The sequence below is a fragment of the Pan troglodytes genome, chromosome Y (genome assembly GCF_028858775.2).
Source record: "Pan troglodytes isolate AG18354 chromosome Y, NHGRI_mPanTro3-v2.0_pri, whole genome shotgun sequence".
In the NCBI taxonomy this organism is placed as follows: Eukaryota; Metazoa; Chordata; class Mammalia; order Primates; family Hominidae; genus Pan; species Pan troglodytes.
In genome coordinates this window covers 6,736,417-6,875,444 of record NC_072422.2, presented here as the reverse complement: position 1 = coordinate 6,875,444, position 139,028 = coordinate 6,736,417, and the positions used below count along the sequence as shown (strand labels likewise).

The 139,028-nt window shown below is 46.7% G+C and overlaps 12 protein-coding genes and 1 pseudogene across 22 annotated transcripts; all 13 read right to left on the bottom strand.

Moving 5' to 3' along the window:
* Positions 1-7,148: 7,148 nt before the first annotated feature.
* Positions 7,149-9,701, bottom strand: LOC745089 (testis-specific Y-encoded protein 3). Its single transcript, XM_054677314.2, is given in 6 exon segments — positions 7,149-7,171; positions 7,865-7,946; positions 8,053-8,198; positions 8,300-8,411; positions 8,540-8,617; positions 9,225-9,701. Coding segments are annotated over 6 exon segments (918 nt in total).
* Positions 9,702-17,722: 8,021 nt separating this feature from the next.
* LOC745124 (testis-specific Y-encoded protein 3-like) lies at positions 17,723-20,499 on the bottom strand. 2 transcript variants are annotated; one of them, XM_054677316.2, is made up of 6 exons: positions 19,987-20,499; positions 19,302-19,379; positions 19,062-19,173; positions 18,815-18,960; positions 18,627-18,708; positions 17,723-17,933 (listed from the first exon to the last, which is right to left on the bottom strand). In XM_054677316.2, the coding sequence occupies exons 1-6, from the start codon at positions 20,338-20,340 to the stop codon at positions 17,911-17,913; spliced, it is 795 nt and encodes a 264-aa protein (XP_054533291.1). In that variant the 5' UTR covers positions 20,341-20,499; the 3' UTR covers positions 17,723-17,910. The 2 variants fall into 2 exon arrangements, with proteins under 2 accessions (XP_054533291.1, XP_054533290.1); XM_054677315.2 differs by lacking the exon at positions 17,723-17,933 and having other exon boundaries at positions 18,511-18,708; positions 19,987-20,425.
* A 7,985-nt stretch (positions 20,500-28,484) lies between these two features.
* Positions 28,485-31,227, bottom strand: LOC745154 (testis-specific Y-encoded protein 3). 2 transcript variants are annotated; one of them, XM_009444842.5, is made up of 6 exons: positions 30,749-31,227; positions 30,064-30,141; positions 29,824-29,935; positions 29,577-29,722; positions 29,389-29,470; positions 28,485-28,695 (listed from the first exon to the last, which is right to left on the bottom strand). In XM_009444842.5, the coding sequence occupies exons 1-6, from the start codon at positions 31,100-31,102 to the stop codon at positions 28,673-28,675; spliced, it is 795 nt and encodes a 264-aa protein (XP_009443117.4). In that variant the 5' UTR covers positions 31,103-31,227; the 3' UTR covers positions 28,485-28,672. The 2 variants fall into 2 exon arrangements, with proteins under 2 accessions (XP_009443117.4, XP_063661087.1); XM_063805017.1 differs by having other exon boundaries at positions 29,389-29,481; positions 30,749-31,225.
* Positions 31,228-39,246: 8,019 nt separating this feature from the next.
* Positions 39,247-42,023, bottom strand: LOC129138941 (testis-specific Y-encoded protein 3-like). 2 transcript variants are annotated; one of them, XM_054677291.2, is made up of 6 exons: positions 41,511-42,023; positions 40,826-40,903; positions 40,586-40,697; positions 40,339-40,484; positions 40,151-40,232; positions 39,247-39,457 (listed from the first exon to the last, which is right to left on the bottom strand). In XM_054677291.2, the coding sequence occupies exons 1-6, from the start codon at positions 41,862-41,864 to the stop codon at positions 39,435-39,437; spliced, it is 795 nt and encodes a 264-aa protein (XP_054533266.1). In that variant the 5' UTR covers positions 41,865-42,023; the 3' UTR covers positions 39,247-39,434. The 2 variants fall into 2 exon arrangements, with proteins under 2 accessions (XP_054533266.1, XP_054533265.1); XM_054677290.2 differs by lacking the exon at positions 39,247-39,457 and having other exon boundaries at positions 40,035-40,232; positions 41,511-41,949.
* Positions 42,024-50,008: 7,985 nt separating this feature from the next.
* LOC129138942 (testis-specific Y-encoded protein 3) lies at positions 50,009-52,751 on the bottom strand. 2 transcript variants are annotated; one of them, XM_054677292.2, is made up of 6 exons: positions 52,273-52,751; positions 51,588-51,665; positions 51,348-51,459; positions 51,101-51,246; positions 50,913-50,994; positions 50,009-50,219 (listed from the first exon to the last, which is right to left on the bottom strand). In XM_054677292.2, the coding sequence occupies exons 1-6, from the start codon at positions 52,624-52,626 to the stop codon at positions 50,197-50,199; spliced, it is 795 nt and encodes a 264-aa protein (XP_054533267.1). In that variant the 5' UTR covers positions 52,627-52,751; the 3' UTR covers positions 50,009-50,196. The 2 variants fall into 2 exon arrangements, with proteins under 2 accessions (XP_054533267.1, XP_063661096.1); XM_063805026.1 differs by having other exon boundaries at positions 50,913-51,005; positions 52,273-52,749.
* Positions 52,752-60,770: 8,019 nt separating this feature from the next.
* Positions 60,771-63,513, bottom strand: LOC129138959 (testis-specific Y-encoded protein 3). 2 transcript variants are annotated; one of them, XM_054677331.2, is made up of 6 exons: positions 63,035-63,513; positions 62,350-62,427; positions 62,110-62,221; positions 61,863-62,008; positions 61,675-61,756; positions 60,771-60,981 (listed from the first exon to the last, which is right to left on the bottom strand). In XM_054677331.2, exons 1-6 carry the CDS (start codon positions 63,386-63,388, stop codon positions 60,959-60,961), a joined length of 795 nt encoding a protein of 264 aa, XP_054533306.1. In that variant the 5' UTR covers positions 63,389-63,513; the 3' UTR covers positions 60,771-60,958. The 2 variants fall into 2 exon arrangements, with proteins under 2 accessions (XP_054533306.1, XP_063661097.1); XM_063805027.1 differs by having other exon boundaries at positions 61,675-61,767; positions 63,035-63,511.
* An 8,019-nt stretch (positions 63,514-71,532) lies between these two features.
* Positions 71,533-74,309, bottom strand: LOC129138957 (testis-specific Y-encoded protein 3-like). Of its 2 annotated transcripts, XM_054677327.2 has the most exons (6): positions 73,797-74,309; positions 73,112-73,189; positions 72,872-72,983; positions 72,625-72,770; positions 72,437-72,518; positions 71,533-71,743 (listed from the first exon to the last, which is right to left on the bottom strand). In XM_054677327.2, exons 1-6 carry the CDS (start codon positions 74,148-74,150, stop codon positions 71,721-71,723), a joined length of 795 nt encoding a protein of 264 aa, XP_054533302.1. In that variant the 5' UTR covers positions 74,151-74,309; the 3' UTR covers positions 71,533-71,720. The 2 variants fall into 2 exon arrangements, with proteins under 2 accessions (XP_054533302.1, XP_054533301.1); XM_054677326.2 differs by lacking the exon at positions 71,533-71,743 and having other exon boundaries at positions 72,321-72,518; positions 73,797-74,235.
* Positions 74,310-82,295: 7,986 nt separating this feature from the next.
* LOC112207444 (testis-specific Y-encoded protein 3) lies at positions 82,296-85,035 on the bottom strand. The gene is given in 6 exon segments (XM_054677208.2): positions 82,296-82,505; positions 83,199-83,280; positions 83,387-83,532; positions 83,634-83,745; positions 83,874-83,951; positions 84,559-85,035. Coding segments are annotated over 6 exon segments (918 nt in total). The 3' UTR covers positions 82,296-82,482.
* Positions 85,036-93,056: 8,021 nt separating this feature from the next.
* On the bottom strand, positions 93,057-95,799 carry LOC129135429 (testis-specific Y-encoded protein 3). 2 transcript variants are annotated; one of them, XM_054677328.2, is made up of 6 exons: positions 95,321-95,799; positions 94,636-94,713; positions 94,396-94,507; positions 94,149-94,294; positions 93,961-94,042; positions 93,057-93,267 (listed from the first exon to the last, which is right to left on the bottom strand). In XM_054677328.2, the coding sequence occupies exons 1-6, from the start codon at positions 95,672-95,674 to the stop codon at positions 93,245-93,247; spliced, it is 795 nt and encodes a 264-aa protein (XP_054533303.1). In that variant the 5' UTR covers positions 95,675-95,799; the 3' UTR covers positions 93,057-93,244. The 2 variants fall into 2 exon arrangements, with proteins under 2 accessions (XP_054533303.1, XP_063661095.1); XM_063805025.1 differs by having other exon boundaries at positions 93,961-94,053; positions 95,321-95,797.
* Positions 95,800-103,819: 8,020 nt separating this feature from the next.
* On the bottom strand, positions 103,820-106,549 carry LOC112207447 (testis-specific Y-encoded protein 3-like; annotated as a pseudogene).
* An 8,021-nt stretch (positions 106,550-114,570) lies between these two features.
* Positions 114,571-117,313, bottom strand: LOC129138960 (testis-specific Y-encoded protein 3). 2 transcript variants are annotated; one of them, XM_054677332.2, is made up of 6 exons: positions 116,835-117,313; positions 116,150-116,227; positions 115,910-116,021; positions 115,663-115,808; positions 115,475-115,556; positions 114,571-114,781 (listed from the first exon to the last, which is right to left on the bottom strand). In XM_054677332.2, exons 1-6 carry the CDS (start codon positions 117,186-117,188, stop codon positions 114,759-114,761), a joined length of 795 nt encoding a protein of 264 aa, XP_054533307.1. In that variant the 5' UTR covers positions 117,189-117,313; the 3' UTR covers positions 114,571-114,758. The 2 variants fall into 2 exon arrangements, with proteins under 2 accessions (XP_054533307.1, XP_063661089.1); XM_063805019.1 differs by having other exon boundaries at positions 115,475-115,567; positions 116,835-117,311.
* Positions 117,314-125,332: 8,019 nt separating this feature from the next.
* On the bottom strand, positions 125,333-128,075 carry LOC129138955 (testis-specific Y-encoded protein 3). 2 transcript variants are annotated; one of them, XM_054677324.2, is made up of 6 exons: positions 127,597-128,075; positions 126,912-126,989; positions 126,672-126,783; positions 126,425-126,570; positions 126,237-126,318; positions 125,333-125,543 (listed from the first exon to the last, which is right to left on the bottom strand). In XM_054677324.2, the coding sequence occupies exons 1-6, from the start codon at positions 127,948-127,950 to the stop codon at positions 125,521-125,523; spliced, it is 795 nt and encodes a 264-aa protein (XP_054533299.1). In that variant the 5' UTR covers positions 127,951-128,075; the 3' UTR covers positions 125,333-125,520. The 2 variants fall into 2 exon arrangements, with proteins under 2 accessions (XP_054533299.1, XP_063661088.1); XM_063805018.1 differs by having other exon boundaries at positions 126,237-126,329; positions 127,597-128,073.
* Positions 128,076-136,094: 8,019 nt separating this feature from the next.
* On the bottom strand, positions 136,095-138,871 carry LOC129138958 (testis-specific Y-encoded protein 3-like). 2 transcript variants are annotated; one of them, XM_054677330.2, is made up of 6 exons: positions 138,359-138,871; positions 137,674-137,751; positions 137,434-137,545; positions 137,187-137,332; positions 136,999-137,080; positions 136,095-136,305 (listed from the first exon to the last, which is right to left on the bottom strand). In XM_054677330.2, the coding sequence occupies exons 1-6, from the start codon at positions 138,710-138,712 to the stop codon at positions 136,283-136,285; spliced, it is 795 nt and encodes a 264-aa protein (XP_054533305.1). In that variant the 5' UTR covers positions 138,713-138,871; the 3' UTR covers positions 136,095-136,282. The 2 variants fall into 2 exon arrangements, with proteins under 2 accessions (XP_054533305.1, XP_054533304.1); XM_054677329.2 differs by lacking the exon at positions 136,095-136,305 and having other exon boundaries at positions 136,883-137,080; positions 138,359-138,797.
* Positions 138,872-139,028: the final 157 nt, after the last annotated feature.

Below are 139,028 nucleotides of genomic sequence, written 5' to 3'. Positions count from 1 at the left end.
AATGTATAGAGTTTCAAGCTTGCTTTCTTCTTCTTCATCTACCTTTGGACCTGTATATGCGATGTCTGCAGTAATGTGCAGTGCTATCTGACATACGGTTGCTGAAAGATACAAGCATATATAGAATTCATTGTTTCAGTGAAGCTTGAGGAACAGACAAGTAACCTGAGAGATAATTATGGTATGAATGTAAGCAAGCAGTTTATCATAGAGGTACCATAAGGGTGAAAATAAATGTAAAAATACATGCCTCATCCAAAACATGAGGTAGTCAAAATGAAAAATTTAAGTTGGCGTAAAGAACACTTTAAAAGTTCTGATTCTTTCTGGTGAGAGCAAGGAGCTCAGAAACCATGAGAAAGTCCTTCAAAGCTGCATGTTGGATTTGCAGGTCAGGATGGAAAGCCTGGGTCTGGGGGAGGGTGCTAAGGTCCTGGTCTGGTTGAAGTCCTTCTGGGGCTCAGGTGTGTCTCAGCGGGAAAGCTGGGAAGGGGAAACGCATGCTTCACCCCGGCTAGAATGCCACCTCAGCCCACCTAGATGAAATTGCCCGTTCACAGCCCTGTTTCTCCTTCTTGGACAGGCAGGTGGAGGAACTCGGCCACCCTGAATACAAGTGGTAGGAAGAAGTTTGCCTTTCATCACAACATTTACTTCGGAAACAAAGTGATGACTAAGGAGTATTGCATTGGCATCCTCCATGAGGAGTAGAGGGGGTAGTACCTCGGAAGCTGGGCCTGGCGTGAGCCTTCCTGACTCGTCTCCCTCCAGGATACAGGGCGACTGGCTCCACTGCAGTCCAGTGGTTCCAGGGTCATGCAAGTGAAAGCCCGAGTTTCCCGCAGGTCACTGCCTGAGCTTCTTCAGCTGGTTGTCTGACTGTGACGGCCAAGGTTACGGCAGGATTGCTGAGGTGGGGCAGCTATGGGGCATCATCGCAAAGGACCTTCTTCAACATTCCTTGGCATCGGAGGAATTGGCTTTGAACCAGAACCTGACCTGTCACGGCCAATTTGCCCAGGCCACCAGATCATCAGCCAGGGCCTGTGGCTCTATATTCTGCAGCACTACCCAGGGAGTTAGGCCCTCAGAGAGGTAACAGAGAAGAGGCTAGGGAAGCAGCCCAGGGCTGGGGGTTGAGAGGCCTGTGGGTCCTGGAGGTAGGACACACAGAGAGAAGCCAAGGCTCAGGGAGGAGACTGCAGTAAGGAAACTCAGGCCATCACGGGCTGGTGGAGAAATGCCCATCAGGGAACTGTGGTACCCACATTTCACGATGGGGGAACCGTAATCTGCTTAATAGGCATAAGTAGCTAAGGTCAATGGGTGGGAAGCCAGGATCAAGGGATAGCTGCCTCATCATCCCTTGCTAGCTACTTCCCTGTCCTGAGGCTTGCTTCTACCTGGGGTTCAGTTTGGGCTCAACCAGGGATCTCTCACCCTCCACACAGATGCCCACCTGAGGCCTGTCTAGGTCTGCGTCCTCCCAGAATGACGCTCCCAGGCCTGCTAAGTACCATCTGGATGACACCACGCTCCACTGACATGCTTGCTTCCCTCCGCCATCCTCATTCACCCACCAACTCCCCACCCCAAAAAAGGCAGGCACAGGGAATCTGGAGGATCACACAGGGCTCACAGGGGAGGAAATGTGAAGAGACGGCAAAACAGAACAGGACATTCTGTGTGTTTCCAGAAGGCAATCTGCCTGGATATTAAGGCCCACCTCAGTATTGGTGAGGATACCCAGTGTCTCTTGGCCCTGAGCATGTGCACACAAACACGCACATTGTCTAAACGGCATTGACATCACTACTACCTGAGTCATCCTCAGATTCTATACAACCCCTGTAAAAATATCAATGACATAATCTTCTTTGAAAAACAATCTAGGAATCCTAAATTTGCTATGAAATGGCAGAAGATCCTGAAAACCCAGAGCAATCCAGTAAAAAGCATAAAGCTGGAGCCACCACACTACCTAACTTCATGATATACTACTACAAAACTTTTTGTACCAAAATACAATAGCACTGGCAGAAAAGCAGAGACTAGAGCTCAGGAAAACAATAGGAGCCCAGAACTAAGTCACTACATTTGCAGCTCACCGCCTTTACCCGAAGAAGCAAGAACACCCAATGCAAAATCAAGTATCTTCTATAAACTAGGTTGGGGAAATCTGAATAGCCACACAAAGGATTTTACAAGTGGATTATTTATCACCAAACTCCAGTGTCAGATCTGAAAGGATAAAAATAGCAGAAGAGATCACAAGGAAGAAGCTCCATGGCGTCCGTGTGTTCAATGATGGTCTCAAAGTGACTGCAAGAACACAGTAAACACCATCAAAAACAGAGATTGGAATCATATCAAACTAAAGTGCTTCACCACACCATAGAAAACTCAACATACAGAAGGGGCATCCTACAGGATGGGAGCAATGATTGGATCACCATACATCTGTTAATGGGTGAATAGTCACAGTACATAAGGAACTCCCAACAACTCAATAGCATGAAAACAAATAGGCGAAGGCTGCGAAGACTCATTTGTGAAACTGAGACATACAGTTGCCCAGAAGACACAGTAAAAGGTCCTCAGTATCCCCAATCCATCACGAAAATGCAAATCAAAAACACAATGAGATTTCTTCTCACTTCAGTCAGAATGCATATTATCCGAAAGACAAACAAAAAAAAAAAAAAAAAAAGAAAGAAAAGAAAACCCTAATCTCTGGTGAGGATGCAGAGAAAACGAATTCCCTGCTCACTTTTCGGGAGAATGTAAATTAGTGCTGTCATTAAAGAAGCTTTATGGCTCTTATTTAAGTATAAACAGTCTTCAGAAATCTACAAGTAGAACCACCCACTATATGATCCAGCAAATCAGAATACCCGGGCACGCCCACTAGTACAGAGATCAGTATGTTGAAGTGGTGCGTGCACCCATGCAATTATTGCTGCACACATTGCGTTTTTGCTGTAGCCAAAATAGGGAAGCAACCTGAGTGTTCCTCCATTGATAAATGGATTAAAAAATGCGGTAAAAACAGGTATGCGCAATGGAAATATGTTGAATATGGGAATCTGCTGAATGTGTGCATGCAATTCTGTTAAGTGACATAAGCCAGGTATCAGAAAGGAAAATAGCACATGATCTCATTCTTATATGAAATCAAAAAAGCGGACTTCACAGAAGTAGTGACTCCAATGACTGCGGTGAAGAGGGTGCACTGACGAGATGCTGGATGAAGAACTCATACTTCTAGTTATGAAGGAGGAATAGGTTAAAAATATTTTCTTCAGCATGCTCACTATAACTAGTGGTAACATATTCTTTCTCTAAAAATACTCGAATACAGTGCATGCCATGTTTTTTCACAACAAAAATGACAACTATATGAGGTCACACATATGTTGATTGGCTGGATGTATCCAATGCAGAATGTATATGACCTGTTGAACATCACGCCTTAAGTGGTAAATATGTATCATTTCATATGACTTTTTTTAATTAAACCTACAGTTTTTAAAATGCCTTAACAAAATAAATGCAAATAAAATATTGTATTATAAAGCAGTGCTTTTCTTTTCTAGCAAAGTCTTTTTCATGACACGGGAAAGAATGCAAGCCTTTTGGTAACTTGAGAAATAAATACATTTGTGTACATGTATATATATAATATATACATGTATATATGTATATAAATGTGCATATATACGTATATACATGTATATACGTATATATGTGTGTATATATGTATTTTTATATATGTGTATATATATATATGAAAATCCCTATGAATGCTGATGACGTGTTGAAAGATAGAAATTCCAGGCACAGAGACTATAGTCCACGAATTGAAACCTTCAGTGCATGTTTCAAAACAAGACGTGAGGAGGAGGAAGAAAAAAGTAAAAAACACAAAGCCACGGCAGGTCCATGGGTTACACCTGTCATCCCAGCACTTTGGTAAGCTGAGGTGGGAGGATTGCCTGCACTCAGGAGTTCCAGATAAGCCTGGGGCAACATGGACCCACATTCAAAAAGTAAGTATTTAGTTAATTGATACATAGCTTGGAGGGGTGGCATGCACCTATACTGCCAGGTGTGTGAGAGTCTGAGTTGAGAGGATCACATGGGTGTGTGGTGCCTGGGCTGCAGTGGGTTCAGATCGTGGGGCTGCTGTCCAACCTAGAAGACAGAGTAAGACCCATTCTCGGAAAACAAACAAAAAACAGTCACATTAGGTAAATTAAAACTATGTAGTGTGAGGAGAATCAAAATAAACGAAACATCATCAGAGCCTATGCGATCTGATGAAGGAAACCAGCTTTCACATAATAACAGCCCCAGCTGGGGAGAACAATGAGAAAGGGCAGAGAGAACACTGTAAATAATAACACGCCAAATTCCCCAAATGAGTTAAAAGACATAAAAGTACAAAGAGTGCTTCTTTTCAATTCAATGCCCTTGAATTCAGAATTAGAAAGTAAACCCAGAGAGAGAATAGAAAGATAGACGATACAGATGGAGAGCGTGTGTTGGGGAAGTAAGGGAAGGATGAAAGGAGGGGTGTAAAGGAAGGAAAGGAAAAAAGGAAGGGAGAGAGACTGATAGATGTTCAAAGACACAGATACAAATTCTACAATGGTTGTAGAGATAGGCATGTGCAAATTGCCGCGGGGAGTGTGGAAAAATATCGGAACCAACGAGACCTAGGTGGAGTCAGAGAAAATATACAAACTCGCACAGAGAAATAAACATACACAACCACAAACACACACGTGGTAGTTTAAACATGAAAAGACACCAAGTCCCTGTCGGTACAAATCACAGATGTGCTTCCGAGTTACTGAGGCACAATGCAAATTTGTCATTGCCCTTAGCATCTGTGGCCCATGTGCACGGATATTCAGTGGAAGAAGTGTTACACAGCCTTTATAATTCAGCACGATCTGTGGTAATACCAGAAGAAGGGATCTCATGTGAAATCACTAGACTGAATTGCACGTAGGATTCAAGGAAGAAGCCCAGTCTGCTGCATTCACTCAGTGGGGTGGCAATATGGCTGAGCCACCAACCCATGGCACGCCCATCCATTGTAGACAGTTCCTGGTTTGCTGCCTGCCTTGGAAAAAGTTCCTCCCCTACCACCACTTTAAAACAGGCTAGCTCCAAAACTAGCCCTGGCATCCATTTACGGTCATTTTCTTATCTATTTACCTCCTAGAAAAATCATTGCAAGACCCTTTCCTCAACATTTTCCTATGCATTAAATTTGGGGAAACGCATTTTAAGACGACCTCGTTATAGGCAAGTCCCCAGACGTTTCCTAATCTGAGTTGCGCAGAGTGCACACACCAATCTGTTGCCCCATTGCCACTATAGGGATACCGTACTGGACCACAGTGTCTTTGACATGCACACAGTAGGATAGAGGGCTGCTTGAGGGGGCCAAACGGTTCCGACTGTTTTCAGAATAATTTGCTTAGAAAACCTGCTTCCCCTGTGTTTGTGGGTCAGGGGGACGGTAGTCAGAGGAGGACAAGGCTCCCGCTCCACAGCTTCAGCTGTCTGCATAGGAGCAGGGTCAAAACCGGACGATAGATTTTAAAAGCTCAACTGCTTTGATACCGAGCAGAAGGGTTAGAATGCATATTCAAGGCACCACAACAGATTCAGGAACTTTGACTGTCAAACCCTCTTCCCTGAAACAACATAGCTCTTCTCACAGAAGCTGTGCTGACCAGAGTCTATACGGGACAGGAATGTTAGCACTCTATTAGCGTGTGGTCAACATGGACGCTCATGTTGCAACTGTTTCATCTGGGAACAGCAAAGAAAGTTCTGCCTCCGACACTGAAATCCTCCTGCCCCATCCTTGACAGAGACAACCCCTTGTCTTGTGCAGACACAGGTGTTCCTGGGAAGCAGCCTCCCACTCGCGAAAGAAAGGTGTATGTTTTGTCCTTCTGTGTGAGGCTTGCAAAACATACTCCGCAACTATATTCACTTTACGTTCTAAACCTTAGGTAAACTATGCTGAAGAGGCCACAGAAAATTAAAGGGCCCTGGTCTCCAGATACAATCTGCAGTGCCAATCACGAGGGAGAATATAGAGCCTCACTAGACTTTGCAAGAGCACAAAATGCACTCGTAGTGTTGTTAGCTACATATGTTATTGGCTCCTTTCCTAACACAGAATCTTGGAGAAAAGCTTAAAACAACTAAAGATGTAAACATCCACAAGAGTGTCCATATCCTGGGTCATTAAGTGTCAAGAGAGTCCATGGATGGATTCTCCAACAGTCTTATATTCCACTAATCCACCCCCTTTCCCCTCACTTCTGTAAGTATGTGTTTTCCCTTAGTCATCTATGCAAAAAGCGTATCCTGAATGCCTTCCCACATGCCTCTGTCACCTTTCCCACAGTCCCTCCATACACCTTACATGCCCATTTCTTCTCACGTTGATGTTTCAGAAGTCCTGAGAGGCTGATTGTCCCAGAAAAGGATTATGTATTCACCTTTAAAAGAACATGTATTTTCAACACGAAAGCGAACTTTAAGATTTCCATCATCCTGTGCTTATCTATTGTGTATGATGATACCCAAAATGAAGGATTTTGGAGGTCCCAGCAAACGGGGCCCTGGAAACCCAGTAACCCCATTCCTTGAACTATCTCTGCTTCCATAGGACCAAGTCAGGCTCCAACTAAGCTGTCTTTTCCTTTTACCTCTCCCACTCTGTCCTGTAGGAAGAATCCCAACACATCCCACACCCATTCACTCTAGAACTATAGAGGCCCAGCTCCAACGCAGACTGGTTATTTCCATGAAGAGAATAAAGCACATGGATTGATCAATTCATTATGACACCCGAATAAAGTGGATAAACATACACACACACACAAACACAAAGACACACTCACACACACACAGACACAGAGTCACACATCCTTGAGAATGTTTATTTTTCATTCCCTACAATCCAAATTTACCCCCTCTTCCTGATTTTTGGTGACTCGATCTCTTTTTCCTTTAGTTCCTGTGCATAAGACCATGCTGAGTACTGCCGTCCTGCATACTGTTGTAACTTTTTAGGAGTTCTGCTGTATTAGGTAAAATCTGATGTTCCATCATATTCAACTCAACAACTGGGAGTCCCCTAGAGAAACACAAACTCATGTTAAAACGCATTTTCTCTGAGCCATACTTTGAAATGTTTCAATTGTGGGGTCCGCTGAGAAAATGATATCCCTTCCCCATTTGTGATCCCTTAAACTTCCTCCTACCACGTGTTACAAACTGTTCTGCACAATCCCTGCCCCATTCCCAGTATTGTCTGTGAGGGGAGTCAGCTAACAAGATGCACTGTACCCTAAAAGCACACAGAAGTCTGATGGGGCAACAACTTAAGGAAATCCATCAATCTAAACAGTCCTTTGTGGTTTGGGGCAAGGATGATCAGGACGCACATTCAGGGATCCCAATCTTATGGGGTTGGTAGGATGACTGCCGGAGGGGTTCACAGCCATGGAATCAAGTGCCACAGACTGAACTGAATGATTTTCAGCTTTACTCCTCATTGATTCTGGAAATGGACGATTCTTCACTGGGCTTAAGACTCCACAGCTATGACCCGCTTTGCGTGCAGTCTCTAATGTGCCTTTTCAGCCCAATGCCATGAACGTCCTGGATTCTGTCACTCTCTGTCTTCCTCTCAAGGAATTTCTATATGTACCAAAGGAGCCTCAATTTCTACATTTCTGAAATGAGCACCCAGGCTCCCTGAATAGGCAGGCGCATCAACCCCCTTATACTAGGCATCAAACAGCTCCAGTCCCAACTAACGGCTCACCTGACGTCTCTGTTCCCTCTTCAGGTGGCTTCATCCTCTTGTAGTATTGCAGGGGATTGCGCCACAGCTCCTTACATAGGATCTGTCAGGGGACTCAATCGGGAAAGGCCTCATCAGGGCTCAGAAAGGTGACCCAAGCAGCTGGGAACACACGGGGTCATTTCTCATGTTTCCCAGTGAGGACTCACCTCAGCAATCTTGTTAGATCCTGCGAAGTTGTGGTCAGAGAACCAGTTGAAGAAGTTAAGGCTGCTGCTGTGGTGTCTGCGGCGATAGGCCTCCACTTCATAATACGGATACCACTCAATTGGAGTGGAATGAGAAGCCCTGTATTCTACAGAGACAGGAGTTTTTGTGGGAAGGGGGCTGGATCACGTCGGCAATGATCCACCCGCCATCTTCCTTCCACTACCCATCCTGGGAGCCACCTGTCACCTGTGATGTTCACCAGATATTCCTTGGTAATCACTTCATTCTGGAAGTAGGGGTTACTCCGAAAGAACAACATGATCTTGCAGAGATGAACAGGATGCTTCTCTTCTTCCACCTGTCAGGACAAGGTGGAGAAAGCTTAAATACGTTTTCGGGTGAGGTGCTCACTCTTGCTTACAGGAATGAATTATTTCCCTTACCCTCCCCCGCTAAACCCTCTAGCCTCAGTCTTCCTGGCCTCACCTCCAGGCTGACCATGTAGCTCAGCATGTCTTCATCTTCGTCAGTGATCAGGGCTGACATCTGGGGGTGGTTTGCAATCTGATTTAGGTCAAAGAGACTTTATACACGATGGAAGGGAAAGCAACGAGCAGCAGGGAAGAAGGCCTAAGCGCACCCAGAGGCTGGGGTAGGGGATTTCTCAGATCTGCTTCCATGTATGATCTCCTTTCACCTCCCCCTCCCCGTAAACTAAGGCCTCCTGTGTTCACAGAGGGTGTATGATTCTGAGGCTGACTGCACTGACATGGGGAGGCGCGATTTGCAGAGACTTGCTGGTGTCTGAGGAGTGGCAGAATCTGCTTAGAGCCGAAGACGCCCAGTCCCAGATCGGACTAGCAAGGGGCAGCAATCACACTCCCTTAAAAATAGCTTGCTTCACCGAAAAACCTCTTCTGGTCTGAACTCGCTTCTGCTCTTCAAAAAGATGCCCCAAACGTCTGCTGCTCGGCATCACCAAGGGTTTCTCTGCCGCTTGCAGGACAATAGTACCCACGCCTGCTGTGGCTTTCCGCAGCCACATTTGTCCGTGGCAACTCCCCTTTGTTCCCCAAAGAGTCACATCGACGCCGAGCTGCCCATCGGTCACTTACACTTCCCCGAGAGCACCTCTCCACTAGAAAGGCCGAAGAAACACTGAGAAGGATACAACATTGGCCCAGAAGCCAGGGACGCTCTGGATGACGGCGCCTCTGCGGTCTAGGTGGGGCTTGCGCCTCCGCTCCATCTTTTCCCGCTGCCGAGAAAAGGCCTTCCTGGCTTGGGCATTAACCGGCTCCAGCTCCACCTGAACGGCCAGCAGCTCCTCCAGTGCAGACTCTGGGGTCATGGGCCCAGGGCCAGGCTGTGCCCGCTGGGCCTCCTCCTGCCGCTCCACGAGGCCCTCCTCCTCCGCCACCACCTCCACCTCCGCCATTATGTCATCCAACAGCAGCACCGCCTCCTCCCCCAAAGCCGCCTGCTCACTCTCCACCCCGGCCGCCCCCTCCTGTACAGCCTCCATCCTGAAGGCGGTGCCCTCCTCGGCACTCGCACGCACCAAGGCCTGTGCTGCCCGACCCACGCCACAGGAACCCTGCCGCAGCCTCTATGGCACCCGGTAGCTCAGCGAGCCCTCAGGGCGCATGCGCCGGGCTTCCAGGCGCCCCCTAAGGGACTGCGCGCGAAGGGCCGAGGGGCCGCACCCAGGCCGACTTCCTCCCGTCGGGGCCAATCAATGGGAGGGCGGTGGGCGTCTCCCTGGGCGGCACAGCCACTGGCGGGCCTGCATCTCCAGCCCCCCACCCCCCGCCTTCCCTGCCCAAGCCTCCTCCGAGAAGCCCTTGGAGCTTGTGCCGGGTAGCTAGGCATCCAGGCACACGCGGGCTGCGTGGCCTTTGGAATTGTGGGCATGGCAGCCCTGTGCCCTGACATCCTCAGTGTGGCAAGCCATGAACATCTCTGTGTGTCACGAACACAGGAAACATCTCTCTTCGTTAGGCAGGCCAGGTAGATGGTACGGAAGTAATACTGCAGATCCAGAGAAAACTCTCTGGTTCCTGGGGCTAGGGCGGCAGGGGTGTCCTGGGGGAAGTGATCGGGGCGGGCACGTGGGAGGAAAGTCGCCTGCCTTATAAAAGATTAATTGTGAGGAGAAAGTTATGCTTCCCATTACTACAAATACACAAGTATGATTTCATCCAAAGCTGAAAGCAGTCAATATAATTTGTTTTTAATGTTTTATTTAAAATCCTTAATTTCAACAGGATTACTCAAGAAAAATAACGTTAATCGTATTAAATAATGTTGATGTATTCCCTTTAATTGTTGATTATTTCAAATGTACGTAAAATAGTAAATGGCACTGTACAATGTAGTTTCATGAAGCATTCTTTATAGTTTTCATAAAATTGACAGTCTCCATGGAATATTTTAAGACTGAGGAAGTTCCATATATCATTTTATTGTACTTCCACTTTATTACTTCTTGCATGTCATAACTGATGGATATAAAACTATGTATATTTACAAACATGAAAAACATGGATTTTTGTTTACGTTTTCTAGTGAGACAAAGTTTCCAATACTTATACCTATTTAGGAAAATTTTTACAAACCCAAAGTTCTAATCTGTCTTTTCTTTGAAGTTTCATATTTCAGTCTAGGTATGTAATGGAATTGGCTGGGATCATTCTTTGATTTCACTGTTATTTGTGAGTTTCTGATATGCTTTTAGGAATGTATAGAGTTTCAAGCTTGCTTTCTTCTTCTTCATCTACCTTTGGACCTGTATATGCGATGTCTGCAGTAATGTGCAGTGCTATCTGACATACGGTTGCTGAAAGATACAAGCATATATGCAATTCTTTGTTTCAGTGAATCTTTAGGAACAGACAAGTAACCTGAGACATAATTATGGTATGAATGTAAGCAAGCAGTTTATCATAGAGGTACAATAAGGGTGAAAATAAATGTAAAAATACATGCCTCATCCAAAACATGAGGTAGTCCAAATGAAAAATTTAAGTTGGCGTAAAGAACACTTTAAAAGTTCTGATTCTTTCTGGTGAGAGCAAGGAGCTCAGAAACCATGAGAAAGTCCTTCAGAGCTGCATGTTGGATTTGCAGGTCAGGATGGAAAGCCTGGGTCTGGGGGAGGGTGCTACGGTCCTGGTCTGGTTGAGGTCCTTCTGGGGCTCAGGTGTGTCTCAGCGGGAAAGCTGGGAAGGGGAAACGCATGCTTCACCCCGGCTAGAATGCCACCTCTGCCCACCTAGATGAAATTGCCCCTTCACAGCCCTGTTTCTCCTTCTTGGACAGGCAGGTGGAGGAACTCGGCCACCCTGAATACAAGTGGTAGGAAGAAGTTTGCCTTTCATCACAACATTTACTTCGGAAACAAAGTGATGACTAAGGAGTATTGCATTGGCATCCTCCATGAGGAGTAGAGGGGGTAGTACCTCGGAAGCTGGGCCTGGCGTGAGCCTTCCTGACTCGTCTCCCTCCAGGATACAGGGAGACTGGCTCCACTGCAGTCCAGTGGTTCCAGGGTCATGCAAGTGAAAGCCCGAGTTTCCCGCAGGTCACTGCCTGAGCTTCTTCAGCTGGTTGTCTGACTGTGACGGCCCAGGTTACGGCACGATTGCTGAGGTGGGGCAGCTATGGGGCATCAACGCAAAGGACCTTCTTCGACATTCCTTGGCATCGGAGGAATTGGCTTTGAACCAGAACCTGACCTGTCACGGCCAATTTGCCCAGTCCACCAGATCATCAGCCAGGGCCTGTGGCTCTATATTCTGCAGCACTACCCAAGGGAGTTAGGCCCTCAGGGAGGGAGCAGAGAAGAGGCTAGGGAAGCAGCCCAGGGCTGGGGGTTGAGAGGCCTGTGGGTCCTGGAGGTAGGACACACATAGAGAAGCCAAGGCTCAGGGAGGAGACTGCAGTAAGGAAACTCAGGCCATCATGGGCTGGTGGAGAAATGCCCATCAGGGAACTGTGGTACCCACATTTCACGATGGGGGAACCGTAATCTGCTTAATAGGCATAAGCAGCTAAGGTCAATGGGTGGGAAGCCAGGATCAAGGGATAGCTGCCTCATCATCCCTTGCTAGCTACTTCCCTGTCCTGAGGCTTGCTTCTACCTGGGGTTCAGTTTGGGCTCAACCAGGGATCTCTCACCCTCCACACAGATGCCCACCTGAGGCCTGTCTAGGTCTGCGTCCTCCCAGAATGACTCTCCCAGGCCTGCTAAGTACCGTTTGGATGACACCACGCTCCACTGACATGCTTGCTTCCCTCCGCCATCCTCATTCACCCACCAACTCCCCACCCCAAAAAAGGCAGGCCACCGCACAGGGAATCTGGAGGACCACACAGGGCTCACAGGGGAGGAAATGTGAAGAGACGGCAAAACAGAACAGGACATTCTGTGTGTTTCCAGAAGGCAATCTGCCTGGATATTAAGGCCCACCTCAGTATTGGTGAGGACACCCAGTGTCTCTTGGCCCTGAGCATGTGCACACAAACACGCACATTGTCTAAACGGCATTGACATCACTACTACCGGAGGCATCCTCAGATGCTATACAACCCCTGTAAAAATATCAATGACACAATCTTCTTAGAAAAACAATCTGGGAATCCCAAATTTGCTATGAAATGGCAGAAGATCCTGAAAACCCAGAGCAATCCAGTAAAAAGCACAAAGCTGGAGCCACCACACTACCTAACTTCATGATATACTACTACAAAACTTTTTGTACCAAAATACAATAGCACTGGCAGAAAAGCAGAGACTAGAGCTCAGGAAAAACAACAGGAGCCCAGAACTCAGTCACTGCATTTGCAGCTCACCGCCTTTACCCAAAGAAGCAAGAACGCCCAATGCAAAATCAAGTATCTTCTATAAACTAGGTTGGGGAAATCTGAATAGCCACACAAAGGATTTTACAAGTGGATTATTTATCACCAAACTCCAGTGTCAGATCTGAAACGATAAAAATAGCAGAAGAGATCACAAGGAAGAAGCTCCATGGCGTCCGTGTGTGCAATGATGGTCTCAAAGTGACTGCAAGAACACAGTAAACGCCATCAAAAACAGAGATTGGAATCATAGCAAACTAAAGTGCTTCACCACACCATAGAAAACTCAACATACAGAAGGGGCATCCTACAGGATGGGAGCAATGATTGAATAGTCACAGTACAGAAGGAACTCCCAACAACTCAATAGCATGAAAACAAATGGGCGAAGGCTGCGAAGACTCATTTGTGAAACTGAGACATACAGTTGCCCAGAAGACACACTAAAAGGTCCTCAGTATCCCCAATCCATCACGAAAATGCAAATCAAAAACACAATGAGATTTCTTCTCACTTCAGTCAGAATGCATATTATCCGAAAGTCAAACAAAAAAGAAAGAAAAGAAAACCCTAATCTCTGGTGAGGATGCAGAGAAAACGAATTCCCTGCTCACTTTTGGGGAGAATGTAAATTAGTGCTGGCATTAAAGAAGCTTTATGGCTCTTATTTAAGTATAAACAGTCTTCAGAAATCTACAAGTAGAACCACCCACTATATGATCCAGCAAATCAGAATACCCGGGCACGCCCACTAGTACACAGATCAGTATGTTGAAGTGGTGCGTGCACCCATGCAATTATTGCTGCACTCATTACGTTTTTGCTGTAGCCAAAATACGGAAGCAACCTGAGTGTCCCTCCATTGATAAATGGATTTAAAAATGCAGCAAAAACACGTATGCGCAATGGAAATATGTTGACTATGGGAATCTGCTGAATGTGTGCATGCCATTCTGTTAAGTGACATAAGCCAGGTATCAGAAAGGAAAATAGCACATGATCTCATTCTTATATGAAATCAAAAAAGCGGACTTCAGAGAAGTAAGACTCCAAAGACTGCGGTGAAGAGGGTGCACTGACGAGATGCTGGATGAAGAACTCATACTTCTAGTTATAAAGGAGGAGTAGGTTAAAAATATTTTCTTCAGCATGCTCACTATAACTAGTGGTAACATATTCTTTCTCTAAAAATATTTGAATACAGTGCATGCCATGTTTTTTCACAACAAAAATGACAACTATGTGAGGTCACACATATGTTGATTGGCTGGATGTATCCAATGCAGAATGTATATGACCTGTTGAACATCACGCCTTAAGTGGTAAATATGTATCATTTCATATGACATTTTTAAATTAAACCTACAATTTTTAAAATGCCTTAACAAAATAAATGCAAATAAAATATTGTATTATAAAGCAGTGCTTTTCTTTTCTAGCAAAGTCTTTTTCATGGCACAGGAAAGAATGCAAGCCTTTTGGTAACTTGAGAAATAAATACATTTGTGTACATGTATATATATAATATATACATGTATATACGTATATAAATGTGCATATATACGTATATACATGCATATACGTATATATGTGTGTATATATGTATTTTTATATATGTGTGTATATATATGAAAATCCCTATGAATGCTGATGATGAGTTGAAAGATAGAAATTCCAGGCACAGAGACTATAGTCCATGAATTGAAACCTTCAGTGCATGTTTCAAAACAAGACGTGAGGAGGAGGAAGAAAAAAGTAAAAAACACAAAGCCATGGCAGGTCCATGGGTTACACCTGTCATCCCAGCACTTTGGTAAGCTGAGGTGGGAGGATTGCCTGCACTCAGGAGTTCCAGATGAGCCTGGGGCAACATGGACCCACATTCAAAAAGTAAGTATTTAGTTAATTGGTACATAGCTTGGAGGGGTGGCATGCATCTGTACTGCCAGGTGTGTGAGAGTCTGAGTTGAGAGGATCACATGGGTGTGTGGTGCCTGGGCTGCAGTGGGCTGAGATCGTGGGGCTGCTGTCCAACCTAGAAGACAGAGTAAGACCCATTCTCGGAAAACAAACAAAAAACAGTCACATTAGGTAAATTAAAACTATGTAGTGTGAGGAGAATCAAAATAAACGAAACATCATCAGAGCCTATGCGATCTGATGAAGGAAACCAGCTTTCACATAATAACAGCCCCAGCTGGGGAGAACAATGAGAAAGGGCAGAGAGAACACTGTAAATAATAACACGCCAAATTCCCCAAATGAGTTAAAAGACATAAAAGTACAAAGAGTGCTTCTTTTCAATTCAATGCCCTTGAATTCAGAATTAGAAAGTAAACCCAGAGAGAGAATAGAAAGATAGACGATACAGATGGAGAGCGTGTGTTGGGGAAGTAAGGGAAGGATGAAAGGAGGGGTGTAAAGGAAGGAAAGGAAAAAAGGAAGGGAGAGAGACTGATAGATGTTCAAAGACACAGATACAAAGTCTACAATGGTTGTAGAGATAGGCACGTGCAAATTGCCGCAGGGAGTGTGGAAAAATATCGGAACCACGGAGACCTAGGTGGAGTCAGAGAAAATATACAAACTCGCACAGAGAAATAAACATACACAACCAGAAACACACACGTGGTAGTTTAAACATGAAAAGACACCAAGTCCCTGTCGGTACAAATCACAGATGTGCTTCCGAGTTACTGAGGCACAATGCAAATTTGTCAGTGCCCTTAGCATCTGTGGCCCACGTGCACGGATATTCAGTGGAAGAAGTGTTACACAGCCTTTATAATTCAGCACGATCTGTGATAATACCAGAAGAAGGGATCTCATGTGAAATCACTAGACTGAATTGCACGTAGGACTCAAGGAAGAAGCCCAGTCTGCTGCATTCACTCGGTGGGGTGGCAATATGGCTGAGCCACCAACCCATGGCACGCCCATCCATTGTAGACAGTTCCTGGTTTGCTGCCTGCCTTGGAAAAAGCTCCTCCCCTACCACCACTTTAAAACAGGCTAGCTCCAAAACCAGTCCTGGCATCCATTTACGGTCATTTTCTTATCTATTTACCTCCTAGAAAAATCATTGCAAGACCCTTTCCTCAACATTTTCCTATGCATTAAATTTGGGGAAACGCATTTTAAGACGACCTCGTTATAGGCAAGTCCCCAGACGTTTCCTAATCTGAGTTGCGCAGAGTGCACACACCAATCTGTTGCCCCATTGCCACTATACGGATACCGTACTGGACCACAGTGTCTTTGACATGCACACAGTAGGATAGAGGGCAGCTTGAGGGGGCCAAAGAGTTCCGACTGTTTTCAGAATAATTTGCTTAGAAAACGTGTTTCTCCTGTGTTTGTGGGTCAGGGGGACGGTAGTCAGGGAGGACAAGACTCCCGCTCCACAGCTTCAGCTGTCTGCATAGGAGCAGGGACAAAACCGGGCGATAGATTTTCAAAGCTCAACTGCTTTGATACCGAGCAGAAGGGGTAGAATGCATACTGAAGGCACCACAACAGATTCAGGAACTTTGACTGTCAAACCCTCTTCCCTGAAACAACATAGCTCTTCTCACAGAAGCTGTGCTGACAAGAGTCTATACGGGACAGGAATGTTAGCACTCTATTAGCGTGTGGTCAACATGGATGCTCATGTTGGAACTCTTTCATCTGGGAACAGGAAAGAAAGTTCTGCCTCCGACACTGAAATCCTCCTGCCCCATCCTTGACAGAGGCAACCCCTTGTCTTGTGCATAGACACAGGTGTTCCTGGGAAGCAGCCTCCCACTCGCGAATGAAAGCTGTATGTTTTGTCCTCCTGTGTGAGGCTTGCAACACATACTCTACAACTATATTTGCTTTACATTCTAAACCTTAGGCAAAGTATGCTGAAGAGGCCACAGAAAATTAAAGGGCCCTGGGCTCCAGAAACAATCTGCAGTGCCAATCACGAGGGAGAATATAGAGACTCACTAGACTTTGCAAGAGCACAAAATGCACTCGTAGTGTTGTTAGCTACATACGTTATGGGCTCCTCACCTAACATAGAATCTTGGAGAAAAGCTTAACCCAACTAAAGATGTAAACATCCACAAGAGTGTCCATATCCAGGGTCATCAAGTGACAAGAGAGTCCCTGGATGGATTCTCCAACAATCTTATATTCCACTAATCCACGCCCTTTCCCCTCACTTCTGTAAGTTTGTCTTTTCCCGTAGTCATCTATGCCAAAAGCGTATCCTGAATGCCTTCCCACATGCCTCTGTCACCTTTCCCACAGTCCCTCCATACACCTTACATGCCCATTTCTTCTCACGTTGATGTTTCAGAAGTCCTGAGAGGCTGATTGTCCCAGAAAAGGATTATGCATTCACCTTTGAAAGAACATGTGGATTCAACACGAAAGCGAACTTTAAGATTTCCATCATCCTGTGCTTATCTATTGTGTATGATGATACTCAAAATGAAGGATTTTGGAGGTCCCAGCAAACTGGGACCTGGAAACCCAGTAACCCCATTCCTTGAACTATCTCTGCTTCCACAGGATGAAGTCAGCCTCCAACTAAGCTGTCTTTTGCTTTTACCTCCCCCACTCTGTCCTGTAGGAAGAATCCCAACACATCCCACACCCATTCACTCTACAACTTTAGAGGCCCAGCTCCAACGCAGACTGGTAATTTCCATGAAGAGAATAAAGCACGTGGATGGATCAATTCATTATCACACCCGAATAAAGTGGATAAACATACACACACACACACAAACACAAAGACACACTCACACACACACACAGACACAGAGTCACACATCCTTGAGAATGTTTATTTTTCATTCCATACAATCCAAATTTACCCCCTCTTCCTGATTTCTGGTGACTCGATCTCTTTTTCCTTTAGTTCCTGTGCATAAGACCATGCTGAGTACTGCCGTCCTGCATACTGTTGTAACTTTTTAGGAGTTCTGCTGTATTAGGTAAAATCTGATGCTCCATCATATTCAACTCAACAACTGGGAGTCCCCTAGAGAAACACAAACTCACGTTAAAATGCATTTTCTCTGAGCCATACCTTGAAATGTTTCAATTGTGGGGCCCGCTGAGAAAAGGATATCCCTTCCCCATTTGTGATCCCTTAAACTTCCTCCTACCACGTGTTACAAACTGTTCTGCGCAATCCCTGCCCCATTCCCAGTATTGTCTGTGAGGGGAGTCAGCTAACAAGATGCACTGTACCCTAAAAGCACACAGAAGTCTGATGGGGCAACAGCTTAAGGAAATCCATCAATCTAAACAGTCCTTTGTGGTTTGGGGCAAGGATGATCAGGACGCACATTCAGGGAGCCCAATCTTATGGGGTTGGTAGGATGACTGCCGGAGGGGTTCACAGCCATGGAATCAAGTGCCACAGACTGAACTGAATGATTTTCAGCTTTACTCCTCATTGATTCTGGAAATGGACGATTCTTCACTGGGCTTAAGACTCCACAGCTATCACCTGCTTTGCGTGAAGTCTCTAATGTGCCTTTTCAGCCCAATGCCATGAACGTCCTGGATTCTGTCACTCTCTGTCTTCCTCTCAAGGAATTTCTACATGTACCAAAGGAGCCTCAATTTCTACATTTCTGAAATGAGCACCCAGGCTCCCTGAATAGGCAGGTGCATCAACCCCCTTATACTAGGCATCAAACAGCTCCAGTCCCAACTAACGGCTCACCTGACGTCTCTGTTCCCTCTTCAGGTGGCTTCATCCTCTTGTAGTATTGCAGGGGATTGCGCCACAGCTCCTTACATAGGATCTGTCAGGGGACTCAATCGGGAAAGGCCTCATCAGGGCTCAGAAAGGTGACCCAAGCAGCTGGGAACACACGGGGTCATTTCTCATGTTTCCCAGTGAGGACTCACCTCAGCAATCTTGTTAGATCCTGCGAAGTTGTGGTCAGAGAACCAGTTGAAGAAGTTAAGGCTGCTGCTGTGGTGTCTGCGGCGATAGGCCTCCACTTCATAATACGGATACCACTCAATTGGAGTGGAATGAGAAGCCCTGTATTCTACAGAGACAGGAGTTTTTGTGGGAAGGGGGCTGGATCACGTCGGCAATGATCCACCCGCCATCTTCCTTCCACTACCCATCCTGGGAGCCACCTGTCACCTGTGATGTTCACCAGATATTCCTTGGTAATCACTTCATTCTGGAAGTAGGGGTTACTCCGAAAGAACAACATGATCTTGCAGAGATGAACAGGATGCTTCTCTTCTTCCACCTGTCAGGACAAGGTGGAGAAAGCTTAAATACGTTTTCGGGTGAGGTGCTCACTCTTGCTTACAGGAATGAATTATTTCCCTTACCCTCCCCCGCTAAACCCTCTAGCCTCAGTCTTCCTGGCCTCACCTCCAGGCTGACCATGTAGCTCAGCATGTCTTCATCTTCGTCAGTGATCAGGGCTGACATCTGGGGGTGGTTTGCAATCTGATTTAGGTCAAAGAGACTTTATACACGATGGAAGGGAAAGCGACGAGCAGCAGGGAAGAAGGCCTAAGCGCACCCAGAGGCTGGGGTAGGGGATTTCTCAGATCTGCTTCCATGTATGATCTCCTTTCACCTCCCCCTCCCCGTAAACTAAGGCCTCCTGTGTTCACAGAGGGTGTATGATTCTGAGGCTGACTGCACTGACATGGGGAGGCGCGATTTGCAGAGACTTGCTGGTGTCTGAGGAGTGGCAGAATCTGCTTAGAGCCGAAGACGCCCAGTCCCAGATCGGACTAGCAAGGGGCAGCAATCACACTCCCTTAAAAATAGCTTGCTTCACCGAAAAACCTCTTCTGGTCTGAACTCGCTTCTGCTCTTCAAAAAGATGCCCCAAACGTCTGCTGCTCGGCATCACCAAGGGTTTCTCTGCCGCTTGCAGGACAATAGTACCCACGCCTGCTGTGGCTTTCCGCAGCCACATTTGTCCGTGGCAACTCCCCTTTGTTCCCCAAAGAGTCACATCGACGCCGAGCTGCCCATCGGTCACTTACACTTCCCCGAGAGCACCTCTCCACTAGAAAGGCCGAAGAAACACTGAGAAGGATACAACATTGGCCCAGAAGCCAGGGACGCTCTGGATGACGGCGCCTCTGCGGTCTAGGTGGGGCTTGCGCCTCCGCTCCATCTTTTCCCGCTGCCGAGAAAAGGCCTTCCTGGCTTGGGCATTAACCGGCTCCAGCTCCACCTGAACGGCCAGCAGCTCCTCCAGTGCAGACTCTGGGGTCATGGGCCCAGGGCCAGGCTGTGCCCGCTGGGCCTCCTCCTGCCGCTCCACGAGGCCCTCCTCCTCCGCCACCACCTCCACCTCCGCCATTATGTCATCCAACAGCCGCACCGCCTCCTCCCCCAAAGCCGCCTGCTCACTCTCCACCCCGGCCGCCCCCTCCTGTACAGCCTCCATCCTGAAGGCGGTGCCCTCCTCGGCACTCGCACGCACCAAGGCCTGTGCTGCCCGACCCACGCCACAGGAACCCTGCCGCAGCCTCTATGGCACCCGGTAGCTCAGCGAGCCCTCAGGGCGCATGCGCCGGGCTTCCAGGCGCCCCCTAAGGGACTGCGCGCGAAGGGCCGAGGGGCCGCACCCAGGCCGACTTCCTCCCGTCGGGGCCAATCAATGGGAGGGCGGTGGGCGTCTCCCTGGGCGGCACAGCCACTGGCGGGCCTGCATCTCCAGCCCCCCACCCCCCGCCTTCCCTGCCCAAGCCTCCTCCGAGAAGCCCTTGGAGCTTGTGCCGGGTAGCTAGGCATCCAGGCACACGCGGGCTGCGTGGCCTTTGGAATTGTGGGCATGGCAGCCCTGTGCCCTGACATCCTCAGTGTGGCAAGCCATGAACATCTCTGTGTGTCACGAACACAGGAAACATCTCTCTTCGTTAGGCAGGCCAGGTAGATGGTACGGAAGTAATACTGCAGATCCAGAGAAAACTCTCTGGTTCCTGGGGCTAGGGCGGCAGGGGTGTCCTGGGGGAAGTGATCGGGGCGGGCACGTGGGAGGAAAGTCGCCTGCCTTATAAAAGATTAATTGTGAGGAGAAAGTTATGCTTCCCATTACTACAAATACACAAGTATGATTTCATCCAAAGCTGAAAGCAGTCAATATAATTTGTTTTTAATGTTTTATTTAAAATCCTTAATTTCAACAGGATTACTCAAGAAAAATAACGTTAATCGTATTAAATAATGTTGATGTATTCCCTTTAATTGTTGATTATTTCAAATGTACGTAAAATAGTAAATGGCACTGTACAATGTAGTTTCATGAAGCATTCTTTATAGTTTTCATAAAATTGACAGTCTCCATGGAATATTTTAAGACTGAGGAAGTTCCATATATCATTTTATTGTACTTCCACTTTATTACTTCTTGCATGTCATAACTGATGGATATAAAACTATGTATATTTACAAACATGAAAAACATGGATTTTTGTTTACGTTTTCTAGTGAGACAAAGTTTCCAATACTTATACCTATTTAGGAAAATTTTTACAAACCCAAAGTTCTAATCTGTCTTTTCTTTGAAGTTTCATATTTCAGTCTAGGTATGTAATGGAATTGGCTGGGATCATTCTTTGATTTCACTGTTATTTGTGAGTTTCTGATATGCTTTTAGGAATGTATAGAGTTTCAAGCTTGCTTTCTTCTTCTTCATCTACCTTTGGACCTGTATATGCGATGTCTGCAGTAATGTGCAGTGCTATCTGACATACGGTTGCTGAAAGATACAAGCATATATGCAATTCTTTGTTTCAGTGAATCTTTAGGAACAGACAAGTAACCTGAGACATAATTATGGTATGAATGTAAGCAAGCAGTTTATCATAGAGGTACAATAAGGGTGAAAATAAATGTAAAAATACATGCCTCATCCAAAACATGAGGTAGTCCAAATGAAAAATTTAAGTTGGCGTAAAGAACACTTTAAAAGTTCTGATTCTTTCTGGTGAGAGCAAGGAGCTCAGAAACCATGAGAAAGTCCTTCAGAGCTGCATGTTGGATTTGCAGGTCAGGATGGAAAGCCTGGGTCTGGGGGAGGGTGCTACGGTCCTGGTCTGGTTGAGGTCCTTCTGGGGCTCAGGTGTGTCTCAGCGGGAAAGCTGGGAAGGGGAAACGCATGCTTCACCCCGGCTAGAATGCCACCTCTGCCCACCTAGATGAAATTGCCCCTTCACAGCCCTGTTTCTCCTTCTTGGACAGGCAGGTGGAGGAACTCGGCCACCCTGAATACAAGTGGTAGGAAGAAGTTTGCCTTTCATCACAACATTTACTTCGGAAACAAAGTGATGACTAAGGAGTATTGCATTGGCATCCTCCATGAGGAGTAGAGGGGGTAGTACCTCGGAAGCTGGGCCTGGCGTGAGCCTTCCTGACTCGTCTCCCTCCAGGATACAGGGCGACTGGCTCCACTGCAGTCCAGTGGTTCCAGGGTCATGCAAGTGAAAGCCCGAGTTTCCCGCAGGTCACTGCCTGAGCTTCTTCAGCTGGTTGTCTGACTGTGACGGCCCAGGTTACGGCACGATTGCTGAGGTGGGGCAGCTATGGGGCATCAACGCAAAGGACCTTCTTCGACATTCCTTGGCATCGGAGGAATTGGCTTTGAACCAGAACCTGACCTGTCACGGCCAATTTGCCCAGTCCACCAGATCATCAGCCAGGGCCTGTGGCTCTATATTCTGCAGCACTACCCAAGGGAGTTAGGCCCTCAGGGAGGGAGCAGAGAAGAGGCTAGGGAAGCAGCCCAGGGCTGGGGGTTGAGAGGCCTGTGGGTCCTGGAGGTAGGACACACATAGAGAAGCCAAGGCTCAGGGAGGAGACTGCAGTAAGGAAACTCAGGCCATCATGGGCTGGTGGAGAAATGCCCATCAGGGAACTGTGGTACCCACATTTCACGATGGGGGAACCGTAATCTGCTTAATAGGCATAAGCAGCTAAGGTCAATGGGTGGGAAGCCAGGATCAAGGGATAGCTGCCTCATCATCCCTTGCTAGCTACTTCCCTGTCCTGAGGCTTGCTTCTACCTGGGGTTCAGTTTGGGCTCAACCAGGGATCTCTCACCCTCCACACAGATGCCCACCTGAGGCCTGTCTAGGTCTGCGTCCTCCCAGAATGACTCTCCCAGGCCTGCTAAGTACCGTTTGGATGACACCACGCTCCACTGACATGCTTGCTTCCCTCCGCCATCCTCATTCACCCACCAACTCCCCACCCCAAAAAAGGCAGGCCACCGCACAGGGAATCTGGAGGACCACACAGGGCTCACAGGGGAGGAAATGTGAAGAGACGGCAAAACAGAACAGGACATTCTGTGTGTTTCCAGAAGGCAATCTGCCTGGATATTAAGGCCCACCTCAGTATTGGTGAGGACACCCAGTGTCTCTTGGCCCTGAGCATGTGCACACAAACACGCACATTGTCTAAACGGCATTGACATCACTACTACCGGAGGCATCCTCAGATGCTATACAACCCCTGTAAAAATATCAATGACACAATCTTCTTAGAAAAACAATCTGGGAATCCCAAATTTGCTATGAAATGGCAGAAGATCCTGAAAACCCAGAGCAATCCAGTAAAAAGCACAAAGCTGGAGCCACCACACTACCTAACTTCATGATATACTACTACAAAACTTTTTGTACCAAAATACAATAGCACTGGCAGAAAAGCAGAGACTAGAGCTCAGGAAAAACAACAGGAGCCCAGAACTCAGTCACTGCATTTGCAGCTCACCGCCTTTACCCAAAGAAGCAAGAACGCCCAATGCAAAATCAAGTATCTTCTATAAACTAGGTTGGGGAAATCTGAATAGCCACACAAAGGATTTTACAAGTGGATTATTTATCACCAAACTCCAGTGTCAGATCTGAAACGATAAAAATAGCAGAAGAGATCACAAGGAAGAAGCTCCATGGCGTCCGTGTGTGCAATGATGGTCTCAAAGTGACTGCAAGAACACAGTAAACGCCATCAAAAACAGAGATTGGAATCATAGCAAACTAAAGTGCTTCACCACACCATAGAAAACTCAACATACAGAAGGGGCATCCTACAGGATGGGAGCAATGATTGAATAGTCACAGTACAGAAGGAACTCCCAACAACTCAATAGCATGAAAACAAATGGGCGAAGGCTGCGAAGACTCATTTGTGAAACTGAGACATACAGTTGCCCAGAAGACACACTAAAAGGTCCTCAGTATCCCCAATCCATCACGAAAATGCAAATCAAAAACACAATGAGATTTCTTCTCACTTCAGTCAGAATGCATATTATCCGAAAGTCAAACAAAAAAGAAAGAAAAGAAAACCCTAATCTCTGGTGAGGATGCAGAGAAAACGAATTCCCTGCTCACTTTTGGGGAGAATGTAAATTAGTGCTGGCATTAAAGAAGCTTTATGGCTCTTATTTAAGTATAAACAGTCTTCAGAAATCTACAAGTAGAACCACCCACTATATGATCCAGCAAATCAGAATACCCGGGCACGCCCACTAGTACACAGATCAGTATGTTGAAGTGGTGCGTGCACCCATGCAATTATTGCTGCACTCATTACGTTTTTGCTGTAGCCAAAATACGGAAGCAACCTGAGTGTCCCTCCATTGATAAATGGATTTAAAAATGCAGCAAAAACACGTATGCGCAATGGAAATATGTTGACTATGGGAATCTGCTGAATGTGTGCATGCCATTCTGTTAAGTGACATAAGCCAGGTATCAGAAAGGAAAATAGCACATGATCTCATTCTTATATGAAATCAAAAAAGCGGACTTCAGAGAAGTAAGACTCCAAAGACTGCGGTGAAGAGGGTGCACTGACGAGATGCTGGATGAAGAACTCATACTTCTAGTTATAAAGGAGGAGTAGGTTAAAAATATTTTCTTCAGCATGCTCACTATAACTAGTGGTAACATATTCTTTCTCTAAAAATATTTGAATACAGTGCATGCCATGTTTTTTCACAACAAAAATGACAACTATGTGAGGTCACACATATGTTGATTGGCTGGATGTATCCAATGCAGAATGTATATGACCTGTTGAACATCACGCCTTAAGTGGTAAATATGTATCATTTCATATGACATTTTTAAATTAAACCTACAATTTTTAAAATGCCTTAACAAAATAAATGCAAATAAAATATTGTATTATAAAGCAGTGCTTTTCTTTTCTAGCAAAGTCTTTTTCATGGCACAGGAAAGAATGCAAGCCTTTTGGTAACTTGAGAAATAAATACATTTGTGTACATGTATATATATAATATATACATGTATATACGTATATAAATGTGCATATATACGTATATACATGCATATACGTATATATGTGTGTATATATGTATTTTTATATATGTGTGTATATATATGAAAATCCCTATGAATGCTGATGATGAGTTGAAAGATAGAAATTCCAGGCACAGAGACTATAGTCCATGAATTGAAACCTTCAGTGCATGTTTCAAAACAAGACGTGAGGAGGAGGAAGAAAAAAGTAAAAAACACAAAGCCATGGCAGGTCCATGGGTTACACCTGTCATCCCAGCACTTTGGTAAGCTGAGGTGGGAGGATTGCCTGCACTCAGGAGTTCCAGATGAGCCTGGGGCAACATGGACCCACATTCAAAAAGTAAGTATTTAGTTAATTGGTACATAGCTTGGAGGGGTGGCATGCATCTGTACTGCCAGGTGTGTGAGAGTCTGAGTTGAGAGGATCACATGGGTGTGTGGTGCCTGGGCTGCAGTGGGCTGAGATCGTGGGGCTGCTGTCCAACCTAGAAGACAGAGTAAGACCCATTCTCGGAAAACAAACAAAAAACAGTCACATTAGGTAAATTAAAACTATGTAGTGTGAGGAGAATCAAAATAAACGAAACATCATCAGAGCCTATGCGATCTGATGAAGGAAACCAGCTTTCACATAATAACAGCCCCAGCTGGGGAGAACAATGAGAAAGGGCAGAGAGAACACTGTAAATAATAACACGCCAAATTCCCCAAATGAGTTAAAAGACATAAAAGTACAAAGAGTGCTTCTTTTCAATTCAATGCCCTTGAATTCAGAATTAGAAAGTAAACCCAGAGAGAGAATAGAAAGATAGACGATACAGATGGAGAGCGTGTGTTGGGGAAGTAAGGGAAGGATGAAAGGAGGGGTGTAAAGGAAGGAAAGGAAAAAAGGAAGGGAGAGAGACTGATAGATGTTCAAAGACACAGATACAAAGTCTACAATGGTTGTAGAGATAGGCACGTGCAAATTGCCGCAGGGAGTGTGGAAAAATATCGGAACCACGGAGACCTAGGTGGAGTCAGAGAAAATATACAAACTCGCACAGAGAAATAAACATACACAACCAGAAACACACACGTGGTAGTTTAAACATGAAAAGACACCAAGTCCCTGTCGGTACAAATCACAGATGTGCTTCCGAGTTACTGAGGCACAATGCAAATTTGTCAGTGCCCTTAGCATCTGTGGCCCACGTGCACGGATATTCAGTGGAAGAAGTGTTACACAGCCTTTATAATTCAGCACGATCTGTGATAATACCAGAAGAAGGGATCTCATGTGAAATCACTAGACTGAATTGCACGTAGGACTCAAGGAAGAAGCCCAGTCTGCTGCATTCACTCGGTGGGGTGGCAATATGGCTGAGCCACCAACCCATGGCACGCCCATCCATTGTAGACAGTTCCTGGTTTGCTGCCTGCCTTGGAAAAAGCTCCTCCCCTACCACCACTTTAAAACAGGCTAGCTCCAAAACCAGTCCTGGCATCCATTTACGGTCATTTTCTTATCTATTTACCTCCTAGAAAAATCATTGCAAGACCCTTTCCTCAACATTTTCCTATGCATTAAATTTGGGGAAACGCATTTTAAGACGACCTCGTTATAGGCAAGTCCCCAGACGTTTCCTAATCTGAGTTGCGCAGAGTGCACACACCAATCTGTTGCCCCATTGCCACTATACGGATACCGTACTGGACCACAGTGTCTTTGACATGCACACAGTAGGATAGAGGGCAGCTTGAGGGGGCCAAAGAGTTCCGACTGTTTTCAGAATAATTTGCTTAGAAAACGTGTTTCTCCTGTGTTTGTGGGTCAGGGGGACGGTAGTCAGGGAGGACAAGACTCCCGCTCCACAGCTTCAGCTGTCTGCATAGGAGCAGGGACAAAACCGGGCGATAGATTTTCAAAGCTCAACTGCTTTGATACCGAGCAGAAGGGGTAGAATGCATACTGAAGGCACCACAACAGATTCAGGAACTTTGACTGTCAAACCCTCTTCCCTGAAACAACATAGCTCTTCTCACAGAAGCTGTGCTGACAAGAGTCTATACGGGACAGGAATGTTAGCACTCTATTAGCGTGTGGTCAACATGGATGCTCATGTTGGAACTCTTTCATCTGGGAACAGGAAAGAAAGTTCTGCCTCCGACACTGAAATCCTCCTGCCCCATCCTTGACAGAGGCAACCCCTTGTCTTGTGCATAGACACAGGTGTTCCTGGGAAGCAGCCTCCCACTCGCGAATGAAAGCTGTATGTTTTGTCCTCCTGTGTGAGGCTTGCAACACATACTCTACAACTATATTTGCTTTACATTCTAAACCTTAGGCAAAGTATGCTGAAGAGGCCACAGAAAATTAAAGGGCCCTGGGCTCCAGAAACAATCTGCAGTGCCAATCACGAGGGAGAATATAGAGACTCACTAGACTTTGCAAGAGCACAAAATGCACTCGTAGTGTTGTTAGCTACATACGTTATGGGCTCCTCACCTAACATAGAATCTTGGAGAAAAGCTTAACCCAACTAAAGATGTAAACATCCACAAGAGTGTCCATATCCAGGGTCATCAAGTGACAAGAGAGTCCCTGGATGGATTCTCCAACAATCTTATATTCCACTAATCCACGCCCTTTCCCCTCACTTCTGTAAGTTTGTCTTTTCCCGTAGTCATCTATGCCAAAAGCGTATCCTGAATGCCTTCCCACATGCCTCTGTCACCTTTCCCACAGTCCCTCCATACACCTTACATGCCCATTTCTTCTCACGTTGATGTTTCAGAAGTCCTGAGAGGCTGATTGTCCCAGAAAAGGATTATGCATTCACCTTTGAAAGAACATGTGGATTCAACACGAAAGCGAACTTTAAGATTTCCATCATCCTGTGCTTATCTATTGTGTATGATGATACTCAAAATGAAGGATTTTGGAGGTCCCAGCAAACTGGGACCTGGAAACCCAGTAACCCCATTCCTTGAACTATCTCTGCTTCCACAGGATGAAGTCAGCCTCCAACTAAGCTGTCTTTTGCTTTTACCTCCCCCACTCTGTCCTGTAGGAAGAATCCCAACACATCCCACACCCATTCACTCTACAACTTTAGAGGCCCAGCTCCAACGCAGACTGGTAATTTCCATGAAGAGAATAAAGCACGTGGATGGATCAATTCACTTTCACACCCGAATAAAGTGGATAAACATACACACACACACACAAACACAAAGACACACTCACACACACACACAGACACAGAGTCACACATCCTTGAGAATGTTTATTTTTCATTCCATACAATCCAAATTTACCCCCTCTTCCTGATTTCTGGTGACTCGATCTCTTTTTCCTTTAGTTCCTGTGCATAAGACCATGCTGAGTACTGCCGTCCTGCATACTGTTGTAACTTTTTAGGAGTTCTGCTGTATTAGGTAAAATCTGATGCTCCATCATATTCAACTCAACAACTGGGAGTCCCCTAGAGAAACACAAACTCACGTTAAAACGCATTTTCTCTGAGCCATACCTTGAAATGTTTCAATTGTGGGGCCCGCTGAGAAAAGGATATCCCTTCCCCATTTGTGATCCCTTAAACTTCCTCCTACCACGTGTTACAAACTGTTCTGCGCAATCCCTGCCCCATTCCCAGTATTGTCTGTGAGGGGAGTCAGCTAACAAGATGCACTGTACCCTAAAAGCACACAGAAGTCTGATGGGGCAACAGCTTAAGGAAATCCATCAATCTAAACAGTCCTTTGTGGTTTGGGGCAAGGATGATCAGGACGCACATTCAGGGAGCCCAATCTTATGGGGTTGGTAGGATGACTGCCGGAGGGGTTCACAGCCATGGAATCAAGTGCCACAGACTGAACTGAATGATTTTCAGCTTTACTCCTCATTGATTCTGGAAATGGACGATTCTTCACTGGGCTTAAGACTCCACAGCTATCACCTGCTTTGCGTGAAGTCTCTAATGTGCCTTTTCAGCCCAATGCCATGAACGTCCTGGATTCTGTCACTCTCTGTCTTCCTCTCAAGGAATTTCTACATGTACCAAAGGAGCCTCAATTTCTACATTTCTGAAATGAGCACCCAGGCTCCCTGAATAGGCAGGTGCATCAACCCCCTTATACTAGGCATCAAACAGCTCCAGTCCCAACTAACGGCTCACCTGACGTCTCTGTTCCCTCTTCAGGTGGCTTCATCCTCTTGTAGTATTGCAGGGGATTGCGCCACAGCTCCTTACATAGGATCTGTCAGGGGACTCAATCGGGAAAGGCCTCATCAGGGCTCAGAAAGGTGACCCAAGCAGCTGGGAACACACGGGGTCATTTCTCATGTTTCCCAGTGAGGACTCACCTCAGCAATCTTGTTAGATCCTGCGAAGTTGTGGTCAGAGAACCAGTTGAAGAAGTTAAGGCTGCTGCTGTGGTGTCTGCGGCGATAGGCCTCCACTTCATAATACGGATACCACTCAATTGGAGTGGAATGAGAAGCCCTGTATTCTACAGAGACAGGAGTTTTTGTGGGAAGGGGGCTGGATCACGTCGGCAATGATCCACCCGCCATCTTCCTTCCACTACCCATCCTGGGAGCCACCTGTCACCTGTGATGTTCACCAGATATTCCTTGGTAATCACTTCATTCTGGAAGTAGGGGTTACTCCGAAAGAACAACATGATCTTGCAGAGATGAACAGGATGCTTCTCTTCTTCCACCTGTCAGGACAAGGTGGAGAAAGCTTAAATACGTTTTCGGGTGAGGTGCTCACTCTTGCTTACAGGAATGAATTATTTCCCTTACCCTCCCCCGCTAAACCCTCTAGCCTCAGTCTTCCTGGCCTCACCTCCAGGCTGACCATGTAGCTCAGCATGTCTTCATCTTCGTCAGTGATCAGGGCTGACATCTGGGGGTGGTTTGCAATCTGATTTAGGTCAAAGAGACTTTATACACGATGGAAGGGAAAGCGACGAGCAGCAGGGAAGAAGGCCTAAGCGCACCCAGAGGCTGGGGTAGGGGATTTCTCAGATCTGCTTCCATGTATGATCTCCTTTCACCTCCCCCTCCCCGTAAACTAAGGCCTCCTGTGTTCACAGAGGGTGTATGATTCTGAGGCTGACTGCACTGACATGGGGAGGCGCGATTTGCAGAGACTTGCTGGTGTCTGAGGAGTGGCAGAATCTGCTTAGAGCCGAAGACGCCCAGTCCCAGATCGGACTAGCAAGGGGCAGCAATCACACTCCCTTAAAAATAGCTTGCTTCACCGAAAAACCTCTTCTGGTCTGAACTCGCTTCTGCTCTTCAAAAAGATGCCCCAAACGTCTGCTGCTCGGCATCACCAAGGGTTTCTCTGCCGCTTGCAGGACAATAGTACCCACGCCTGCTGTGGCTTTCCGCAGCCACATTTGTCCGTGGCAACTCCCCTTTGTTCCCCAAAGAGTCACATCGACGCCGAGCTGCCCATCGGTCACTTACACTTCCCCGAGAGCACCTCTCCACTAGAAAGGCCGAAGAAACACTGAGAAGGATACAACATTGGCCCAGAAGCCAGGGACGCTCTGGATGACGGCGCCTCTGCGGTCTAGGTGGGGCTTGCGCCTCCGCTCCATCTTTTCCCGCTGCCGAGAAAAGGCCTTCCTGGCTTGGGCATTAACCGGCTCCAGCTCCACCTGAACGGCCAGCAGCTCCTCCAGTGCAGACTCTGGGGTCATGGGCCCAGGGCCAGGCTGTGCCCGCTGGGCCTCCTCCTGCCGCTCCACGAGGCCCTCCTCCTCCGCCACCACCTCCACCTCCGCCATTATGTCATCCAACAGCAGCACCGCCTCCTCCCCCAAAGCCGCCTGCTCACTCTCCACCCCGGCCGCCCCCTCCTGTACAGCCTCCATCCTGAAGGCGGTGCCCTCCTCGGCACTCGCACGCACCAAGGCCTGTGCTGCCCGACCCACGCCACAGGAACCCTGCCGCAGCCTCTATGGCACCCGGTAGCTCAGCGAGCCCTCAGGGCGCATGCGCCGGGCTTCCAGGCGCCCCCTAAGGGACTGCGCGCGAAGGGCCGAGGGGCCGCACCCAGGCCGACTTCCTCCCGTCGGGGCCAATCAATGGGAGGGCGGTGGGCGTCTCCCTGGGCGGCACAGCCACTGGCGGGCCTGCATCTCCAGCCCCCCACCCCCCGCCTTCCCTGCCCAAGCCTCCTCCGAGAAGCCCTTGGAGCTTGTGCCGGGTAGCTAGGCATCCAGGCACACGCGGGCTGCGTGGCCTTTGGAATTGTGGGCATGGCAGCCCTGTGCCCTGACATCCTCAGTGTGGCAAGCCATGAACATCTCTGTGTGTCACGAACACAGGAAACATCTCTCTTCGTTAGGCAGGCCAGGTAGATGGTACGGAAGTAATACTGCAGATCCAGAGAAAACTCTCTGGTTCCTGGGGCTAGGGCGGCAGGGGTGTCCTGGGGGAAGTGATCGGGGCGGGCACGTGGGAGGAAAGTCGCCTGCCTTATAAAAGATTAATTGTGAGGAGAAAGTTATGCTTCCCATTACTACAAATACACAAGTATGATTTCATCCAAAGCTGAAAGCAGTCAATATAATTTGTTTTTAATGTTTTATTTAAAATCCTTAATTTCAACAGGATTACTCAAGAAAAATAACGTTAATCGTATTAAATAATGTTGATGTATTCCCTTTAATTGTTGATTATTTCAAATGTACGTAAAATAGTAAATGGCACTGTACAATGTAGTTTCATGAAGCATTCTTTATAGTTTTCATAAAATTGACAGTCTCCATGGAATATTTTAAGACTGAGGAAGTTCCATATATCATTTTATTGTACTTCCACTTTATTACTTCTTGCATGTCATAACTGATGGATATAAAACTATGTATATTTACAAACATGAAAAACATGGATTTTTGTTTACGTTTTCTAGTGAGACAAAGTTTCCAATACTTATACCTATTTAGGAAAATTTTTACAAACCCAAAGTTCTAATCTGTCTTTTCTTTGAAGTTTCATATTTCAGTCTAGGTATGTAATGGAATTGGCTGGGATCATTCTTTGATTTCACTGTTATTTGTGAGTTTCTGATATGCTTTTAGGAATGTATAGAGTTTCAAGCTTGCTTTCTTCTTCTTCATCTACCTTTGGACCTGTATATGCGATGTCTGCAGTAATGTGCAGTGCTATCTGACATACGGTTGCTGAAAGATACAAGCATATATGCAATTCTTTGTTTCAGTGAATCTTTAGGAACAGACAAGTAACCTGAGACATAATTATGGTATGAATGTAAGCAAGCAGTTTATCATAGAGGTACAATAAGGGTGAAAATAAATGTAAAAATACATGCCTCATCCAAAACATGAGGTAGTCCAAATGAAAAATTTAAGTTGGCGTAAAGAACACTTTAAAAGTTCTGATTCTTTCTGGTGAGAGCAAGGAGCTCAGAAACCATGAGAAAGTCCTTCAGAGCTGCATGTTGGATTTGCAGGTCAGGATGGAAAGCCTGGGTCTGGGGGAGGGTGCTACGGTCCTGGTCTGGTTGAGGTCCTTCTGGGGCTCAGGTGTGTCTCAGCGGGAAAGCTGGGAAGGGGAAACGCATGCTTCACCCCGGCTAGAATGCCACCTCTGCCCACCTAGATGAAATTGCCCCTTCACAGCCCTGTTTCTCCTTCTTGGACAGGCAGGTGGAGGAACTCGGCCACCCTGAATACAAGTGGTAGGAAGAAGTTTGCCTTTCATCACAACATTTACTTCGGAAACAAAGTGATGACTAAGGAGTATTGCATTGGCATCCTCCATGAGGAGTAGAGGGGGTAGTACCTCGGAAGCTGGGCCTGGCGTGAGCCTTCCTGACTCGTCTCCCTCCAGGATACAGGGCGACTGGCTCCACTGCAGTCCAGTGGTTCCAGGGTCATGCAAGTGAAAGCCCGAGTTTCCCGCAGGTCACTGCCTGAGCTTCTTCAGCTGGTTGTCTGACTGTGACGGCCCAGGTTACGGCACGATTGCTGAGGTGGGGCAGCTATGGGGCATCAACGCAAAGGACCTTCTTCGACATTCCTTGGCATCGGAGGAATTGGCTTTGAACCAGAACCTGACCTGTCACGGCCAATTTGCCCAGTCCACCAGATCATCAGCCAGGGCCTGTGGCTCTATATTCTGCAGCACTACCCAAGGGAGTTAGGCCCTCAGGGAGGGAGCAGAGAAGAGGCTAGGGAAGCAGCCCAGGGCTGGGGGTTGAGAGGCCTGTGGGTCCTGGAGGTAGGACACACATAGAGAAGCCAAGGCTCAGGGAGGAGACTGCAGTAAGGAAACTCAGGCCATCATGGGCTGGTGGAGAAATGCCCATCAGGGAACTGTGGTACCCACATTTCACGATGGGGGAACCGTAATCTGCTTAATAGGCATAAGCAGCTAAGGTCAATGGGTGGGAAGCCAGGATCAAGGGATAGCTGCCTCATCATCCCTTGCTAGCTACTTCCCTGTCCTGAGGCTTGCTTCTACCTGGGGTTCAGTTTGGGCTCAACCAGGGATCTCTCACCCTCCACACAGATGCCCACCTGAGGCCTGTCTAGGTCTGCGTCCTCCCAGAATGACTCTCCCAGGCCTGCTAAGTACCGTTTGGATGACACCACGCTCCACTGACATGCTTGCTTCCCTCCGCCATCCTCATTCACCCACCAACTCCCCACCCCAAAAAAGGCAGGCCACCGCACAGGGAATCTGGAGGACCACACAGGGCTCACAGGGGAGGAAATGTGAAGAGACGGCAAAACAGAACAGGACATTCTGTGTGTTTCCAGAAGGCAATCTGCCTGGATATTAAGGCCCACCTCAGTATTGGTGAGGACACCCAGTGTCTCTTGGCCCTGAGCATGTGCACACAAACACGCACATTGTCTAAACGGCATTGACATCACTACTACCGGAGGCATCCTCAGATGCTATACAACCCCTGTAAAAATATCAATGACACAATCTTCTTAGAAAAACAATCTGGGAATCCCAAATTTGCTATGAAATGGCAGAAGATCCTGAAAACCCAGAGCAATCCAGTAAAAAGCACAAAGCTGGAGCCACCACACTACCTAACTTCATGATATACTACTACAAAACTTTTTGTACCAAAATACAATAGCACTGGCAGAAAAGCAGAGACTAGAGCTCAGGAAAAACAACAGGAGCCCAGAACTCAGTCACTGCATTTGCAGCTCACCGCCTTTACCCAAAGAAGCAAGAACGCCCAATGCAAAATCAAGTATCTTCTATAAACTAGGTTGGGGAAATCTGAATAGCCACACAAAGGATTTTACAAGTGGATTATTTATCACCAAACTCCAGTGTCAGATCTGAAACGATAAAAATAGCAGAAGAGATCACAAGGAAGAAGCTCCATGGCGTCCGTGTGTGCAATGATGGTCTCAAAGTGACTGCAAGAACACAGTAAACGCCATCAAAAACAGAGATTGGAATCATAGCAAACTAAAGTGCTTCACCACACCATAGAAAACTCAACATACAGAAGGGGCATCCTACAGGATGGGAGCAATGATTGAATAGTCACAGTACAGAAGGAACTCCCAACAACTCAATAGCATGAAAACAAATGGGCGAAGGCTGCGAAGACTCATTTGTGAAACTGAGACATACAGTTGCCCAGAAGACACACTAAAAGGTCCTCAGTATCCCCAATCCATCACGAAAATGCAAATCAAAAACACAATGAGATTTCTTCTCACTTCAGTCAGAATGCATATTATCCGAAAGTCAAACAAAAAAGAAAGAAAAGAAAACCCTAATCTCTGGTGAGGATGCAGAGAAAACGAATTCCCTGCTCACTTTTGGGGAGAATGTAAATTAGTGCTGGCATTAAAGAAGCTTTATGGCTCTTATTTAAGTATAAACAGTCTTCAGAAATCTACAAGTAGAACCACCCACTATATGATCCAGCAAATCAGAATACCCGGGCACGCCCACTAGTACACAGATCAGTATGTTGAAGTGGTGCGTGCACCCATGCAATTATTGCTGCACTCATTACGTTTTTGCTGTAGCCAAAATACGGAAGCAACCTGAGTGTCCCTCCATTGATAAATGGATTTAAAAATGCAGCAAAAACACGTATGCGCAATGGAAATATGTTGACTATGGGAATCTGCTGAATGTGTGCATGCCATTCTGTTAAGTGACATAAGCCAGGTATCAGAAAGGAAAATAGCACATGATCTCATTCTTATATGAAATCAAAAAAGCGGACTTCAGAGAAGTAAGACTCCAAAGACTGCGGTGAAGAGGGTGCACTGACGAGATGCTGGATGAAGAACTCATACTTCTAGTTATAAAGGAGGAGTAGGTTAAAAATATTTTCTTCAGCATGCTCACTATAACTAGTGGTAACATATTCTTTCTCTAAAAATATTTGAATACAGTGCATGCCATGTTTTTTCACAACAAAAATGACAACTATGTGAGGTCACACATATGTTGATTGGCTGGATGTATCCAATGCAGAATGTATATGACCTGTTGAACATCACGCCTTAAGTGGTAAATATGTATCATTTCATATGACATTTTTAAATTAAACCTACAATTTTTAAAATGCCTTAACAAAATAAATGCAAATAAAATATTGTATTATAAAGCAGTGCTTTTCTTTTCTAGCAAAGTCTTTTTCATGGCACAGGAAAGAATGCAAGCCTTTTGGTAACTTGAGAAATAAATACATTTGTGTACATGTATATATATAATATATACATGTATATACGTATATAAATGTGCATATATACGTATATACATGCATATACGTATATATGTGTGTATATATGTATTTTTATATATGTGTGTATATATATGAAAATCCCTATGAATGCTGATGATGAGTTGAAAGATAGAAATTCCAGGCACAGAGACTATAGTCCATGAATTGAAACCTTCAGTGCATGTTTCAAAACAAGACGTGAGGAGGAGGAAGAAAAAAGTAAAAAACACAAAGCCATGGCAGGTCCATGGGTTACACCTGTCATCCCAGCACTTTGGTAAGCTGAGGTGGGAGGATTGCCTGCACTCAGGAGTTCCAGATGAGCCTGGGGCAACATGGACCCACATTCAAAAAGTAAGTATTTAGTTAATTGGTACATAGCTTGGAGGGGTGGCATGCATCTGTACTGCCAGGTGTGTGAGAGTCTGAGTTGAGAGGATCACATGGGTGTGTGGTGCCTGGGCTGCAGTGGGCTGAGATCGTGGGGCTGCTGTCCAACCTAGAAGACAGAGTAAGACCCATTCTCGGAAAACAAACAAAAAACAGTCACATTAGGTAAATTAAAACTATGTAGTGTGAGGAGAATCAAAATAAACGAAACATCATCAGAGCCTATGCGATCTGATGAAGGAAACCAGCTTTCACATAATAACAGCCCCAGCTGGGGAGAACAATGAGAAAGGGCAGAGAGAACACTGTAAATAATAACACGCCAAATTCCCCAAATGAGTTAAAAGACATAAAAGTACAAAGAGTGCTTCTTTTCAATTCAATGCCCTTGAATTCAGAATTAGAAAGTAAACCCAGAGAGAGAATAGAAAGATAGACGATACAGATGGAGAGCGTGTGTTGGGGAAGTAAGGGAAGGATGAAAGGAGGGGTGTAAAGGAAGGAAAGGAAAAAAGGAAGGGAGAGAGACTGATAGATGTTCAAAGACACAGATACAAAGTCTACAATGGTTGTAGAGATAGGCACGTGCAAATTGCCGCAGGGAGTGTGGAAAAATATCGGAACCACGGAGACCTAGGTGGAGTCAGAGAAAATATACAAACTCGCACAGAGAAATAAACATACACAACCAGAAACACACACGTGGTAGTTTAAACATGAAAAGACACCAAGTCCCTGTCGGTACAAATCACAGATGTGCTTCCGAGTTACTGAGGCACAATGCAAATTTGTCAGTGCCCTTAGCATCTGTGGCCCACGTGCACGGATATTCAGTGGAAGAAGTGTTACACAGCCTTTATAATTCAGCACGATCTGTGATAATACCAGAAGAAGGGATCTCATGTGAAATCACTAGACTGAATTGCACGTAGGACTCAAGGAAGAAGCCCAGTCTGCTGCATTCACTCGGTGGGGTGGCAATATGGCTGAGCCACCAACCCATGGCACGCCCATCCATTGTAGACAGTTCCTGGTTTGCTGCCTGCCTTGGAAAAAGCTCCTCCCCTACCACCACTTTAAAACAGGCTAGCTCCAAAACCAGTCCTGGCATCCATTTACGGTCATTTTCTTATCTATTTACCTCCTAGAAAAATCATTGCAAGACCCTTTCCTCAACATTTTCCTATGCATTAAATTTGGGGAAACGCATTTTAAGACGACCTCGTTATAGGCAAGTCCCCAGACGTTTCCTAATCTGAGTTGCGCAGAGTGCACACACCAATCTGTTGCCCCATTGCCACTATACGGATACCGTACTGGACCACAGTGTCTTTGACATGCACACAGTAGGATAGAGGGCAGCTTGAGGGGGCCAAAGAGTTCCGACTGTTTTCAGAATAATTTGCTTAGAAAACGTGTTTCTCCTGTGTTTGTGGGTCAGGGGGACGGTAGTCAGGGAGGACAAGACTCCCGCTCCACAGCTTCAGCTGTCTGCATAGGAGCAGGGACAAAACCGGGCGATAGATTTTCAAAGCTCAACTGCTTTGATACCGAGCAGAAGGGGTAGAATGCATACTGAAGGCACCACAACAGATTCAGGAACTTTGACTGTCAAACCCTCTTCCCTGAAACAACATAGCTCTTCTCACAGAAGCTGTGCTGACAAGAGTCTATACGGGACAGGAATGTTAGCACTCTATTAGCGTGTGGTCAACATGGATGCTCATGTTGGAACTCTTTCATCTGGGAACAGGAAAGAAAGTTCTGCCTCCGACACTGAAATCCTCCTGCCCCATCCTTGACAGAGGCAACCCCTTGTCTTGTGCATAGACACAGGTGTTCCTGGGAAGCAGCCTCCCACTCGCGAATGAAAGCTGTATGTTTTGTCCTCCTGTGTGAGGCTTGCAACACATACTCTACAACTATATTTGCTTTACATTCTAAACCTTAGGCAAAGTATGCTGAAGAGGCCACAGAAAATTAAAGGGCCCTGGGCTCCAGAAACAATCTGCAGTGCCAATCACGAGGGAGAATATAGAGACTCACTAGACTTTGCAAGAGCACAAAATGCACTCGTAGTGTTGTTAGCTACATACGTTATGGGCTCCTCACCTAACATAGAATCTTGGAGAAAAGCTTAACCCAACTAAAGATGTAAACATCCACAAGAGTGTCCATATCCAGGGTCATCAAGTGACAAGAGAGTCCCTGGATGGATTCTCCAACAATCTTATATTCCACTAATCCACGCCCTTTCCCCTCACTTCTGTAAGTTTGTCTTTTCCCGTAGTCATCTATGCCAAAAGCGTATCCTGAATGCCTTCCCACATGCCTCTGTCACCTTTCCCACAGTCCCTCCATACACCTTACATGCCCATTTCTTCTCACGTTGATGTTTCAGAAGTCCTGAGAGGCTGATTGTCCCAGAAAAGGATTATGCATTCACCTTTGAAAGAACATGTGGATTCAACACGAAAGCGAACTTTAAGATTTCCATCATCCTGTGCTTATCTATTGTGTATGATGATACTCAAAATGAAGGATTTTGGAGGTCCCAGCAAACTGGGACCTGGAAACCCAGTAACCCCATTCCTTGAACTATCTCTGCTTCCACAGGATGAAGTCAGCCTCCAACTAAGCTGTCTTTTGCTTTTACCTCCCCCACTCTGTCCTGTAGGAAGAATCCCAACACATCCCACACCCATTCACTCTACAACTTTAGAGGCCCAGCTCCAACGCAGACTGGTAATTTCCATGAAGAGAATAAAGCACGTGGATGGATCAATTCACTTTCACACCCGAATAAAGTGGATAAACATACACACACACACACAAACACAAAGACACACTCACACACACACACAGACACAGAGTCACACATCCTTGAGAATGTTTATTTTTCATTCCATACAATCCAAATTTACCCCCTCTTCCTGATTTCTGGTGACTCGATCTCTTTTTCCTTTAGTTCCTGTGCATAAGACCATGCTGAGTACTGCCGTCCTGCATACTGTTGTAACTTTTTAGGAGTTCTGCTGTATTAGGTAAAATCTGATGCTCCATCATATTCAACTCAACAACTGGGAGTCCCCTAGAGAAACACAAACTCACGTTAAAACGCATTTTCTCTGAGCCATACCTTGAAATGTTTCAATTGTGGGGCCCGCTGAGAAAAGGATATCCCTTCCCCATTTGTGATCCCTTAAACTTCCTCCTACCACGTGTTACAAACTGTTCTGCGCAATCCCTGCCCCATTCCCAGTATTGTCTGTGAGGGGAGTCAGCTAACAAGATGCACTGTACCCTAAAAGCACACAGAAGTCTGATGGGGCAACAGCTTAAGGAAATCCATCAATCTAAACAGTCCTTTGTGGTTTGGGGCAAGGATGATCAGGACGCACATTCAGGGAGCCCAATCTTATGGGGTTGGTAGGATGACTGCCGGAGGGGTTCACAGCCATGGAATCAAGTGCCACAGACTGAACTGAATGATTTTCAGCTTTACTCCTCATTGATTCTGGAAATGGACGATTCTTCACTGGGCTTAAGACTCCACAGCTATCACCTGCTTTGCGTGAAGTCTCTAATGTGCCTTTTCAGCCCAATGCCATGAACGTCCTGGATTCTGTCACTCTCTGTCTTCCTCTCAAGGAATTTCTACATGTACCAAAGGAGCCTCAATTTCTACATTTCTGAAATGAGCACCCAGGCTCCCTGAATAGGCAGGTGCATCAACCCCCTTATACTAGGCATCAAACAGCTCCAGTCCCAACTAACGGCTCACCTGACGTCTCTGTTCCCTCTTCAGGTGGCTTCATCCTCTTGTAGTATTGCAGGGGATTGCGCCACAGCTCCTTACATAGGATCTGTCAGGGGACTCAATCGGGAAAGGCCTCATCAGGGCTCAGAAAGGTGACCCAAGCAGCTGGGAACACACGGGGTCATTTCTCATGTTTCCCAGTGAGGACTCACCTCAGCAATCTTGTTAGATCCTGCGAAGTTGTGGTCAGAGAACCAGTTGAAGAAGTTAAGGCTGCTGCTGTGGTGTCTGCGGCGATAGGCCTCCACTTCATAATACGGATACCACTCAATTGGAGTGGAATGAGAAGCCCTGTATTCTACAGAGACAGGAGTTTTTGTGGGAAGGGGGCTGGATCACGTCGGCAATGATCCACCCGCCATCTTCCTTCCACTACCCATCCTGGGAGCCACCTGTCACCTGTGATGTTCACCAGATATTCCTTGGTAATCACTTCATTCTGGAAGTAGGGGTTACTCCGAAAGAACAACATGATCTTGCAGAGATGAACAGGATGCTTCTCTTCTTCCACCTGTCAGGACAAGGTGGAGAAAGCTTAAATACGTTTTCGGGTGAGGTGCTCACTCTTGCTTACAGGAATGAATTATTTCCCTTACCCTCCCCCGCTAAACCCTCTAGCCTCAGTCTTCCTGGCCTCACCTCCAGGCTGACCATGTAGCTCAGCATGTCTTCATCTTCGTCAGTGATCAGGGCTGACATCTGGGGGTGGTTTGCAATCTGATTTAGGTCAAAGAGACTTTATACACGATGGAAGGGAAAGCGACGAGCAGCAGGGAAGAAGGCCTAAGCGCACCCAGAGGCTGGGGTAGGGGATTTCTCAGATCTGCTTCCATGTATGATCTCCTTTCACCTCCCCCTCCCCGTAAACTAAGGCCTCCTGTGTTCACAGAGGGTGTATGATTCTGAGGCTGACTGCACTGACATGGGGAGGCGCGATTTGCAGAGACTTGCTGGTGTCTGAGGAGTGGCAGAATCTGCTTAGAGCCGAAGACGCCCAGTCCCAGATCGGACTAGCAAGGGGCAGCAATCACACTCCCTTAAAAATAGCTTGCTTCACCGAAAAACCTCTTCTGGTCTGAACTCGCTTCTGCTCTTCAAAAAGATGCCCCAAACGTCTGCTGCTCGGCATCACCAAGGGTTTCTCTGCCGCTTGCAGGACAATAGTACCCACGCCTGCTGTGGCTTTCCGCAGCCACATTTGTCCGTGGCAACTCCCCTTTGTTCCCCAAAGAGTCACATCGACGCCGAGCTGCCCATCGGTCACTTACACTTCCCCGAGAGCACCTCTCCACTAGAAAGGCCGAAGAAACACTGAGAAGGATACAACATTGGCCCAGAAGCCAGGGACGCTCTGGATGACGGCGCCTCTGCGGTCTAGGTGGGGCTTGCGCCTCCGCTCCATCTTTTCCCGCTGCCGAGAAAAGGCCTTCCTGGCTTGGGCATTAACCGGCTCCAGCTCCACCTGAACGGCCAGCAGCTCCTCCAGTGCAGACTCTGGGGTCATGGGCCCAGGGCCAGGCTGTGCCCGCTGGGCCTCCTCCTGCCGCTCCACGAGGCCCTCCTCCTCCGCCACCACCTCCACCTCCGCCATTATGTCATCCAACAGCCGCACCGCCTCCTCCCCCAAAGCCGCCTGCTCACTCTCCACCCCGGCCGCCCCCTCCTGTACAGCCTCCATCCTGAAGGCGGTGCCCTCCTCGGCACTCGCACGCACCAAGGCCTGTGCTGCCCGACCCACGCCACAGGAACCCTGCCGCAGCCTCTATGGCACCCGGTAGCTCAGCGAGCCCTCAGGGCGCATGCGCCGGGCTTCCAGGCGCCCCCTAAGGGACTGCGCGCGAAGGGCCGAGGGGCCGCACCCAGGCCGACTTCCTCCCGTCGGGGCCAATCAATGGGAGGGCGGTGGGCGTCTCCCTGGGCGGCACAGCCACTGGCGGGCCTGCATCTCCAGCCCCCCACCCCCCGCCTTCCCTGCCCAAGCCTCCTCCGAGAAGCCCTTGGAGCTTGTGCCGGGTAGCTAGGCATCCAGGCACACGCGGGCTGCGTGGCCTTTGGAATTGTGGGCATGGCAGCCCTGTGCCCTGACATCCTCAGTGTGGCAAGCCATGAACATCTCTGTGTGTCACGAACACAGGAAACATCTCTCTTCGTTAGGCAGGCCAGGTAGATGGTACGGAAGTAATACTGCAGATCCAGAGAAAACTCTCTGGTTCCTGGGGCTAGGGCGGCAGGGGTGTCCTGGGGGAAGTGATCGGGGCGGGCACGTGGGAGGAAAGTCGCCTGCCTTATAAAAGATTAATTGTGAGGAGAAAGTTATGCTTCCCATTACTACAAATACACAAGTATGATTTCATCCAAAGCTGAAAGCAGTCAATATAATTTGTTTTTAATGTTTTATTTAAAATCCTTAATTTCAACAGGATTACTCAAGAAAAATAACGTTAATCGTATTAAATAATGTTGATGTATTCCCTTTAATTGTTGATTATTTCAAATGTACGTAAAATAGTAAATGGCACTGTACAATGTAGTTTCATGAAGCATTCTTTATAGTTTTCATAAAATTGACAGTCTCCATGGAATATTTTAAGACTGAGGAAGTTCCATATATCATTTTATTGTACTTCCACTTTATTACTTCTTGCATGTCATAACTGATGGATATAAAACTATGTATATTTACAAACATGAAAAACATGGATTTTTGTTTACGTTTTCTAGTGAGACAAAGTTTCCAATACTTATACCTATTTAGGAAAATTTTTACAAACCCAAAGTTCTAATCTGTCTTTTCTTTGAAGTTTCATATTTCAGTCTAGGTATGTAATGGAATTGGCTGGGATCATTCTTTGATTTCACTGTTATTTGTGAGTTTCTGATATGCTTTTAGGAATGTATAGAGTTTCAAGCTTGCTTTCTTCTTCTTCATCTACCTTTGGACCTGTATATGCGATGTCTGCAGTAATGTGCAGTGCTATCTGACATACGGTTGCTGAAAGATACAAGCATATATGCAATTCTTTGTTTCAGTGAATCTTTAGGAACAGACAAGTAACCTGAGACATAATTATGGTATGAATGTAAGCAAGCAGTTTATCATAGAGGTACAATAAGGGTGAAAATAAATGTAAAAATACATGCCTCATCCAAAACATGAGGTAGTCCAAATGAAAAATTTAAGTTGGCGTAAAGAACACTTTAAAAGTTCTGATTCTTTCTGGTGAGAGCAAGGAGCTCAGAAACCATGAGAAAGTCCTTCAGAGCTGCATGTTGGATTTGCAGGTCAGGATGGAAAGCCTGGGTCTGGGGGAGGGTGCTACGGTCCTGGTCTGGTTGAGGTCCTTCTGGGGCTCAGGTGTGTCTCAGCGGGAAAGCTGGGAAGGGGAAACGCATGCTTCACCCCGGCTAGAATGCCACCTCTGCCCACCTAGATGAAATTGCCCCTTCACAGCCCTGTTTCTCCTTCTTGGACAGGCAGGTGGAGGAACTCGGCCACCCTGAATACAAGTGGTAGGAAGAAGTTTGCCTTTCATCACAACATTTACTTCGGAAACAAAGTGATGACTAAGGAGTATTGCATTGGCATCCTCCATGAGGAGTAGAGGGGGTAGTACCTCGGAAGCTGGGCCTGGCGTGAGCCTTCCTGACTCGTCTCCCTCCAGGATACAGGGCGACTGGCTCCACTGCAGTCCAGTGGTTCCAGGGTCATGCAAGTGAAAGCCCGAGTTTCCCGCAGGTCACTGCCTGAGCTTCTTCAGCTGGTTGTCTGACTGTGACGGCCCAGGTTACGGCACGATTGCTGAGGTGGGGCAGCTATGGGGCATCAACGCAAAGGACCTTCTTCGACATTCCTTGGCATCGGAGGAATTGGCTTTGAACCAGAACCTGACCTGTCACGGCCAATTTGCCCAGTCCACCAGATCATCAGCCAGGGCCTGTGGCTCTATATTCTGCAGCACTACCCAAGGGAGTTAGGCCCTCAGGGAGGGAGCAGAGAAGAGGCTAGGGAAGCAGCCCAGGGCTGGGGGTTGAGAGGCCTGTGGGTCCTGGAGGTAGGACACACATAGAGAAGCCAAGGCTCAGGGAGGAGACTGCAGTAAGGAAACTCAGGCCATCATGGGCTGGTGGAGAAATGCCCATCAGGGAACTGTGGTACCCACATTTCACGATGGGGGAACCGTAATCTGCTTAATAGGCATAAGCAGCTAAGGTCAATGGGTGGGAAGCCAGGATCAAGGGATAGCTGCCTCATCATCCCTTGCTAGCTACTTCCCTGTCCTGAGGCTTGCTTCTACCTGGGGTTCAGTTTGGGCTCAACCAGGGATCTCTCACCCTCCACACAGATGCCCACCTGAGGCCTGTCTAGGTCTGCGTCCTCCCAGAATGACTCTCCCAGGCCTGCTAAGTACCGTTTGGATGACACCACGCTCCACTGACATGCTTGCTTCCCTCCGCCATCCTCATTCACCCACCAACTCCCCACCCCAAAAAAGGCAGGCCACCGCACAGGGAATCTGGAGGACCACACAGGGCTCACAGGGGAGGAAATGTGAAGAGACGGCAAAACAGAACAGGACATTCTGTGTGTTTCCAGAAGGCAATCTGCCTGGATATTAAGGCCCACCTCAGTATTGGTGAGGACACCCAGTGTCTCTTGGCCCTGAGCATGTGCACACAAACACGCACATTGTCTAAACGGCATTGACATCACTACTACCGGAGGCATCCTCAGATGCTATACAACCCCTGTAAAAATATCAATGACACAATCTTCTTAGAAAAACAATCTGGGAATCCCAAATTTGCTATGAAATGGCAGAAGATCCTGAAAACCCAGAGCAATCCAGTAAAAAGCACAAAGCTGGAGCCACCACACTACCTAACTTCATGATATACTACTACAAAACTTTTTGTACCAAAATACAATAGCACTGGCAGAAAAGCAGAGACTAGAGCTCAGGAAAAACAACAGGAGCCCAGAACTCAGTCACTGCATTTGCAGCTCACCGCCTTTACCCAAAGAAGCAAGAACGCCCAATGCAAAATCAAGTATCTTCTATAAACTAGGTTGGGGAAATCTGAATAGCCACACAAAGGATTTTACAAGTGGATTATTTATCACCAAACTCCAGTGTCAGATCTGAAACGATAAAAATAGCAGAAGAGATCACAAGGAAGAAGCTCCATGGCGTCCGTGTGTGCAATGATGGTCTCAAAGTGACTGCAAGAACACAGTAAACGCCATCAAAAACAGAGATTGGAATCATAGCAAACTAAAGTGCTTCACCACACCATAGAAAACTCAACATACAGAAGGGGCATCCTACAGGATGGGAGCAATGATTGAATAGTCACAGTACAGAAGGAACTCCCAACAACTCAATAGCATGAAAACAAATGGGCGAAGGCTGCGAAGACTCATTTGTGAAACTGAGACATACAGTTGCCCAGAAGACACACTAAAAGGTCCTCAGTATCCCCAATCCATCACGAAAATGCAAATCAAAAACACAATGAGATTTCTTCTCACTTCAGTCAGAATGCATATTATCCGAAAGTCAAACAAAAAAGAAAGAAAAGAAAACCCTAATCTCTGGTGAGGATGCAGAGAAAACGAATTCCCTGCTCACTTTTGGGGAGAATGTAAATTAGTGCTGGCATTAAAGAAGCTTTATGGCTCTTATTTAAGTATAAACAGTCTTCAGAAATCTACAAGTAGAACCACCCACTATATGATCCAGCAAATCAGAATACCCGGGCACACCCACTAGTACACAGATCAGTATGTTGAAGTGGTGCGTGCACCCATGCAATTATTGCTGCACTCATTACGTTTTTGCTGTAGCCAAAATACGGAAGCAACCTGAGTGTCCCTCCATTGATAAATGGATTTAAAAATGCAGCAAAAACACGTATGCGCAATGGAAATATGTTGACTATGGGAATCTGCTGAATGTGTGCATGCCATTCTGTTAAGTGACATAAGCCAGGTATCAGAAAGGAAAATAGCACATGATCTCATTCTTATATGAAATCAAAAAAGCGGACTTCAGAGAAGTAAGACTCCAAAGACTGCGGTGAAGAGGGTGCACTGACGAGATGCTGGATGAAGAACTCATACTTCTAGTTATAAAGGAGGAGTAGGTTAAAAATATTTTCTTCAGCATGCTCACTATAACTAGTGGTAACATATTCTTTCTCTAAAAATATTTGAATACAGTGCATGCCATGTTTTTTCACAACAAAAATGACAACTATGTGAGGTCACACATATGTTGATTGGCTGGATGTATCCAATGCAGAATGTATATGACCTGTTGAACATCACGCCTTAAGTGGTAAATATGTATCATTTCATATGACATTTTTAAATTAAACCTACAATTTTTAAAATGCCTTAACAAAATAAATGCAAATAAAATATTGTATTATAAAGCAGTGCTTTTCTTTTCTAGCAAAGTCTTTTTCATGGCACAGGAAAGAATGCAAGCCTTTTGGTAACTTGAGAAATAAATACATTTGTGTACATGTATATATATAATATATACATGTATATACGTATATAAATGTGCATATATACGTATATACATGCATATACGTATATATGTGTGTATATATGTATTTTTATATATGTGTGTATATATATGAAAATCCCTATGAATGCTGATGATGAGTTGAAAGATAGAAATTCCAGGCACAGAGACTATAGTCCATGAATTGAAACCTTCAGTGCATGTTTCAAAACAAGACGTGAGGAGGAGGAAGAAAAAAGTAAAAAACACAAAGCCATGGCAGGTCCATGGGTTACACCTGTCATCCCAGCACTTTGGTAAGCTGAGGTGGGAGGATTGCCTGCACTCAGGAGTTCCAGATGAGCCTGGGGCAACATGGACCCACATTCAAAAAGTAAGTATTTAGTTAATTGGTACATAGCTTGGAGGGGTGGCATGCATCTGTACTGCCAGGTGTGTGAGAGTCTGAGTTGAGAGGATCACATGGGTGTGTGGTGCCTGGGCTGCAGTGGGCTGAGATCGTGGGGCTGCTGTCCAACCTAGAAGACAGAGTAAGACCCATTCTCGGAAAACAAACAAAAAACAGTCACATTAGGTAAATTAAAACTATGTAGTGTGAGGAGAATCAAAATAAACGAAACATCATCAGAGCCTATGCGATCTGATGAAGGAAACCAGCTTTCACATAATAACAGCCCCAGCTGGGGAGAACAATGAGAAAGGGCAGAGAGAACACTGTAAATAATAACACGCCAAATTCCCCAAATGAGTTAAAAGACATAAAAGTACAAAGAGTGCTTCTTTTCAATTCAATGCCCTTGAATTCAGAATTAGAAAGTAAACCCAGAGAGAGAATAGAAAGATAGACGATACAGATGGAGAGCGTGTGTTGGGGAAGTAAGGGAAGGATGAAAGGAGGGGTGTAAAGGAAGGAAAGGAAAAAAGGAAGGGAGAGAGACTGATAGATGTTCAAAGACACAGATACAAAGTCTACAATGGTTGTAGAGATAGGCACGTGCAAATTGCCGCAGGGAGTGTGGAAAAATATCGGAACCACGGAGACCTAGGTGGAGTCAGAGAAAATATACAAACTCGCACAGAGAAATAAACATACACAACCAGAAACACACACGTGGTAGTTTAAACATGAAAAGACACCAAGTCCCTGTCGGTACAAATCACAGATGTGCTTCCGAGTTACTGAGGCACAATGCAAATTTGTCAGTGCCCTTAGCATCTGTGGCCCACGTGCACGGATATTCAGTGGAAGAAGTGTTACACAGCCTTTATAATTCAGCACTATCTGTGATAATACCAGAAGAAGGGATCTCATGTGAAATCACTAGACTGAATTGCACGTAGGACTCAAGGAAGAAGCCCAGTCTGCTGCATTCACTCGGTGGGGTGGCAATATGGCTGAGCCACCAACCCATGGCACGCCCATCCATTGTAGACAGTTCCTGGTTTGCTGCCTGCCTTGGAAAAAGCTCCTCCCCTACCACCACTTTAAAACAGGCTAGCTCCAAAACCAGTCCTGGCATCCATTTACGGTCATTTTCTTATCTATTTACCTCCTAGAAAAATCATTGCAAGACCCTTTCCTCAACATTTTCCTATGCATTAAATTTGGGGAAACGCATTTTAAGACGACCTCGTTATAGGCAAGTCCCCAGACGTTTCCTAATCTGAGTTGCGCAGAGTGCACACACCAATCTGTTGCCCCATTGCCACTATACGGATACCGTACTGGACCACAGTGTCTTTGACATGCACACAGTAGGATAGAGGGCAGCTTGAGGGGGCCAAAGAGTTCCGACTGTTTTCAGAATAATTTGCTTAGAAAACGTGTTTCTCCTGTGTTTGTGGGTCAGGGGGACGGTAGTCAGGGAGGACAAGACTCCCGCTCCACAGCTTCAGCTGTCTGCATAGGAGCAGGGACAAAACCGGGCGATAGATTTTCAAAGCTCAACTGCTTTGATACCGAGCAGAAGGGGTAGAATGCATACTGAAGGCACCACAACAGATTCAGGAACTTTGACTGTCAAACCCTCTTCCCTGAAACAACATAGCTCTTCTCACAGAAGCTGTGCTGACAAGAGTCTATACGGGACAGGAATGTTAGCACTCTATTAGCGTGTGGTCAACATGGATGCTCATGTTGGAACTCTTTCATCTGGGAACAGGAAAGAAAGTTCTGCCTCCGACACTGAAATCCTCCTGCCCCATCCTTGACAGAGGCAACCCCTTGTCTTGTGCATAGACACAGGTGTTCCTGGGAAGCAGCCTCCCACTCGCGAATGAAAGCTGTATGTTTTGTCCTCCTGTGTGAGGCTTGCAACACATACTCTACAACTATATTTGCTTTACATTCTAAACCTTAGGCAAAGTATGCTGAAGAGGCCACAGAAAATTAAAGGGCCCTGGGCTCCAGAAACAATCTGCAGTGCCAATCACGAGGGAGAATATAGAGACTCACTAGACTTTGCAAGAGCACAAAATGCACTCGTAGTGTTGTTAGCTACATACGTTATGGGCTCCTCACCTAACATAGAATCTTGGAGAAAAGCTTAACCCAACTAAAGATGTAAACATCCACAAGAGTGTCCATATCCAGGGTCATCAAGTGACAAGAGAGTCCCTGGATGGATTCTCCAACAATCTTATATTCCACTAATCCACGCCCTTTCCCCTCACTTCTGTAAGTTTGTCTTTTCCCGTAGTCATCTATGCCAAAAGTGTATCCTGAATGCCTTCCCACATGCCTCTGTCACCTTTCCCACAGTCCCTCCATACACCTTACATGCCCATTTCTTCTCACGTTGATGTTTCAGAAGTCCTGAGAGGCTGATTGTCCCAGAAAAGGATTATGCATTCACCTTTGAAAGAACATGTGGATTCAACACGAAAGCGAACTTTAAGATTTCCATCATCCTGTGCTTATCTATTGTGTATGATGATACTCAAAATGAAGGATTTTGGAGGTCCCAGCAAACTGGGACCTGGAAACCCAGTAACCCCATTCCTTGAACTATCTCTGCTTCCACAGGATGAAGTCAGCCTCCAACTAAGCTGTCTTTTGCTTTTACCTCCCCCACTCTGTCCTGTAGGAAGAATCCCAACACATCCCACACCCATTCACTCTACAACTTTAGAGGCCCAGCTCCAACGCAGACTGGTAATTTCCATGAAGAGAATAAAGCACGTGGATGGATCAATTCACTTTCACACCCGAATAAAGTGGATAAACATACACACACACACACAAACACAAAGACACACTCACACACACACACAGACACAGAGTCACACATCCTTGAGAATGTTTATTTTTCATTCCATACAATCCAAATTTACCCCCTCTTCCTGATTTCTGGTGACTCGATCTCTTTTTCCTTTAGTTCCTGTGCATAAGACCATGCTGAGTACTGCCGTCCTGCATACTGTTGTAACTTTTTAGGAGTTCTGCTGTATTAGGTAAAATCTGATGCTCCATCATATTCAACTCAACAACTGGGAGTCCCCTAGAGAAACACAAACTCACGTTAAAACGCATTTTCTCTGAGCCATACCTTGAAATGTTTCAATTGTGGGGCCCGCTGAGAAAAGGATATCCCTTCCCCATTTGTGATCCCTTAAACTTCCTCCTACCACGTGTTACAAACTGTTCTGCGCAATCCCTGCCCCATTCCCAGTATTGTCTGTGAGGGGAGTCAGCTAACAAGATGCACTGTACCCTAAAAGCACACAGAAGTCTGATGGGGCAACAGCTTAAGGAAATCCATCAATCTAAACAGTCCTTTGTGGTTTGGGGCAAGGATGATCAGGACGCACATTCAGGGAGCCCAATCTTATGGGGTTGGTAGGATGACTGCCGGAGGGGTTCACAGCCATGGAATCAAGTGCCACAGACTGAACTGAATGATTTTCAGCTTTACTCCTCATTGATTCTGGAAATGGACGATTCTTCACTGGGCTTAAGACTCCACAGCTATCACCTGCTTTGCGTGAAGTCTCTAATGTGCCTTTTCAGCCCAATGCCATGAACGTCCTGGATTCTGTCACTCTCTGTCTTCCTCTCAAGGAATTTCTACATGTACCAAAGGAGCCTCAATTTCTACATTTCTGAAATGAGCACCCAGGCTCCCTGAATAGGCAGGTGCATCAACCCCCTTATACTAGGCATCAAACAGCTCCAGTCCCAACTAACGGCTCACCTGACGTCTCTGTTCCCTCTTCAGGTGGCTTCATCCTCTTGTAGTATTGCAGGGGATTGCGCCACAGCTCCTTACATAGGATCTGTCAGGGGACTCAATCGGGAAAGGCCTCATCAGGGCTCAGAAAGGTGACCCAAGCAGCTGGGAACACATGGGGTCATTTCTCATGTTTCCCAGTGAGGACTCACCTCAGCAATCTTGTTAGATCCTGCGAAGTTGTGGTCAGAGAACCAGTTGAAGAAGTTAAGGCTGCTGCTGTGGTGTCTGCGGCGATAGGCCTCCACTTCATAATACGGATACCACTCAATTGGAGTGGAATGAGAAGCCCTGTATTCTACAGAGACAGGAGTTTTTGTGGGAAGGGGGCTGGATCACGTCGGCAATGATCCACCCGCCATCTTCCTTCCACTACCCATCCTGGGAGCCACCTGTCACCTGTGATGTTCACCAGATATTCCTTGGTAATCACTTCATTCTGGAAGTAGGGGTTACTCCGAAAGAACAACATGATCTTGCAGAGATGAACAGGATGCTTCTCTTCTTCCACCTGTCAGGACAAGGTGGAGAAAGCTTAAATACGTTTTCGGGTGAGGTGCTCACTCTTGCTTACAGGAATGAATTATTTCCCTTACCCTCCCCCGCTAAACCCTCTAGCCTCAGTCTTCCTGGCCTCACCTCCAGGCTGACCATGTAGCTCAGCATGTCTTCATCTTCGTCAGTGATCAGGGCTGACATCTGGGGGTGGTTTGCAATCTGATTTAGGTCAAAGAGACTTTATACACGATGGAAGGGAAAGCGACGAGCAGCAGGGAAGAAGGCCTAAGCGCACCCAGAGGCTGGGGTAGGGGATTTCTCAGATCTGCTTCCATGTATGATCTCCTTTCACCTCCCCCTCCCCGTAAACTAAGGCCTCCTGTGCTCACAGAGGGTGTATGATTCTGAGGCTGACTGCACTGACATGGGGAGGCGCGATTTGCAGAGACTTGCTGGTGTCTGAGGAGTGGCAGAATCTGCTTAGAGCCGAAGACGCCCAGTCCCAGATCGGACTAGCAAGGGGCAGCAATCACACTCCCTTAAAAATAGCTTGCTTCACCGAAAAACCTCTTCTGGTCTGAACTCGCTTCTGCTCTTCAAAAAGATGCCCCAAACGTCTGCTGCTCGGCATCACCAAGGGTTTCTCTGCCGCTTGCAGGACAATAGTACCCACGCCTGCTGTGGCTTTCCGCAGCCACATTTGTCCGTGGCAACTCCCCTTTGTTCCCCAAAGAGTCACATCGACGCCGAGCTGCCCATCGGTCACTTACACTTCCCCGAGAGCACCTCTCCACTAGAAAGGCCGAAGAAACACTGAGAAGGATACAACATTGGCCCAGAAGCCAGGGACGCTCTGGATGACGGCGCCTCTGCGGTCTAGGTGGGGCTTGCGCCTCCGCTCCATCTTTTCCCGCTGCCGAGAAAAGGCCTTCCTGGCTTGGGCATTAACCGGCTCCAGCTCCACCTGAACGGCCAGCAGCTCCTCCAGTGCAGACTCTGGGGTCATGGGCCCAGGGCCAGGCTGTGCCCGCTGGGCCTCCTCCTGCCGCTCCACGAGGCCCTCCTCCTCCGCCACCACCTCCACCTCCGCCATTATGTCATCCAACAGCAGCACCGCCTCCTCCCCCAAAGCCGCCTGCTCACTCTCCACCCCGGCCGCCCCCTCCTGTACAGCCTCCATCCTGAAGGCGGTGCCCTCCTCGGCACTCGCACGCACCAAGGCCTGTGCTGCCCGACCCACGCCACAGGAACCCTGCCGCAGCCTCTATGGCACCCGGTAGCTCAGCGAGCCCTCAGGGCGCATGCGCCGGGCTTCCAGGCGCCCCCTAAGGGACTGCGCGCGAAGGGCCGAGGGGCCGCACCCAGGCCGACTTCCTCCCGTCGGGGCCAATCAATGGGAGGGCGGTGGGCGTCTCCCTGGGCGGCACAGCCACTGGCGGGCCTGCATCTCCAGCCCCCCACCCCCCGCCTTCCCTGCCCAAGCCTCCTCCGAGAAGCCCTTGGAGCTTGTGCCGGGTAGCTAGGCATCCAGGCACACGCGGGCTGCGTGGCCTTTGGAATTGTGGGCATGGCAGCCCTGTGCCCTGACATCCTCAGTGTGGCAAGCCATGAACATCTCTGTGTGTCACGAACACAGGAAACATCTCTCTTCGTTAGGCAGGCCAGGTAGATGGTACGGAAGTAATACTGCAGATCCAGAGAAAACTCTCTGGTTCCTGGGGCTAGGGCGGCAGGGGTGTCCTGGGGGAAGTGATCGGGGCGGGCACGTGGGAGGAAAGTCGCCTGCCTTATAAAAGATTAATTGTGAGGAGAAAGTTATGCTTCCCATTACTACAAATACACAAGTATGATTTCATCCAAAGCTGAAAGCAGTCAATATAATTTGTTTTTAATGTTTTATTTAAAATCCTTAATTTCAACAGGATTACTCAAGAAAAATAACGTTAATCGTATTAAATAATGTTGATGTATTCCCTTTAATTGTTGATTATTTCAAATGTACGTAAAATAGTAAATGGCACTGTACAATGTAGTTTCATGAAGCATTCTTTATAGTTTTCATAAAATTGACAGTCTCCATGGAATATTTTAAGACTGAGGAAGTTCCATATATCATTTTATTGTACTTCCACTTTATTACTTCTTGCATGTCATAACTGATGGATATAAAACTATGTATATTTACAAACATGAAAAACATGGATTTTTGTTTACGTTTTCTAGTGAGACAAAGTTTCCAATACTTATACCTATTTAGGAAAATTTTTACAAACCCAAAGTTCTAATCTGTCTTTTCTTTGAAGTTTCATATTTCAGTCTAGGTATGTAATGGAATTGGCTGGGATCATTCTTTGATTTCACTGTTATTTGTGAGTTTCTGATATGCTTTTAGGAATGTATAGAGTTTCAAGCTTGCTTTCTTCTTCTTCATCTACCTTTGGACCTGTATATGCGATGTCTGCAGTAATGTGCAGTGCTATCTGACATACGGTTGCTGAAAGATACAAGCATATATGCAATTCTTTGTTTCAGTGAATCTTTAGGAACAGACAAGTAACCTGAGACATAATTATGGTATGAATGTAAGCAAGCAGTTTATCATAGAGGTACAATAAGGGTGAAAATAAATGTAAAAATACATGCCTCATCCAAAACATGAGGTAGTCCAAATGAAAAATTTAAGTTGGCGTAAAGAACACTTTAAAAGTTCTGATTCTTTCTGGTGAGAGCAAGGAGCTCAGAAACCATGAGAAAGTCCTTCAGAGCTGCATGTTGGATTTGCAGGTCAGGATGGAAAGCCTGGGTCTGGGGGAGGGTGCTACGGTCCTGGTCTGGTTGAGGTCCTTCTGGGGCTCAGGTGTGTCTCAGCGGGAAAGCTGGGAAGGGGAAACGCATGCTTCACCCCGGCTAGAATGCCACCTCTGCCCACCTAGATGAAATTGCCCCTTCACAGCCCTGTTTCTCCTTCTTGGACAGGCAGGTGGAGGAACTCGGCCACCCTGAATACAAGTGGTAGGAAGAAGTTTGCCTTTCATCACAACATTTACTTCGGAAACAAAGTGATGACTAAGGAGTATTGCATTGGCATCCTCCATGAGGAGTAGAGGGGGTAGTACCTCGGAAGCTGGGCCTGGCGTGAGCCTTCCTGACTCGTCTCCCTCCAGGATACAGGGCGACTGGCTCCACTGCAGTCCAGTGGTTCCAGGGTCATGCAAGTGAAAGCCCGAGTTTCCCGCAGGTCACTGCCTGAGCTTCTTCAGCTGGTTGTCTGACTGTGACGGCCCAGGTTACGGCACGATTGCTGAGGTGGGGCAGCTATGGGGCATCAACGCAAAGGACCTTCTTCGACATTCCTTGGCATCGGAGGAATTGGCTTTGAACCAGAACCTGACCTGTCACGGCCAATTTGCCCAGTCCACCAGATCATCAGCCAGGGCCTGTGGCTCTATATTCTGCAGCACTACCCAAGGGAGTTAGGCCCTCAGGGAGGGAGCAGAGAAGAGGCTAGGGAAGCAGCCCAGGGCTGGGGGTTGAGAGGCCTGTGGGTCCTGGAGGTAGGACACACATAGAGAAGCCAAGGCTCAGGGAGGAGACTGCAGTAAGGAAACTCAGGCCATCATGGGCTGGTGGAGAAATGCCCATCAGGGAACTGTGGTACCCACATTTCACGATGGGGGAACCGTAATCTGCTTAATAGGCATAAGCAGCTAAGGTCAATGGGTGGGAAGCCAGGATCAAGGGATAGCTGCCTCATCATCCCTTGCTAGCTACTTCCCTGTCCTGAGGCTTGCTTCTACCTGGGGTTCAGTTTGGGCTCAACCAGGGATCTCTCACCCTCCACACAGATGCCCACCTGAGGCCTGTCTAGGTCTGCGTCCTCCCAGAATGACTCTCCCAGGCCTGCTAAGTACCGTTTGGATGACACCACGCTCCACTGACATGCTTGCTTCCCTCCGCCATCCTCATTCACCCACCAACTCCCCACCCCAAAAAAGGCAGGCCACCGCACAGGGAATCTGGAGGACCACACAGGGCTCACAGGGGAGGAAATGTGAAGAGACGGCAAAACAGAACAGGACATTCTGTGTGTTTCCAGAAGGCAATCTGCCTGGATATTAAGGCCCACCTCAGTATTGGTGAGGACACCCAGTGTCTCTTGGCCCTGAGCATGTGCACACAAACACGCACATTGTCTAAACGGCATTGACATCACTACTACCGGAGGCATCCTCAGATGCTATACAACCCCTGTAAAAATATCAATGACACAATCTTCTTAGAAAAACAATCTGGGAATCCCAAATTTGCTATGAAATGGCAGAAGATCCTGAAAACCCAGAGCAATCCAGTAAAAAGCACAAAGCTGGAGCCACCACACTACCTAACTTCATGATATACTACTACAAAACTTTTTGTACCAAAATACAATAGCACTGGCAGAAAAGCAGAGACTAGAGCTCAGGAAAAACAACAGGAGCCCAGAACTCAGTCACTGCATTTGCAGCTCACCGCCTTTACCCAAAGAAGCAAGAACGCCCAATGCAAAATCAAGTATCTTCTATAAACTAGGTTGGGGAAATCTGAATAGCCACACAAAGGATTTTACAAGTGGATTATTTATCACCAAACTCCAGTGTCAGATCTGAAACGATAAAAATAGCAGAAGAGATCACAAGGAAGAAGCTCCATGGCGTCCGTGTGTGCAATGATGGTCTCAAAGTGACTGCAAGAACACAGTAAACGCCATCAAAAACAGAGATTGGAATCATAGCAAACTAAAGTGCTTCACCACACCATAGAAAACTCAACATACAGAAGGGGCATCCTACAGGATGGGAGCAATGATTGAATAGTCACAGTACAGAAGGAACTCCCAACAACTCAATAGCATGAAAACAAATGGGCGAAGGCTGCGAAGACTCATTTGTGAAACTGAGACATACAGTTGCCCAGAAGACACACTAAAAGGTCCTCAGTATCCCCAATCCATCACGAAAATGCAAATCAAAAACACAATGAGATTTCTTCTCACTTCAGTCAGAATGCATATTATCCGAAAGTCAAACAAAAAAGAAAGAAAAGAAAACCCTAATCTCTGGTGAGGATGCAGAGAAAACGAATTCCCTGCTCACTTTTGGGGAGAATGTAAATTAGTGCTGGCATTAAAGAAGCTTTATGGCTCTTATTTAAGTATAAACAGTCTTCAGAAATCTACAAGTAGAACCACCCACTATATGATCCAGCAAATCAGAATACCCGGGCACACCCACTAGTACACAGATCAGTATGTTGAAGTGGTGCGTGCACCCATGCAATTATTGCTGCACTCATTACGTTTTTGCTGTAGCCAAAATACGGAAGCAACCTGAGTGTCCCTCCATTGATAAATGGATTTAAAAATGCAGCAAAAACACGTATGCGCAATGGAAATATGTTGACTATGGGAATCTGCTGAATGTGTGCATGCCATTCTGTTAAGTGACATAAGCCAGGTATCAGAAAGGAAAATAGCACATGATCTCATTCTTATATGAAATCAAAAAAGCGGACTTCAGAGAAGTAAGACTCCAAAGACTGCGGTGAAGAGGGTGCACTGACGAGATGCTGGATGAAGAACTCATACTTCTAGTTATAAAGGAGGAGTAGGTTAAAAATATTTTCTTCAGCATGCTCACTATAACTAGTGGTAACATATTCTTTCTCTAAAAATATTTGAATACAGTGCATGCCATGTTTTTTCACAACAAAAATGACAACTATGTGAGGTCACACATATGTTGATTGGCTGGATGTATCCAATGCAGAATGTATATGACCTGTTGAACATCACGCCTTAAGTGGTAAATATGTATCATTTCATATGACATTTTTAAATTAAACCTACAATTTTTAAAATGCCTTAACAAAATAAATGCAAATAAAATATTGTATTATAAAGCAGTGCTTTTCTTTTCTAGCAAAGTCTTTTTCATGGCACAGGAAAGAATGCAAGCCTTTTGGTAACTTGAGAAATAAATACATTTGTGTACATGTATATATATAATATATACATGTATATACGTATATAAATGTGCATATATACGTATATACATGCATATACGTATATATGTGTGTATATATGTATTTTTATATATGTGTGTATATATATGAAAATCCCTATGAATGCTGATGATGAGTTGAAAGATAGAAATTCCAGGCACAGAGACTATAGTCCATGAATTGAAACCTTCAGTGCATGTTTCAAAACAAGACGTGAGGAGGAGGAAGAAAAAAGTAAAAAACACAAAGCCATGGCAGGTCCATGGGTTACACCTGTCATCCCAGCACTTTGGTAAGCTGAGGTGGGAGGATTGCCTGCACTCAGGAGTTCCAGATGAGCCTGGGGCAACATGGACCCACATTCAAAAAGTAAGTATTTAGTTAATTGGTACATAGCTTGGAGGGGTGGCATGCATCTGTACTGCCAGGTGTGTGAGAGTCTGAGTTGAGAGGATCACATGGGTGTGTGGTGCCTGGGCTGCAGTGGGCTGAGATCGTGGGGCTGCTGTCCAACCTAGAAGACAGAGTAAGACCCATTCTCGGAAAACAAACAAAAAACAGTCACATTAGGTAAATTAAAACTATGTAGTGTGAGGAGAATCAAAATAAACGAAACATCATCAGAGCCTATGCGATCTGATGAAGGAAACCAGCTTTCACATAATAACAGCCCCAGCTGGGGAGAACAATGAGAAAGGGCAGAGAGAACACTGTAAATAATAACACGCCAAATTCCCCAAATGAGTTAAAAGACATAAAAGTACAAAGAGTGCTTCTTTTCAATTCAATGCCCTTGAATTCAGAATTAGAAAGTAAACCCAGAGAGAGAATAGAAAGATAGACGATACAGATGGAGAGCGTGTGTTGGGGAAGTAAGGGAAGGATGAAAGGAGGGGTGTAAAGGAAGGAAAGGAAAAAAGGAAGGGAGAGAGACTGATAGATGTTCAAAGACACAGATACAAAGTCTACAATGGTTGTAGAGATAGGCACGTGCAAATTGCCGCAGGGAGTGTGGAAAAATATCGGAACCACGGAGACCTAGGTGGAGTCAGAGAAAATATACAAACTCGCACAGAGAAATAAACATACACAACCAGAAACACACACGTGGTAGTTTAAACATGAAAAGACACCAAGTCCCTGTCGGTACAAATCACAGATGTGCTTCCGAGTTACTGAGGCACAATGCAAATTTGTCAGTGCCCTTAGCATCTGTGGCCCACGTGCACGGATATTCAGTGGAAGAAGTGTTACACAGCCTTTATAATTCAGCACTATCTGTGATAATACCAGAAGAAGGGATCTCATGTGAAATCACTAGACTGAATTGCACGTAGGACTCAAGGAAGAAGCCCAGTCTGCTGCATTCACTCGGTGGGGTGGCAATATGGCTGAGCCACCAACCCATGGCACGCCCATCCATTGTAGACAGTTCCTGGTTTGCTGCCTGCCTTGGAAAAAGCTCCTCCCCTACCACCACTTTAAAACAGGCTAGCTCCAAAACCAGTCCTGGCATCCATTTACGGTCATTTTCTTATCTATTTACCTCCTAGAAAAATCATTGCAAGACCCTTTCCTCAACATTTTCCTATGCATTAAATTTGGGGAAACGCATTTTAAGACGACCTCGTTATAGGCAAGTCCCCAGACGTTTCCTAATCTGAGTTGCGCAGAGTGCACACACCAATCTGTTGCCCCATTGCCACTATACGGATACCGTACTGGACCACAGTGTCTTTGACATGCACACAGTAGGATAGAGGGCAGCTTGAGGGGGCCAAAGAGTTCCGACTGTTTTCAGAATAATTTGCTTAGAAAACGTGTTTCTCCTGTGTTTGTGGGTCAGGGGGACGGTAGTCAGGGAGGACAAGACTCCCGCTCCACAGCTTCAGCTGTCTGCATAGGAGCAGGGACAAAACCGGGCGATAGATTTTCAAAGCTCAACTGCTTTGATACCGAGCAGAAGGGGTAGAATGCATACTGAAGGCACCACAACAGATTCAGGAACTTTGACTGTCAAACCCTCTTCCCTGAAACAACATAGCTCTTCTCACAGAAGCTGTGCTGACAAGAGTCTATACGGGACAGGAATGTTAGCACTCTATTAGCGTGTGGTCAACATGGATGCTCATGTTGGAACTCTTTCATCTGGGAACAGGAAAGAAAGTTCTGCCTCCGACACTGAAATCCTCCTGCCCCATCCTTGACAGAGGCAACCCCTTGTCTTGTGCATAGACACAGGTGTTCCTGGGAAGCAGCCTCCCACTCGCGAATGAAAGCTGTATGTTTTGTCCTCCTGTGTGAGGCTTGCAACACATACTCTACAACTATATTTGCTTTACATTCTAAACCTTAGGCAAAGTATGCTGAAGAGGCCACAGAAAATTAAAGGGCCCTGGGCTCCAGAAACAATCTGCAGTGCCAATCACGAGGGAGAATATAGAGACTCACTAGACTTTGCAAGAGCACAAAATGCACTCGTAGTGTTGTTAGCTACATACGTTATGGGCTCCTCACCTAACATAGAATCTTGGAGAAAAGCTTAACCCAACTAAAGATGTAAACATCCACAAGAGTGTCCATATCCAGGGTCATCAAGTGACAAGAGAGTCCCTGGATGGATTCTCCAACAATCTTATATTCCACTAATCCACGCCCTTTCCCCTCACTTCTGTAAGTTTGTCTTTTCCCGTAGTCATCTATGCCAAAAGTGTATCCTGAATGCCTTCCCACATGCCTCTGTCACCTTTCCCACAGTCCCTCCATACACCTTACATGCCCATTTCTTCTCACGTTGATGTTTCAGAAGTCCTGAGAGGCTGATTGTCCCAGAAAAGGATTATGCATTCACCTTTGAAAGAACATGTGGATTCAACACGAAAGCGAACTTTAAGATTTCCATCATCCTGTGCTTATCTATTGTGTATGATGATACTCAAAATGAAGGATTTTGGAGGTCCCAGCAAACTGGGACCTGGAAACCCAGTAACCCCATTCCTTGAACTATCTCTGCTTCCACAGGATGAAGTCAGCCTCCAACTAAGCTGTCTTTTGCTTTTACCTCCCCCACTCTGTCCTGTAGGAAGAATCCCAACACATCCCACACCCATTCACTCTACAACTTTAGAGGCCCAGCTCCAACGCAGACTGGTAATTTCCATGAAGAGAATAAAGCACGTGGATGGATCAATTCACTTTCACACCCGAATAAAGTGGATAAACATACACACACACACACAAACACAAAGACACACTCACACACACACACAGACACAGAGTCACACATCCTTGAGAATGTTTATTTTTCATTCCATACAATCCAAATTTACCCCCTCTTCCTGATTTCTGGTGACTCGATCTCTTTTTCCTTTAGTTCCTGTGCATAAGACCATGCTGAGTACTGCCGTCCTGCATACTGTTGTAACTTTTTAGGAGTTCTGCTGTATTAGGTAAAATCTGATGCTCCATCATATTCAACTCAACAACTGGGAGTCCCCTAGAGAAACACAAACTCACGTTAAAACGCATTTTCTCTGAGCCATACCTTGAAATGTTTCAATTGTGGGGCCCGCTGAGAAAAGGATATCCCTTCCCCATTTGTGATCCCTTAAACTTCCTCCTACCACGTGTTACAAACTGTTCTGCGCAATCCCTGCCCCATTCCCAGTATTGTCTGTGAGGGGAGTCAGCTAACAAGATGCACTGTACCCTAAAAGCACACAGAAGTCTGATGGGGCAACAGCTTAAGGAAATCCATCAATCTAAACAGTCCTTTGTGGTTTGGGGCAAGGATGATCAGGACGCACATTCAGGGAGCCCAATCTTATGGGGTTGGTAGGATGACTGCCGGAGGGGTTCACAGCCATGGAATCAAGTGCCACAGACTGAACTGAATGATTTTCAGCTTTACTCCTCATTGATTCTGGAAATGGACGATTCTTCACTGGGCTTAAGACTCCACAGCTATCACCTGCTTTGCGTGAAGTCTCTAATGTGCCTTTTCAGCCCAATGCCATGAACGTCCTGGATTCTGTCACTCTCTGTCTTCCTCTCAAGGAATTTCTACATGTACCAAAGGAGCCTCAATTTCTACATTTCTGAAATGAGCACCCAGGCTCCCTGAATAGGCAGGTGCATCAACCCCCTTATACTAGGCATCAAACAGCTCCAGTCCCAACTAACGGCTCACCTGACGTCTCTGTTCCCTCTTCAGGTGGCTTCATCCTCTTGTAGTATTGCAGGGGATTGCGCCACAGCTCCTTACATAGGATCTGTCAGGGGACTCAATCGGGAAAGGCCTCATCAGGGCTCAGAAAGGTGACCCAAGCAGCTGGGAACACATGGGGTCATTTCTCATGTTTCCCAGTGAGGACTCACCTCAGCAATCTTGTTAGATCCTGCGAAGTTGTGGTCAGAGAACCAGTTGAAGAAGTTAAGGCTGCTGCTGTGGTGTCTGCGGCGATAGGCCTCCACTTCATAATACGGATACCACTCAATTGGAGTGGAATGAGAAGCCCTGTATTCTACAGAGACAGGAGTTTTTGTGGGAAGGGGGCTGGATCACGTCGGCAATGATCCACCCGCCATCTTCCTTCCACTACCCATCCTGGGAGCCACCTGTCACCTGTGATGTTCACCAGATATTCCTTGGTAATCACTTCATTCTGGAAGTAGGGGTTACTCCGAAAGAACAACATGATCTTGCAGAGATGAACAGGATGCTTCTCTTCTTCCACCTGTCAGGACAAGGTGGAGAAAGCTTAAATACGTTTTCGGGTGAGGTGCTCACTCTTGCTTACAGGAATGAATTATTTCCCTTACCCTCCCCCGCTAAACCCTCTAGCCTCAGTCTTCCTGGCCTCACCTCCAGGCTGACCATGTAGCTCAGCATGTCTTCATCTTCGTCAGTGATCAGGGCTGACATCTGGGGGTGGTTTGCAATCTGATTTAGGTCAAAGAGACTTTATACACGATGGAAGGGAAAGCGACGAGCAGCAGGGAAGAAGGCCTAAGCGCACCCAGAGGCTGGGGTAGGGGATTTCTCAGATCTGCTTCCATGTATGATCTCCTTTCACCTCCCCCTCCCCGTAAACTAAGGCCTCCTGTGCTCACAGAGGGTGTATGATTCTGAGGCTGACTGCACTGACATGGGGAGGCGCGATTTGCAGAGACTTGCTGGTGTCTGAGGAGTGGCAGAATCTGCTTAGAGCCGAAGACGCCCAGTCCCAGATCGGACTAGCAAGGGGCAGCAATCACACTCCCTTAAAAATAGCTTGCTTCACCGAAAAACCTCTTCTGGTCTGAACTCGCTTCTGCTCTTCAAAAAGATGCCCCAAACGTCTGCTGCTCGGCATCACCAAGGGTTTCTCTGCCGCTTGCAGGACAATAGTACCCACGCCTGCTGTGGCTTTCCGCAGCCACATTTGTCCGTGGCAACTCCCCTTTGTTCCCCAAAGAGTCACATCGACGCCGAGCTGCCCATCGGTCACTTACACTTCCCCGAGAGCACCTCTCCACTAGAAAGGCCGAAGAAACACTGAGAAGGATACAACATTGGCCCAGAAGCCAGGGACGCTCTGGATGACGGCGCCTCTGCGGTCTAGGTGGGGCTTGCGCCTCCGCTCCATCTTTTCCCGCTGCCGAGAAAAGGCCTTCCTGGCTTGGGCATTAACCGGCTCCAGCTCCACCTGAACGGCCAGCAGCTCCTCCAGTGCAGACTCTGGGGTCATGGGCCCAGGGCCAGGCTGTGCCCGCTGGGCCTCCTCCTGCCGCTCCACGAGGCCCTCCTCCTCCGCCACCACCTCCACCTCCGCCATTATGTCATCCAACAGCAGCACCGCCTCCTCCCCCAAAGCCGCCTGCTCACTCTCCACCCCGGCCGCCCCCTCCTGTACAGCCTCCATCCTGAAGGCGGTGCCCTCCTCGGCACTCGCACGCACCAAGGCCTGTGCTGCCCGACCCACGCCACAGGAACCCTGCCGCAGCCTCTATGGCACCCGGTAGCTCAGCGAGCCCTCAGGGCGCATGCGCCGGGCTTCCAGGCGCCCCCTAAGGGACTGCGCGCGAAGGGCCGAGGGGCCGCACCCAGGCCGACTTCCTCCCGTCGGGGCCAATCAATGGGAGGGCGGTGGGCGTCTCCCTGGGCGGCACAGCCACTGGCGGGCCTGCATCTCCAGCCCCCCACCCCCCGCCTTCCCTGCCCAAGCCTCCTCCGAGAAGCCCTTGGAGCTTGTGCCGGGTAGCTAGGCATCCAGGCACACGCGGGCTGCGTGGCCTTTGGAATTGTGGGCATGGCAGCCCTGTGCCCTGACATCCTCAGTGTGGCAAGCCATGAACATCTCTGTGTGTCACGAACACAGGAAACATCTCTCTTCGTTAGGCAGGCCAGGTAGATGGTACGGAAGTAATACTGCAGATCCAGAGAAAACTCTCTGGTTCCTGGGGCTAGGGCGGCAGGGGTGTCCTGGGGGAAGTGATCGGGGCGGGCACGTGGGAGGAAAGTCGCCTGCCTTATAAAAGATTAATTGTGAGGAGAAAGTTATGCTTCCCATTACTACAAATACACAAGTATGATTTCATCCAAAGCTGAAAGCAGTCAATATAATTTGTTTTTAATGTTTTATTTAAAATCCTTAATTTCAACAGGATTACTCAAGAAAAATAACGTTAATCGTATTAAATAATGTTGATGTATTCCCTTTAATTGTTGATTATTTCAAATGTACGTAAAATAGTAAATGGCACTGTACAATGTAGTTTCATGAAGCATTCTTTATAGTTTTCATAAAATTGACAGTCTCCATGGAATATTTTAAGACTGAGGAAGTTCCATATATCATTTTATTGTACTTCCACTTTATTACTTCTTGCATGTCATAACTGATGGATATAAAACTATGTATATTTACAAACATGAAAAACATGGATTTTTGTTTACGTTTTCTAGTGAGACAAAGTTTCCAATACTTATACCTATTTAGGAAAATTTTTACAAACCCAAAGTTCTAATCTGTCTTTTCTTTGAAGTTTCATATTTCAGTCTAGGTATGTAATGGAATTGGCTGGGATCATTCTTTGATTTCACTGTTATTTGTGAGTTTCTGATATGCTTTTAGGAATGTATAGAGTTTCAAGCTTGCTTTCTTCTTCTTCATCTACCTTTGGACCTGTATATGCGATGTCTGCAGTAATGTGCAGTGCTATCTGACATACGGTTGCTGAAAGATACAAGCATATATGCAATTCTTTGTTTCAGTGAATCTTTAGGAACAGACAAGTAACCTGAGACATAATTATGGTATGAATGTAAGCAAGCAGTTTATCATAGAGGTACAATAAGGGTGAAAATAAATGTAAAAATACATGCCTCATCCAAAACATGAGGTAGTCCAAATGAAAAATTTAAGTTGGCGTAAAGAACACTTTAAAAGTTCTGATTCTTTCTGGTGAGAGCAAGGAGCTCAGAAACCATGAGAAAGTCCTTCAGAGCTGCATGTTGGATTTGCAGGTCAGGATGGAAAGCCTGGGTCTGGGGGAGGGTGCTACGGTCCTGGTCTGGTTGAGGTCCTTCTGGGGCTCAGGTGTGTCTCAGCGGGAAAGCTGGGAAGGGGAAACGCATGCTTCACCCCGGCTAGAATGCCACCTCTGCCCACCTAGATGAAATTGCCCCTTCACAGCCCTGTTTCTCCTTCTTGGACAGGCAGGTGGAGGAACTCGGCCACCCTGAATACAAGTGGTAGGAAGAAGTTTGCCTTTCATCACAACATTTACTTCGGAAACAAAGTGATGACTAAGGAGTATTGCATTGGCATCCTCCATGAGGAGTAGAGGGGGTAGTACCTCGGAAGCTGGGCCTGGCGTGAGCCTTCCTGACTCGTCTCCCTCCAGGATACAGGGCGACTGGCTCCACTGCAGTCCAGTGGTTCCAGGGTCATGCAAGTGAAAGCCCGAGTTTCCCGCAGGTCACTGCCTGAGCTTCTTCAGCTGGTTGTCTGACTGTGACGGCCCAGGTTACGGCACGATTGCTGAGGTGGGGCAGCTATGGGGCATCAACGCAAAGGACCTTCTTCGACATTCCTTGGCATCGGAGGAATTGGCTTTGAACCAGAACCTGACCTGTCACGGCCAATTTGCCCAGTCCACCAGATCATCAGCCAGGGCCTGTGGCTCTATATTCTGCAGCACTACCCAAGGGAGTTAGGCCCTCAGGGAGGGAGCAGAGAAGAGGCTAGGGAAGCAGCCCAGGGCTGGGGGTTGAGAGGCCTGTGGGTCCTGGAGGTAGGACACACATAGAGAAGCCAAGGCTCAGGGAGGAGACTGCAGTAAGGAAACTCAGGCCATCATGGGCTGGTGGAGAAATGCCCATCAGGGAACTGTGGTACCCACATTTCACGATGGGGGAACCGTAATCTGCTTAATAGGCATAAGCAGCTAAGGTCAATGGGTGGGAAGCCAGGATCAAGGGATAGCTGCCTCATCATCCCTTGCTAGCTACTTCCCTGTCCTGAGGCTTGCTTCTACCTGGGGTTCAGTTTGGGCTCAACCAGGGATCTCTCACCCTCCACACAGATGCCCACCTGAGGCCTGTCTAGGTCTGCGTCCTCCCAGAATGACTCTCCCAGGCCTGCTAAGTACCGTTTGGATGACACCACGCTCCACTGACATGCTTGCTTCCCTCCGCCATCCTCATTCACCCACCAACTCCCCACCCCAAAAAAGGCAGGCCACCGCACAGGGAATCTGGAGGACCACACAGGGCTCACAGGGGAGGAAATGTGAAGAGACGGCAAAACAGAACAGGACATTCTGTGTGTTTCCAGAAGGCAATCTGCCTGGATATTAAGGCCCACCTCAGTATTGGTGAGGACACCCAGTGTCTCTTGGCCCTGAGCATGTGCACACAAACACGCACATTGTCTAAACGGCATTGACATCACTACTACCGGAGGCATCCTCAGATGCTATACAACCCCTGTAAAAATATCAATGACACAATCTTCTTAGAAAAACAATCTGGGAATCCCAAATTTGCTATGAAATGGCAGAAGATCCTGAAAACCCAGAGCAATCCAGTAAAAAGCACAAAGCTGGAGCCACCACACTACCTAACTTCATGATATACTACTACAAAACTTTTTGTACCAAAATACAATAGCACTGGCAGAAAAGCAGAGACTAGAGCTCAGGAAAAACAACAGGAGCCCAGAACTCAGTCACTGCATTTGCAGCTCACCGCCTTTACCCAAAGAAGCAAGAACGCCCAATGCAAAATCAAGTATCTTCTATAAACTAGGTTGGGGAAATCTGAATAGCCACACAAAGGATTTTACAAGTGGATTATTTATCACCAAACTCCAGTGTCAGATCTGAAACGATAAAAATAGCAGAAGAGATCACAAGGAAGAAGCTCCATGGCGTCCGTGTGTGCAATGATGGTCTCAAAGTGACTGCAAGAACACAGTAAACGCCATCAAAAACAGAGATTGGAATCATAGCAAACTAAAGTGCTTCACCACACCATAGAAAACTCAACATACAGAAGGGGCATCCTACAGGATGGGAGCAATGATTGAATAGTCACAGTACAGAAGGAACTCCCAACAACTCAATAGCATGAAAACAAATGGGCGAAGGCTGCGAAGACTCATTTGTGAAACTGAGACATACAGTTGCCCAGAAGACACACTAAAAGGTCCTCAGTATCCCCAATCCATCACGAAAATGCAAATCAAAAACACAATGAGATTTCTTCTCACTTCAGTCAGAATGCATATTATCCGAAAGTCAAACAAAAAAGAAAGAAAAGAAAATCCTAATCTCTGGTGAGGATGCAGAGAAAACGAATTCCCTGCTCACTTTTGGGGAGAATGTAAATTAGTGCTGGCATTAAAGAAGCTTTATGGCTCTTATTTAAGTATAAACAGTCTTCAGAAATCTACAAGTAGAACCACCCACTATATGATCCAGCAAATCAGAATACCCGGGCACGCCCACTAGTACACAGATCAGTATGTTGAAGTGGTGCGTGCACCCATGCAATTATTGCTGCACTCATTACGTTTTTGCTGTAGCCAAAATACGGAAGCAACCTGAGTGTCCCTCCATTGATAAATGGATTTAAAAATGCAGCAAAAACACGTATGCGCAATGGAAATATGTTGACTATGGGAATCTGCTGAATGTGTGCATGCCATTCTGTTAAGTGACATAAGCCAGGTATCAGAAAGGAAAATAGCACATGATCTCATTCTTATATGAAATCAAAAAAGCGGACTTCAGAGAAGTAAGACTCCAAAGACTGCGGTGAAGAGGGTGCACTGACGAGATGCTGGATGAAGAACTCATACTTCTAGTTATAAAGGAGGAGTAGGTTAAAAATATTTTCTTCAGCATGCTCACTATAACTAGTGGTAACATATTCTTTCTCTAAAAATATTTGAATACAGTGCATGCCATGTTTTTTCACAACAAAAATGACAACTATGTGAGGTCACACATATGTTGATTGGCTGGATGTATCCAATGCAGAATGTATATGACCTGTTGAACATCACGCCTTAAGTGGTAAATATGTATCATTTCATATGACATTTTTAAATTAAACCTACAATTTTTAAAATGCCTTAACAAAATAAATGCAAATAAAATATTGTATTATAAAGCAGTGCTTTTCTTTTCTAGCAAAGTCTTTTTCATGGCACAGGAAAGAATGCAAGCCTTTTGGTAACTTGAGAAATAAATACATTTGTGTACATGTATATATATAATATATACATGTATATACGTATATAAATGTGCATATATACGTATATACATGCATATACGTATATATGTGTGTATATATGTATTTTTATATATGTGTGTATATATATGAAAATCCCTATGAATGCTGATGATGAGTTGAAAGATAGAAATTCCAGGCACAGAGACTATAGTCCATGAATTGAAACCTTCAGTGCATGTTTCAAAACAAGACGTGAGGAGGAGGAAGAAAAAAGTAAAAAACACAAAGCCATGGCAGGTCCATGGGTTACACCTGTCATCCCAGCACTTTGGTAAGCTGAGGTGGGAGGATTGCCTGCACTCAGGAGTTCCAGATGAGCCTGGGGCAACATGGACCCACATTCAAAAAGTAAGTATTTAGTTAATTGGTACATAGCTTGGAGGGGTGGCATGCATCTGTACTGCCAGGTGTGTGAGAGTCTGAGTTGAGAGGATCACATGGGTGTGTGGTGCCTGGGCTGCAGTGGGCTGAGATCGTGGGGCTGCTGTCCAACCTAGAAGACAGAGTAAGACCCATTCTCGGAAAACAAACAAAAAACAGTCACATTAGGTAAATTAAAACTATGTAGTGTGAGGAGAATCAAAATAAACGAAACATCATCAGAGCCTATGCGATCTGATGAAGGAAACCAGCTTTCACATAATAACAGCCCCAGCTGGGGAGAACAATGAGAAAGGGCAGAGAGAACACTGTAAATAATAACACGCCAAATTCCCCAAATGAGTTAAAAGACATAAAAGTACAAAGAGTGCTTCTTTTCAATTCAATGCCCTTGAATTCAGAATTAGAAAGTAAACCCAGAGAGAGAATAGAAAGATAGACGATACAGATGGAGAGCGTGTGTTGGGGAAGTAAGGGAAGGATGAAAGGAGGGGTGTAAAGGAAGGAAAGGAAAAAAGGAAGGGAGAGAGACTGATAGATGTTCAAAGACACAGATACAAAGTCTACAATGGTTGTAGAGATAGGCACGTGCAAATTGCCGCAGGGAGTGTGGAAAAATATCGGAACCACGGAGACCTAGGTGGAGTCAGAGAAAATATACAAACTCGCACAGAGAAATAAACATACACAACCAGAAACACACACGTGGTAGTTTAAACATGAAAAGACACCAAGTCCCTGTCGGTACAAATCACAGATGTGCTTCCGAGTTACTGAGGCACAATGCAAATTTGTCAGTGCCCTTAGCATCTGTGGCCCACGTGCACGGATATTCAGTGGAAGAAGTGTTACACAGCCTTTATAATTCAGCACGATCTGTGATAATACCAGAAGAAGGGATCTCATGTGAAATCACTAGACTGAATTGCACGTAGGACTCAAGGAAGAAGCCCAGTCTGCTGCATTCACTCGGTGGGGTGGCAATATGGCTGAGCCACCAACCCATGGCACGCCCATCCATTGTAGACAGTTCCTGGTTTGCTGCCTGCCTTGGAAAAAGCTCCTCCCCTACCACCACTTTAAAACAGGCTAGCTCCAAAACCAGTCCTGGCATCCATTTACGGTCATTTTCTTATCTATTTACCTCCTAGAAAAATCATTGCAAGACCCTTTCCTCAACATTTTCCTATGCATTAAATTTGGGGAAACGCATTTTAAGACGACCTCGTTATAGGCAAGTCCCCAGACGTTTCCTAATCTGAGTTGCGCAGAGTGCACACACCAATCTGTTGCCCCATTGCCACTATACGGATACCGTACTGGACCACAGTGTCTTTGACATGCACACAGTAGGATAGAGGGCAGCTTGAGGGGGCCAAAGAGTTCCGACTGTTTTCAGAATAATTTGCTTAGAAAACGTGTTTCTCCTGTGTTTGTGGGTCAGGGGGACGGTAGTCAGGGAGGACAAGACTCCCGCTCCACAGCTTCAGCTGTCTGCATAGGAGCAGGGACAAAACCGGGCGATAGATTTTCAAAGCTCAACTGCTTTGATACCGAGCAGAAGGGGTAGAATGCATACTGAAGGCACCACAACAGATTCAGGAACTTTGACTGTCAAACCCTCTTCCCTGAAACAACATAGCTCTTCTCACAGAAGCTGTGCTGACAAGAGTCTATACGGGACAGGAATGTTAGCACTCTATTAGCGTGTGGTCAACATGGATGCTCATGTTGGAACTCTTTCATCTGGGAACAGGAAAGAAAGTTCTGCCTCCGACACTGAAATCCTCCTGCCCCATCCTTGACAGAGGCAACCCCTTGTCTTGTGCATAGACACAGGTGTTCCTGGGAAGCAGCCTCCCACTCGCGAATGAAAGCTGTATGTTTTGTCCTCCTGTGTGAGGCTTGCAACACATACTCTACAACTATATTTGCTTTACATTCTAAACCTTAGGCAAAGTATGCTGAAGAGGCCACAGAAAATTAAAGGGCCCTGGGCTCCAGAAACAATCTGCAGTGCCAATCACGAGGGAGAATATAGAGACTCACTAGACTTTGCAAGAGCACAAAATGCACTCGTAGTGTTGTTAGCTACATACGTTATGGGCTCCTCACCTAACATAGAATCTTGGAGAAAAGCTTAACCCAACTAAAGATGTAAACATCCACAAGAGTGTCCATATCCAGGGTCATCAAGTGACAAGAGAGTCCCTGGATGGATTCTCCAACAATCTTATATTCCACTAATCCACGCCCTTTCCCCTCACTTCTGTAAGTTTGTCTTTTCCCGTAGTCATCTATGCCAAAAGTGTATCCTGAATGCCTTCCCACATGCCTCTGTCACCTTTCCCACAGTCCCTCCATACACCTTACATGCCCATTTCTTCTCACGTTGATGTTTCAGAAGTCCTGAGAGGCTGATTGTCCCAGAAAAGGATTATGCATTCACCTTTGAAAGAACATGTGGATTCAACACGAAAGCGAACTTTAAGATTTCCATCATCCTGTGCTTATCTATTGTGTATGATGATACTCAAAATGAAGGATTTTGGAGGTCCCAGCAAACTGGGACCTGGAAACCCAGTAACCCCATTCCTTGAACTATCTCTGCTTCCACAGGATGAAGTCAGCCTCCAACTAAGCTGTCTTTTGCTTTTACCTCCCCCACTCTGTCCTGTAGGAAGAATCCCAACACATCCCACACCCATTCACTCTACAACTTTAGAGGCCCAGCTCCAACGCAGACTGGTAATTTCCATGAAGAGAATAAAGCACGTGGATGGATCAATTCACTTTCACACCCGAATAAAGTGGATAAACATACACACACACACACAAACACAAAGACACACTCACACACACACACAGACACAGAGTCACACATCCTTGAGAATGTTTATTTTTCATTCCATACAATCCAAATTTACCCCCTCTTCCTGATTTCTGGTGACTCGATCTCTTTTTCCTTTAGTTCCTGTGCATAAGACCATGCTGAGTACTGCCGTCCTGCATACTGTTGTAACTTTTTAGGAGTTCTGCTGTATTAGGTAAAATCTGATGCTCCATCATATTCAACTCAACAACTGGGAGTCCCCTAGAGAAACACAAACTCACGTTAAAACGCATTTTCTCTGAGCCATACCTTGAAATGTTTCAATTGTGGGGCCCGCTGAGAAAAGGATATCCCTTCCCCATTTGTGATCCCTTAAACTTCCTCCTACCACGTGTTACAAACTGTTCTGCGCAATCCCTGCCCCATTCCCAGTATTGTCTGTGAGGGGAGTCAGCTAACAAGATGCACTGTACCCTAAAAGCACACAGAAGTCTGATGGGGCAACAGCTTAAGGAAATCCATCAATCTAAACAGTCCTTTGTGGTTTGGGGCAAGGATGATCAGGACGCACATTCAGGGAGCCCAATCTTATGGGGTTGGTAGGATGACTGCCGGAGGGGTTCACAGCCATGGAATCAAGTGCCACAGACTGAACTGAATGATTTTCAGCTTTACTCCTCATTGATTCTGGAAATGGACGATTCTTCACTGGGCTTAAGACTCCACAGCTATCACCTGCTTTGCGTGAAGTCTCTAATGTGCCTTTTCAGCCCAATGCCATGAACGTCCTGGATTCTGTCACTCTCTGTCTTCCTCTCAAGGAATTTCTACATGTACCAAAGGAGCCTCAATTTCTACATTTCTGAAATGAGCACCCAGGCTCCCTGAATAGGCAGGTGCATCAACCCCCTTATACTAGGCATCAAACAGCTCCAGTCCCAACTAACGGCTCACCTGACGTCTCTGTTCCCTCTTCAGGTGGCTTCATCCTCTTGTAGTATTGCAGGGGATTGCGCCACAGCTCCTTACATAGGATCTGTCAGGGGACTCAATCGGGAAAGGCCTCATCAGGGCTCAGAAAGGTGACCCAAGCAGCTGGGAACACATGGGGTCATTTCTCATGTTTCCCAGTGAGGACTCACCTCAGCAATCTTGTTAGATCCTGCGAAGTTGTGGTCAGAGAACCAGTTGAAGAAGTTAAGGCTGCTGCTGTGGTGTCTGCGGCGATAGGCCTCCACTTCATAATACGGATACCACTCAATTGGAGTGGAATGAGAAGCCCTGTATTCTACAGAGACAGGAGTTTTTGTGGGAAGGGGGCTGGATCACGTCGGCAATGATCCACCCGCCATCTTCCTTCCACTACCCATCCTGGGAGCCACCTGTCACCTGTGATGTTCACCAGATATTCCTTGGTAATCACTTCATTCTGGAAGTAGGGGTTACTCCGAAAGAACAACATGATCTTGCAGAGATGAACAGGATGCTTCTCTTCTTCCACCTGTCAGGACAAGGTGGAGAAAGCTTAAATACGTTTTCGGGTGAGGTGCTCACTCTTGCTTACAGGAATGAATTATTTCCCTTACCCTCCCCCGCTAAACCCTCTAGCCTCAGTCTTCCTGGCCTCACCTCCAGGCTGACCATGTAGCTCAGCATGTCTTCATCTTCGTCAGTGATCAGGGCTGACATCTGGGGGTGGTTTGCAATCTGATTTAGGTCAAAGAGACTTTATACACGATGGAAGGGAAAGCGACGAGCAGCAGGGAAGAAGGCCTAAGCGCACCCAGAGGCTGGGGTAGGGGATTTCTCAGATCTGCTTCCATGTATGATCTCCTTTCACCTCCCCCTCCCCGTAAACTAAGGCCTCCTGTGTTCACAGAGGGTGTATGATTCTGAGGCTGACTGCACTGACATGGGGAGGCGCGATTTGCAGAGACTTGCTGGTGTCTGAGGAGTGGCAGAATCTGCTTAGAGCCGAAGACGCCCAGTCCCAGATCGGACTAGCAAGGGGCAGCAATCACACTCCCTTAAAAATAGCTTGCTTCACCGAAAAACCTCTTCTGGTCTGAACTCGCTTCTGCTCTTCAAAAAGATGCCCCAAACGTCTGCTGCTCGGCATCACCAAGGGTTTCTCTGCCGCTTGCAGGACAATAGTACCCACGCCTGCTGTGGCTTTCCGCAGCCACATTTGTCCGTGGCAACTCCCCTTTGTTCCCCAAAGAGTCACATCGACGCCGAGCTGCCCATCGGTCACTTACACTTCCCCGAGAGCACCTCTCCACTAGAAAGGCCGAAGAAACACTGAGAAGGATACAACATTGGCCCAGAAGCCAGGGACGCTCTGGATGACGGCGCCTCTGCGGTCTAGGTGGGGCTTGCGCCTCCGCTCCATCTTTTCCCGCTGCCGAGAAAAGGCCTTCCTGGCTTGGGCATTAACCGGCTCCAGCTCCACCTGAACGGCCAGCAGCTCCTCCAGTGCAGACTCTGGGGTCATGGGCCCAGGGCCAGGCTGTGCCCGCTGGGCCTCCTCCTGCCGCTCCACGAGGCCCTCCTCCTCCGCCACCACCTCCACCTCCGCCATTATGTCATCCAACAGCCGCACCGCCTCCTCCCCCAAAGCCGCCTGCTCACTCTCCACCCCGGCCGCCCCCTCCTGTACAGCCTCCATCCTGAAGGCGGTGCCCTCCTCGGCACTCGCACGCACCAAGGCCTGTGCTGCCCGACCCACGCCACAGGAACCCTGCCGCAGCCTCTATGGCACCCGGTAGCTCAGCGAGCCCTCAGGGCGCATGCGCCGGGCTTCCAGGCGCCCCCTAAGGGACTGCGCGCGAAGGGCCGAGGGGCCGCACCCAGGCCGACTTCCTCCCGTCGGGGCCAATCAATGGGAGGGCGGTGGGCGTCTCCCTGGGCGGCACAGCCACTGGCGGGCCTGCATCTCCAGCCCCCCACCCCCCGCCTTCCCTGCCCAAGCCTCCTCCGAGAAGCCCTTGGAGCTTGTGCCGGGTAGCTAGGCATCCAGGCACACGCGGGCTGCGTGGCCTTTGGAATTGTGGGCATGGCAGCCCTGTGCCCTGACATCCTCAGTGTGGCAAGCCATGAACATCTCTGTGTGTCACGAACACAGGAAACATCTCTCTTCGTTAGGCAGGCCAGGTAGATGGTACGGAAGTAATACTGCAGATCCAGAGAAAACTCTCTGGTTCCTGGGGCTAGGGCGGCAGGGGTGTCCTGGGGGAAGTGATCGGGGCGGGCACGTGGGAGGAAAGTCGCCTGCCTTATAAAAGATTAATTGTGAGGAGAAAGTTATGCTTCCCATTACTACAAATACACAAGTATGATTTCATCCAAAGCTGAAAGCAGTCAATATAATTTGTTTTTAATGTTTTATTTAAAATCCTTAATTTCAACAGGATTACTCAAGAAAAATAACGTTAATCGTATTAAATAATGTTGATGTATTCCCTTTAATTGTTGATTATTTCAAATGTACGTAAAATAGTAAATGGCACTGTACAATGTAGTTTCATGAAGCATTCTTTATAGTTTTCATAAAATTGACAGTCTCCATGGAATATTTTAAGACTGAGGAAGTTCCATATATCATTTTATTGTACTTCCACTTTATTACTTCTTGCATGTCATAACTGATGGATATAAAACTATGTATATTTACAAACATGAAAAACATGGATTTTTGTTTACGTTTTCTAGTGAGACAAAGTTTCCAATACTTATACCTATTTAGGAAAATTTTTACAAACCCAAAGTTCTAATCTGTCTTTTCTTTGAAGTTTCATATTTCAGTCTAGGTATGTAATGGAATTGGCTGGGATCATTCTTTGATTTCACTGTTATTTGTGAGTTTCTGATATGCTTTTAGGAATGTATAGAGTTTCAAGCTTGCTTTCTTCTTCTTCATCTACCTTTGGACCTGTATATGCGATGTCTGCAGTAATGTGCAGTGCTATCTGACATACGGTTGCTGAAAGATACAAGCATATATGCAATTCTTTGTTTCAGTGAATCTTTAGGAACAGACAAGTAACCTGAGACATAATTATGGTATGAATGTAAGCAAGCAGTTTATCATAGAGGTACAATAAGGGTGAAAATAAATGTAAAAATACATGCCTCATCCAAAACATGAGGTAGTCCAAATGAAAAATTTAAGTTGGCGTAAAGAACACTTTAAAAGTTCTGATTCTTTCTGGTGAGAGCAAGGAGCTCAGAAACCATGAGAAAGTCCTTCAGAGCTGCATGTTGGATTTGCAGGTCAGGATGGAAAGCCTGGGTCTGGGGGAGGGTGCTACGGTCCTGGTCTGGTTGAGGTCCTTCTGGGGCTCAGGTGTGTCTCAGCGGGAAAGCTGGGAAGGGGAAACGCATGCTTCACCCCGGCTAGAATGCCACCTCTGCCCACCTAGATGAAATTGCCCCTTCACAGCCCTGTTTCTCCTTCTTGGACAGGCAGGTGGAGGAACTCGGCCACCCTGAATACAAGTGGTAGGAAGAAGTTTGCCTTTCATCACAACATTTACTTCGGAAACAAAGTGATGACTAAGGAGTATTGCATTGGCATCCTCCATGAGGAGTAGAGGGGGTAGTACCTCGGAAGCTGGGCCTGGCGTGAGCCTTCCTGACTCGTCTCCCTCCAGGATACAGGGCGACTGGCTCCACTGCAGTCCAGTGGTTCCAGGGTCATGCAAGTGAAAGCCCGAGTTTCCCGCAGGTCACTGCCTGAGCTTCTTCAGCTGGTTGTCTGACTGTGACGGCCCAGGTTACGGCACGATTGCTGAGGTGGGGCAGCTATGGGGCATCAACGCAAAGGACCTTCTTCGACATTCCTTGGCATCGGAGGAATTGGCTTTGAACCAGAACCTGACCTGTCACGGCCAATTTGCCCAGTCCACCAGATCATCAGCCAGGGCCTGTGGCTCTATATTCTGCAGCACTACCCAAGGGAGTTAGGCCCTCAGGGAGGGAGCAGAGAAGAGGCTAGGGAAGCAGCCCAGGGCTGGGGGTTGAGAGGCCTGTGGGTCCTGGAGGTAGGACACACATAGAGAAGCCAAGGCTCAGGGAGGAGACTGCAGTAAGGAAACTCAGGCCATCATGGGCTGGTGGAGAAATGCCCATCAGGGAACTGTGGTACCCACATTTCACGATGGGGGAACCGTAATCTGCTTAATAGGCATAAGCAGCTAAGGTCAATGGGTGGGAAGCCAGGATCAAGGGATAGCTGCCTCATCATCCCTTGCTAGCTACTTCCCTGTCCTGAGGCTTGCTTCTACCTGGGGTTCAGTTTGGGCTCAACCAGGGATCTCTCACCCTCCACACAGATGCCCACCTGAGGCCTGTCTAGGTCTGCGTCCTCCCAGAATGACTCTCCCAGGCCTGCTAAGTACCGTTTGGATGACACCACGCTCCACTGACATGCTTGCTTCCCTCCGCCATCCTCATTCACCCACCAACTCCCCACCCCAAAAAAGGCAGGCCACCGCACAGGGAATCTGGAGGACCACACAGGGCTCACAGGGGAGGAAATGTGAAGAGACGGCAAAACAGAACAGGACATTCTGTGTGTTTCCAGAAGGCAATCTGCCTGGATATTAAGGCCCACCTCAGTATTGGTGAGGACACCCAGTGTCTCTTGGCCCTGAGCATGTGCACACAAACACGCACATTGTCTAAACGGCATTGACATCACTACTACCGGAGGCATCCTCAGATGCTATACAACCCCTGTAAAAATATCAATGACACAATCTTCTTAGAAAAACAATCTGGGAATCCCAAATTTGCTATGAAATGGCAGAAGATCCTGAAAACCCAGAGCAATCCAGTAAAAAGCACAAAGCTGGAGCCACCACACTACCTAACTTCATGATATACTACTACAAAACTTTTTGTACCAAAATACAATAGCACTGGCAGAAAAGCAGAGACTAGAGCTCAGGAAAAACAACAGGAGCCCAGAACTCAGTCACTGCATTTGCAGCTCACCGCCTTTACCCAAAGAAGCAAGAACGCCCAATGCAAAATCAAGTATCTTCTATAAACTAGGTTGGGGAAATCTGAATAGCCACACAAAGGATTTTACAAGTGGATTATTTATCACCAAACTCCAGTGTCAGATCTGAAACGATAAAAATAGCAGAAGAGATCACAAGGAAGAAGCTCCATGGCGTCCGTGTGTGCAATGATGGTCTCAAAGTGACTGCAAGAACACAGTAAACGCCATCAAAAACAGAGATTGGAATCATAGCAAACTAAAGTGCTTCACCACACCATAGAAAACTCAACATACAGAAGGGGCATCCTACAGGATGGGAGCAATGATTGAATAGTCACAGTACAGAAGGAACTCCCAACAACTCAATAGCATGAAAACAAATGGGCGAAGGCTGCGAAGACTCATTTGTGAAACTGAGACATACAGTTGCCCAGAAGACACACTAAAAGGTCCTCAGTATCCCCAATCCATCACGAAAATGCAAATCAAAAACACAATGAGATTTCTTCTCACTTCAGTCAGAATGCATATTATCCGAAAGTCAAACAAAAAAGAAAGAAAAGAAAACCCTAATCTCTGGTGAGGATGCAGAGAAAACGAATTCCCTGCTCACTTTTGGGGAGAATGTAAATTAGTGCTGGCATTAAAGAAGCTTTATGGCTCTTATTTAAGTATAAACAGTCTTCAGAAATCTACAAGTAGAACCACCCACTATATGATCCAGCAAATCAGAATACCCGGGCACGCCCACTAGTACACAGATCAGTATGTTGAAGTGGTGCGTGCACCCATGCAATTATTGCTGCACTCATTACGTTTTTGCTGTAGCCAAAATACGGAAGCAACCTGAGTGTCCCTCCATTGATAAATGGATTTAAAAATGCAGCAAAAACACGTATGCGCAATGGAAATATGTTGACTATGGGAATCTGCTGAATGTGTGCATGCCATTCTGTTAAGTGACATAAGCCAGGTATCAGAAAGGAAAATAGCACATGATCTCATTCTTATATGAAATCAAAAAAGCGGACTTCAGAGAAGTAAGACTCCAAAGACTGCGGTGAAGAGGGTGCACTGACGAGATGCTGGATGAAGAACTCATACTTCTAGTTATAAAGGAGGAGTAGGTTAAAAATATTTTCTTCAGCATGCTCACTATAACTAGTGGTAACATATTCTTTCTCTAAAAATATTTGAATACAGTGCATGCCATGTTTTTTCACAACAAAAATGACAACTATGTGAGGTCACACATATGTTGATTGGCTGGATGTATCCAATGCAGAATGTATATGACCTGTTGAACATCACGCCTTAAGTGGTAAATATGTATCATTTCATATGACATTTTTAAATTAAACCTACAATTTTTAAAATGCCTTAACAAAATAAATGCAAATAAAATATTGTATTATAAAGCAGTGCTTTTCTTTTCTAGCAAAGTCTTTTTCATGGCACAGGAAAGAATGCAAGCCTTTTGGTAACTTGAGAAATAAATACATTTGTGTACATGTATATATATAATATATACATGTATATACGTATATAAATGTGCATATATACGTATATACATGCATATACGTATATATGTGTGTATATATGTATTTTTATATATGTGTGTATATATATGAAAATCCCTATGAATGCTGATGATGAGTTGAAAGATAGAAATTCCAGGCACAGAGACTATAGTCCATGAATTGAAACCTTCAGTGCATGTTTCAAAACAAGACGTGAGGAGGAGGAAGAAAAAAGTAAAAAACACAAAGCCATGGCAGGTCCATGGGTTACACCTGTCATCCCAGCACTTTGGTAAGCTGAGGTGGGAGGATTGCCTGCACTCAGGAGTTCCAGATGAGCCTGGGGCAACATGGACCCACATTCAAAAAGTAAGTATTTAGTTAATTGGTACATAGCTTGGAGGGGTGGCATGCATCTGTACTGCCAGGTGTGTGAGAGTCTGAGTTGAGAGGATCACATGGGTGTGTGGTGCCTGGGCTGCAGTGGGCTGAGATCGTGGGGCTGCTGTCCAACCTAGAAGACAGAGTAAGACCCATTCTCGGAAAACAAACAAAAAACAGTCACATTAGGTAAATTAAAACTATGTAGTGTGAGGAGAATCAAAATAAACGAAACATCATCAGAGCCTATGCGATCTGATGAAGGAAACCAGCTTTCACATAATAACAGCCCCAGCTGGGGAGAACAATGAGAAAGGGCAGAGAGAACACTGTAAATAATAACACGCCAAATTCCCCAAATGAGTTAAAAGACATAAAAGTACAAAGAGTGCTTCTTTTCAATTCAATGCCCTTGAATTCAGAATTAGAAAGTAAACCCAGAGAGAGAATAGAAAGATAGACGATACAGATGGAGAGCGTGTGTTGGGGAAGTAAGGGAAGGATGAAAGGAGGGGTGTAAAGGAAGGAAAGGAAAAAAGGAAGGGAGAGAGACTGATAGATGTTCAAAGACACAGATACAAAGTCTACAATGGTTGTAGAGATAGGCACGTGCAAATTGCCGCAGGGAGTGTGGAAAAATATCGGAACCACGGAGACCTAGGTGGAGTCAGAGAAAATATACAAACTCGCACAGAGAAATAAACATACACAACCAGAAACACACACGTGGTAGTTTAAACATGAAAAGACACCAAGTCCCTGTCGGTACAAATCACAGATGTGCTTCCGAGTTACTGAGGCACAATGCAAATTTGTCAGTGCCCTTAGCATCTGTGGCCCACGTGCACGGATATTCAGTGGAAGAAGTGTTACACAGCCTTTATAATTCAGCACTATCTGTGATAATACCAGAAGAAGGGATCTCATGTGAAATCACTAGACTGAATTGCACGTAGGACTCAAGGAAGAAGCCCAGTCTGCTGCATTCACTCGGTGGGGTGGCAATATGGCTGAGCCACCAACCCATGGCACGCCCATCCATTGTAGACAGTTCCTGGTTTGCTGCCTGCCTTGGAAAAAGCTCCTCCCCTACCACCACTTTAAAACAGGCTAGCTCCAAAACCAGTCCTGGCATCCATTTACGGTCATTTTCTTATCTATTTACCTCCTAGAAAAATCATTGCAAGACCCTTTCCTCAACATTTTCCTATGCATTAAATTTGGGGAAACGCATTTTAAGACGACCTCGTTATAGGCAAGTCCCCAGACGTTTCCTAATCTGAGTTGCGCAGAGTGCACACACCAATCTGTTGCCCCATTGCCACTATACGGATACCGTACTGGACCACAGTGTCTTTGACATGCACACAGTAGGATAGAGGGCAGCTTGAGGGGGCCAAAGAGTTCCGACTGTTTTCAGAATAATTTGCTTAGAAAACGTGTTTCTCCTGTGTTTGTGGGTCAGGGGGACGGTAGTCAGGGAGGACAAGACTCCCGCTCCACAGCTTCAGCTGTCTGCATAGGAGCAGGGACAAAACCGGGCGATAGATTTTCAAAGCTCAACTGCTTTGATACCGAGCAGAAGGGGTAGAATGCATACTGAAGGCACCACAACAGATTCAGGAACTTTGACTGTCAAACCCTCTTCCCTGAAACAACATAGCTCTTCTCACAGAAGCTGTGCTGACAAGAGTCTATACGGGACAGGAATGTTAGCACTCTATTAGCGTGTGGTCAACATGGATGCTCATGTTGGAACTCTTTCATCTGGGAACAGGAAAGAAAGTTCTGCCTCCGACACTGAAATCCTCCTGCCCCATCCTTGACAGAGGCAACCCCTTGTCTTGTGCATAGACACAGGTGTTCCTGGGAAGCAGCCTCCCACTCGCGAATGAAAGCTGTATGTTTTGTCCTCCTGTGTGAGGCTTGCAACACATACTCTACAACTATATTTGCTTTACATTCTAAACCTTAGGCAAAGTATGCTGAAGAGGCCACAGAAAATTAAAGGGCCCTGGGCTCCAGAAACAATCTGCAGTGCCAATCACGAGGGAGAATATAGAGACTCACTAGACTTTGCAAGAGCACAAAATGCACTCGTAGTGTTGTTAGCTACATACGTTATGGGCTCCTCACCTAACATAGAATCTTGGAGAAAAGCTTAACCCAACTAAAGATGTAAACATCCACAAGAGTGTCCATATCCAGGGTCATCAAGTGACAAGAGAGTCCCTGGATGGATTCTCCAACAATCTTATATTCCACTAATCCACGCCCTTTCCCCTCACTTCTGTAAGTTTGTCTTTTCCCGTAGTCATCTATGCCAAAAGTGTATCCTGAATGCCTTCCCACATGCCTCTGTCACCTTTCCCACAGTCCCTCCATACACCTTACATGCCCATTTCTTCTCACGTTGATGTTTCAGAAGTCCTGAGAGGCTGATTGTCCCAGAAAAGGATTATGCATTCACCTTTGAAAGAACATGTGGATTCAACACGAAAGCGAACTTTAAGATTTCCATCATCCTGTGCTTATCTATTGTGTATGATGATACTCAAAATGAAGGATTTTGGAGGTCCCAGCAAACTGGGACCTGGAAACCCAGTAACCCCATTCCTTGAACTATCTCTGCTTCCACAGGATGAAGTCAGCCTCCAACTAAGCTGTCTTTTGCTTTTACCTCCCCCACTCTGTCCTGTAGGAAGAATCCCAACACATCCCACACCCATTCACTCTACAACTTTAGAGGCCCAGCTCCAACGCAGACTGGTAATTTCCATGAAGAGAATAAAGCACGTGGATGGATCAATTCACTTTCACACCCGAATAAAGTGGATAAACATACACACACACACACAAACACAAAGACACACTCACACACACACACAGACACAGAGTCACACATCCTTGAGAATGTTTATTTTTCATTCCATACAATCCAAATTTACCCCCTCTTCCTGATTTCTGGTGACTCGATCTCTTTTTCCTTTAGTTCCTGTGCATAAGACCATGCTGAGTACTGCCGTCCTGCATACTGTTGTAACTTTTTAGGAGTTCTGCTGTATTAGGTAAAATCTGATGCTCCATCATATTCAACTCAACAACTGGGAGTCCCCTAGAGAAACACAAACTCACGTTAAAACGCATTTTCTCTGAGCCATACCTTGAAATGTTTCAATTGTGGGGCCCGCTGAGAAAAGGATATCCCTTCCCCATTTGTGATCCCTTAAACTTCCTCCTACCACGTGTTACAAACTGTTCTGCGCAATCCCTGCCCCATTCCCAGTATTGTCTGTGAGGGGAGTCAGCTAACAAGATGCACTGTACCCTAAAAGCACACAGAAGTCTGATGGGGCAACAGCTTAAGGAAATCCATCAATCTAAACAGTCCTTTGTGGTTTGGGGCAAGGATGATCAGGACGCACATTCAGGGAGCCCAATCTTATGGGGTTGGTAGGATGACTGCCGGAGGGGTTCACAGCCATGGAATCAAGTGCCACAGACTGAACTGAATGATTTTCAGCTTTACTCCTCATTGATTCTGGAAATGGACGATTCTTCACTGGGCTTAAGACTCCACAGCTATCACCTGCTTTGCGTGAAGTCTCTAATGTGCCTTTTCAGCCCAATGCCATGAACGTCCTGGATTCTGTCACTCTCTGTCTTCCTCTCAAGGAATTTCTACATGTACCAAAGGAGCCTCAATTTCTACATTTCTGAAATGAGCACCCAGGCTCCCTGAATAGGCAGGTGCATCAACCCCCTTATACTAGGCATCAAACAGCTCCAGTCCCAACTAACGGCTCACCTGACGTCTCTGTTCCCTCTTCAGGTGGCTTCATCCTCTTGTAGTATTGCAGGGGATTGCGCCACAGCTCCTTACATAGGATCTGTCAGGGGACTCAATCGGGAAAGGCCTCATCAGGGCTCAGAAAGGTGACCCAAGCAGCTGGGAACACACGGGGTCATTTCTCATGTTTCCCAGTGAGGACTCACCTCAGCAATCTTGTTAGATCCTGCGAAGTTGTGGTCAGAGAACCAGTTGAAGAAGTTAAGGCTGCTGCTGTGGTGTCTGCGGCGATAGGCCTCCACTTCATAATACGGATACCACTCAATTGGAGTGGAATGAGAAGCCCTGTATTCTACAGAGACAGGAGTTTTTGTGGGAAGGGGGCTGGATCACGTCGGCAATGATCCACCCGCCATCTTCCTTCCACTACCCATCCTGGGAGCCACCTGTCACCTGTGATGTTCACCAGATATTCCTTGGTAATCACTTCATTCTGGAAGTAGGGGTTACTCCGAAAGAACAACATGATCTTGCAGAGATGAACAGGATGCTTCTCTTCTTCCACCTGTCAGGACAAGGTGGAGAAAGCTTAAATACGTTTTCGGGTGAGGTGCTCACTCTTGCTTACAGGAATGAATTATTTCCCTTACCCTCCCCCGCTAAACCCTCTAGCCTCAGTCTTCCTGGCCTCACCTCCAGGCTGACCATGTAGCTCAGCATGTCTTCATCTTCATCAGTGATCAGGGCTGACATCTGGGGGTGGTTTGCAATCTGATTTAGGTCAAAGAGACTTTATACACGATGGAAGGGAAAGCGACGAGCAGCAGGGAAGAAGGCCTAAGCGCACCCAGAGGCTGGGGTAGGGGATTTCTCAGATCTGCTTCCATGTATGATCTCCTTTCACCTCCCCCTCCCCGTAAACTAAGGCCTCCTGTGTTCACAGAGGGTGTATGATTCTGAGGCTGACTGCACTGACATGGGGAGGCGCGATTTGCAGAGACTTGCTGGTGTCTGAGGAGTGGCAGAATCTGCTTAGAGCCGAAGACGCCCAGTCCCAGATCGGACTAGCAAGGGGCAGCAATCACACTCCCTTAAAAATAGCTTGCTTCACCGAAAAACCTCTTCTGGTCTGAACTCGCTTCTGCTCTTCAAAAAGATGCCCCAAACGTCTGCTGCTCGGCATCACCAAGGGTTTCTCTGCCGCTTGCAGGACAATAGTACCCACGCCTGCTGTGGCTTTCCGCAGCCACATTTGTCCGTGGCAACTCCCCTTTGTTCCCCAAAGAGTCACATCGACGCCGAGCTGCCCATCGGTCACTTACACTTCCCCGAGAGCACCTCTCCACTAGAAAGGCCGAAGAAACACTGAGAAGGATACAACATTGGCCCAGAAGCCAGGGACGCTCTGGATGACGGCGCCTCTGCGGTCTAGGTGGGGCTTGCGCCTCCGCTCCATCTTTTCCCGCTGCCGAGAAAAGGCCTTCCTGGCTTGGGCATTAACCGGCTCCAGCTCCACCTGAACGGCCAGCAGCTCCTCCAGTGCAGACTCTGGGGTCATGGGCCCAGGGCCAGGCTGTGCCCGCTGGGCCTCCTCCTGCCGCTCCACGAGGCCCTCCTCCTCCGCCACCACCTCCACCTCCGCCATTATGTCATCCAACAGCAGCACCGCCTCCTCCCCCAAAGCCGCCTGCTCACTCTCCACCCCGGCCGCCCCCTCCTGTACAGCCTCCATCCTGAAGGCGGTGCCCTCCTCGGCACTCGCACGCACCAAGGCCTGTGCTGCCCGACCCACGCCACAGGAACCCTGCCGCAGCCTCTATGGCACCCGGTAGCTCAGCGAGCCCTCAGGGCGCATGCGCCGGGCTTCCAGGCGCCCCCTAAGGGACTGCGCGCGAAGGGCCGAGGGGCCGCACCCAGGCCGACTTCCTCCCGTCGGGGCCAATCAATGGGAGGGCGGTGGGCGTCTCCCTGGGCGGCACAGCCACTGGCGGGCCTGCATCTCCAGCCCCCCACCCCCCGCCTTCCCTGCCCAAGCCTCCTCCGAGAAGCCCTTGGAGCTTGTGCCGGGTAGCTAGGCATCCAGGCACACGCGGGCTGCGTGGCCTTTGGAATTGTGGGCATGGCAGCCCTGTGCCCTGACATCCTCAGTGTGGCAAGCCATGAACATCTCTGTGTGTCACGAACACAGGAAACATCTCTCTTCGTTAGGCAGGCCAGGTAGATGGTACGGAAGTAATACTGCAGATCCAGAGAAAACTCTCTGGTTCCTGGGGCTAGGGCGGCAGGGGTGTCCTGGGGGAAGTGATCGGGGCGGGCACGTGGGAGGAAAGTCGCCTGCCTTATAAAAGATTAATTGTGAGGAGAAAGTTATGCTTCCCATTACTACAAATACACAAGTATGATTTCATCCAAAGCTGAAAGCAGTCAATATAATTTGTTTTTAATGTTTTATTTAAAATCCTTAATTTCAACAGGATTACTCAAGAAAAATAACGTTAATCGTATTAAATAATGTTGATGTATTCCCTTTAATTGTTGATTATTTCAAATGTACGTAAAATAGTAAATGGCACTGTACAATGTAGTTTCATGAAGCATTCTTTATAGTTTTCATAAAATTGACAGTCTCCATGGAATATTTTAAGACTGAGGAAGTTCCATATATCATTTTATTGTACTTCCACTTTATTACTTCTTGCATGTCATAACTGATGGATATAAAACTATGTATATTTACAAACATGAAAAACATGGATTTTTGTTTACGTTTTCTAGTGAGACAAAGTTTCCAATACTTATACCTATTTAGGAAAATTTTTACAAACCCAAAGTTCTAATCTGTCTTTTCTTTGAAGTTTCATATTTCAGTCTAGGTATGTAATGGAATTGGCTGGGATCATTCTTTGATTTCACTGTTATTTGTGAGTTTCTGATATGCTTTTAGGAATGTATAGAGTTTCAAGCTTGCTTTCTTCTTCTTCATCTACCTTTGGACCTGTATATGCGATGTCTGCAGTAATGTGCAGTGCTATCTGACATACGGTTGCTGAAAGATACAAGCATATATGCAATTCTTTGTTTCAGTGAATCTTTAGGAACAGACAAGTAACCTGAGACATAATTATGGTATGAATGTAAGCAAGCAGTTTATCATAGAGGTACAATAAGGGTGAAAATAAATGTAAAAATACATGCCTCATCCAAAACATGAGGTAGTCCAAATGAAAAATTTAAGTTGGCGTAAAGAACACTTTAAAAGTTCTGATTCTTTCTGGTGAGAGCAAGGAGCTCAGAAACCATGAGAAAGTCCTTCAGAGCTGCATGTTGGATTTGCAGGTCAGGATGGAAAGCCTGGGTCTGGGGGAGGGTGCTACGGTCCTGGTCTGGTTGAGGTCCTTCTGGGGCTCAGGTGTGTCTCAGCGGGAAAGCTGGGAAGGGGAAACGCATGCTTCACCCCGGCTAGAATGCCACCTCTGCCCACCTAGATGAAATTGCCCCTTCACAGCCCTGTTTCTCCTTCTTGGACAGGCAGGTGGAGGAACTCGGCCACCCTGAATACAAGTGGTAGGAAGAAGTTTGCCTTTCATCACAACATTTACTTCGGAAACAAAGTGATGACTAAGGAGTATTGCATTGGCATCCTCCATGAGGAGTAGAGGGGGTAGTACCTCGGAAGCTGGGCCTGGCGTGAGCCTTCCTGACTCGTCTCCCTCCAGGATACAGGGCGACTGGCTCCACTGCAGTCCAGTGGTTCCAGGGTCATGCAAGTGAAAGCCCGAGTTTCCCGCAGGTCACTGCCTGAGCTTCTTCAGCTGGTTGTCTGACTGTGACGGCCCAGGTTACGGCACGATTGCTGAGGTGGGGCAGCTATGGGGCATCAACGCAAAGGACCTTCTTCGACATTCCTTGGCATCGGAGGAATTGGCTTTGAACCAGAACCTGACCTGTCACGGCCAATTTGCCCAGTCCACCAGATCATCAGCCAGGGCCTGTGGCTCTATATTCTGCAGCACTACCCAAGGGAGTTAGGCCCTCAGGGAGGGAGCAGAGAAGAGGCTAGGGAAGCAGCCCAGGGCTGGGGGTTGAGAGGCCTGTGGGTCCTGGAGGTAGGACACACATAGAGAAGCCAAGGCTCAGGGAGGAGACTGCAGTAAGGAAACTCAGGCCATCATGGGCTGGTGGAGAAATGCCCATCAGGGAACTGTGGTACCCACATTTCACGATGGGGGAACCGTAATCTGCTTAATAGGCATAAGCAGCTAAGGTCAATGGGTGGGAAGCCAGGATCAAGGGATAGCTGCCTCATCATCCCTTGCTAGCTACTTCCCTGTCCTGAGGCTTGCTTCTACCTGGGGTTCAGTTTGGGCTCAACCAGGGATCTCTCACCCTCCACACAGATGCCCACCTGAGGCCTGTCTAGGTCTGCGTCCTCCCAGAATGACTCTCCCAGGCCTGCTAAGTACCGTTTGGATGACACCACGCTCCACTGACATGCTTGCTTCCCTCCGCCATCCTCATTCACCCACCAACTCCCCACCCCAAAAAAGGCAGGCCACCGCACAGGGAATCTGGAGGACCACACAGGGCTCACAGGGGAGGAAATGTGAAGAGACGGCAAAACAGAACAGGACATTCTGTGTGTTTCCAGAAGGCAATCTGCCTGGATATTAAGGCCCACCTCAGTATTGGTGAGGACACCCAGTGTCTCTTGGCCCTGAGCATGTGCACACAAACACGCACATTGTCTAAACGGCATTGACATCACTACTACCGGAGGCATCCTCAGATGCTATACAACCCCTGTAAAAATATCAATGACACAATCTTCTTAGAAAAACAATCTGGGAATCCCAAATTTGCTATGAAATGGCAGAAGATCCTGAAAACCCAGAGCAATCCAGTAAAAAGCACAAAGCTGGAGCCACCACACTACCTAACTTCATGATATACTACTACAAAACTTTTTGTACCAAAATACAATAGCACTGGCAGAAAAGCAGAGACTAGAGCTCAGGAAAAACAACAGGAGCCCAGAACTCAGTCACTGCATTTGCAGCTCACCGCCTTTACCCAAAGAAGCAAGAACGCCCAATGCAAAATCAAGTATCTTCTATAAACTAGGTTGGGGAAATCTGAATAGCCACACAAAGGATTTTACAAGTGGATTATTTATCACCAAACTCCAGTGTCAGATCTGAAACGATAAAAATAGCAGAAGAGATCACAAGGAAGAAGCTCCATGGCGTCCGTGTGTGCAATGATGGTCTCAAAGTGACTGCAAGAACACAGTAAACGCCATCAAAAACAGAGATTGGAATCATAGCAAACTAAAGTGCTTCACCACACCATAGAAAACTCAACATACAGAAGGGGCATCCTACAGGATGGGAGCAATGATTGAATAGTCACAGTACAGAAGGAACTCCCAACAACTCAATAGCATGAAAACAAATGGGCGAAGGCTGCGAAGACTCATTTGTGAAACTGAGACATACAGTTGCCCAGAAGACACACTAAAAGGTCCTCAGTATCCCCAATCCATCACGAAAATGCAAATCAAAAACACAATGAGATTTCTTCTCACTTCAGTCAGAATGCATATTATCCGAAAGTCAAACAAAAAAGAAAGAAAAGAAAACCCTAATCTCTGGTGAGGATGCAGAGAAAACGAATTCCCTGCTCACTTTTGGGGAGAATGTAAATTAGTGCTGGCATTAAAGAAGCTTTATGGCTCTTATTTAAGTATAAACAGTCTTCAGAAATCTACAAGTAGAACCACCCACTATATGATCCAGCAAATCAGAATACCCGGGCACGCCCACTAGTACACAGATCAGTATGTTGAAGTGGTGCGTGCACCCATGCAATTATTGCTGCACTCATTACGTTTTTGCTGTAGCCAAAATACGGAAGCAACCTGAGTGTCCCTCCATTGATAAATGGATTTAAAAATGCAGCAAAAACACGTATGCGCAATGGAAATATGTTGACTATGGGAATCTGCTGAATGTGTGCATGCCATTCTGTTAAGTGACATAAGCCAGGTATCAGAAAGGAAAATAGCACATGATCTCATTCTTATATGAAATCAAAAAAGCGGACTTCAGAGAAGTAAGACTCCAAAGACTGCGGTGAAGAGGGTGCACTGACGAGATGCTGGATGAAGAACTCATACTTCTAGTTATAAAGGAGGAGTAGGTTAAAAATATTTTCTTCAGCATGCTCACTATAACTAGTGGTAACATATTCTTTCTCTAAAAATATTTGAATACAGTGCATGCCATGTTTTTTCACAACAAAAATGACAACTATGTGAGGTCACACATATGTTGATTGGCTGGATGTATCCAATGCAGAATGTATATGACCTGTTGAACATCACGCCTTAAGTGGTAAATATGTATCATTTCATATGACATTTTTAAATTAAACCTACAATTTTTAAAATGCCTTAACAAAATAAATGCAAATAAAATATTGTATTATAAAGCAGTGCTTTTCTTTTCTAGCAAAGTCTTTTTCATGGCACAGGAAAGAATGCAAGCCTTTTGGTAACTTGAGAAATAAATACATTTGTGTACATGTATATATATAATATATACATGTATATACGTATATAAATGTGCATATATACGTATATACATGCATATACGTATATATGTGTGTATATATGTATTTTTATATATGTGTGTATATATATGAAAATCCCTATGAATGCTGATGATGAGTTGAAAGATAGAAATTCCAGGCACAGAGACTATAGTCCATGAATTGAAACCTTCAGTGCATGTTTCAAAACAAGACGTGAGGAGGAGGAAGAAAAAAGTAAAAAACACAAAGCCATGGCAGGTCCATGGGTTACACCTGTCATCCCAGCACTTTGGTAAGCTGAGGTGGGAGGATTGCCTGCACTCAGGAGTTCCAGATGAGCCTGGGGCAACATGGACCCACATTCAAAAAGTAAGTATTTAGTTAATTGGTACATAGCTTGGAGGGGTGGCATGCATCTGTACTGCCAGGTGTGTGAGAGTCTGAGTTGAGAGGATCACATGGGTGTGTGGTGCCTGGGCTGCAGTGGGCTGAGATCGTGGGGCTGCTGTCCAACCTAGAAGACAGAGTAAGACCCATTCTCGGAAAACAAACAAAAAACAGTCACATTAGGTAAATTAAAACTATGTAGTGTGAGGAGAATCAAAATAAACGAAACATCATCAGAGCCTATGCGATCTGATGAAGGAAACCAGCTTTCACATAATAACAGCCCCAGCTGGGGAGAACAATGAGAAAGGGCAGAGAGAACACTGTAAATAATAACACGCCAAATTCCCCAAATGAGTTAAAAGACATAAAAGTACAAAGAGTGCTTCTTTTCAATTCAATGCCCTTGAATTCAGAATTAGAAAGTAAACCCAGAGAGAGAATAGAAAGATAGACGATACAGATGGAGAGCGTGTGTTGGGGAAGTAAGGGAAGGATGAAAGGAGGGGTGTAAAGGAAGGAAAGGAAAAAAGGAAGGGAGAGAGACTGATAGATGTTCAAAGACACAGATACAAAGTCTACAATGGTTGTAGAGATAGGCACGTGCAAATTGCCGCAGGGAGTGTGGAAAAATATCGGAACCACGGAGACCTAGGTGGAGTCAGAGAAAATATACAAACTCGCACAGAGAAATAAACATACACAACCAGAAACACACACGTGGTAGTTTAAACATGAAAAGACACCAAGTCCCTGTCGGTACAAATCACAGATGTGCTTCCGAGTTACTGAGGCACAATGCAAATTTGTCAGTGCCCTTAGCATCTGTGGCCCACGTGCACGGATATTCAGTGGAAGAAGTGTTACACAGCCTTTATAATTCAGCACGATCTGTGATAATACCAGAAGAAGGGATCTCATGTGAAATCACTAGACTGAATTGCACGTAGGACTCAAGGAAGAAGCCCAGTCTGCTGCATTCACTCGGTGGGGTGGCAATATGGCTGAGCCACCAACCCATGGCACGCCCATCCATTGTAGACAGTTCCTGGTTTGCTGCCTGCCTTGGAAAAAGCTCCTCCCCTACCACCACTTTAAAACAGGCTAGCTCCAAAACCAGTCCTGGCATCCATTTACGGTCATTTTCTTATCTATTTACCTCCTAGAAAAATCATTGCAAGACCCTTTCCTCAACATTTTCCTATGCATTAAATTTGGGGAAACGCATTTTAAGACGACCTCGTTATAGGCAAGTCCCCAGACGTTTCCTAATCTGAGTTGCGCAGAGTGCACACACCAATCTGTTGCCCCATTGCCACTATACGGATACCGTACTGGACCACAGTGTCTTTGACATGCACACAGTAGGATAGAGGGCAGCTTGAGGGGGCCAAAGAGTTCCGACTGTTTTCAGAATAATTTGCTTAGAAAACGTGTTTCTCCTGTGTTTGTGGGTCAGGGGGACGGTAGTCAGGGAGGACAAGACTCCCGCTCCACAGCTTCAGCTGTCTGCATAGGAGCAGGGACAAAACCGGGCGATAGATTTTCAAAGCTCAACTGCTTTGATACCGAGCAGAAGGGGTAGAATGCATACTGAAGGCACCACAACAGATTCAGGAACTTTGACTGTCAAACCCTCTTCCCTGAAACAACATAGCTCTTCTCACAGAAGCTGTGCTGACAAGAGTCTATACGGGACAGGAATGTTAGCACTCTATTAGCGTGTGGTCAACATGGATGCTCATGTTGGAACTCTTTCATCTGGGAACAGGAAAGAAAGTTCTGCCTCCGACACTGAAATCCTCCTGCCCCATCCTTGACAGAGGCAACCCCTTGTCTTGTGCATAGACACAGGTGTTCCTGGGAAGCAGCCTCCCACTCGCGAATGAAAGCTGTATGTTTTGTCCTCCTGTGTGAGGCTTGCAACACATACTCTACAACTATATTTGCTTTACATTCTAAACCTTAGGCAAAGTATGCTGAAGAGGCCACAGAAAATTAAAGGGCCCTGGGCTCCAGAAACAATCTGCAGTGCCAATCACGAGGGAGAATATAGAGACTCACTAGACTTTGCAAGAGCACAAAATGCACTCGTAGTGTTGTTAGCTACATACGTTATGGGCTCCTCACCTAACATAGAATCTTGGAGAAAAGCTTAACCCAACTAAAGATGTAAACATCCACAAGAGTGTCCATATCCAGGGTCATCAAGTGACAAGAGAGTCCCTGGATGGATTCTCCAACAATCTTATATTCCACTAATCCACGCCCTTTCCCCTCACTTCTGTAAGTTTGTCTTTTCCCGTAGTCATCTATGCCAAAAGCGTATCCTGAATGCCTTCCCACATGCCTCTGTCACCTTTCCCACAGTCCCTCCATACACCTTACATGCCCATTTCTTCTCACGTTGATGTTTCAGAAGTCCTGAGAGGCTGATTGTCCCAGAAAAGGATTATGCATTCACCTTTGAAAGAACATGTGGATTCAACACGAAAGCGAACTTTAAGATTTCCATCATCCTGTGCTTATCTATTGTGTATGATGATACTCAAAATGAAGGATTTTGGAGGTCCCAGCAAACTGGGACCTGGAAACCCAGTAACCCCATTCCTTGAACTATCTCTGCTTCCACAGGATGAAGTCAGCCTCCAACTAAGCTGTCTTTTGCTTTTACCTCCCCCACTCTGTCCTGTAGGAAGAATCCCAACACATCCCACACCCATTCACTCTACAACTTTAGAGGCCCAGCTCCAACGCAGACTGGTAATTTCCATGAAGAGAATAAAGCACGTGGATGGATCAATTCATTATCACACCCGAATAAAGTGGATAAACATACACACACACACACAAACACAAAGACACACTCACACACACACACAGACACAGAGTCACACATCCTTGAGAATGTTTATTTTTCATTCCATACAATCCAAATTTACCCCCTCTTCCTGATTTCTGGTGACTCGATCTCTTTTTCCTTTAGTTCCTGTGCATAAGACCATGCTGAGTACTGCCGTCCTGCATACTGTTGTAACTTTTTAGGAGTTCTGCTGTATTAGGTAAAATCTGATGCTCCATCATATTCAACTCAACAACTGGGAGTCCCCTAGAGAAACACAAACTCACGTTAAAATGCATTTTCTCTGAGCCATACCTTGAAATGTTTCAATTGTGGGGCCCGCTGAGAAAAGGATATCCCTTCCCCATTTGTGATCCCTTAAACTTCCTCCTACCACGTGTTACAAACTGTTCTGCGCAATCCCTGCCCCATTCCCAGTATTGTCTGTGAGGGGAGTCAGCTAACAAGATGCACTGTACCCTAAAAGCACACAGAAGTCTGATGGGGCAACAGCTTAAGGAAATCCATCAATCTAAACAGTCCTTTGTGGTTTGGGGCAAGGATGATCAGGACGCACATTCAGGGAGCCCAATCTTATGGGGTTGGTAGGATGACTGCCGGAGGGGTTCACAGCCATGGAATCAAGTGCCACAGACTGAACTGAATGATTTTCAGCTTTACTCCTCATTGATTCTGGAAATGGACGATTCTTCACTGGGCTTAAGACTCCACAGCTATCACCTGCTTTGCGTGAAGTCTCTAATGTGCCTTTTCAGCCCAATGCCATGAACGTCCTGGATTCTGTCACTCTCTGTCTTCCTCTCAAGGAATTTCTACATGTACCAAAGGAGCCTCAATTTCTACATTTCTGAAATGAGCACCCAGGCTCCCTGAATAGGCAGGTGCATCAACCCCCTTATACTAGGCATCAAACAGCTCCAGTCCCAACTAACGGCTCACCTGACGTCTCTGTTCCCTCTTCAGGTGGCTTCATCCTCTTGTAGTATTGCAGGGGATTGCGCCACAGCTCCTTACATAGGATCTGTCAGGGGACTCAATCGGGAAAGGCCTCATCAGGGCTCAGAAAGGTGACCCAAGCAGCTGGGAACACACGGGGTCATTTCTCATGTTTCCCAGTGAGGACTCACCTCAGCAATCTTGTTAGATCCTGCGAAGTTGTGGTCAGAGAACCAGTTGAAGAAGTTAAGGCTGCTGCTGTGGTGTCTGCGGCGATAGGCCTCCACTTCATAATACGGATACCACTCAATTGGAGTGGAATGAGAAGCCCTGTATTCTACAGAGACAGGAGTTTTTGTGGGAAGGGGGCTGGATCACGTCGGCAATGATCCACCCGCCATCTTCCTTCCACTACCCATCCTGGGAGCCACCTGTCACCTGTGATGTTCACCAGATATTCCTTGGTAATCACTTCATTCTGGAAGTAGGGGTTACTCCGAAAGAACAACATGATCTTGCAGAGATGAACAGGATGCTTCTCTTCTTCCACCTGTCAGGACAAGGTGGAGAAAGCTTAAATACGTTTTCGGGTGAGGTGCTCACTCTTGCTTACAGGAATGAATTATTTCCCTTACCCTCCCCCGCTAAACCCTCTAGCCTCAGTCTTCCTGGCCTCACCTCCAGGCTGACCATGTAGCTCAGCATGTCTTCATCTTCGTCAGTGATCAGGGCTGACATCTGGGGGTGGTTTGCAATCTGATTTAGGTCAAAGAGACTTTATACACGATGGAAGGGAAAGCGACGAGCAGCAGGGAAGAAGGCCTAAGCGCACCCAGAGGCTGGGGTAGGGGATTTCTCAGATCTGCTTCCATGTATGATCTCCTTTCACCTCCCCCTCCCCGTAAACTAAGGCCTCCTGTGTTCACAGAGGGTGTATGATTCTGAGGCTGACTGCACTGACATGGGGAGGCGCGATTTGCAGAGACTTGCTGGTGTCTGAGGAGTGGCAGAATCTGCTTAGAGCCGAAGACGCCCAGTCCCAGATCGGACTAGCAAGGGGCAGCAATCACACTCCCTTAAAAATAGCTTGCTTCACCGAAAAACCTCTTCTGGTCTGAACTCGCTTCTGCTCTTCAAAAAGATGCCCCAAACGTCTGCTGCTCGGCATCACCAAGGGTTTCTCTGCCGCTTGCAGGACAATAGTACCCACGCCTGCTGTGGCTTTCCGCAGCCACATTTGTCCGTGGCAACTCCCCTTTGTTCCCCAAAGAGTCACATCGACGCCGAGCTGCCCATCGGTCACTTACACTTCCCCGAGAGCACCTCTCCACTAGAAAGGCCGAAGAAACACTGAGAAGGATACAACATTGGCCCAGAAGCCAGGGACGCTCTGGATGACGGCGCCTCTGCGGTCTAGGTGGGGCTTGCGCCTCCGCTCCATCTTTTCCCGCTGCCGAGAAAAGGCCTTCCTGGCTTGGGCATTAACCGGCTCCAGCTCCACCTGAACGGCCAGCAGCTCCTCCAGTGCAGACTCTGGGGTCATGGGCCCAGGGCCAGGCTGTGCCCGCTGGGCCTCCTCCTGCCGCTCCACGAGGCCCTCCTCCTCCGCCACCACCTCCACCTCCGCCATTATGTCATCCAACAGCAGCACCGCCTCCTCCCCCAAAGCCGCCTGCTCACTCTCCACCCCGGCCGCCCCCTCCTGTACAGCCTCCATCCTGAAGGCGGTGCCCTCCTCGGCACTCGCACGCACCAAGGCCTGTGCTGCCCGACCCACGCCACAGGAACCCTGCCGCAGCCTCTATGGCACCCGGTAGCTCAGCGAGCCCTCAGGGCGCATGCGCCGGGCTTCCAGGCGCCCCCTAAGGGACTGCGCGCGAAGGGCCGAGGGGCCGCACCCAGGCCGACTTCCTCCCGTCGGGGCCAATCAATGGGAGGGCGGTGGGCGTCTCCCTGGGCGGCACAGCCACTGGCGGGCCTGCATCTCCAGCCCCCCACCCCCCGCCTTCCCTGCCCAAGCCTCCTCCGAGAAGCCCTTGGAGCTTGTGCCGGGTAGCTAGGCATCCAGGCACACGCGGGCTGCGTGGCCTTTGGAATTGTGGGCATGGCAGCCCTGTGCCCTGACATCCTCAGTGTGGCAAGCCATGAACATCTCTGTGTGTCACGAACACAGGAAACATCTCTCTTCGTTAGGCAGGCCAGGTAGATGGTACGGAAGTAATACTGCAGATCCAGAGAAAACTCTCTGGTTCCTGGGGCTAGGGCGGCAGGGGTGTCCTGGGGGAAGTGATCGGGGCGGGCACGTGGGAGGAAAGTCGCCTGCCTTATAAAAGATTAATTGTGAGGAGAAAGTTATGCTTCCCATTACTACAAATACACAAGTATGATTTCATCCAAAGCTGAAAGCAGTCAATATAATTTGTTTTTAATGTTTTATTTAAAATCCTTAATTTCAACAGGATTACTCAAGAAAAATAACGTTAATCGTATTAAATAATGTTGATGTATTCCCTTTAATTGTTGATTATTTCAAATGTACGTAAAATAGTAAATGGCACTGTACAATGTAGTTTCATGAAGCATTCTTTATAGTTTTCATAAAATTGACAGTCTCCATGGAATATTTTAAGACTGAGGAAGTTCCATATATCATTTTATTGTACTTCCACTTTATTACTTCTTGCATGTCATAACTGATGGATATAAAACTATGTATATTTACAAACATGAAAAACATGGATTTTTGTTTACGTTTTCTAGTGAGACAAAGTTTCCAATACTTATACCTATTTAGGAAAATTTTTACAAACCCAAAGTTCTAATCTGTCTTTTCTTTGAAGTTTCATATTTCAGTCTAGGTATGTAATGGAATTGGCTGGGATCATTCTTTGATTTCACTGTTATTTGTGAGTTTCTGATATGCTTTTAGGAATGTATAGAGTTTCAAGCTTGCTTTCTTCTTCTTCATCTACCTTTGGACCTGTATATGCGATGTCTGCAGTAATGTGCAGTGCTATCTGACATACGGTTGCTGAAAGATACAAGCATATATGCAATTCTTTGTTTCAGTGAATCTTTAGGAACAGACAAGTAACCTGAGACATAATTATGGTATGAATGTAAGCAAGCAGTTTATCATAGAGGTACAATAAGGGTGAAAATAAATGTAAAAATACATGCCTCATCCAAAACATGAGGTAGTCCAAATGAAAAATTTAAGTTGGCGTAAAGAACACTTTAAAAGTTCTGATTCTTTCTGGTGAGAGCAAGGAGCTCAGAAACCATGAGAAAGTCCTTCAGAGCTGCATGTTGGATTTGCAGGTCAGGATGGAAAGCCTGGGTCTGGGGGAGGGTGCTACGGTCCTGGTCTGGTTGAGGTCCTTCTGGGGCTCAGGTGTGTCTCAGCGGGAAAGCTGGGAAGGGGAAACGCATGCTTCACCCCGGCTAGAATGCCACCTCTGCCCACCTAGATGAAATTGCCCCTTCACAGCCCTGTTTCTCCTTCTTGGACAGGCAGGTGGAGGAACTCGGCCACCCTGAATACAAGTGGTAGGAAGAAGTTTGCCTTTCATCACAACATTTACTTCGGAAACAAAGTGATGACTAAGGAGTATTGCATTGGCATCCTCCATGAGGAGTAGAGGGGGTAGTACCTCGGAAGCTGGGCCTGGCGTGAGCCTTCCTGACTCGTCTCCCTCCAGGATACAGGGCGACTGGCTCCACTGCAGTCCAGTGGTTCCAGGGTCATGCAAGTGAAAGCCCGAGTTTCCCGCAGGTCACTGCCTGAGCTTCTTCAGCTGGTTGTCTGACTGTGACGGCCCAGGTTACGGCACGATTGCTGAGGTGGGGCAGCTATGGGGCATCAACGCAAAGGACCTTCTTCGACATTCCTTGGCATCGGAGGAATTGGCTTTGAACCAGAACCTGACCTGTCACGGCCAATTTGCCCAGTCCACCAGATCATCAGCCAGGGCCTGTGGCTCTATATTCTGCAGCACTACCCAAGGGAGTTAGGCCCTCAGGGAGGGAGCAGAGAAGAGGCTAGGGAAGCAGCCCAGGGCTGGGGGTTGAGAGGCCTGTGGGTCCTGGAGGTAGGACACACATAGAGAAGCCAAGGCTCAGGGAGGAGACTGCAGTAAGGAAACTCAGGCCATCATGGGCTGGTGGAGAAATGCCCATCAGGGAACTGTGGTACCCACATTTCACGATGGGGGAACCGTAATCTGCTTAATAGGCATAAGCAGCTAAGGTCAATGGGTGGGAAGCCAGGATCAAGGGATAGCTGCCTCATCATCCCTTGCTAGCTACTTCCCTGTCCTGAGGCTTGCTTCTACCTGGGGTTCAGTTTGGGCTCAACCAGGGATCTCTCACCCTCCACACAGATGCCCACCTGAGGCCTGTCTAGGTCTGCGTCCTCCCAGAATGACTCTCCCAGGCCTGCTAAGTACCGTTTGGATGACACCACGCTCCACTGACATGCTTGCTTCCCTCCGCCATCCTCATTCACCCACCAACTCCCCACCCCAAAAAAGGCAGGCCACCGCACAGGGAATCTGGAGGACCACACAGGGCTCACAGGGGAGGAAATGTGAAGAGACGGCAAAACAGAACAGGACATTCTGTGTGTTTCCAGAAGGCAATCTGCCTGGATATTAAGGCCCACCTCAGTATTGGTGAGGACACCCAGTGTCTCTTGGCCCTGAGCATGTGCACACAAACACGCACATTGTCTAAACGGCATTGACATCACTACTACCGGAGGCATCCTCAGATGCTATACAACCCCTGTAAAAATATCAATGACACAATCTTCTTAGAAAAACAATCTGGGAATCCCAAATTTGCTATGAAATGGCAGAAGATCCTGAAAACCCAGAGCAATCCAGTAAAAAGCACAAAGCTGGAGCCACCACACTACCTAACTTCATGATATACTACTACAAAACTTTTTGTACCAAAATACAATAGCACTGGCAGAAAAGCAGAGACTAGAGCTCAGGAAAAACAACAGGAGCCCAGAACTCAGTCACTGCATTTGCAGCTCACCGCCTTTACCCAAAGAAGCAAGAACGCCCAATGCAAAATCAAGTATCTTCTATAAACTAGGTTGGGGAAATCTGAATAGCCACACAAAGGATTTTACAAGTGGATTATTTATCACCAAACTCCAGTGTCAGATCTGAAACGATAAAAATAGCAGAAGAGATCACAAGGAAGAAGCTCCATGGCGTCCGTGTGTGCAATGATGGTCTCAAAGTGACTGCAAGAACACAGTAAACGCCATCAAAAACAGAGATTGGAATCATAGCAAACTAAAGTGCTTCACCACACCATAGAAAACTCAACATACAGAAGGGGCATCCTACAGGATGGGAGCAATGATTGAATAGTCACAGTACAGAAGGAACTCCCAACAACTCAATAGCATGAAAACAAATGGGCGAAGGCTGCGAAGACTCATTTGTGAAACTGAGACATACAGTTGCCCAGAAGACACACTAAAAGGTCCTCAGTATCCCCAATCCATCACGAAAATGCAAATCAAAAACACAATGAGATTTCTTCTCACTTCAGTCAGAATGCATATTATCCGAAAGTCAAACAAAAAAGAAAGAAAAGAAAACCCTAATCTCTGGTGAGGATGCAGAGAAAACGAATTCCCTGCTCACTTTTGGGGAGAATGTAAATTAGTGCTGGCATTAAAGAAGCTTTATGGCTCTTATTTAAGTATAAACAGTCTTCAGAAATCTACAAGTAGAACCACCCACTATATGATCCAGCAAATCAGAATACCCGGGCACGCCCACTAGTACACAGATCAGTATGTTGAAGTGGTGCGTGCACCCATGCAATTATTGCTGCACTCATTACGTTTTTGCTGTAGCCAAAATACGGAAGCAACCTGAGTGTCCCTCCATTGATAAATGGATTTAAAAATGCAGCAAAAACACGTATGCGCAATGGAAATATGTTGACTATGGGAATCTGCTGAATGTGTGCATGCCATTCTGTTAAGTGACATAAGCCAGGTATCAGAAAGGAAAATAGCACATGATCTCATTCTTATATGAAATCAAAAAAGCGGACTTCAGAGAAGTAAGACTCCAAAGACTGCGGTGAAGAGGGTGCACTGACGAGATGCTGGATGAAGAACTCATACTTCTAGTTATAAAGGAGGAGTAGGTTAAAAATATTTTCTTCAGCATGCTCACTATAACTAGTGGTAACATATTCTTTCTCTAAAAATATTTGAATACAGTGCATGCCATGTTTTTTCACAACAAAAATGACAACTATGTGAGGTCACACATATGTTGATTGGCTGGATGTATCCAATGCAGAATGTATATGACCTGTTGAACATCACGCCTTAAGTGGTAAATATGTATCATTTCATATGACATTTTTAAATTAAACCTACAATTTTTAAAATGCCTTAACAAAATAAATGCAAATAAAATATTGTATTATAAAGCAGTGCTTTTCTTTTCTAGCAAAGTCTTTTTCATGGCACAGGAAAGAATGCAAGCCTTTTGGTAACTTGAGAAATAAATACATTTGTGTACATGTATATATATAATATATACATGTATATACGTATATAAATGTGCATATATACGTATATACATGCATATACGTATATATGTGTGTATATATGTATTTTTATATATGTGTGTATATATATGAAAATCCCTATGAATGCTGATGATGAGTTGAAAGATAGAAATTCCAGGCACAGAGACTATAGTCCATGAATTGAAACCTTCAGTGCATGTTTCAAAACAAGACGTGAGGAGGAGGAAGAAAAAAGTAAAAAACACAAAGCCATGGCAGGTCCATGGGTTACACCTGTCATCCCAGCACTTTGGTAAGCTGAGGTGGGAGGATTGCCTGCACTCAGGAGTTCCAGATGAGCCTGGGGCAACATGGACCCACATTCAAAAAGTAAGTATTTAGTTAATTGGTACATAGCTTGGAGGGGTGGCATGCATCTGTACTGCCAGGTGTGTGAGAGTCTGAGTTGAGAGGATCACATGGGTGTGTGGTGCCTGGGCTGCAGTGGGCTGAGATCGTGGGGCTGCTGTCCAACCTAGAAGACAGAGTAAGACCCATTCTCGGAAAACAAACAAAAAACAGTCACATTAGGTAAATTAAAACTATGTAGTGTGAGGAGAATCAAAATAAACGAAACATCATCAGAGCCTATGCGATCTGATGAAGGAAACCAGCTTTCACATAATAACAGCCCCAGCTGGGGAGAACAATGAGAAAGGGCAGAGAGAACACTGTAAATAATAACACGCCAAATTCCCCAAATGAGTTAAAAGACATAAAAGTACAAAGAGTGCTTCTTTTCAATTCAATGCCCTTGAATTCAGAATTAGAAAGTAAACCCAGAGAGAGAATAGAAAGATAGACGATACAGATGGAGAGCGTGTGTTGGGGAAGTAAGGGAAGGATGAAAGGAGGGGTGTAAAGGAAGGAAAGGAAAAAAGGAAGGGAGAGAGACTGATAGATGTTCAAAGACACAGATACAAAGTCTACAATGGTTGTAGAGATAGGCACGTGCAAATTGCCGCAGGGAGTGTGGAAAAATATCGGAACCACGGAGACCTAGGTGGAGTCAGAGAAAATATACAAACTCGCACAGAGAAATAAACATACACAACCAGAAACACACACGTGGTAGTTTAAACATGAAAAGACACCAAGTCCCTGTCGGTACAAATCACAGATGTGCTTCCGAGTTACTGAGGCACAATGCAAATTTGTCAGTGCCCTTAGCATCTGTGGCCCACGTGCACGGATATTCAGTGGAAGAAGTGTTACACAGCCTTTATAATTCAGCACGATCTGTGATAATACCAGAAGAAGGGATCTCATGTGAAATCACTAGACTGAATTGCACGTAGGACTCAAGGAAGAAGCCCAGTCTGCTGCATTCACTCGGTGGGGTGGCAATATGGCTGAGCCACCAACCCATGGCACGCCCATCCATTGTAGACAGTTCCTGGTTTGCTGCCTGCCTTGGAAAAAGCTCCTCCCCTACCACCACTTTAAAACAGGCTAGCTCCAAAACCAGTCCTGGCATCCATTTACGGTCATTTTCTTATCTATTTACCTCCTAGAAAAATCATTGCAAGACCCTTTCCTCAACATTTTCCTATGCATTAAATTTGGGGAAACGCATTTTAAGACGACCTCGTTATAGGCAAGTCCCCAGACGTTTCCTAATCTGAGTTGCGCAGAGTGCACACACCAATCTGTTGCCCCATTGCCACTATACGGATACCGTACTGGACCACAGTGTCTTTGACATGCACACAGTAGGATAGAGGGCAGCTTGAGGGGGCCAAAGAGTTCCGACTGTTTTCAGAATAATTTGCTTAGAAAACGTGTTTCTCCTGTGTTTGTGGGTCAGGGGGACGGTAGTCAGGGAGGACAAGACTCCCGCTCCACAGCTTCAGCTGTCTGCATAGGAGCAGGGACAAAACCGGGCGATAGATTTTCAAAGCTCAACTGCTTTGATACCGAGCAGAAGGGGTAGAATGCATACTGAAGGCACCACAACAGATTCAGGAACTTTGACTGTCAAACCCTCTTCCCTGAAACAACATAGCTCTTCTCACAGAAGCTGTGCTGACAAGAGTCTATACGGGACAGGAATGTTAGCACTCTATTAGCGTGTGGTCAACATGGATGCTCATGTTGGAACTCTTTCATCTGGGAACAGGAAAGAAAGTTCTGCCTCCGACACTGAAATCCTCCTGCCCCATCCTTGACAGAGGCAACCCCTTGTCTTGTGCATAGACACAGGTGTTCCTGGGAAGCAGCCTCCCACTCGCGAATGAAAGCTGTATGTTTTGTCCTCCTGTGTGAGGCTTGCAACACATACTCTACAACTATATTTGCTTTACATTCTAAACCTTAGGCAAAGTATGCTGAAGAGGCCACAGAAAATTAAAGGGCCCTGGGCTCCAGAAACAATCTGCAGTGCCAATCACGAGGGAGAATATAGAGACTCACTAGACTTTGCAAGAGCACAAAATGCACTCGTAGTGTTGTTAGCTACATACGTTATGGGCTCCTCACCTAACATAGAATCTTGGAGAAAAGCTTAACCCAACTAAAGATGTAAACATCCACAAGAGTGTCCATATCCAGGGTCATCAAGTGACAAGAGAGTCCCTGGATGGATTCTCCAACAATCTTATATTCCACTAATCCACGCCCTTTCCCCTCACTTCTGTAAGTTTGTCTTTTCCCGTAGTCATCTATGCCAAAAGCGTATCCTGAATGCCTTCCCACATGCCTCTGTCACCTTTCCCACAGTCCCTCCATACACCTTACATGCCCATTTCTTCTCACGTTGATGTTTCAGAAGTCCTGAGAGGCTGATTGTCCCAGAAAAGGATTATGCATTCACCTTTGAAAGAACATGTGGATTCAACACGAAAGCGAACTTTAAGATTTCCATCATCCTGTGCTTATCTATTGTGTATGATGATACTCAAAATGAAGGATTTTGGAGGTCCCAGCAAACTGGGACCTGGAAACCCAGTAACCCCATTCCTTGAACTATCTCTGCTTCCACAGGATGAAGTCAGCCTCCAACTAAGCTGTCTTTTGCTTTTACCTCCCCCACTCTGTCCTGTAGGAAGAATCCCAACACATCCCACACCCATTCACTCTACAACTTTAGAGGCCCAGCTCCAACGCAGACTGGTAATTTCCATGAAGAGAATAAAGCACGTGGATGGATCAATTCACTTTCACACCCGAATAAAGTGGATAAACATACACACACACACACAAACACAAAGACACACTCACACACACACACAGACACAGAGTCACACATCCTTGAGAATGTTTATTTTTCATTCCATACAATCCAAATTTACCCCCTCTTCCTGATTTCTGGTGACTCGATCTCTTTTTCCTTTAGTTCCTGTGCATAAGACCATGCTGAGTACTGCCGTCCTGCATACTGTTGTAACTTTTTAGGAGTTCTGCTGTATTAGGTAAAATCTGATGCTCCATCATATTCAACTCAACAACTGGGAGTCCCCTAGAGAAACACAAACTCACGTTAAAACGCATTTTCTCTGAGCCATACCTTGAAATGTTTCAATTGTGGGGCCCGCTGAGAAAAGGATATCCCTTCCCCATTTGTGATCCCTTAAACTTCCTCCTACCACGTGTTACAAACTGTTCTGCGCAATCCCTGCCCCATTCCCAGTATTGTCTGTGAGGGGAGTCAGCTAACAAGATGCACTGTACCCTAAAAGCACACAGAAGTCTGATGGGGCAACAGCTTAAGGAAATCCATCAATCTAAACAGTCCTTTGTGGTTTGGGGCAAGGATGATCAGGACGCACATTCAGGGAGCCCAATCTTATGGGGTTGGTAGGATGACTGCCGGAGGGGTTCACAGCCATGGAATCAAGTGCCACAGACTGAACTGAATGATTTTCAGCTTTACTCCTCATTGATTCTGGAAATGGACGATTCTTCACTGGGCTTAAGACTCCACAGCTATCACCTGCTTTGCGTGAAGTCTCTAATGTGCCTTTTCAGCCCAATGCCATGAACGTCCTGGATTCTGTCACTCTCTGTCTTCCTCTCAAGGAATTTCTACATGTACCAAAGGAGCCTCAATTTCTACATTTCTGAAATGAGCACCCAGGCTCCCTGAATAGGCAGGTGCATCAACCCCCTTATACTAGGCATCAAACAGCTCCAGTCCCAACTAACGGCTCACCTGACGTCTCTGTTCCCTCTTCAGGTGGCTTCATCCTCTTGTAGTATTGCAGGGGATTGCGCCACAGCTCCTTACATAGGATCTGTCAGGGGACTCAATCGGGAAAGGCCTCATCAGGGCTCAGAAAGGTGACCCAAGCAGCTGGGAACACACGGGGTCATTTCTCATGTTTCCCAGTGAGGACTCACCTCAGCAATCTTGTTAGATCCTGCGAAGTTGTGGTCAGAGAACCAGTTGAAGAAGTTAAGGCTGCTGCTGTGGTGTCTGCGGCGATAGGCCTCCACTTCATAATACGGATACCACTCAATTGGAGTGGAATGAGAAGCCCTGTATTCTACAGAGACAGGAGTTTTTGTGGGAAGGGGGCTGGATCACGTCGGCAATGATCCACCCGCCATCTTCCTTCCACTACCCATCCTGGGAGCCACCTGTCACCTGTGATGTTCACCAGATATTCCTTGGTAATCACTTCATTCTGGAAGTAGGGGTTACTCCGAAAGAACAACATGATCTTGCAGAGATGAACAGGATGCTTCTCTTCTTCCACCTGTCAGGACAAGGTGGAGAAAGCTTAAATACGTTTTCGGGTGAGGTGCTCACTCTTGCTTACAGGAATGAATTATTTCCCTTACCCTCCCCCGCTAAACCCTCTAGCCTCAGTCTTCCTGGCCTCACCTCCAGGCTGACCATGTAGCTCAGCATGTCTTCATCTTCGTCAGTGACATCTGGGGGTGGTTTGCAATCTGATTTAGGTCAAAGAGACTTTATACACGATGGAAGGGAAAGCGACGAGCAGCAGGGAAGAAGGCCTAAGCGCACCCAGAGGCTGGGGTAGGGGATTTCTCAGATCTGCTTCCATGTATGATCTCCTTTCACCTCCCCCTCCCCGTAAACTAAGGCCTCCTGTGTTCACAGAGGGTGTATGATTCTGAGGCTGACTGCACTGACATGGGGAGGCGCGATTTGCAGAGACTTGCTGGTGTCTGAGGAGTGGCAGAATCTGCTTAGAGCCGAAGACGCCCAGTCCCAGATCGGACTAGCAAGGGGCAGCAATCACACTCCCTTAAAAATAGCTTGCTTCACCGAAAAACCTCTTCTGGTCTGAACTCGCTTCTGCTCTTCAAAAAGATGCCCCAAACGTCTGCTGCTCGGCATCACCAAGGGTTTCTCTGCCGCTTGCAGGACAATAGTACCCACGCCTGCTGTGGCTTTCCGCAGCCACATTTGTCCGTGGCAACTCCCCTTTGTTCCCCAAAGAGTCACATCGACGCCGAGCTGCCCATCGGTCACTTACACTTCCCCGAGAGCACCTCTCCACTAGAAAGGCCGAAGAAACACTGAGAAGGATACAACATTGGCCCAGAAGCCAGGGACGCTCTGGATGACGGCGCCTCTGCGGTCTAGGTGGGGCTTGCGCCTCCGCTCCATCTTTTCCCGCTGCCGAGAAAAGGCCTTCCTGGCTTGGGCATTAACCGGCTCCAGCTCCACCTGAACGGCCAGCAGCTCCTCCAGTGCAGACTCTGGGGTCATGGGCCCAGGGCCAGGCTGTGCCCGCTGGGCCTCCTCCTGCCGCTCCACGAGGCCCTCCTCCTCCGCCACCACCTCCACCTCCGCCATTATGTCATCCAACAGCAGCACCGCCTCCTCCCCCAAAGCCGCCTGCTCACTCTCCACCCCGGCCGCCCCCTCCTGTACAGCCTCCATCCTGAAGGCGGTGCCCTCCTCGGCACTCGCACGCACCAAGGCCTGTGCTGCCCGACCCACGCCACAGGAACCCTGCCGCAGCCTCTATGGCACCCGGTAGCTCAGCGAGCCCTCAGGGCGCATGCGCCGGGCTTCCAGGCGCCCCCTAAGGGACTGCGCGCGAAGGGCCGAGGGGCCGCACCCAGGCCGACTTCCTCCCGTCGGGGCCAATCAATGGGAGGGCGGTGGGCGTCTCCCTGGGCGGCACAGCCACTGGCGGGCCTGCATCTCCAGCCCCCCACCCCCCGCCTTCCCTGCCCAAGCCTCCTCCGAGAAGCCCTTGGAGCTTGTGCCGGGTAGCTAGGCATCCAGGCACACGCGGGCTGCGTGGCCTTTGGAATTGTGGGCATGGCAGCCCTGTGCCCTGACATCCTCAGTGTGGCAAGCCATGAACATCTCTGTGTGTCACGAACACAGGAAACATCTCTCTTCGTTAGGCAGGCCAGGTAGATGGTACGGAAGTAATACTGCAGATCCAGAGAAAACTCTCTGGTTCCTGGGGCTAGGGCGGCAGGGGTGTCCTGGGGGAAGTGATCGGGGCGGGCACGTGGGAGGAAAGTCGCCTGCCTTATAAAAGATTAATTGTGAGGAGAAAGTTATGCTTCCCATTACTACAAATACACAAGTATGATTTCATCCAAAGCTGAAAGCAGTCAATATAATTTGTTTTTAATGTTTTATTTAAAATCCTTAATTTCAACAGGATTACTCAAGAAAAATAACGTTAATCGTATTAAATAATGTTGATGTATTCCCTTTAATTGTTGATTATTTCAAATGTACGTAAAATAGTAAATGGCACTGTACAATGTAGTTTCATGAAGCATTCTTTATAGTTTTCATAAAATTGACAGTCTCCATGGAATATTTTAAGACTGAGGAAGTTCCATATATCATTTTATTGTACTTCCACTTTATTACTTCTTGCATGTCATAACTGATGGATATAAAACTATGTATATTTACAAACATGAAAAACATGGATTTTTGTTTACGTTTTCTAGTGAGACAAAGTTTCCAATACTTATACCTATTTAGGAAAATTTTTACAAACCCAAAGTTCTAATCTGTCTTTTCTTTGAAGTTTCATATTTCAGTCTAGGTATGTAATGGAATTGGCTGGGATCATTCTTTGATTTCACTGTTATTTGTGAGTTTCTGATATGCTTTTAGGAATGTATAGAGTTTCAAGCTTGCTTTCTTCTTCTTCATCTACCTTTGGACCTGTATATGCGATGTCTGCAGTAATGTGCAGTGCTATCTGACATACGGTTGCTGAAAGATACAAGCATATATGCAATTCTTTGTTTCAGTGAATCTTTAGGAACAGACAAGTAACCTGAGACATAATTATGGTATGAATGTAAGCAAGCAGTTTATCATAGAGGTACAATAAGGGTGAAAATAAATGTAAAAATACATGCCTCATCCAAAACATGAGGTAGTCCAAATGAAAAATTTAAGTTGGCGTAAAGAACACTTTAAAAGTTCTGATTCTTTCTGGTGAGAGCAAGGAGCTCAGAAACCATGAGAAAGTCCTTCAGAGCTGCATGTTGGATTTGCAGGTCAGGATGGAAAGCCTGGGTCTGGGGGAGGGTGCTACGGTCCTGGTCTGGTTGAGGTCCTTCTGGGGCTCAGGTGTGTCTCAGCGGGAAAGCTGGGAAGGGGAAACGCATGCTTCACCCCGGCTAGAATGCCACCTCTGCCCACCTAGATGAAATTGCCCCTTCACAGCCCTGTTTCTCCTTCTTGGACAGGCAGGTGGAGGAACTCGGCCACCCTGAATACAAGTGGTAGGAAGAAGTTTGCCTTTCATCACAACATTTACTTCGGAAACAAAGTGATGACTAAGGAGTATTGCATTGGCATCCTCCATGAGGAGTAGAGGGGGTAGTACCTCGGAAGCTGGGCCTGGCGTGAGCCTTCCTGACTCGTCTCCCTCCAGGATACAGGGCGACTGGCTCCACTGCAGTCCAGTGGTTCCAGGGTCATGCAAGTGAAAGCCCGAGTTTCCCGCAGGTCACTGCCTGAGCTTCTTCAGCTGGTTGTCTGACTGTGACGGCCCAGGTTACGGCACGATTGCTGAGGTGGGGCAGCTATGGGGCATCAACGCAAAGGACCTTCTTCGACATTCCTTGGCATCGGAGGAATTGGCTTTGAACCAGAACCTGACCTGTCACGGCCAATTTGCCCAGTCCACCAGATCATCAGCCAGGGCCTGTGGCTCTATATTCTGCAGCACTACCCAAGGGAGTTAGGCCCTCAGGGAGGGAGCAGAGAAGAGGCTAGGGAAGCAGCCCAGGGCTGGGGGTTGAGAGGCCTGTGGGTCCTGGAGGTAGGACACACATAGAGAAGCCAAGGCTCAGGGAGGAGACTGCAGTAAGGAAACTCAGGCCATCATGGGCTGGTGGAGAAATGCCCATCAGGGAACTGTGGTACCCACATTTCACGATGGGGGAACCGTAATCTGCTTAATAGGCATAAGCAGCTAAGGTCAATGGGTGGGAAGCCAGGATCAAGGGATAGCTGCCTCATCATCCCTTGCTAGCTACTTCCCTGTCCTGAGGCTTGCTTCTACCTGGGGTTCAGTTTGGGCTCAACCAGGGATCTCTCACCCTCCACACAGATGCCCACCTGAGGCCTGTCTAGGTCTGCGTCCTCCCAGAATGACTCTCCCAGGCCTGCTAAGTACCGTTTGGATGACACCACGCTCCACTGACATGCTTGCTTCCCTCCGCCATCCTCATTCACCCACCAACTCCCCACCCCAAAAAAGGCAGGCCACCGCACAGGGAATCTGGAGGACCACACAGGGCTCACAGGGGAGGAAATGTGAAGAGACGGCAAAACAGAACAGGACATTCTGTGTGTTTCCAGAAGGCAATCTGCCTGGATATTAAGGCCCACCTCAGTATTGGTGAGGACACCCAGTGTCTCTTGGCCCTGAGCATGTGCACACAAACACGCACATTGTCTAAACGGCATTGACATCACTACTACCGGAGGCATCCTCAGATGCTATACAACCCCTGTAAAAATATCAATGACACAATCTTCTTAGAAAAACAATCTGGGAATCCCAAATTTGCTATGAAATGGCAGAAGATCCTGAAAACCCAGAGCAATCCAGTAAAAAGCACAAAGCTGGAGCCACCACACTACCTAACTTCATGATATACTACTACAAAACTTTTTGTACCAAAATACAATAGCACTGGCAGAAAAGCAGAGACTAGAGCTCAGGAAAAACAACAGGAGCCCAGAACTCAGTCACTGCATTTGCAGCTCACCGCCTTTACCCAAAGAAGCAAGAACGCCCAATGCAAAATCAAGTATCTTCTATAAACTAGGTTGGGGAAATCTGAATAGCCACACAAAGGATTTTACAAGTGGATTATTTATCACCAAACTCCAGTGTCAGATCTGAAACGATAAAAATAGCAGAAGAGATCACAAGGAAGAAGCTCCATGGCGTCCGTGTGTGCAATGATGGTCTCAAAGTGACTGCAAGAACACAGTAAACGCCATCAAAAACAGAGATTGGAATCATAGCAAACTAAAGTGCTTCACCACACCATAGAAAACTCAACATACAGAAGGGGCATCCTACAGGATGGGAGCAATGATTGAATAGTCACAGTACAGAAGGAACTCCCAACAACTCAATAGCATGAAAACAAATGGGCGAAGGCTGCGAAGACTCATTTGTGAAACTGAGACATACAGTTGCCCAGAAGACACACTAAAAGGTCCTCAGTATCCCCAATCCATCACGAAAATGCAAATCAAAAACACAATGAGATTTCTTCTCACTTCAGTCAGAATGCATATTATCCGAAAGTCAAACAAAAAAGAAAGAAAAGAAAACCCTAATCTCTGGTGAGGATGCAGAGAAAACGAATTCCCTGCTCACTTTTGGGGAGAATGTAAATTAGTGCTGGCATTAAAGAAGCTTTATGGCTCTTATTTAAGTATAAACAGTCTTCAGAAATCTACAAGTAGAACCACCCACTATATGATCCAGCAAATCAGAATACCCGGGCACGCCCACTAGTACACAGATCAGTATGTTGAAGTGGTGCGTGCACCCATGCAATTATTGCTGCACTCATTACGTTTTTGCTGTAGCCAAAATACGGAAGCAACCTGAGTGTCCCTCCATTGATAAATGGATTTAAAAATGCAGCAAAAACACGTATGCGCAATGGAAATATGTTGACTATGGGAATCTGCTGAATGTGTGCATGCCATTCTGTTAAGTGACATAAGCCAGGTATCAGAAAGGAAAATAGCACATGATCTCATTCTTATATGAAATCAAAAAAGCGGACTTCAGAGAAGTAAGACTCCAAAGACTGCGGTGAAGAGGGTGCACTGACGAGATGCTGGATGAAGAACTCATACTTCTAGTTATAAAGGAGGAGTAGGTTAAAAATATTTTCTTCAGCATGCTCACTATAACTAGTGGTAACATATTCTTTCTCTAAAAATATTTGAATACAGTGCATGCCATGTTTTTTCACAACAAAAATGACAACTATGTGAGGTCACACATATGTTGATTGGCTGGATGTATCCAATGCAGAATGTATATGACCTGTTGAACATCACGCCTTAAGTGGTAAATATGTATCATTTCATATGACATTTTTAAATTAAACCTACAATTTTTAAAATGCCTTAACAAAATAAATGCAAATAAAATATTGTATTATAAAGCAGTGCTTTTCTTTTCTAGCAAAGTCTTTTTCATGGCACAGGAAAGAATGCAAGCCTTTTGGTAACTTGAGAAATAAATACATTTGTGTACATGTATATATATAATATATACATGTATATACGTATATAAATGTGCATATATACGTATATACATGCATATACGTATATATGTGTGTATATATGTATTTTTATATATGTGTGTATATATATGAAAATCCCTATGAATGCTGATGATGAGTTGAAAGATAGAAATTCCAGGCACAGAGACTATAGTCCATGAATTGAAACCTTCAGTGCATGTTTCAAAACAAGACGTGAGGAGGAGGAAGAAAAAAGTAAAAAACACAAAGCCATGGCAGGTCCATGGGTTACACCTGTCATCCCAGCACTTTGGTAAGCTGAGGTGGGAGGATTGCCTGCACTCAGGAGTTCCAGATGAGCCTGGGGCAACATGGACCCACATTCAAAAAGTAAGTATTTAGTTAATTGGTACATAGCTTGGAGGGGTGGCATGCATCTGTACTGCCAGGTGTGTGAGAGTCTGAGTTGAGAGGATCACATGGGTGTGTGGTGCCTGGGCTGCAGTGGGCTGAGATCGTGGGGCTGCTGTCCAACCTAGAAGACAGAGTAAGACCCATTCTCGGAAAACAAACAAAAAACAGTCACATTAGGTAAATTAAAACTATGTAGTGTGAGGAGAATCAAAATAAACGAAACATCATCAGAGCCTATGCGATCTGATGAAGGAAACCAGCTTTCACATAATAACAGCCCCAGCTGGGGAGAACAATGAGAAAGGGCAGAGAGAACACTGTAAATAATAACACGCCAAATTCCCCAAATGAGTTAAAAGACATAAAAGTACAAAGAGTGCTTCTTTGCAATTCAATGCCCTTGAATTCAGAATTAGAAAGTAAACCCAGAGAGAGAATAGAAAGATAGACGATACAGATGGAGAGCGTGTGTTGGGGAAGTAAGGGAAGGATGAAAGGAGGGGTGTAAAGGAAGGAAAGGAAAAAAGGAAGGGAGAGAGACTGATAGATGTTCAAAGACACAGATACAAAGTCTACAATGGTTGTAGAGATAGGCACGTGCAAATTGCCGCAGGGAGTGTGGAAAAATATCGGAACCACGGAGACCTAGGTGGAGTCAGAGAAAATATACAAACTCGCACAGAGAAATAAACATACACAACCAGAAACACACACGTGGTAGTTTAAACATGAAAAGACACCAAGTCCCTGTCGGTACAAATCACAGATGTGCTTCCGAGTTACTGAGGCACAATGCAAATTTGTCAGTGCCCTTAGCATCTGTGGCCCACGTGCACGGATATTCAGTGGAAGAAGTGTTACACAGCCTTTATAATTCAGCACGATCTGTGATAATACCAGAAGAAGGGATCTCATGTGAAATCACTAGACTGAATTGCACGTAGGACTCAAGGAAGAAGCCCAGTCTGCTGCATTCACTCGGTGGGGTGGCAATATGGCTGAGCCACCAACCCATGGCACGCCCATCCATTGTAGACAGTTCCTGGTTTGCTGCCTGCCTTGGAAAAAGCTCCTCCCCTACCACCACTTTAAAACAGGCTAGCTCCAAAACCAGTCCTGGCATCCATTTACGGTCATTTTCTTATCTATTTACCTCCTAGAAAAATCATTGCAAGACCCTTTCCTCAACATTTTCCTATGCATTAAATTTGGGGAAACGCATTTTAAGACGACCTCGTTATAGGCAAGTCCCCAGACGTTTCCTAATCTGAGTTGCGCAGAGTGCACACACCAATCTGTTGCCCCATTGCCACTATACGGATACCGTACTGGACCACAGTGTCTTTGACATGCACACAGTAGGATAGAGGGCAGCTTGAGGGGGCCAAAGAGTTCCGACTGTTTTCAGAATAATTTGCTTAGAAAACGTGTTTCTCCTGTGTTTGTGGGTCAGGGGGACGGTAGTCAGGGAGGACAAGACTCCCGCTCCACAGCTTCAGCTGTCTGCATAGGAGCAGGGACAAAACCGGGCGATAGATTTTCAAAGCTCAACTGCTTTGATACCGAGCAGAAGGGGTAGAATGCATACTGAAGGCACCACAACAGATTCAGGAACTTTGACTGTCAAACCCTCTTCCCTGAAACAACATAGCTCTTCTCACAGAAGCTGTGCTGACAAGAGTCTATACGGGACAGGAATGTTAGCACTCTATTAGCGTGTGGTCAACATGGATGCTCATGTTGGAACTCTTTCATCTGGGAACAGGAAAGAAAGTTCTGCCTCCGACACTGAAATCCTCCTGCCCCATCCTTGACAGAGGCAACCCCTTGTCTTGTGCATAGACACAGGTGTTCCTGGGAAGCAGCCTCCCACTCGCGAATGAAAGCTGTATGTTTTGTCCTCCTGTGTGAGGCTTGCAACACATACTCTACAACTATATTTGCTTTACATTCTAAACCTTAGGCAAAGTATGCTGAAGAGGCCACAGAAAATTAAAGGGCCCTGGGCTCCAGAAACAATCTGCAGTGCCAATCACGAGGGAGAATATAGAGACTCACTAGACTTTGCAAGAGCACAAAATGCACTCGTAGTGTTGTTAGCTACATACGTTATGGGCTCCTCACCTAACATAGAATCTTGGAGAAAAGCTTAACCCAACTAAAGATGTAAACATCCACAAGAGTGTCCATATCCAGGGTCATCAAGTGACAAGAGAGTCCCTGGATGGATTCTCCAACAATCTTATATTCCACTAATCCACGCCCTTTCCCCTCACTTCTGTAAGTTTGTCTTTTCCCGTAGTCATCTATGCCAAAAGCGTATCCTGAATGCCTTCCCACATGCCTCTGTCACCTTTCCCACAGTCCCTCCATACACCTTACATGCCCATTTCTTCTCACGTTGATGTTTCAGAAGTCCTGAGAGGCTGATTGTCCCAGAAAAGGATTATGCATTCACCTTTGAAAGAACATGTGGATTCAACACGAAAGCGAACTTTAAGATTTCCATCATCCTGTGCTTATCTATTGTGTATGATGATACTCAAAATGAAGGATTTTGGAGGTCCCAGCAAACTGGGACCTGGAAACCCAGTAACCCCATTCCTTGAACTATCTCTGCTTCCACAGGATGAAGTCAGCCTCCAACTAAGCTGTCTTTTGCTTTTACCTCCCCCACTCTGTCCTGTAGGAAGAATCCCAACACATCCCACACCCATTCACTCTACAACTTTAGAGGCCCAGCTCCAACGCAGACTGGTAATTTCCATGAAGAGAATAAAGCACGTGGATGGATCAATTCACTTTCACACCCGAATAAAGTGGATAAACATACACACACACACACAAACACAAAGACACACTCACACACACACACAGACACAGAGTCACACATCCTTGAGAATGTTTATTTTTCATTCCATACAATCCAAATTTACCCCCTCTTCCTGATTTCTGGTGACTCGATCTCTTTTTCCTTTAGTTCCTGTGCATAAGACCATGCTGAGTACTGCCGTCCTGCATACTGTTGTAACTTTTTAGGAGTTCTGCTGTATTAGGTAAAATCTGATGCTCCATCATATTCAACTCAACAACTGGGAGTCCCCTAGAGAAACACAAACTCACGTTAAAACGCATTTTCTCTGAGCCATACCTTGAAATGTTTCAATTGTGGGGCCCGCTGAGAAAAGGATATCCCTTCCCCATTTGTGATCCCTTAAACTTCCTCCTACCACGTGTTACAAACTGTTCTGCGCAATCCCTGCCCCATTCCCAGTATTGTCTGTGAGGGGAGTCAGCTAACAAGATGCACTGTACCCTAAAAGCACACAGAAGTCTGATGGGGCAACAGCTTAAGGAAATCCATCAATCTAAACAGTCCTTTGTGGTTTGGGGCAAGGATGATCAGGACGCACATTCAGGGAGCCCAATCTTATGGGGTTGGTAGGATGACTGCCGGAGGGGTTCACAGCCATGGAATCAAGTGCCACAGACTGAACTGAATGATTTTCAGCTTTACTCCTCATTGATTCTGGAAATGGACGATTCTTCACTGGGCTTAAGACTCCACAGCTATCACCTGCTTTGCGTGAAGTCTCTAATGTGCCTTTTCAGCCCAATGCCATGAACGTCCTGGATTCTGTCACTCTCTGTCTTCCTCTCAAGGAATTTCTACATGTACCAAAGGAGCCTCAATTTCTACATTTCTGAAATGAGCACCCAGGCTCCCTGAATAGGCAGGTGCATCAACCCCCTTATACTAGGCATCAAACAGCTCCAGTCCCAACTAACGGCTCACCTGACGTCTCTGTTCCCTCTTCAGGTGGCTTCATCCTCTTGTAGTATTGCAGGGGATTGCGCCACAGCTCCTTACATAGGATCTGTCAGGGGACTCAATCGGGAAAGGCCTCATCAGGGCTCAGAAAGGTGACCCAAGCAGCTGGGAACACACGGGGTCATTTCTCATGTTTCCCAGTGAGGACTCACCTCAGCAATCTTGTTAGATCCTGCGAAGTTGTGGTCAGAGAACCAGTTGAAGAAGTTAAGGCTGCTGCTGTGGTGTCTGCGGCGATAGGCCTCCACTTCATAATACGGATACCACTCAATTGGAGTGGAATGAGAAGCCCTGTATTCTACAGAGACAGGAGTTTTTGTGGGAAGGGGGCTGGATCACGTCGGCAATGATCCACCCGCCATCTTCCTTCCACTACCCATCCTGGGAGCCACCTGTCACCTGTGATGTTCACCAGATATTCCTTGGTAATCACTTCATTCTGGAAGTAGGGGTTACTCCGAAAGAACAACATGATCTTGCAGAGATGAACAGGATGCTTCTCTTCTTCCACCTGTCAGGACAAGGTGGAGAAAGCTTAAATACGTTTTCGGGTGAGGTGCTCACTCTTGCTTACAGGAATGAATTATTTCCCTTACCCTCCCCCGCTAAACCCTCTAGCCTCAGTCTTCCTGGCCTCACCTCCAGGCTGACCATGTAGCTCAGCATGTCTTCATCTTCGTCAGTGATCAGGGCTGACATCTGGGGGTGGTTTGCAATCTGATTTAGGTCAAAGAGACTTTATACACGATGGAAGGGAAAGCGACGAGCAGCAGGGAAGAAGGCCTAAGCGCACCCAGAGGCTGGGGTAGGGGATTTCTCAGATCTGCTTCCATGTATGATCTCCTTTCACCTCCCCCTCCCCGTAAACTAAGGCCTCCTGTGTTCACAGAGGGTGTATGATTCTGAGGCTGACTGCACTGACATGGGGAGGCGCGATTTGCAGAGACTTGCTGGTGTCTGAGGAGTGGCAGAATCTGCTTAGAGCCGAAGACGCCCAGTCCCAGATCGGACTAGCAAGGGGCAGCAATCACACTCCCTTAAAAATAGCTTGCTTCACCGAAAAACCTCTTCTGGTCTGAACTCGCTTCTGCTCTTCAAAAAGATGCCCCAAACGTCTGCTGCTCGGCATCACCAAGGGTTTCTCTGCCGCTTGCAGGACAATAGTACCCACGCCTGCTGTGGCTTTCCGCAGCCACATTTGTCCGTGGCAACTCCCCTTTGTTCCCCAAAGAGTCACATCGACGCCGAGCTGCCCATCGGTCACTTACACTTCCCCGAGAGCACCTCTCCACTAGAAAGGCCGAAGAAACACTGAGAAGGATACAACATTGGCCCAGAAGCCAGGGACGCTCTGGATGACGGCGCCTCTGCGGTCTAGGTGGGGCTTGCGCCTCCGCTCCATCTTTTCCCGCTGCCGAGAAAAGGCCTTCCTGGCTTGGGCATTAACCGGCTCCAGCTCCACCTGAACGGCCAGCAGCTCCTCCAGTGCAGACTCTGGGGTCATGGGCCCAGGGCCAGGCTGTGCCCGCTGGGCCTCCTCCTGCCGCTCCACGAGGCCCTCCTCCTCCGCCACCACCTCCACCTCCGCCATTATGTCATCCAACAGCAGCACCGCCTCCTCCCCCAAAGCCGCCTGCTCACTCTCCACCCCGGCCGCCCCCTCCTGTACAGCCTCCATCCTGAAGGCGGTGCCCTCCTCGGCACTCGCACGCACCAAGGCCTGTGCTGCCCGACCCACGCCACAGGAACCCTGCCGCAGCCTCTATGGCACCCGGTAGCTCAGCGAGCCCTCAGGGCGCATGCGCCGGGCTTCCAGGCGCCCCCTAAGGGACTGCGCGCGAAGGGCCGAGGGGCCGCACCCAGGCCGACTTCCTCCCGTCGGGGCCAATCAATGGGAGGGCGGTGGGCGTCTCCCTGGGCGGCACAGCCACTGGCGGGCCTGCATCTCCAGCCCCCCACCCCCCGCCTTCCCTGCCCAAGCCTCCTCCGAGAAGCCCTTGGAGCTTGTGCCGGGTAGCTAGGCATCCAGGCACACGCGGGCTGCGTGGCCTTTGGAATTGTGGGCATGGCAGCCCTGTGCCCTGACATCCTCAGTGTGGCAAGCCATGAACATCTCTGTGTGTCACGAACACAGGAAACATCTCTCTTCGTTAGGCAGGCCAGGTAGATGGTACGGAAGTAATACTGCAGATCCAGAGAAAACTCTCTGGTTCCTGGGGCTAGGGCGGCAGGGGTGTCCTGGGGGAAGTGATCGGGGCGGGCACGTGGGAGGAAAGTCGCCTGCCTTATAAAAGATTAATTGTGAGGAGAAAGTTATGCTTCCCATTACTACAAATACACAAGTATGATTTCATCCAAAGCTGAAAGCAGTCAATATAATTTGTTTTTAATGTTTTATTTAAAATCCTTAATTTCAACAGGATTACTCAAGAAAAATAACGTTAATCGTATTAAATAATGTTGATGTATTCCCTTTAATTGTTGATTATTTCAAATGTACGTAAAATAGTAAATGGCACTGTACAATGTAGTTTCATGAAGCATTCTTTATAGTTTTCATAAAATTGACAGTCTCCATGGAATATTTTAAGACTGAGGAAGTTCCATATATCATTTTATTGTACTTCCACTTTATTACTTCTTGCATGTCATAACTGATGGATATAAAACTATGTATATTTACAAACATGAAAAACATGGATTTTTGTTTACGTTTTCTAGTGAGACAAAGTTTCCAATACTTATACCTATTTAGGAAAATTTTTACAAACCCAAAGTTCTAATCTGTCTTTTCTTTGAAGTTTCATATTTCAGTCTAGGTATGTAATGGAATTGGCTGGGATCATTCTTTGATTTCACTGTTATTTGTGAGTTTCTGATATGCTTTTAGGAATGTATAGAGTTTCAAGCTTGCTTTCTTCTTCTTCATCTACCTTTGGACCTGTATATGCGATGTCTGCAGTAATGTGCAGTGCTATCTGACATACGGTTGCTGAAAGATACAAGCATATATGCAATTCTTTGTTTCAGTGAATCTTTAGGAACAGACAAGTAACCTGAGACATAATTATGGTATGAATGTAAGCAAGCAGTTTATCATAGAGGTACAATAAGGGTGAAAATAAATGTAAAAATACATGCCTCATCCAAAACATGAGGTAGTCCAAATGAAAAATTTAAGTTGGCGTAAAGAACACTTTAAAAGTTCTGATTCTTTCTGGTGAGAGCAAGGAGCTCAGAAACCATGAGAAAGTCCTTCAGAGCTGCATGTTGGATTTGCAGGTCAGGATGGAAAGCCTGGGTCTGGGGGAGGGTGCTACGGTCCTGGTCTGGTTGAGGTCCTTCTGGGGCTCAGGTGTGTCTCAGCGGGAAAGCTGGGAAGGGGAAACGCATGCTTCACCCCGGCTAGAATGCCACCTCTGCCCACCTAGATGAAATTGCCCCTTCACAGCCCTGTTTCTCCTTCTTGGACAGGCAGGTGGAGGAACTCGGCCACCCTGAATACAAGTGGTAGGAAGAAGTTTGCCTTTCATCACAACATTTACTTCGGAAACAAAGTGATGACTAAGGAGTATTGCATTGGCATCCTCCATGAGGAGTAGAGGGGGTAGTACCTCGGAAGCTGGGCCTGGCGTGAGCCTTCCTGACTCGTCTCCCTCCAGGATACAGGGCGACTGGCTCCACTGCAGTCCAGTGGTTCCAGGGTCATGCAAGTGAAAGCCCGAGTTTCCCGCAGGTCACTGCCTGAGCTTCTTCAGCTGGTTGTCTGACTGTGACGGCCCAGGTTACGGCACGATTGCTGAGGTGGGGCAGCTATGGGGCATCAACGCAAAGGACCTTCTTCGACATTCCTTGGCATCGGAGGAATTGGCTTTGAACCAGAACCTGACCTGTCACGGCCAATTTGCCCAGTCCACCAGATCATCAGCCAGGGCCTGTGGCTCTATATTCTGCAGCACTACCCAAGGGAGTTAGGCCCTCAGGGAGGGAGCAGAGAAGAGGCTAGGGAAGCAGCCCAGGGCTGGGGGTTGAGAGGCCTGTGGGTCCTGGAGGTAGGACACACATAGAGAAGCCAAGGCTCAGGGAGGAGACTGCAGTAAGGAAACTCAGGCCATCATGGGCTGGTGGAGAAATGCCCATCAGGGAACTGTGGTACCCACATTTCACGATGGGGGAACCGTAATCTGCTTAATAGGCATAAGCAGCTAAGGTCAATGGGTGGGAAGCCAGGATCAAGGGATAGCTGCCTCATCATCCCTTGCTAGCTACTTCCCTGTCCTGAGGCTTGCTTCTACCTGGGGTTCAGTTTGGGCTCAACCAGGGATCTCTCACCCTCCACACAGATGCCCACCTGAGGCCTGTCTAGGTCTGCGTCCTCCCAGAATGACTCTCCCAGGCCTGCTAAGTACCGTTTGGATGACACCACGCTCCACTGACATGCTTGCTTCCCTCCGCCATCCTCATTCACCCACCAACTCCCCACCCCAAAAAAGGCAGGCCACCGCACAGGGAATCTGGAGGACCACACAGGGCTCACAGGGGAGGAAATGTGAAGAGATGGCAAAACAGAACAGGACATTCTGTGTGTTTCCAGAAGGCAATCTGCCTGGATATTAAGGCCCACCTCAGTATTGGTGAGGACACCCAGTGTCTCTTGGCCCTGAGCATGTGCACACAAACACGCACATTGTCTAAACGGCATTGACATCACTACTACCGGAGGCATCCTCAGATGCTATACAACCCCTGTAAAAATATCAATGACACAATCTTCTTAGAAAAACAATCTGGGAATCCCAAATTTGCTATGAAATGGCAGAAGATCCTGAAAACCCAGAGCAATCCAGTAAAAAGCACAAAGCTGGAGCCACCACACTACCTAACTTCATGATATACTACTACAAAACTTTTTGTACCAAAATACAATAGCACTGGCAGAAAAGCAGAGACTAGAGCTCAGGAAAAACAACAGGAGCCCAGAACTCAGTCACTGCATTTGCAGCTCACCGCCTTTACCCAAAGAAGCAAGAACGCCCAATGCAAAATCAAGTATCTTCTATAAACTAGGTTGGGGAAATCTGAATAGCCACACAAAGGATTTTACAAGTGGATTATTTATCACCAAACTCCAGTGTCAGATCTGAAACGATAAAAATAGCAGAAGAGATCACAAGGAAGAAGCTCCATGGCGTCCGTGTGTGCAATGATGGTCTCAAAGTGACTGCAAGAACACAGTAAACGCCATCAAAAACAGAGATTGGAATCATAGCAAACTAAAGTGCTTCACCACACCATAGAAAACTCAACATACAGAAGGGGCATCCTACAGGATGGGAGCAATGATTGAATAGTCACAGTACAGAAGGAACTCCCAACAACTCAATAGCATGAAAACAAATGGGCGAAGGCTGCGAAGACTCATTTGTGAAACTGAGACATACAGTTGCCCAGAAGACACACTAAAAGGTCCTCAGTATCCCCAATCCATCACGAAAATGCAAATCAAAAACACAATGAGATTTCTTCTCACTTCAGTCAGAATGCATATTATCCGAAAGTCAAACAAAAAAGAAAGAAAAGAAAACCCTAATCTCTGGTGAGGATGCAGAGAAAACGAATTCCCTGCTCACTTTTGGGGAGAATGTAAATTAGTGCTGGCATTAAAGAAGCTTTATGGCTCTTATTTAAGTATAAACAGTCTTCAGAAATCTACAAGTAGAACCACCCACTATATGATCCAGCAAATCAGAATACCCGGGCACGCCCACTAGTACACAGATCAGTATGTTGAAGTGGTGCGTGCACCCATGCAATTATTGCTGCACTCATTACGTTTTTGCTGTAGCCAAAATACGGAAGCAACCTGAGTGTCCCTCCATTGATAAATGGATTTAAAAATGCAGCAAAAACACGTATGCGCAATGGAAATATGTTGACTATGGGAATCTGCTGAATGTGTGCATGCCATTCTGTTAAGTGACATAAGCCAGGTATCAGAAAGGAAAATAGCACATGATCTCATTCTTATATGAAATCAAAAAAGCGGACTTCAGAGAAGTAAGACTCCAAAGACTGCGGTGAAGAGGGTGCACTGACGAGATGCTGGATGAAGAACTCATACTTCTAGTTATAAAGGAGGAGTAGGTTAAAAATATTTTCTTCAGCATGCTCACTATAACTAGTGGTAACATATTCTTTCTCTAAAAATATTTGAATACAGTGCATGCCATGTTTTTTCACAACAAAAATGACAACTATGTGAGGTCACACATATGTTGATTGGCTGGATGTATCCAATGCAGAATGTATATGACCTGTTGAACATCACGCCTTAAGTGGTAAATATGTATCATTTCATATGACATTTTTAAATTAAACCTACAATTTTTAAAATGCCTTAACAAAATAAATGCAAATAAAATATTGTATTATAAAGCAGTGCTTTTCTTTTCTAGCAAAGTCTTTTTCATGGCACAGGAAAGAATGCAAGCCTTTTGGTAACTTGAGAAATAAATACATTTGTGTACATGTATATATATAATATATACATGTATATACGTATATAAATGTGCATATATACGTATATACATGCATATACGTATATATGTGTGTATATATGTATTTTTATATATGTGTGTATATATATGAAAATCCCTATGAATGCTGATGATGAGTTGAAAGATAGAAATTCCAGGCACAGAGACTATAGTCCATGAATTGAAACCTTCAGTGCATGTTTCAAAACAAGACGTGAGGAGGAGGAAGAAAAAAGTAAAAAACACAAAGCCATGGCAGGTCCATGGGTTACACCTGTCATCCCAGCACTTTGGTAAGCTGAGGTGGGAGGATTGCCTGCACTCAGGAGTTCCAGATGAGCCTGGGGCAACATGGACCCACATTCAAAAAGTAAGTATTTAGTTAATTGGTACATAGCTTGGAGGGGTGGCATGCATCTGTACTGCCAGGTGTGTGAGAGTCTGAGTTGAGAGGATCACATGGGTGTGTGGTGCCTGGGCTGCAGTGGGCTGAGATCGTGGGGCTGCTGTCCAACCTAGAAGACAGAGTAAGACCCATTCTCGGAAAACAAACAAAAAACAGTCACATTAGGTAAATTAAAACTATGTAGTGTGAGGAGAATCAAAATAAACGAAACATCATCAGAGCCTATGCGATCTGATGAAGGAAACCAGCTTTCACATAATAACAGCCCCAGCTGGGGAGAACAATGAGAAAGGGCAGAGAGAACACTGTAAATAATAACACGCCAAATTCCCCAAATGAGTTAAAAGACATAAAAGTACAAAGAGTGCTTCTTTTCAATTCAATGCCCTTGAATTCAGAATTAGAAAGTAAACCCAGAGAGAGAATAGAAAGATAGACGATACAGATGGAGAGCGTGTGTTGGGGAAGTAAGGGAAGGATGAAAGGAGGGGTGTAAAGGAAGGAAAGGAAAAAAGGAAGGGAGAGAGACTGATAGATGTTCAAAGACACAGATACAAAGTCTACAATGGTTGTAGAGATAGGCACGTGCAAATTGCCGCAGGGAGTGTGGAAAAATATCGGAACCACGGAGACCTAGGTGGAGTCAGAGAAAATATACAAACTCGCACAGAGAAATAAACATACACAACCAGAAACACACACGTGGTAGTTTAAACATGAAAAGACACCAAGTCCCTGTCGGTACAAATCACAGATGTGCTTCCGAGTTACTGAGGCACAATGCAAATTTGTCAGTGCCCTTAGCATCTGTGGCCCACGTGCACGGATATTCAGTGGAAGAAGTGTTACACAGCCTTTATAATTCAGCACGATCTGTGATAATACCAGAAGAAGGGATCTCATGTGAAATCACTAGACTGAATTGCACGTAGGACTCAAGGAAGAAGCCCAGTCTGCTGCATTCACTCGGTGGGGTGGCAATATGGCTGAGCCACCAACCCATGGCACGCCCATCCATTGTAGACAGTTCCTGGTTTGCTGCCTGCCTTGGAAAAAGCTCCTCCCCTACCACCACTTTAAAACAGGCTAGCTCCAAAACCAGTCCTGGCATCCATTTACGGTCATTTTCTTATCTATTTACCTCCTAGAAAAATCATTGCAAGACCCTTTCCTCAACATTTTCCTATGCATTAAATTTGGGGAAACGCATTTTAAGACGACCTCGTTATAGGCAAGTCCCCAGACGTTTCCTAATCTGAGTTGCGCAGAGTGCACACACCAATCTGTTGCCCCATTGCCACTATACGGATACCGTACTGGACCACAGTGTCTTTGACATGCACACAGTAGGATAGAGGGCAGCTTGAGGGGGCCAAAGAGTTCCGACTGTTTTCAGAATAATTTGCTTAGAAAACGTGTTTCTCCTGTGTTTGTGGGTCAGGGGGACGGTAGTCAGGGAGGACAAGACTCCCGCTCCACAGCTTCAGCTGTCTGCATAGGAGCAGGGACAAAACCGGGCGATAGATTTTCAAAGCTCAACTGCTTTGATACCGAGCAGAAGGGGTAGAATGCATACTGAAGGCACCACAACAGATTCAGGAACTTTGACTGTCAAACCCTCTTCCCTGAAACAACATAGCTCTTCTCACAGAAGCTGTGCTGACAAGAGTCTATACGGGACAGGAATGTTAGCACTCTATTAGCGTGTGGTCAACATGGATGCTCATGTTGGAACTCTTTCATCTGGGAACAGGAAAGAAAGTTCTGCCTCCGACACTGAAATCCTCCTGCCCCATCCTTGACAGAGGCAACCCCTTGTCTTGTGCATAGACACAGGTGTTCCTGGGAAGCAGCCTCCCACTCGCGAATGAAAGCTGTATGTTTTGTCCTCCTGTGTGAGGCTTGCAACACATACTCTACAACTATATTTGCTTTACATTCTAAACCTTAGGCAAAGTATGCTGAAGAGGCCACAGAAAATTAAAGGGCCCTGGGCTCCAGAAACAATCTGCAGTGCCAATCACGAGGGAGAATATAGAGACTCACTAGACTTTGCAAGAGCACAAAATGCACTCGTAGTGTTGTTAGCTACATACGTTATGGGCTCCTCACCTAACATAGAATCTTGGAGAAAAGCTTAACCCAACTAAAGATGTAAACATCCACAAGAGTGTCCATATCCAGGGTCATCAAGTGACAAGAGAGTCCCTGGATGGATTCTCCAACAATCTTATATTCCACTAATCCACGCCCTTTCCCCTCACTTCTGTAAGTTTGTCTTTTCCCGTAGTCATCTATGCCAAAAGTGTATCCTGAATGCCTTCCCACATGCCTCTGTCACCTTTCCCACAGTCCCTCCATACACCTTACATGCCCATTTCTTCTCACGTTGATGTTTCAGAAGTCCTGAGAGGCTGATTGTCCCAGAAAAGGATTATGCATTCACCTTTGAAAGAACATGTGGATTCAACACGAAAGCGAACTTTAAGATTTCCATCATCCTGTGCTTATCTATTGTGTATGATGATACTCAAAATGAAGGATTTTGGAGGTCCCAGCAAACTGGGACCTGGAAACCCAGTAACCCCATTCCTTGAACTATCTCTGCTTCCACAGGATGAAGTCAGCCTCCAACTAAGCTGTCTTTTGCTTTTACCTCCCCCACTCTGTCCTGTAGGAAGAATCCCAACACATCCCACACCCATTCACTCTACAACTTTAGAGGCCCAGCTCCAACGCAGACTGGTAATTTCCATGAAGAGAATAAAGCACGTGGATGGATCAATTCACTTTCACACCCGAATAAAGTGGATAAACATACACACACACACACAAACACAAAGACACACTCACACACACACACAGACACAGAGTCACACATCCTTGAGAATGTTTATTTTTCATTCCATACAATCCAAATTTACCCCCTCTTCCTGATTTCTGGTGACTCGATCTCTTTTTCCTTTAGTTCCTGTGCATAAGACCATGCTGAGTACTGCCGTCCTGCATACTGTTGTAACTTTTTAGGAGTTCTGCTGTATTAGGTAAAATCTGATGCTCCATCATATTCAACTCAACAACTGGGAGTCCCCTAGAGAAACACAAACTCACGTTAAAACGCATTTTCTCTGAGCCATACCTTGAAATGTTTCAATTGTGGGGCCCGCTGAGAAAAGGATATCCCTTCCCCATTTGTGATCCCTTAAACTTCCTCCTACCACGTGTTACAAACTGTTCTGCGCAATCCCTGCCCCATTCCCAGTATTGTCTGTGAGGGGAGTCAGCTAACAAGATGCACTGTACCCTAAAAGCACACAGAAGTCTGATGGGGCAACAGCTTAAGGAAATCCATCAATCTAAACAGTCCTTTGTGGTTTGGGGCAAGGATGATCAGGACGCACATTCAGGGAGCCCAATCTTATGGGGTTGGTAGGATGACTGCCGGAGGGGTTCACAGCCATGGAATCAAGTGCCACAGACTGAACTGAATGATTTTCAGCTTTACTCCTCATTGATTCTGGAAATGGACGATTCTTCACTGGGCTTAAGACTCCACAGCTATCACCTGCTTTGCGTGAAGTCTCTAATGTGCCTTTTCAGCCCAATGCCATGAACGTCCTGGATTCTGTCACTCTCTGTCTTCCTCTCAAGGAATTTCTACATGTACCAAAGGAGCCTCAATTTCTACATTTCTGAAATGAGCACCCAGGCTCCCTGAATAGGCAGGTGCATCAACCCCCTTATACTAGGCATCAAACAGCTCCAGTCCCAACTAACGGCTCACCTGACGTCTCTGTTCCCTCTTCAGGTGGCTTCATCCTCTTGTAGTATTGCAGGGGATTGCGCCACAGCTCCTTACATAGGATCTGTCAGGGGACTCAATCGGGAAAGGCCTCATCAGGGCTCAGAAAGGTGACCCAAGCAGCTGGGAACACACGGGGTCATTTCTCATGTTTCCCAGTGAGGACTCACCTCAGCAATCTTGTTAGATCCTGCGAAGTTGTGGTCAGAGAACCAGTTGAAGAAGTTAAGGCTGCTGCTGTGGTGTCTGCGGCGATAGGCCTCCACTTCATAATACGGATACCACTCAATTGGAGTGGAATGAGAAGCCCTGTATTCTACAGAGACAGGAGTTTTTGTGGGAAGGGGGCTGGATCACGTCGGCAATGATCCACCCGCCATCTTCCTTCCACTACCCATCCTGGGAGCCACCTGTCACCTGTGATGTTCACCAGATATTCCTTGGTAATCACTTCATTCTGGAAGTAGGGGTTACTCCGAAAGAACAACATGATCTTGCAGAGATGAACAGGATGCTTCTCTTCTTCCACCTGTCAGGACAAGGTGGAGAAAGCTTAAATACGTTTTCGGGTGAGGTGCTCACTCTTGCTTACAGGAATGAATTATTTCCCTTACCCTCCCCCGCTAAACCCTCTAGCCTCAGTCTTCCTGGCCTCACCTCCAGGCTGACCATGTAGCTCAGCATGTCTTCATCTTCGTCAGTGATCAGGGCTGACATCTGGGGGTGGTTTGCAATCTGATTTAGGTCAAAGAGACTTTATACACGATGGAAGGGAAAGCGACGAGCAGCAGGGAAGAAGGCCTAAGCGCACCCAGAGGCTGGGGTAGGGGATTTCTCAGATCTGCTTCCATGTATGATCTCCTTTCACCTCCCCCTCCCCGTAAACTAAGGCCTCCTGTGTTCACAGAGGGTGTATGATTCTGAGGCTGACTGCACTGACATGGGGAGGCGCGATTTGCAGAGACTTGCTGGTGTCTGAGGAGTGGCAGAATCTGCTTAGAGCCGAAGACGCCCAGTCCCAGATCGGACTAGCAAGGGGCAGCAATCACACTCCCTTAAAAATAGCTTGCTTCACCGAAAAACCTCTTCTGGTCTGAACTCGCTTCTGCTCTTCAAAAAGATGCCCCAAACGTCTGCTGCTCGGCATCACCAAGGGTTTCTCTGCCGCTTGCAGGACAATAGTACCCACGCCTGCTGTGGCTTTCCGCAGCCACATTTGTCCGTGGCAACTCCCCTTTGTTCCCCAAAGAGTCACATCGACGCCGAGCTGCCCATCGGTCACTTACACTTCCCCGAGAGCACCTCTCCACTAGAAAGGCCGAAGAAACACTGAGAAGGATACAACATTGGCCCAGAAGCCAGGGACGCTCTGGATGACGGCGCCTCTGCGGTCTAGGTGGGGCTTGCGCCTCCGCTCCATCTTTTCCCGCTGCCGAGAAAAGGCCTTCCTGGCTTGGGCATTAACCGGCTCCAGCTCCACCTGAACGGCCAGCAGCTCCTCCAGTGCAGACTCTGGGGTCATGGGCCCAGGGCCAGGCTGTGCCCGCTGGGCCTCCTCCTGCCGCTCCACGAGGCCCTCCTCCTCCGCCACCACCTCCACCTCCGCCATTATGTCATCCAACAGCAGCACCGCCTCCTCCCCCAAAGCCGCCTGCTCACTCTCCACCCCGGCCGCCCCCTCCTGTACAGCCTCCATCCTGAAGGCGGTGCCCTCCTCGGCACTCGCACGCACCAAGGCCTGTGCTGCCCGACCCACGCCACAGGAACCCTGCCGCAGCCTCTATGGCACCCGGTAGCTCAGCGAGCCCTCAGGGCGCATGCGCCGGGCTTCCAGGCGCCCCCTAAGGGACTGCGCGCGAAGGGCCGAGGGGCCGCACCCAGGCCGACTTCCTCCCGTCGGGGCCAATCAATGGGAGGGCGGTGGGCGTCTCCCTGGGCGGCACAGCCACTGGCGGGCCTGCATCTCCAGCCCCCCACCCCCCGCCTTCCCTGCCCAAGCCTCCTCCGAGAAGCCCTTGGAGCTTGTGCCGGGTAGCTAGGCATCCAGGCACACGCGGGCTGCGTGGCCTTTGGAATTGTGGGCATGGCAGCCCTGTGCCCTGACATCCTCAGTGTGGCAAGCCATGAACATCTCTGTGTGTCACGAACACAGGAAACATCTCTCTTCGTTAGGCAGGCCAGGTAGATGGTACGGAAGTAATACTGCAGATCCAGAGAAAACTCTCTGGTTCCTGGGGCTAGGGCGGCAGGGGTGTCCTGGGGGAAGTGATCGGGGCGGGCACGTGGGAGGAAAGTCGCCTGCCTTATAAAAGATTAATTGTGAGGAGAAAGTTATGCTTCCCATTACTACAAATACACAAGTATGATTTCATCCAAAGCTGAAAGCAGTCAATATAATTTGTTTTTAATGTTTTATTTAAAATCCTTAATTTCAACAGGATTACTCAAGAAAAATAACGTTAATCGTATTAAATAATGTTGATGTATTCCCTTTAATTGTTGATTATTTCAAATGTACGTAAAATAGTAAATGGCACTGTACAATGTAGTTTCATGAAGCATTCTTTATAGTTTTCATAAAATTGACAGTCTCCATGGAATATTTTAAGACTGAGGAAGTTCCATATATCATTTTATTGTACTTCCACTTTATTACTTCTTGCATGTCATAACTGATGGATATAAAACTATGTATATTTACAAACATGAAAAACATGGATTTTTGTTTACGTTTTCTAGTGAGACAAAGTTTCCAATACTTATACCTATTTAGGAAAATTTTTACAAACCCAAAGTTCTAATCTGTCTTTTCTTTGAAGTTTCATATTTCAGTCTAGGTATGTAATGGAATTGGCTGGGATCATTCTTTGATTTCACTGTTATTTGTGAGTTTCTGATATGCTTTTAGGAATGTATAGAGTTTCAAGCTTGCTTTCTTCTTCTTCATCTACCTTTGGACCTGTATATGCGATGTCTGCAGTAATGTGCAGTGCTATCTGACATACGGTTGCTGAAAGATACAAGCATATATGCAATTCTTTGTTTCAGTGAATCTTTAGGAACAGACAAGTAACCTGAGACATAATTATGGTATGAATGTAAGCAAGCAGTTTATCATAGAGGTACAATAAGGGTGAAAATAAATGTAAAAATACATGCCTCATCCAAAACATGAGGTAGTCCAAATGAAAAATTTAAGTTGGCGTAAAGAACACTTTAAAAGTTCTGATTCTTTCTGGTGAGAGCAAGGAGCTCAGAAACCATGAGAAAGTCCTTCAGAGCTGCATGTTGGATTTGCAGGTCAGGATGGAAAGCCTGGGTCTGGGGGAGGGTGCTACGGTCCTGGTCTGGTTGAGGTCCTTCTGGGGCTCAGGTGTGTCTCAGCGGGAAAGCTGGGAAGGGGAAACGCATGCTTCACCCCGGCTAGAATGCCACCTCTGCCCACCTAGATGAAATTGCCCCTTCACAGCCCTGTTTCTCCTTCTTGGACAGGCAGGTGGAGGAACTCGGCCACCCTGAATACAAGTGGTAGGAAGAAGTTTGCCTTTCATCACAACATTTACTTCGGAAACAAAGTGATGACTAAGGAGTATTGCATTGGCATCCTCCATGAGGAGTAGAGGGGGTAGTACCTCGGAAGCTGGGCCTGGCGTGAGCCTTCCTGACTCGTCTCCCTCCAGGATACAGGGCGACTGGCTCCACTGCAGTCCAGTGGTTCCAGGGTCATGCAAGTGAAAGCCCGAGTTTCCCGCAGGTCACTGCCTGAGCTTCTTCAGCTGGTTGTCTGACTGTGACGGCCCAGGTTACGGCACGATTGCTGAGGTGGGGCAGCTATGGGGCATCAACGCAAAGGACCTTCTTCGACATTCCTTGGCATCGGAGGAATTGGCTTTGAACCAGAACCTGACCTGTCACGGCCAATTTGCCCAGTCCACCAGATCATCAGCCAGGGCCTGTGGCTCTATATTCTGCAGCACTACCCAAGGGAGTTAGGCCCTCAGGGAGGGAGCAGAGAAGAGGCTAGGGAAGCAGCCCAGGGCTGGGGGTTGAGAGGCCTGTGGGTCCTGGAGGTAGGACACACATAGAGAAGCCAAGGCTCAGGGAGGAGACTGCAGTAAGGAAACTCAGGCCATCATGGGCTGGTGGAGAAATGCCCATCAGGGAACTGTGGTACCCACATTTCACGATGGGGGAACCGTAATCTGCTTAATAGGCATAAGCAGCTAAGGTCAATGGGTGGGAAGCCAGGATCAAGGGATAGCTGCCTCATCATCCCTTGCTAGCTACTTCCCTGTCCTGAGGCTTGCTTCTACCTGGGGTTCAGTTTGGGCTCAACCAGGGATCTCTCACCCTCCACACAGATGCCCACCTGAGGCCTGTCTAGGTCTGCGTCCTCCCAGAATGACTCTCCCAGGCCTGCTAAGTACCGTTTGGATGACACCACGCTCCACTGACATGCTTGCTTCCCTCCGCCATCCTCATTCACCCACCAACTCCCCACCCCAAAAAAGGCAGGCCACCGCACAGGGAATCTGGAGGACCACACAGGGCTCACAGGGGAGGAAATGTGAAGAGACGGCAAAACAGAACAGGACATTCTGTGTGTTTCCAGAAGGCAATCTGCCTGGATATTAAGGCCCACCTCAGTATTGGTGAGGACACCCAGTGTCTCTTGGCCCTGAGCATGTGCACACAAACACGCACATTGTCTAAACGGCATTGACATCACTACTACCGGAGGCATCCTCAGATGCTATACAACCCCTGTAAAAATATCAATGACACAATCTTCTTAGAAAAACAATCTGGGAATCCCAAATTTGCTATGAAATGGCAGAAGATCCTGAAAACCCAGAGCAATCCAGTAAAAAGCACAAAGCTGGAGCCACCACACTACCTAACTTCATGATATACTACTACAAAACTTTTTGTACCAAAATACAATAGCACTGGCAGAAAAGCAGAGACTAGAGCTCAGGAAAAACAACAGGAGCCCAGAACTCAGTCACTGCATTTGCAGCTCACCGCCTTTACCCAAAGAAGCAAGAACGCCCAATGCAAAATCAAGTATCTTCTATAAACTAGGTTGGGGAAATCTGAATAGCCACACAAAGGATTTTACAAGTGGATTATTTATCACCAAACTCCAGTGTCAGATCTGAAACGATAAAAATAGCAGAAGAGATCACAAGGAAGAAGCTCCATGGCGTCCGTGTGTGCAATGATGGTCTCAAAGTGACTGCAAGAACACAGTAAACGCCATCAAAAACAGAGATTGGAATCATAGCAAACTAAAGTGCTTCACCACACCATAGAAAACTCAACATACAGAAGGGGCATCCTACAGGATGGGAGCAATGATTGAATAGTCACAGTACAGAAGGAACTCCCAACAACTCAATAGCATGAAAACAAATGGGCGAAGGCTGCGAAGACTCATTTGTGAAACTGAGACATACAGTTGCCCAGAAGACACACTAAAAGGTCCTCAGTATCCCCAATCCATCACGAAAATGCAAATCAAAAACACAATGAGATTTCTTCTCACTTCAGTCAGAATGCATATTATCCGAAAGTCAAACAAAAAAGAAAGAAAAGAAAACCCTAATCTCTGGTGAGGATGCAGAGAAAACGAATTCCCTGCTCACTTTTGGGGAGAATGTAAATTAGTGCTGGCATTAAAGAAGCTTTATGGCTCTTATTTAAGTATAAACAGTCTTCAGAAATCTACAAGTAGAACCACCCACTATATGATCCAGCAAATCAGAATACCCGGGCACGCCCACTAGTACACAGATCAGTATGTTGAAGTGGTGCGTGCACCCATGCAATTATTGCTGCACTCATTACGTTTTTGCTGTAGCCAAAATACGGAAGCAACCTGAGTGTCCCTCCATTGATAAATGGATTTAAAAATGCAGCAAAAACACGTATGCGCAATGGAAATATGTTGACTATGGGAATCTGCTGAATGTGTGCATGCCATTCTGTTAAGTGACATAAGCCAGGTATCAGAAAGGAAAATAGCACATGATCTCATTCTTATATGAAATCAAAAAAGCGGACTTCAGAGAAGTAAGACTCCAAAGACTGCGGTGAAGAGGGTGCACTGACGAGATGCTGGATGAAGAACTCATACTTCTAGTTATAAAGGAGGAGTAGGTTAAAAATATTTTCTTCAGCATGCTCACTATAACTAGTGGTAACATATTCTTTCTCCAAAAATATTTGAATACAGTGCATGCCATGTTTTTTCACAACAAAAATGACAACTATGTGAGGTCACACATATGTTGATTGGCTGGATGTATCCAATGCAGAATGTATATGACCTGTTGAACATCACGCCTTAAGTGGTAAATATGTATCATTTCATATGACATTTTTAAATTAAACCTACAATTTTTAAAATGCCTTAACAAAATAAATGCAAATAAAATATTGTATTATAAAGCAGTGCTTTTCTTTTCTAGCAAAGTCTTTTTCATGGCACAGGAAAGAATGCAAGCCTTTTGGTAACTTGAGAAATAAATACATTTGTGTACATGTATATATATAATATATACATGTATATACGTATATAAATGTGCATATATACGTATATACATGCATATACGTATATATGTGTGTATATATGTATTTTTATATATGTGTGTATATATATGAAAATCCCTATGAATGCTGATGATGAGTTGAAAGATAGAAATTCCAGGCACAGAGACTATAGTCCATGAATTGAAACCTTCAGTGCATGTTTCAAAACAAGACGTGAGGAGGAGGAAGAAAAAAGTAAAAAACACAAAGCCATGGCAGGTCCATGGGTTACACCTGTCATCCCAGCACTTTGGTAAGCTGAGGTGGGAGGATTGCCTGCACTCAGGAGTTCCAGATGAGCCTGGGGCAACATGGACCCACATTCAAAAAGTAAGTATTTAGTTAATTGGTACATAGCTTGGAGGGGTGGCATGCATCTGTACTGCCAGGTGTGTGAGAGTCTGAGTTGAGAGGATCACATGGGTGTGTGGTGCCTGGGCTGCAGTGGGCTGAGATCGTGGGGCTGCTGTCCAACCTAGAAGACAGAGTAAGACCCATTCTCGGAAAACAAACAAAAAACAGTCACATTAGGTAAATTAAAACTATGTAGTGTGAGGAGAATCAAAATAAACGAAACATCATCAGAGCCTATGCGATCTGATGAAGGAAACCAGCTTTCACATAATAACAGCCCCAGCTGGGGAGAACAATGAGAAAGGGCAGAGAGAACACTGTAAATAATAACACGCCAAATTCCCCAAATGAGTTAAAAGACATAAAAGTACAAAGAGTGCTTCTTTTCAATTCAATGCCCTTGAATTCAGAATTAGAAAGTAAACCCAGAGAGAGAATAGAAAGATAGACGATACAGATGGAGAGCGTGTGTTGGGGAAGTAAGGGAAGGATGAAAGGAGGGGTGTAAAGGAAGGAAAGGAAAAAAGGAAGGGAGAGAGACTGATAGATGTTCAAAGACACAGATACAAAGTCTACAATGGTTGTAGAGATAGGCACGTGCAAATTGCCGCAGGGAGTGTGGAAAAATATCGGAACCACGGAGACCTAGGTGGAGTCAGAGAAAATATACAAACTCGCACAGAGAAATAAACATACACAACCAGAAACACACACGTGGTAGTTTAAACATGAAAAGACACCAAGTCCCTGTCGGTACAAATCACAGATGTGCTTCCGAGTTACTGAGGCACAATGCAAATTTGTCAGTGCCCTTAGCATCTGTGGCCCACGTGCACGGATATTCAGTGGAAGAAGTGTTACACAGCCTTTATAATTCAGCACGATCTGTGATAATACCAGAAGAAGGGATCTCATGTGAAATCACTAGACTGAATTGCACGTAGGACTCAAGGAAGAAGCCCAGTCTGCTGCATTCACTCGGTGGGGTGGCAATATGGCTGAGCCACCAACCCATGGCACGCCCATCCATTGTAGACAGTTCCTGGTTTGCTGCCTGCCTTGGAAAAAGCTCCTCCCCTACCACCACTTTAAAACAGGCTAGCTCCAAAACCAGTCCTGGCATCCATTTACGGTCATTTTCTTATCTATTTACCTCCTAGAAAAATCATTGCAAGACCCTTTCCTCAACATTTTCCTATGCATTAAATTTGGGGAAACGCATTTTAAGACGACCTCGTTATAGGCAAGTCCCCAGACGTTTCCTAATCTGAGTTGCGCAGAGTGCACACACCAATCTGTTGCCCCATTGCCACTATACGGATACCGTACTGGACCACAGTGTCTTTGACATGCACACAGTAGGATAGAGGGCAGCTTGAGGGGGCCAAAGAGTTCCGACTGTTTTCAGAATAATTTGCTTAGAAAACGTGTTTCTCCTGTGTTTGTGGGTCAGGGGGACGGTAGTCAGGGAGGACAAGACTCCCGCTCCACAGCTTCAGCTGTCTGCATAGGAGCAGGGACAAAACCGGGCGATAGATTTTCAAAGCTCAACTGCTTTGATACCGAGCAGAAGGGGTAGAATGCATACTGAAGGCACCACAACAGATTCAGGAACTTTGACTGTCAAACCCTCTTCCCTGAAACAACATAGCTCTTCTCACAGAAGCTGTGCTGACAAGAGTCTATACGGGACAGGAATGTTAGCACTCTATTAGCGTGTGGTCAACATGGATGCTCATGTTGGAACTCTTTCATCTGGGAACAGGAAAGAAAGTTCTGCCTCCGACACTGAAATCCTCCTGCCCCATCCTTGACAGAGGCAACCCCTTGTCTTGTGCATAGACACAGGTGTTCCTGGGAAGCAGCCTCCCACTCGCGAATGAAAGCTGTATGTTTTGTCCTCCTGTGTGAGGCTTGCAACACATACTCTACAACTATATTTGCTTTACATTCTAAACCTTAGGCAAAGTATGCTGAAGAGGCCACAGAAAATTAAAGGGCCCTGGGCTCCAGAAACAATCTGCAGTGCCAATCACGAGGGAGAATATAGAGACTCACTAGACTTTGCAAGAGCACAAAATGCACTCGTAGTGTTGTTAGCTACATACGTTATGGGCTCCTCACCTAACATAGAATCTTGGAGAAAAGCTTAACCCAACTAAAGATGTAAACATCCACAAGAGTGTCCATATCCAGGGTCATCAAGTGACAAGAGAGTCCCTGGATGGATTCTCCAACAATCTTATATTCCACTAATCCACGCCCTTTCCCCTCACTTCTGTAAGTTTGTCTTTTCCCGTAGTCATCTATGCCAAAAGTGTATCCTGAATGCCTTCCCACATGCCTCTGTCACCTTTCCCACAGTCCCTCCATACACCTTACATGCCCATTTCTTCTCACGTTGATGTTTCAGAAGTCCTGAGAGGCTGATTGTCCCAGAAAAGGATTATGCATTCACCTTTGAAAGAACATGTGGATTCAACACGAAAGCGAACTTTAAGATTTCCATCATCCTGTGCTTATCTATTGTGTATGATGATACTCAAAATGAAGGATTTTGGAGGTCCCAGCAAACTGGGACCTGGAAACCCAGTAACCCCATTCCTTGAACTATCTCTGCTTCCACAGGATGAAGTCAGCCTCCAACTAAGCTGTCTTTTGCTTTTACCTCCCCCACTCTGTCCTGTAGGAAGAATCCCAACACATCCCACACCCATTCACTCTACAACTTTAGAGGCCCAGCTCCAACGCAGACTGGTAATTTCCATGAAGAGAATAAAGCACGTGGATGGATCAATTCACTTTCACACCCGAATAAAGTGGATAAACATACACACACACACACAAACACAAAGACACACTCACACACACACACAGACACAGAGTCACACATCCTTGAGAATGTTTATTTTTCATTCCATACAATCCAAATTTACCCCCTCTTCCTGATTTCTGGTGACTCGATCTCTTTTTCCTTTAGTTCCTGTGCATAAGACCATGCTGAGTACTGCCGTCCTGCATACTGTTGTAACTTTTTAGGAGTTCTGCTGTATTAGGTAAAATCTGATGCTCCATCATATTCAACTCAACAACTGGGAGTCCCCTAGAGAAACACAAACTCACGTTAAAACGCATTTTCTCTGAGCCATACCTTGAAATGTTTCAATTGTGGGGCCCGCTGAGAAAAGGATATCCCTTCCCCATTTGTGATCCCTTAAACTTCCTCCTACCACGTGTTACAAACTGTTCTGCGCAATCCCTGCCCCATTCCCAGTATTGTCTGTGAGGGGAGTCAGCTAACAAGATGCACTGTACCCTAAAAGCACACAGAAGTCTGATGGGGCAACAGCTTAAGGAAATCCATCAATCTAAACAGTCCTTTGTGGTTTGGGGCAAGGATGATCAGGACGCACATTCAGGGAGCCCAATCTTATGGGGTTGGTAGGATGACTGCCGGAGGGGTTCACAGCCATGGAATCAAGTGCCACAGACTGAACTGAATGATTTTCAGCTTTACTCCTCATTGATTCTGGAAATGGACGATTCTTCACTGGGCTTAAGACTCCACAGCTATCACCTGCTTTGCGTGAAGTCTCTAATGTGCCTTTTCAGCCCAATGCCATGAACGTCCTGGATTCTGTCACTCTCTGTCTTCCTCTCAAGGAATTTCTACATGTACCAAAGGAGCCTCAATTTCTACATTTCTGAAATGAGCACCCAGGCTCCCTGAATAGGCAGGTGCATCAACCCCCTTATACTAGGCATCAAACAGCTCCAGTCCCAACTAACGGCTCACCTGACGTCTCTGTTCCCTCTTCAGGTGGCTTCATCCTCTTGTAGTATTGCAGGGGATTGCGCCACAGCTCCTTACATAGGATCTGTCAGGGGACTCAATCGGGAAAGGCCTCATCAGGGCTCAGAAAGGTGACCCAAGCAGCTGGGAACACACGGGGTCATTTCTCATGTTTCCCAGTGAGGACTCACCTCAGCAATCTTGTTAGATCCTGCGAAGTTGTGGTCAGAGAACCAGTTGAAGAAGTTAAGGCTGCTGCTGTGGTGTCTGCGGCGATAGGCCTCCACTTCATAATACGGATACCACTCAATTGGAGTGGAATGAGAAGCCCTGTATTCTACAGAGACAGGAGTTTTTGTGGGAAGGGGGCTGGATCACGTCGGCAATGATCCACCCGCCATCTTCCTTCCACTACCCATCCTGGGAGCCACCTGTCACCTGTGATGTTCACCAGATATTCCTTGGTAATCACTTCATTCTGGAAGTAGGGGTTACTCCGAAAGAACAACATGATCTTGCAGAGATGAACAGGATGCTTCTCTTCTTCCACCTGTCAGGACAAGGTGGAGAAAGCTTAAATACGTTTTCGGGTGAGGTGCTCACTCTTGCTTACAGGAATGAATTATTTCCCTTACCCTCCCCCGCTAAACCCTCTAGCCTCAGTCTTCCTGGCCTCACCTCCAGGCTGACCATGTAGCTCAGCATGTCTTCATCTTCGTCAGTGATCAGGGCTGACATCTGGGGGTGGTTTGCAATCTGATTTAGGTCAAAGAGACTTTATACACGATGGAAGGGAAAGCGACGAGCAGCAGGGAAGAAGGCCTAAGCGCACCCAGAGGCTGGGGTAGGGGATTTCTCAGATCTGCTTCCATGTATGATCTCCTTTCACCTCCCCCTCCCCGTAAACTAAGGCCTCCTGTGTTCACAGAGGGTGTATGATTCTGAGGCTGACTGCACTGACATGGGGAGGCGCGATTTGCAGAGACTTGCTGGTGTCTGAGGAGTGGCAGAATCTGCTTAGAGCCGAAGACGCCCAGTCCCAGATCGGACTAGCAAGGGGCAGCAATCACACTCCCTTAAAAATAGCTTGCTTCACCGAAAAACCTCTTCTGGTCTGAACTCGCTTCTGCTCTTCAAAAAGATGCCCCAAACGTCTGCTGCTCGGCATCACCAAGGGTTTCTCTGCCGCTTGCAGGACAATAGTACCCACGCCTGCTGTGGCTTTCCGCAGCCACATTTGTCCGTGGCAACTCCCCTTTGTTCCCCAAAGAGTCACATCGACGCCGAGCTGCCCATCGGTCACTTACACTTCCCCGAGAGCACCTCTCCACTAGAAAGGCCGAAGAAACACTGAGAAGGATACAACATTGGCCCAGAAGCCAGGGACGCTCTGGATGACGGCGCCTCTGCGGTCTAGGTGGGGCTTGCGCCTCCGCTCCATCTTTTCCCGCTGCCGAGAAAAGGCCTTCCTGGCTTGGGCATTAACCGGCTCCAGCTCCACCTGAACGGCCAGCAGCTCCTCCAGTGCAGACTCTGGGGTCATGGGCCCAGGGCCAGGCTGTGCCCGCTGGGCCTCCTCCTGCCGCTCCACGAGGCCCTCCTCCTCCGCCACCACCTCCACCTCCGCCATTATGTCATCCAACAGCCGCACCGCCTCCTCCCCCAAAGCCGCCTGCTCACTCTCCACCCCGGCCGCCCCCTCCTGTACAGCCTCCATCCTGAAGGCGGTGCCCTCCTCGGCACTCGCACGCACCAAGGCCTGTGCTGCCCGACCCACGCCACAGGAACCCTGCCGCAGCCTCTATGGCACCCGGTAGCTCAGCGAGCCCTCAGGGCGCATGCGCCGGGCTTCCAGGCGCCCCCTAAGGGACTGCGCGCGAAGGGCCGAGGGGCCGCACCCAGGCCGACTTCCTCCCGTCGGGGCCAATCAATGGGAGGGCGGTGGGCGTCTCCCTGGGCGGCACAGCCACTGGCGGGCCTGCATCTCCAGCCCCCCACCCCCCGCCTTCCCTGCCCAAGCCTCCTCCGAGAAG

Bases quoted from the DNA above. Each gene is read 5' to 3' on its own strand.
- LOC129138960 (XM_054677332.2), bottom strand. From the start codon at position 117,188: ATGGAGGCTGTACAGGAGGGGGCGGCCGGGGTGGAGAGTGAGCAGGCG. The intron at 116,022-116,149 runs GTGAGGCCAGGA...TTGTCCTGACAG, and splicing joins GCTACATGGTCAGCCTGGAG to GTGGAAGAAGAGAAGCATCC. The intron at 115,809-115,909 runs GTGACAGGTGGC...CTGTCTCTGTAG, and splicing joins ATATCTGGTGAACATCACAG to AATACAGGGCTTCTCATTCC.
- LOC129138957 (XM_054677326.2), bottom strand. From the start codon at position 74,150: ATGGAGGCTGTACAGGAGGGGGCGGCCGGGGTGGAGAGTGAGCAGGCG. The intron at 72,984-73,111 runs GTGAGGCCAGGA...TTGTCCTGACAG, and splicing joins GCTACATGGTCAGCCTGGAG to GTGGAAGAAGAGAAGCATCC. The intron at 72,519-72,624 runs GTGAGTCCTCAC...GTCCCCTGACAG, and splicing joins GATCTAACAAGATTGCTGAG to ATCCTATGTAAGGAGCTGTG.
- LOC129138941 (XM_054677290.2), bottom strand. From the start codon at position 41,864: ATGGAGGCTGTACAGGAGGGGGCGGCCGGGGTGGAGAGTGAGCAGGCG. The intron at 40,904-41,510 runs GTATCCTTCTCA...GACCTAAATCAG, and splicing joins CTGGCTTCTGGGCCAATGTT to ATTGCAAACCACCCCCAGAT. The intron at 40,698-40,825 runs GTGAGGCCAGGA...TTGTCCTGACAG, and splicing joins GCTACATGGTCAGCCTGGAG to GTGGAAGAAGAGAAGCATCC.
- LOC129135429 (XM_054677328.2), bottom strand. From the start codon at position 95,674: ATGGAGGCTGTACAGGAGGGGGCGGCCGGGGTGGAGAGTGAGCAGGCG. The intron at 94,295-94,395 runs GTGACAGGTGGC...CTGTCTCTGTAG, and splicing joins ATATCTGGTGAACATCACAG to AATACAGGGCTTCTCATTCC. The intron at 94,043-94,148 runs GTGAGTCCTCAC...GTCCCCTGACAG, and splicing joins GATCTAACAAGATTGCTGAG to ATCCTATGTAAGGAGCTGTG.
- LOC129138958 (XM_054677329.2), bottom strand. From the start codon at position 138,712: ATGGAGGCTGTACAGGAGGGGGCGGCCGGGGTGGAGAGTGAGCAGGCG. The intron at 137,752-138,358 runs GTATCCTTCTCA...GACCTAAATCAG, and splicing joins CTGGCTTCTGGGCCAATGTT to ATTGCAAACCACCCCCAGAT. The intron at 137,333-137,433 runs GTGACAGGTGGC...CTGTCTCTGTAG, and splicing joins ATATCTGGTGAACATCACAG to AATACAGGGCTTCTCATTCC.
- LOC129138942 (XM_054677292.2), bottom strand. From the start codon at position 52,626: ATGGAGGCTGTACAGGAGGGGGCGGCCGGGGTGGAGAGTGAGCAGGCG. The intron at 51,666-52,272 runs GTATCCTTCTCA...GACCTAAATCAG, and splicing joins CTGGCTTCTGGGCCAATGTT to ATTGCAAACCACCCCCAGAT. The intron at 50,220-50,912 runs GTGAGCCGTTAG...GTGTTTCTCTAG, and splicing joins AGAGGGAACAGAGACGTCAG to GGGACTCCCAGTTGTTGAGT.
- LOC129138955 (XM_054677324.2), bottom strand. From the start codon at position 127,950: ATGGAGGCTGTACAGGAGGGGGCGGCCGGGGTGGAGAGTGAGCAGGCG. The intron at 126,784-126,911 runs GTGAGGCCAGGA...TTGTCCTGACAG, and splicing joins GCTACATGGTCAGCCTGGAG to GTGGAAGAAGAGAAGCATCC. The intron at 126,319-126,424 runs GTGAGTCCTCAC...GTCCCCTGACAG, and splicing joins GATCTAACAAGATTGCTGAG to ATCCTATGTAAGGAGCTGTG.
- LOC745124 (XM_054677315.2), bottom strand. From the start codon at position 20,340: ATGGAGGCTGTACAGGAGGGGGCGGCCGGGGTGGAGAGTGAGCAGGCG. The intron at 19,380-19,986 runs GTATCCTTCTCA...GACCTAAATCAG, and splicing joins CTGGCTTCTGGGCCAATGTT to ATTGCAAACCACCCCCAGAT. The intron at 18,709-18,814 runs GTGAGTCCTCAC...GTCCCCTGACAG, and splicing joins GATCTAACAAGATTGCTGAG to ATCCTATGTAAGGAGCTGTG.
- LOC129138959 (XM_054677331.2), bottom strand. From the start codon at position 63,388: ATGGAGGCTGTACAGGAGGGGGCGGCCGGGGTGGAGAGTGAGCAGGCG. The intron at 62,222-62,349 runs GTGAGGCCAGGA...TTGTCCTGACAG, and splicing joins GCTACATGGTCAGCCTGGAG to GTGGAAGAAGAGAAGCATCC. The intron at 60,982-61,674 runs GTGAGCCGTTAG...GTGTTTCTCTAG, and splicing joins AGAGGGAACAGAGACGTCAG to GGGACTCCCAGTTGTTGAGT.
- LOC745154 (XM_009444842.5), bottom strand. From the start codon at position 31,102: ATGGAGGCTGTACAGGAGGGGGCGGCCGGGGTGGAGAGTGAGCAGGCG. The intron at 29,936-30,063 runs GTGAGGCCAGGA...TTGTCCTGACAG, and splicing joins GCTACATGGTCAGCCTGGAG to GTGGAAGAAGAGAAGCATCC. The intron at 28,696-29,388 runs GTGAGCCGTTAG...GTGTTTCTCTAG, and splicing joins AGAGGGAACAGAGACGTCAG to GGGACTCCCAGTTGTTGAGT.